This window comes from Accipiter gentilis, chromosome 5 (genome assembly GCF_929443795.1).
Source record: "Accipiter gentilis chromosome 5, bAccGen1.1, whole genome shotgun sequence".
Classification (NCBI taxonomy): Eukaryota; Metazoa; Chordata; class Aves; order Accipitriformes; family Accipitridae; genus Astur; species Astur gentilis.
The window spans coordinates 40,658,579-40,775,646 of NC_064884.1; the positions used below are offsets into that span (position 1 = coordinate 40,658,579).

At 52.4% G+C, this 117,068-nt stretch overlaps 8 protein-coding genes, 1 pseudogene and 1 gene segment (V, D, J or C); 8 read left to right on the forward strand and 2 right to left on the reverse strand.

Moving 5' to 3' along the window:
* Positions 1-677: 677 nt before the first annotated feature.
* LOC126038465 (uncharacterized) lies at positions 678-96,862 on the reverse strand (the record flags this gene model as incomplete). The annotated part of the gene is given in 3 exon segments (XM_049800214.1): positions 678-1,459; positions 96,216-96,552; positions 96,554-96,862. Coding segments are annotated over 3 exon segments (972 nt in total), but the record flags the coding sequence as incomplete, so codon positions are not given.
* LOC126038926 (feather keratin Cos1-1/Cos1-3/Cos2-1) lies at positions 15,199-107,621 on the forward strand. Of its 4 annotated transcripts, none has more exons than XM_049801382.1 (2): positions 15,199-15,240; positions 107,238-107,621. In XM_049801382.1, the coding sequence occupies exon 2, from the start codon at positions 107,259-107,261 to the stop codon at positions 107,562-107,564; it is 306 nt and encodes a 101-aa protein (XP_049657339.1). In that variant the 5' UTR covers positions 15,199-15,240; positions 107,238-107,258; the 3' UTR covers positions 107,565-107,621. The 4 variants fall into 4 exon arrangements, with proteins under 4 accessions (XP_049657339.1, XP_049657340.1, XP_049657341.1 ...); XM_049801383.1 differs by lacking the exon at positions 15,199-15,240 and adding an exon at positions 43,397-43,438; XM_049801384.1 differs by lacking the exon at positions 15,199-15,240 and adding an exon at positions 64,854-64,895.
* Positions 15,605-15,901, forward strand: LOC126038953 (feather keratin Cos2-3-like). The gene has a single exon (XM_049801412.1). The coding sequence runs from the start codon at positions 15,620-15,622 to the stop codon at positions 15,899-15,901; it is 282 nt and encodes a 93-aa protein (XP_049657369.1). The 5' UTR covers positions 15,605-15,619.
* Positions 20,325-21,158, forward strand: LOC126038925 (feather keratin Cos1-1/Cos1-3/Cos2-1-like). The gene is made up of 2 exons (XM_049801380.1): positions 20,325-20,433; positions 20,814-21,158. The coding sequence occupies exons 1-2, from the start codon at positions 20,365-20,367 to the stop codon at positions 21,138-21,140; spliced, it is 396 nt and encodes a 131-aa protein (XP_049657337.1). The 5' UTR covers positions 20,325-20,364; the 3' UTR covers positions 21,141-21,158.
* LOC126038954 (feather keratin Cos2-3-like) lies at positions 39,858-44,099 on the forward strand. The gene is made up of 2 exons (XM_049801414.1): positions 39,858-39,899; positions 43,797-44,099. The coding sequence occupies exon 2, from the start codon at positions 43,818-43,820 to the stop codon at positions 44,097-44,099; it is 282 nt and encodes a 93-aa protein (XP_049657371.1). The 5' UTR covers positions 39,858-39,899; positions 43,797-43,817.
* On the forward strand, positions 61,209-65,556 carry LOC126038950 (feather keratin Cos2-3-like). The gene is made up of 2 exons (XM_049801409.1): positions 61,209-61,250; positions 65,254-65,556. Exon 2 carries the CDS (start codon positions 65,275-65,277, stop codon positions 65,554-65,556), a length of 282 nt encoding a protein of 93 aa, XP_049657366.1. The 5' UTR covers positions 61,209-61,250; positions 65,254-65,274.
* Positions 70,032-70,840, forward strand: LOC126038927 (feather keratin Cos1-1/Cos1-3/Cos2-1-like). Its single transcript, XM_049801385.1, has 2 exons — positions 70,032-70,133; positions 70,514-70,840. Exons 1-2 carry the CDS (start codon positions 70,065-70,067, stop codon positions 70,838-70,840), a joined length of 396 nt encoding a protein of 131 aa, XP_049657342.1. The 5' UTR covers positions 70,032-70,064.
* On the forward strand, positions 77,015-79,093 carry LOC126038956 (feather keratin Cos2-3-like; annotated as a pseudogene).
* LOC126038928 (T cell receptor alpha variable 1-1-like) lies at positions 79,092-80,933 on the reverse strand. The segment is given in 2 exon segments: positions 79,092-79,833; positions 80,785-80,933. Coding segments are annotated over 2 exon segments (375 nt in total).
* LOC126038929 (feather keratin Cos2-3-like) lies at positions 96,861-101,329 on the forward strand. The gene is made up of 2 exons (XM_049801387.1): positions 96,861-97,005; positions 101,027-101,329. The coding sequence occupies exons 1-2, from the start codon at positions 96,964-96,966 to the stop codon at positions 101,327-101,329; spliced, it is 345 nt and encodes a 114-aa protein (XP_049657344.1). The 5' UTR covers positions 96,861-96,963.
* Positions 107,622-117,068: the final 9,447 nt, after the last annotated feature.

Sequence of the window (117,068 nt, forward strand, 5' to 3'; positions counted from 1 at the left end):
CAGAGGAAGGGGAGGGTGGGAGACAGGGCAATGGGTCCCTTGCAGTCACTGCCTCTTGAAGGTGAGGAAGACATACTCAGCTCCTCCACAGCCAGTGGAGATCAGGCCCTGCATTCTGGCATCTCTGCGCAGGTATGGCCCCTTGGCCTCAGAGCAGGTCCTGCAGATGGGGAGCCCAACCACTGCTATCGCCCAGTGAGGAGCCCGGTGGTGCTGGAGGCTCTGGGAGGTTTAACAGCTGATGATAAAATCAGCCTGGCCAGGCCACACACCAGGGTCCTCATGCTTCTCACACAGCCCCAGCTCCCACCAGACAGCGAGCCCAAGGACAGCAGCCAGTGCCCAAACCCCCATGGCTGCTCTGTAGTGCCTTGCCTTCTGCCAAGCATGAAGCAGCTTTGCTCAAAGCTGGCTCTTCTCCTGGCATGGCCTGTTGCCCACCTCTGCCTGGGGGTCTCTTCCTCCATTGTGCTCTTGTACAGAGTTGTACAGCCTGGTCCCACTGCAGAAGAAACGAGGCAGGGCTGGGGAAAGCCCACGAGGCAGGGCATGAGGAGGCCTCCAAGGACCGGCAGAGTGCACTGGGGGACAGCAGGTCCTCTGGATCACAGCACGTAGGCATGCAGCAACTGGAGGAGCCACAGAGTAGTTCTGAGAATTTTCCAGAATTGTTGTAATCATGTAATTCCTGGAAGGAGCGTTGCTCTGTGGCACGTTATTTACATTTTTCATCTTACTTTGAACTCTGACCTCTGAGGGACACATCCTGGAGCAGGTACTCTAAGCAACAGGCTTGCAGGAATGCATGAAGAAGCAATGTGCAGTAGACAAAACCAGAAAGTGAAGAGCAGCAGGGAACCATTGCACAAGCGGTCCCAACCTCCTACATTGCCCATCACTTCTCCAAAGCCACGGGCAGAATAACCACATAACCCACGGTGAAAACGAGGGAACCGGAGACTCATTCACTACCTTCTTCTTTCTCTCAGGCCACTGACACTGTCCTCTCCTGGAAGAGGATTTTGACCTGCAGAGCTCTGGGTGTACAGGGCAAGCAACACTGCCAGGGAAGATCTGAAGGCTCCTTCCCCCAAGCTCAGCCTCACACAAACCAATGCCCTCTCTCCCCTGGCTTATTGCACAGCCAAGGAAGCTTCCTGCACCAGGGTGTCTTGCACAGCACAGAGGTACAAGGCAGCGTCAGAGACCTCGACTTCCTCCAGACAGAGAAGGCTGTTTTTCCCCGTGGTATTCAGGAAGGTGGTGAGACGGCCACTCTGCCTGGGGCCAGCTGCTGCCTGATTTGAGATAAGCTGTGGGGCTTGGCCTTTCCTCTGCCGGTACCAGAGCAATCTATAAAAGCTGGTGACCTGGTAGGTGCAGGTGGTCTCGAAGGTGTCTCTCTCCTTGACTGTGACTTGTCCTTCTTGCTGGGTGACAGTGGTCTGCCCCATGGTGCCTGGAAGAAAACAAGGGTCAGCAGCTGTGCAGGGAAAGGCTCCAAGATGCAAAACAAGAGGGGATGCAAAGTGCCAGAGGAGAAAGCTCCCTGTGTCTTGCTCTGCAGCAAGACTCCCATGGGTGGGAACAGCAAGGTGGTGAGTGTCATTGGGCAGGAGATCTGAGACCTCAGCTCAGCATGGATCCCAGAGTGCTGTAATGCCAATAACCTCCCACAGAGATACCCCCAGAGAGAGCTGTGCTTTCACCCAGGTCTTCCATTCTCACTCTGCTACTGCCTGGAGGCTGCAGGGAAGAGCCTGTAGTGCCTGGCCTTCCTGTGCTGGCTTCAGGACACCTCCAGCAGGGTGAGGGACATGGGAACTCCTGTGAGAAGTTTCATCATGCTCCCCATTCCCTGTGCTCTCAAAAGGCTCTAAGGTTAAGGGAGGGGAGGGAAAAGGAAGCCCTGGCATTGCAATCCCACAGGAGGAATGGATAGCCAGGGCATGCTGCATGACATGTGCCAGCCAGGAGAGATCCTGGGACACCCTAAGAACGAGAGTGCGATGAGAGAGCTTTCATGTCCCTGCATCACCTTTCAAAAGTCCTGTGCCTCAGAAAATAGGTTCTGCTGAGACAGAAAAGAGCTTCTGCAGTCATATGTCTGTGAAACGCTGGGCCCAGACAGATCAGCAGAGAAAGGCAAAGAGAGGCGGATGGTTGGCAAGAGGAAAGGAAGGGCAGGGGTCTAAGATGATCAGGAGAAGAGAGGCTTCTTCTTGGTCTCAGTTTTCTTTCCCATGGGTAACTGCGTCTTGAGAAAGCAGGTGCAAAAACACCCGTGTCATCTGATGTTTCCCAACATCTGCCCTTACTTCAAGAGCAGCTCCCTGCAGAGAACTGTTGAGGGGGTGAGGGTCTCCTGGAGGGAAGAGGAATCAAGCCTCCAGTCAAAGCCAGTGCTTACCTAGTGGTTGCCTCAGAAAAGCAGCGAGGATGAGATACCCGAGGTGCATGCTGAGACCAATCCTCCTGCATGTGTGAGAGAGACTCAGAAAAGCCACACGTCCCCACCAAGAGCCCTGAGAGAGCACACCTGCCGGAAATGACTCAGCAAGTGCAACAAAGAATGAAACAGGGAAGACAAAATGCTTCTCCTTAGCATGCTTGAATTGCCCATGCTGTGGTCCTCCCTCCTGCAGCAGTGAAATGTGTTGCTCCTGCAGACACCACCTTTGCCTTCCCAAGGTGAGGAGTTAAGGGGGGATAGACATGTGTTGAGGAGTTCTTGGCTGGGCGAGGGCATGTGAGCAATCCAGCCATTAGGTGGGAACGAAGCATAAGTTTACAAAGTGCTGGAGCAGACAAGGACGCTTGTACACTGGGAAAAAGGAAGATAAGAAGAGCCTGAGAAACAATCCCTGGATGCTGAAGAATGAGAGAAGTAACTGCTGGACACCTCGTGATGAAGGTTGCACAGGCAATAGAGGATAAGATAGCGTTGCGTGAACCGTGGTATTGCACCAATTAGAGCATTGTATAAGGCGTGTGCACAAGCACATAAGGTATATAACTGTGTTAAAAATTGTAGTAAATGGACTTCACTTAATCACATTGGTCTGTGCATTATTTCCCCTGTAGATCCTCCACAACATTTGGCGCCCGAACAGGGACCCTCTGATCAGCACTTTATCGTCTCTATGGGAATTTCTGGTGCAGCTGAACTGACGAGGGAGCGGAGGAGCCGGCCGAGAGTGTTTCTGCTGCCTCGGCAGGATGGCATGAGCTTCAGCTGAGCTGGGACATGCGTAAGTTTGAATCTCACCCTGAGCTGGGAAAACGAGGAGACGCGCGGAAGCTTGAATCTCGCCCTGATTAGGTGAGAGGTCAGAGAAGGAGATGGGGTTGGACAAAAGGCAGGAAGCAGTTCTAAAGCTCCTTCATAATTTTCTCTCTGAGAGAGGACTGAAATTCAATAATTCTGTGTTAAAAGGGTTACTTTTATGGGCCTGGGAGAGAGAACTTATCCCGAATGTAAATGTCGCATTTGAAGAAGTGAACTGGGATAATATAGGCAAGGCGCTGTGGGACGCTACTAACTGCAAGGGGGTAAGGTAAAGGAGATGAAAAAATACGCAGCGCTCGGGAAAGTAATTCGAGACATGCTGGAGACAATGAGGGCGGACCGGGAGGTAGCCGCTGCTGCCCGCGCGGCCGTGACCCCCTCTGCTGCCTCCACAGCTGCCGCGTCAGCCTACCCCGCTGGAGTTGGGGGGACATTCTCTACACAACTAACTCCCCCCCCGCCCCCGACATCCATTTCTGTTAACGCTGAGAAGCCTGCACAGACGCAGCCTTTGCCTATACGCAGCCAGGCCATTGGCACCTAAAAAATTCCCCCGTCTGTTACTCCACAAGAAACAGGGGAATTAGAGGGGGCCGACTGTCGCCCAACAGATCCGAACCCGACAGACTCGGGGGTGACTAATGCGGATAAACAGATTGCGGGGGTGAGGGAACCATCTCCCTCGGGTAGTGCGATGGAAGAGCTAAGGGAGGTGGTGAACCAATTACAAAAACTGACAGTACGGTCGGAAGAGCTCCTAAGGGAGGTGGTGCACCAATTACAAAAAATGACAGTACGGTCGGGAGAGCCAGAAGTGAGGGAGAAACGTTCACCCTCCCGAAAGGATGAACCGAGAAGGCAAGAGAATGAAGATTCTGGCCGTATACCAGTCCCGCTCCCTTCCCCCCCCTTCTCGCCACCCCCTCCGCCCCCTCCCTCGGCCCCTCCCCTCCCGCCCCCTCCCCGGCCCCCTCCCGCCCCCTTCTCCCCGCCCCCCCTCCACTCCCCTCCCGCCCCCTCTCTCCTCCTCTCCCTCTCCGCCCCCCCCTCCGCCCGTTTGCAGCGGTGCGTGTCAGCCGGCCATGGAGTGGCCGCCGCCAGCCGCGGCCGCGGCCGGCCCCCGGGCAGAACCGTCCGCGCCCCCACCACCGCCCGTTAATCCATCCCGCCTCTCGGGACTAGACACGGTGAAACCAACCGCGCCCGCGATAGACGCGGAGCCGCTTCTTCTGCGCTGCAGAAGAAAGGCAGAGACATTGGAGGGGTGTAATAAAAGATGCCATTATAGAAGGGACTATGCTCCAAGCATTCCCAGTTATTGCATCAAATGGGCAGAAAAAATGGGAGGCGTTTGACTGGAAGGTCATTGAGAAACTAAGGAATGCTGTGAGTCAGTACGGAATCAACTCTGTGTTAACTCACCAAATACTGCAATTCATTTTTTCTGCTGATACGCTGATACCTCAAGATATTAAACAGCTAGCACAGTTGGTTTTGACACCCGCCCAAATGTTAGTGTTTTTCCGTCAGTGGGAGACGTTCTGGGATAGGGAACAAGCAACACCACGACAACAAACAGATCCCTTATGGGGAGTAACCACGCAGATGCTGATGGGTACTGGACCCTTTGCATCAGGGAACGCTCAGTTACAATGTATCACTGAGGTTCATCATCTATCACAGATCTTAGCGTATCGGGCTTTTCTTACCATACCAGACAATATGCGCAGCCAGGTGAAACAGGAGTATAACGAACCTTTTGCACATAGACTGCATAGGGCAGTCTATGGCCACCCTGACATGAACGAGGGCATGAAAGAAAACATGTTCAAAATACTCGCTTTTGAAAATGCTACTGAAAGGACATGCAAAGCATTGTGTAATTTGCCGAAAAATGCAGACATCGTTGATATGGTAGAATACATGGATCGATCAGTGGACTCACAGAAAGTAGCCTATGCTGCCACAGCTCTACAAGAAGCTACAAAGAAGCACAAGGCCAGTAAGACACCCTTGGTCAAGTGTTTTAACTGTGGAAAACGTGGTCACATTAGGAGCAAATGTACAGTTACTGCTAACAGTAAGTGCTGCAACAAGTGTAAGAAAGATAACCATACTACCAAGAATATAGGAAGAAGGGAAACTTTACACCGACCGTGAAGGCCCCTCACGCAACGACACGAATGCAAGGGGCTTGGGCTGCCAGCCCTCAGGCAGCCTTGCAACCACCACATCCACCACTGCAGGAAGCTCCAGAGTGGATGTGGAAACCGCAGTACACATTCAACATAAAGGGACCATTGGGGTTTGGACTTAGTGCATTTTTAATGGGGCGATCTTCAACAGCTCTAAAAGGAATTCTGGTAGTCCCAGGTCTTATTGATGCAGATTATTGTGGGACTGTGAAAATTATGATTCGTGTTTTAATCCCTCCTGTTTCTATTCCTAAAGGTACCAGAATAGCACAATTAGTTCCATTCAGGTCGTGTGTTCCCAACCTAGGTGAAGTACAACATGGAGATGGTGGATTCGGCTCCACAGGGAAACCGCAGGTATACTTTGCCATGGACATAACAAAAGGTAAACCAGAAAATGTCGTGCAATTGAAAGGGCCTGACGGAGTTGTCGTCAACAAACCAATGACATTCGATACAGGAGCTGATGTTACAATTACTTCACAACACATTTGGTCTCCATCATGGCCAGTGATCAATCCAAATTTTGGCATTGCAGGGATAGGGGGCACACAAGGCACTTTAATAAGTCAGCTACCAATTACATTTGTGTACCCCGACGGTGAACACGTTACGACGCGTCTGTATGTCATGACTACCCCAATTGAATTGTTCAGCCTCATATGACATGATTTATTGAGCCAAATGAAGGCAATGTTAGTGACCCATCCTTTTTAGGAGCGGTCACTGAGGGGCAGCCAATCCTGAAAATTAGCTGGAAAACAGATGAGCCTGTTTGGATTGATCAGTAGCTGCTAAATTCTGAAAGGCTGCTAAAAATACAAGAGTTAGTTGAGGACCAATTGAGAGCGGGACATGTTGTTCCTTCTACTAGTCCATGGAATACCATTCCCAAGAAAAGTGGGAAATGGAGACTGTTATCTCAGAGCTGTGAATGCGGTGATGCACAGTATGGGAGCCCTGCAGCCAGGTTTGCCGTCTCCAGTTATGCTTCCAGAAGAATGGGATTTGTTAATTATAGATCTAAAAGATTGGTTTTTCACCATTCCCTTGCACCCAGATGACGCTGAATGGTTTGCCTTTTCGGCACCATCGATTAACAAGGCAGAGCCCTATAAGAGATACCATTGGGTTGTGTTACCGCAATGAATGCGCAATTCCCCCACGATGTGTCAGGTGTATGTGGCCTGGGCATTAGAGCCTGTAAGAAAGCAGTTTCCTCAGTCAATTATTTATCATTATATGGATGACATTTTGATAGCGGGAAGGAACTTGCCACAGGATGAGATTTTAACTCAATTGCAGGACATCTTAAGCCATCGTGGAGTAATAATCGCTCCTGAAAAGGTGCAAAAGGCAGCACCTTGGAAGTATTTGGGCTGGCACATAGATGCTGGCAATGTTAAACCTCAGAAGGTTCAAATAACATGAGAAATTTCAATGGCACATGATGTCCAGAAGCTTGTGGGAGATATCCAGTGGGTGCGGAATCTTTGCGGTATCACTAATGACGATATGGCCCCTCTGGTAGAACTCTTGGGTATGAGCACACTGTGCAGATGAGAAACGGGAAATGACAGAGCTGACCAATTGGTTGCAGCGGCATGGGAGCCTCCTCCAGGGAATCGTTTTCAACAAAGCACGGCAATCACATGCGTTCTTGCACCAACCCGCTAGGATGCTAGCAAAGTAATTTGACTTACCACTCACTGATGCCCAAGGTATCGTTAAAGCATGCCCCGATTGTCAAAAGGAAGGGCTGGGCTTGGGCTGTGGGGTTAACCCACGAGGTCTTTTGCTATTGCAGTTGTGGCAACTGGATGTCACCCATGTCATGTGGTTTGGTGCAAAGCGTTCTGTGGATGTGTGTATTGATACCTATCCTGCTGCCATGTGGGCCACGGCACGAACTGGAGAAAAGGCCTTACATATTGAATGACATCTTCATGCTTCTTTTGCAGTGCTGGGTGTGCCTAAAGAAATTAAGACGGACAACGGCCCAGCCTAAGGTTCTACACGATTTGCTCGATTGTGTAATTTGTGGGGAATTCACCATGGTACGGGTATTCCACATCTTCCCACAGGACAGGCTATTGTCAAACGGGCCAACCAGACCCTGAAGAACATGCTGCAAAAAACAAAAGGGGGGAACCCAGGGCTTACTCCCAGAGGAACGATTGGCCAAAGCCTTATTTGTGCTAAATTACCTTAGATTGACAGGTGATCACAAAGACCCACCAATGGTAGTGCATCATGTTCTTTTACAGGCGGAAAGGACGCAACAAAGTACAGGAATCATGGTAATGTATAAGGACCCAGAATCCGGGAAATGGTGCGGATCAGCAGAAGTAAAACTTACTGGGAGATCCCGGCTAAGTGGGTCAAGTCATGGCTTCGCACTGATGCTGGACCTGGAATTGTCCCAATGGCAACTGGCACGGCACCGGCGGGTGCTGGAGCCACTGATCCAACAGATTCTGACTAATAGAGCATTACACTTTAGAGGACTAGCGGACATTGAGTCCTTCAGAGAGGGGTTTTGGTTAGGGCATTATAAGGATTTATCACTTGGAGAGGACTTAGAACAGCGTGTCTTATTGTATATAGAACTTGCTTTAGGTAAAAAGTGTGTTAAGCATAATTTGATTAAACATAGTGTGATTCCGGGAAGACAGTGTGGGGTAAATGTAAAAGTTAGTTAAAGCCAAAATTAGGGGTAAGGTCTATTTCCATGATTAACCTGGGAATGAGGTTGATTGTGTTTCCACAGATACAGGCCCACGACAGACTCCTGTTTGATTTGCACGACCATCATCATCTGGAGCATCATAGATGGTGTGGCAATATGAATACTGCCTCAGCTGAAAACTAATGTATAGGTCACCTTGGCTAACATAACAGGTCAATATTCTCTGTGCATCGCAACTGTATCGTAAAGCCCATGAACCAATAGACAAGATGGCTATGACTCGTGCAGCGCGCCTGGCCAGCGAGCACATGCGTCATAGATTGCAACTGAAGAGGACTTCTGGCACCTGCTGGCCACGTGTGCTAAAACCTGTTCCTCTGCAAATGTATAAATACCAGGATTTTTTGAAGAGCATCGGGCTGGTGTACGGTGAGGCCATTGTTGCCTTTGTGGGGACACCCACGGAAAGCTGGCACCTACGGATTGCTGGTCTAAGTTCGCGGAGCAAGATGGCACAAGAATGTATGAATGGTCTGGGTCATTAGGGGTAACGGGTTGGCTCAAAGAATTATGGGCATTGTTGTAGTTATTGTGACTTTAGCTATTGTAATACTTTTACCTTGTTCAGCTTGTTAAGAAAAAATGGCATCCCAAGTTATTAAGCAAGCCTAGATTGCTCAAAAAGAAAAGGGGGAATTGTTGAACATTTCTTGGCTGGGCGAGGGCATGTGAGCAATCCAGCTGTTAGGTGGGAACGAAGCATAAGTTTACAAAGTGCTGGAGCAGACAAGGATGCTGTGTCCTTGTACGCTGGGAAAAAGGAAGATAAGAAGAGCCTGACAAACAGCTCCAGGATGCCAAAGAATGAGATAAGTAACTGCTGGACACCTCGTGAAGAAGCTTGCACAGCCAATAGAGGATAAGATAGTGTCGTGTGAACCGGGGTATTGTACCAATTAGAGTATTGTATAAGGCACGTGCACAAGCGCATAAGGTATATAACTGTGTTAAAAGTTGTAATAAATGGACTTCACTTGATCACATTGTTCTGTCTGTGATTTCCCCTGTGGATCCTCCGCAACAGACATGCACCTGGTGACCAAGCTCAATGGCACATCCTCCTGTGCAACATCTTGGGAGTCTCTCTTTCCTTGATGCCTCGCGCCTCCTGTTTCACCAACCTCAAGACCACGGTCGAGTTGGCCTCTCCTGGCTCCTGTAGGGTGCCCCAAGCTTCTCTCAGCACACCCCAAGGCTGCAGCTCTCACAAACACAATGGTCAACAACCGCAAACCCTGCAGACACCAACTGTCCCACTCAGCCCCTCCAGGCACTGTGGAATTTCTCCCTCTCTTCAGGAGAAGATATCTCAGGAACCAACAAACGACATTTCCTGCCACACTACCCATCCCATCTCATAAATCTCATAAATCAGCTCCTGAAAACTTGTTGGAGAAAAAAACCCCCTCACTCAAATGCAAATAAACAGTCTTTTCACTTGACCATAACCCTTCCGTTCTCGGTTTCCTCAAAACAAGTAGGATCTGCATTTGATCTCTCCTTCCTTGTAGCCTTTAACAAAGCCTTGTAGCCACACTATTTTTACTCTTACCATAGCACAATTTAGGTTGGACAGGTCCTCTGCAGGTCACCCACTCCAAGTCCCTGCTCAGAGCAGGTCTCATTAGATCAGGCTGCTCAGGGCTGTGCCTGTCATGCCTGGAAAATTTCCAAGGCCAGAGCCTGTAAAATAGCTGTGAACAGTGCGTTTCAGTACTTGAGAATTTTCAGGGTCACAAAAGAGTGAGAAATAAAAAGACCCCAGGCATGGTCTCATGAGTGACAGAGGAGCAGGATCACTTCCCTGGCTGGCTACCCTTTTAAAAAGACATCTCAGAGTGCAGTTGGTCTGATTTCCTACAAGGGCACAGCTGCTTGTGCTGCCCTGGCCTCCCAGACACCACCACTGAGGCAAGAATGCAACCTGGCCTGTTGGAAGCCCATCCAAGGAATGCCTGGAGACGGCGTCCTTTGCCAGTCCAGGACAGGGGCCTCTGCCACTGCAGAAATCAGGTTTTTGTCTCTGCCTCTGCAGCCTGGGAGCATGGACCTTGAACAGTTGGGTGAGCTACTAGAGCCATGCAGGCTTCCCTGGGGACCAGCTGTACAGAAACCTTTCTGATCAGTGGACAGCTTTCAGCTTCAGCAAACCCCAGACCTTCCACCCCTTTGGGAAACATAGCAATTCTCTTTCTGACTGACTCTGAGATATGACCTTGGCACCCCTTGAGCCCCCAATGTGTCTCGGACACTAGGCGTGTCCAAGCTTTCATCCCATCTCTGGGACTTCACCTGCACACAAATGGTTCTTCATTTGGTGTGGAGCCAAATCCTCTACAACAGCCTCATGGTCTGGGACCTATGGAGAAAGCCTGAGCGTTTCAGTCACCCCTACATCGTTGTCTCGTGTCTGTGTTGGGCTCAAACTCCTGACTCTGCGGGATGGCTTTCGAGGACTGGAAGAGATCCCGTGGTGGGAAACGATGAAGAAGCCTGGAAGAATGTGCTGCCCAGGGAAGTGGTTGAGTCACCATCCCTGGAGACATTCAAAAAGTGAGTGGACAGGGTACTTCAGGACATGGTTTAGTGGGCATGGTTAATGGTTGGACTCGATGAGCTTGAAGGTCTTTTCCAACCTAAATGATTCTATGATTCTATAAGAAGCTGGATGCCGATTGCAATGGCGATGCTTGATGCCGGTGGCAGTGCTGATGCTGATGACAGTGCCTGGCGGCACGGGATGCGCCCCAGGCCCCGTCGCCGGCAGGGGCCGGGCGTGGCGAGGCAGTGCCGGCGGGCGGAGCAGCAGCGCCCCCTGGCGGGACCGCCCGGGGCTGTCCCCACGCCCCGCAGGCCCGGCCCCGCCCGCGGCGGTTCGTGACCGGCCGCAGCCCCGGCTCCTCTCCCCGTGTCTCTCAGGGCGCAGTAATACACGGCCTCGTCCCCGCGCCGGGGCCGGGCGAGCCACAGGGCGCTGGACCGGCGGTCTGCCGCCACCAACAGCCGCCCTGGTGGGTCCGACAGCTCTTTGGAGTCTTTAAGAGTGATCACAAGGAATGCGGGGCCTCGGCCCGGGAGCTGACGGTACCAGTGGATATACTCGGTGATCTGTATGTTGGGGTGTGAGCAGTTGATGCTGATGCCGGTGCCCTCGGTGGTCTCCGCCGACGCCTCTTGCTGCACCTGGGCTCTGATCACAGCCACTGCCGAGAAAGGAGAAGGAAAGACCAAAGATCACCAAAGATCGCTCAGCTCTGGTGGCTCTTTTCCCAGAGAAACAGTCAGAAACAGTGGCAGTGAGACAGAGCTGCACTGGAACGGGTGGCGACGTGTGCCCATCAACAGGGATGGAGAGCGGTCCTGGGGCAGGTGTGTGGAGCAAGGGCAGAAGTCTGGGAGGGAATGTGAAATTGGTGCATGCAGAGTTAGAATGAAAGTCGGGTGCAGGGATGGATGGGGAGAGGGAGAGGAGACAGGAGAGTTGGGTGTGTTGCAGCGGAGGATGAAGGGTTGAATTCAGAAGAAGAATAAACGCTGAATGCACGGGGGACGAGAGGATGTCTGCAATAACGGTGTGGTGCAGGAAAGCAAACCTGTGCCTACAGACATGAAGGAAAGGGAGAGATGAGAGAGGGGTCTCGGGGTAGGAAGAGGGCTTAAGGATGCTTGATGCATGGTCTAAAGCTGGGGCGGTGGATGAATGGATGGATGGATGGATGGGAAGAGGAAGAGTAGACGGGGAGGTGGGTTGTTACAGTGAAGGGCAGAGGGCTACAGTCAGGGCAGTAAGAGCTGCGAAATGCACGGGTGAAAGAGCCGGTGCCTGGAAAGGCAGGCGTACATGCAAGCAGGCTTGGACCACCAGAGGTGATGGCAAAATAGGGAGAAGAGGAAGCGAGGACTCGGAGGGTTTGGAAGGGGGACGAGGGATGGCAGAGAGGCAGGCAGGGGGAAAGACACGCTGGAGAAGGAGAGGGAAGGCTTGGCGCTGGGCTCCCCGCCCCCGTCCATCCCCGCCAGCCCCGCGCACCCAGGAGCACCGCGGCCAGCGCCGCCAGCGCCGCGCCCCGGCACCGCCGCATCCCGCCGCTCCGCCGCCCCCCGCCAGCCCCGGCTCTCTGCTCCGGCCGCGGCGCCTCCTCTCCGCCGCCTCCGCCAGCTCCGCCCCGGGGCTGAGCCCTGCGCCGGCGCCGCTCGGGGTCTCGCCCGGGCTGCGAGGGCGCAGGGGCTCTGCACGGGCACCACTTGGTCTCCTGGGAAATGCCCTCTCCCGCTCCTCCAGCAAGGACACCTCCCCAGCAAGAAGCAGCCCGGCACAGCAGCAGGGCCCTGACCCAGGAGATGGACCAGCTTCCCAGAGCTGTCTCCGAGCTCAGGGGCTGCCGGCAGCAGCCGCTGGTTTCCTGCGGATGGCAGGGAGGAGGCTCTCGGCCTCCCTCCCTTCAGCTGCCTCTCTGCACTCCCGGCACAGTGCCTAAAGGTTGTGCTGTGGCCAAGGGGCTGTGAGGACACATGTGCCCACGGCAGCGCAGGGTTCAGGGCAGGGGAGAGGGGGAATCACTGAGTCAGAACGCAGGTCGGAAGGGACCTGCAGAGCTCATACGGATCAGCTCTGGCTTGGAACAGTTCGCGTTAGATCTGGTGGCTCAAGGCCACACTCAGTCCAGCCTTGAACACTTCCCAGCCTGCATGACTGCCTAGGCTGGTTTCTCCCTCAGATGCAAAATTTTGCCCTCGCTCTGTCTGACCTTCATGAAGTTCCAGTCAGCCCATTTCTCCAGCCTGCCCAGGTTCTCTAAACAGGAGCTGTTTCTGACAGTTACAGCCCGTTCCCCTTGCTGGGTGTTATCCACAGACTTGCTGGGAGTTCCCACTCATGACATTCCTGACAACATTAAAGAGTATTGGTCCTACTACTGATCCCGAGTACTACACCCCATCCATAAGTGTTGGCCAGCTGGGCTTTGCACCATGGTCACAGCTCTCTGAGCCTGGCAGCGCAGCCATTTTTCCATCCACCTTGTCATCCTCTCACTGAACCCATGCGCCTCCAATTTGGTCCTCGAGGAAGTACGGGAGAGGCTGTCAAAGGTCTTGCTAAACTCTAGGTACACACCTCCCCTGCCCTTCCCTTTTTCCACAGTGCCTGTTACCTGAGGAGGAAGCAATGAGTCTGGCGCTCAGATGCAGTAGAGCCTCAGCTCAAAAGCAGACCCACGAGGAGGGGAATCAGCCCTGGCTGAGCTCTCCCAGCAGAGCTGCCTGGCACTGATCTCACCGAGCTCACTAAAGGGAAGGGGGAAAGCCCCGCACTGTACTAGACTGCACCGAGTCCAGGATGTTCCTGGCCTCAGGCTGACAGCCATTCAGGCAGGGAGATGGGCTCAGAAAAGTTATCCACTGTGCACAGCCCTTTTCAGAAAGACGGTCTGTTATGGACACCCCTGTGGGACAGCAGCTGTCTTTGGGGGATGCGGTCTCGAATCCAATGTCCCTTCCCTCCCAGGGGCAGTTGCTGGGCTCTCAGACTGAGATTCCAATGTGGGGCAGGAAGGTCCTTGTGGGCTGAAGTCCAAAGCAGTCACCAGTTCTTTGCCTCTCCTGTGCAGGCCACAGGGTCTGTCCTTCCACTCACAGCACAGGGATATCAGGATGTGTGTTCCTTTCATTCAGTACCTGTTTGATCCAAGGTCTCAGTCCCTGCCTGACAGAGCACCAGGCCGAGGAACTGCACAAGTACATTTGGCCTTGACATGGACCTAGAGGGGTCGTGCACCGCCCCAGACACCACTGACCCTGCACTGGAAGCACATCCACTCAAGGATGGCCAGCGCAAGGTCAGCAGGATTCCTCAGCCTTTCTGCTTCCCCAGAAAGCAATCCCCATCCTTTTGAGCTCTCTAGCGCTGGGGAGAGCCGCTGTGTCCTGGTGTGGAGAGGCAGGCAGGGAGGACTGCCAGCCATGCTGAGGTATTCCCAATATTGTTTCCACTGAATTAAAATGTGGATCAAAACTAGTGTGAAACCATCCTTGTTGGGGCCTGAATCAGCAGCAGCGGAGCGTGCGCTTTGGAGGGCAGGGAAAGGAGGGCTCAGGAGACAGTGGCTGCATTTCAGTGCCTCTTCCCTGGACAGTTCTCTAGCAGTCTGGTGCCATCACCACTCAGCTGCACTCAGGCTCCTCCTGACCCTGGGAACCTGCTGCTCTGTGGTGCTCCTGGAGAGAGCAGTGGAGAGTATCCCTGCCATGAGCAGCATATTCCCTCATGATGAGGGACACACAAGGACACACAGACACAGGCTTATGCACACCAGCTTGGGCTTGGACACATAAATATGCTTCCACGTTCATCCACACAAACCTGTTTGCTTACAAGTACACACAAGACAAGAACACACACAAGAACACCATGAACCATGGACCCTGCTGAGGACCCCTGGGGACTGGACAGTGTTAGGCAGGAGGGGGTCAAAACCTAGGAGCACAACGCACACACCTGGGGAGGCAAGAACAAGAATGGACCATCGGGGTGAGTTGAGGAGGGAAGGAAAGACCAGGACATGGCACACCCTCATGCACAGGAGCCCACGATATCCAGCTGAGCATTGCTGGAGCTCCTTCCTGAGAATGACACTTCAAACAGTCCCAACAGCGTGACCTAGGCTAATGTCACTTGCCTGCTCTGGACTTGTCCAGCGCTTGAGCTGTGTCTTCTGCCTGCACTGCTGCATTCCTGCCTGAGAAATCCTGGGCGTTTCATCCCGCTGCTCAGAAGAAGCCTTCTTTGGGGAATGGGCATGGAAAAATCTGGAAATGAGAAGGCAGCAGTGCAGGAAACCAAAGCACAGCCCATATCATTAGCTGCGAAGGTTTGCATTGAAGATGAGCTTGTCAGAAAATTGTTACCTCTGCCTCTGGTCCTGCAGCAATGAAGGGCAGGTATAAAAGTCAGCCCAAGTCCCTGCTCTCTCATCCACTCCTCTTGCCTCCTTCTCCTTGGGAACCAGGTGAGTCTGAAGGCCCTTCTCCTTCTCTTCCAAAGTGAGATCTCTCCTCGATGGACCTCTCTGTTGATACTGGCTCTGGCCTGTGCTGGGGTTTGGATCTTCTTCTCCTGAGAGGGGGAAGCAGGGAGAAGGACTGCTTAGAGAGAGGCTGGGACATGGTCGAGGGGTGTTTTGGTTTACGAATTAGGAGAGAGCCTCCCTGGGTCAGGCAGTTCCTTGTAGGGCAATGAAGACAGCGTGTCTTCTGGCCGAGCCTCCAGCTCCCCACTCATTATGGGCCTTGGCTCCTCTGTGACAGGGTAACCAGGCTGCTCCTCAGTCACCCTTGTGCTCTACTTCCTCCCTGCTTCTGTCCCAGGTGCACCTCCAGCCCCACGACATGTCCTGCTACAACCAGTGCCTGCCATGCCAGCCCTGTGGCCCGACCCCGCTGGCCAACAGCTGCAACGAGCCCTGTGTCAGGCAGTGCCAGAACTCCACCGTCGTCATTGAACCCTCCACTGTGGTGGTGACCCTGCCCGGCCCCATCCTCAGCTCCTTCCCGCAGAACACCGTTGTGGGCTCCTCCACCTCCGCTGCTGTTGGCAGGATCCTCAGCTGTGATGGAGTGCCAATCAACTCTGGGTGCTGTGACCTCTCTGGCATTTCCAGACGCTACTAGGCAGGAGGACCCCATCTCCAGATAAAGATGCTGCAAAAGCCCCAGGGTGACACCTTGAGGAACTCAGAACATGGTGCTGGGCAGAGGATCCGTCTTTTGGATGCTGTTTTCAGTATACCTGAATGGTTTTGCCTGCCTTTCCCTTTTCTTTGTGGCTGCCTATCCCCTTGCCCACACCGTCTCCCCAACACCAACCTGGTAGGGACCATCTGTCTCCTCTCCCTCCATGGGGCAGGCATGATGCAGGAACTTCCCCATGGCCAAGGACTCCAGACTCTCGGCTGTCCCCAGCACTCCCTGCACTTCTGTCCTCCACTTGGAGTGAACTCGTTGCCCTCTTTTGACTCATTAAAAAGCTCTGCTGCATTCAAGCCTTGCCTCCCTTTGGTCCTTCCCCCTGTGGACACTCGCCAAGCGGCCAAAGCAGAAGGATGTTGCTGTGGGGTGGATGGGGGAGATGAGAGCACAAGGAGACTCTTCTCCATCCACAGAGGAATGAGAGGGTCCACACCCTGCAGTGCATCCTCTTTGGGGCACTCTCTCATGGAGCTGAGGAAGTCATCCCTGGCTGCTCTGCTGCCTGTGACGATCAGGCCTTGCCCTGCTGTGCCTCTGCCCACAAATATCCAGAAAGGCAGGAAGCCCTCAGGGGTCAGCAGCCACATGACCTCTTGAGGAAGAGTGTTCCTCTTGCTGTGGTTGGGGCTGCGCTGGGGTCACAGGGGGTGGTGTTGAGTTCCAAAAGACGATTTGCTTTGCAGAATGGGAAGAGGGCTAAAGAAGGGAACAGCCCTTGGGATGGCCCATAGCTGCTGCTCCACCTTCCAAGTTGTCCATGAAAATCCTTCCTTTCCTTTATCTCATGCAGAACCATTATGTGGATGGAGCCTCACGTGACTGCTTCCCCTCACCGCATGCCATGCAGCCTCAAGCATGAAGTGCTGGATGCCCCTGCCCACCAGCCACACCAAATCTCTTCCTTCTCTTCTACACCACACAAGGAACTGGGCTGTTTAGTGATCTCTGTGCCCCCGTTGTTTTACAGGGCATGGAACAAGGGGGACAGGACATCTCTGGTACTTCCAGCCATAACATCACTGCTCTCCTATGCTTCCTCTCTTTGCTTTACCTGTCTGAGGCAGATTGACCTTGGCTGGCTGCCAGGTACCCACCAAGCCGCTCTATCACTCCCCTCCATCAACAGGACTGGGGGAGAAAAATACGATGAAAGGCTTGTGGGTCAAGATAAGGACAGGGAGATTACTTACCAATTGCTGCCATGGGAAAACCAGACTCGACTTGGGGAAATTAATTTAATGTATTGCCAATTAACTGCAAGAGAGTAGGATAGTGAAAAATGAAACAAAACTAGAAGCAAATTGCCCCCACCCCTCCCTTCTGGCCAGGCTCAACTTCACTCCTACCTAACTCTTCTACTCCCTCCCTGCAAACAGCACAGGGTGATGGGGCATGGGGGTTGCAGTCAGTTCATACTGCTTCATCTCTGCCGCTCCTTCCTCCTCATGCCCTTCCCCTGCTCCAGGCTGGGGGCCCACCCACAAGACAAGTCCTTCACAAACTTCTCCACCATGGGGCCTTCCCATGGGCTGTCATTCTTCATGAACTGCTCCCGCATGGGTCCTTCTATGGGCTTCAGTCCTTCAGGAATGGGCTTCTCCAGTGTGGGTCGCCTGTGGGGCCACACATCCTGCTAGAAAACCTGCTCCTGTGTGGGCTCCTCTCCATGGGCCACAGTTTCTACCAGGAGCCTGCTCCAGTGTGGGTTCTCCACAGGCTGCAACGTCCTTCAGGCCATCTTCACCTGCTTTGCTACGAGGTTCTCTGTGGACTGCAGAGTCGATATGCGCTCCATCGTGGTCCTCTATGGGTTGCCAGGGGACAAGCTGTTTCACCATTGTCTTCTGCAGGGCTGAAGGGCTATCTCTGCTGTGGCTCCTGCAGCACCTCCTCTCCCTCCTCCTTCACTGACCTTGGTGTCTGCAGAGTTGTTGCTGTCACTTTTCTCACTCTTCTCCTCTGGCTGCTGCACACTGGTTTTTCCCCTTTCTTAAATATGTTATCACAGAGGTGCTGTCAACGTTTCTGATGGGCTCAGCTTTGGCCAGCAACGGGTCTGTCCTGGAGGCGCCTGTTACTGGTTCTTTCTGACATGGGGGAAGCTTCTGACATCTTCTCACAGAAGCCATCATTGCAGCCCTTCACTATCGAAACCATGCCAGGTAAAGCAAATACACCGTCATGTCTCTTGTATTATTATTTTGTGCAGAAACTCTTTTGCGTATCTTGGCTGCAAGATAAACTCAGCCAGCTCAAGGTTAACAGGGGAGGCTGCAGGCAGCTTCCTCTCACTACAGGCAACTACACCACCTGCACCTGCATGCAAAGGAGAAGAAGAAACAGCGCCAGCACATCAATTCAAACTGGGGAAAAAAGAAAAAGAATGCATGGAAAATCACAGAGTAGCCAAACCGTGTTTTTCAGCTGCTCTGTAATGTAAGGTTGCGTCTGCACTTCTCTGCCTTTGGAAGAGAGGGTATTTACCTTAAAGTGAGTCTAGAGACAGGTTCCTTACTACATCACTTCTGATGTGCCAGCCTCAGTGTCTGTAGCCAGAGGGGAGTCTGCCTTGTCCCAAACACACACCCTTCTGCTGCCACATGAGTGTGTCCCTGTGGCACCGCTCCCTTTGCAAGGGCAGGGGCTGGTCCCAGACCCTTGAGGAGATCACCAAGGTCAGGTGGGACCTTCTAGCACTGGAGGATTTTTCTTCTTTTCCTTGCAACATGGGACTTCTTTGCAGGGTGCAGGCAGGAGAGCATGAACGTGTGTGACTGGTCTGCATGGACATAATTGTGTGGGCACAGGTGTGTGTATGGGTGTGCTTTCGTGTGTGTACAGCTGTGTGGAGGAGCAGGACCTTTCCTGGTTTGCTTGTGCCCGGCCATTTTGCCCCTGAGGCAGATGCTGAGGTGCTAAAACCCACCCCTGGTTCCCAGGGCCTATGATGGTGAGGCTTTCCCCAACTGCCTGAAGGTGGCGTCATCTGCCACCTCTTCTTGAGCAGGAGGTGTGTAGCAGGCTGTGCTGGTTTTTTGTCCTCGACAGAGTTCATTTTCTTCGCAGTAGCTGGTATGGGGCTATGCTTTGGATTTGTGCTGAAAACGGTGTTGATAATTCAGGGATGTTTTCATTATTGCTGAGCAGTGCTTACACAGCATCAAGGACTTTTCTGCCTCTCATACCACTCCTCCGGTGAGGAGGCTGGTGGTGCGCAAGAAGTTGGGAGAGGACACACCCGGGACAGCTGACCTTAACTGACCCAAGGGATATTCCATACCATATGATGTCACACGCAGCATTTAACACTGGGGGAAATAATGTCTTCCTTATGCCCAATCTAAACCTACCTTCTTTCAGTTTAAAGCCATTGCCCCGTATGTTGTCACTACAGGCCCTGGTAAACAGTCTTTCTCTCTCTTCCTTATAAGTCTCCTTTAAATATCGAAGGGCCGCAAGAAGGTCTCCCCAGAGCCTTCTCCTCTCCAGGCTGAACAACTGCACCTCTCAGCTTTCCCTCATAGGAGAGGTGTTCCATCCCTCTGATCATTTTCATGGCCCTCCTCTGGACCTGCTCTAAAAGATTCTACAGACTCTTCCCACAGTCACTGAAGAGGCATCAGCTCACACATGGGACTTATGCCATCCCAAAGTAATTGCCCAGTCGTGGCCTCTGAACTGCCCAGCTAGCACAAGCTCACAGCAAGGCCTGCATACCTGGTCACGTGCGCATGGCTTGCTTCATCATGCCATCAGAAGTGAACCCACAGGCTGTCCTACCAGAGCCTACAAGCACCTCCATCCCATGGCTAAACCCCATAGCCACATCCACGCTACTCAGGGACAGACAGATAGCAGGGAAAGGGCTTTTGTGGGGGTGAAATGGTTTCAAGCTGGGCACATTACTCTCATCAGCTGCACCTCCCACTCTCACCGACTGCAGATCAGTCTTCCCCATGACTCTGTCAAGTCCAAGACTTGTGTGGTGGCCCTGGATAGTGGGCCTCTCTTGGGGTGTCTTGAGCCTTCTCAATTAGCTCTAGATGACTAGAGGTCTGGATGTGTGTGTATGTGCGTTGTCTAAGCCAGCTGTTTACTCTACCTTGAGTGTCCTTTACTGGACTCCTCCAGCATGTGAGCTGAGTCCTCTGCCCACGCTGACGTGTTTTGCTCCGGAAATGCTTGGGCCTCTCACCCTGTCACAAAAAAGAGACCATCACTGGGGAATGTGGCCGGCATAAAGCAGGAAATGAAACGACAGCAATTCAGGGAGCCAAAACACAGCCTATAGCATTAGGTGAGACGTTTTGCATTCAAGATGAGCTTGTCAGAAAATAATCACCTCTGCAAGGGATGCCTCTGGCAGCCTGGGGCAGTAAAGGTCCATGATAAAAGCCAGCCCAGCTCCTCACTCTCTCATCCACTTCTCTTGCCTCCATCTCCTTGGGAGTCAGGTGAGTCTCAACCCCCTTCTCCTCCTCTGCTTTCTCTAAAGGCAGGTCTCACCTCAATGGGCCTCTCAGCTGACACCAGCTTGGTTCTATGCCACATCATGGGGCTGCTTGTCATGGGAGAGGGAAGTGGGGAGAAGGTCAGACATGGAGGGAGGCTGAGACTGTACTCAGGTGCCTTCTGGACTCAGGGCTAGGCAGTAGCCACATGGGAGCTCGTGGCTCTTTCTGGGCCCTGGCAGGACAAGGCCAAGAAGCCCTCAGACATCTCTGCACAGCCTCCATCTCCTGGCCCTGCATCGTCTTTGGCTCCCTCGTGGTGTGGTCACAGAATGCTCCTTACGCCTCCCCATGTTTTGCTTCCTCCCTGCCCTCTCTCCCAGGTGCACCTCCAGCCCCAAGTCATGTCCTGCTGTGATCAGTGCCAGCCCTGCCAGCCCTGCGGCCCGACCCCGCTGGCCAACAGCTGCAATGAGCCCTGTGTCAGGCAGTGCCAGAACTCCACCGTCGTCATCCAGCCATCTCCCGTGGTGGTGACCCTGCCCGGCCCCATTCTCAGCTCCTTCCCGCAGAACACCGTTGTGGGCTCCTCCACCTCCGCTGCTGTTGGCAGCATCCTCAGCTGTGACGGCGTGCCCATCAACTCTGGGTGCTGTGACCTCTCCTGCATCACCAGCCGCTACTGTGGCAGAAGGTGCCCCCCCTGCTAAAGATGCTGGCAACGGCCTCCGATAAGGACTCCTAGGAACCCAGAAGATGCTGCTGGACAGAGGATCAAAATTCATGCTGTTGTTTTCAGACTAGCTGGTCATCTCTCTCTGCCCTGCAAGGGCAGCATGGAAGGGACCAGCCTGGGCTCTCTGAAAACATAACCAATGCCTACCTTTCCTCTCCACTCACCCTTTATCTCTTTTCTTTGTTGTCTTGTGCTCCCCTCAAAGTCTGCTCTGAGGACCCCAGAAACCAGCCTGGAGTGACCTGCTAGGCTGTCTCCCTTTTGCCAGGCAGGTCAACAGATGGCCGGTGGCAACTCTGCTGCAGGAAAAGGGGAACAGATTCTTGGCTGCTCCTGCTCCTTCCTGCACTGGGGGCCTCCCCTTGAAGTGACCTCATTTCCCTCTTTAGACTCATTAAAAAATTGCTGCAACCTTACCTGTGCCGCTTGGGTGCTCTTTCCAGCTGCATACTGACTGCTGAGGGTCAAAGCCATTGCTTTGGAGGGGAATTTGGTGGGGGCACAGGGGGACCCTTCATCACTCCTAGAGGCATTGGAGGGTGGGACACACTGCAGCGAGTCCTCTTTCAGGCAATGCCTCCTGAAGCTGAGGGAGACAACCCTGGTTACTCCACAGCCAAGGGCCATCACGCCTTGCCTTGCTGCGACTCTGCTCAGAAATATTCCCTTGGCCCTGGAGCATGTCATGCGAACAGGAATCCTGGCAACTGCTGTCCTCCAGAGAGGAACTGTGGGCATGTGGGAGTCCCTGAGGAGGTCAGCAGTCCCAGAAGCTCTTGGGGAAGAGTGCTGCTCTTGCTTTGGCTGGAGCTGTGCTGGGCAAGGAGGTCCCCTGTCCCTGTGAACCAACCACCCCCTTGGGTGAAGGCAGGCCCAAGACAGTGACTGGTGGCCAACCACACACGGATGCTCTTTGGTGCCTTGTGTTCCCCCAGCAAGGAGCAGCTTTCTTCAGGCCCAGGAACTCTACAGCCTCACAAGTGCCACAACCCAACCCTGGTCCAGAAAGGTGCCATGTGAGAGGAGATACTTCCAGCTCCTCATAGACATGGCAGTGACAGTTGGATTTTATTCTACACTCAGCAGGATCTATGACCTGTCCCTCAATGGCACAGGGCATGCACCCGCCCAACCGCAGGGCACACATTGGAGTGCCTTCCCCCAGGTACCAAGTTCCTTCAGCATTCCCAGAGCCCTGAGGCTGAAGTGGCACTTGTGTTCTGTGCAACACCACTGCTCCCTACACACAGGCCAAGGCCTTCCCACATCTGCAGACCCTGGGACCCTGTGGTGTGGGGGTTTGACCTAACACAGACCTCACACACCACCACCACCACAGGACCAGCATAGGGGACAGAGTGATTCCTACGTGGGGTGAGGACTGGGGGCAGGTCTCCCCAGGCTGGGTTCTGTGGGAGGCAGTGCTGAGTCAGGTGGTAACACAGGGACAATGAGCATCAGGACCAAGCCTACCTAGGCCCAGTGTAACCATGGGTCCCAGCTCTGGCTCGGTTCCTGGCCCACGGTCCCTATGAGAGCTCTGGCCTAGCACAGGCCTGCCCCAGCTCTGCCCTATCTGTGCCTATGTCTGGCTTGGGCTACTGCTATCCTCCTGGCCTGGCCATGCTCCTAGATACTCCATGGCAGTCACTGGCTGGAGCCTTCACCTTGTCCTCTCTTGAGTCTGGCCTTGGTCTGAGCCCCAGCACCAGCTCTGACCCTGGGACTGAGACGTCCTACACAACTCTTGCCTAAATTAGAGCAATAATGGGTAGATGCTTTGGGGTAGAATTATCTCCTGTCTCAGACAGAAGTCTGAGGTGGACCAAGCTCTTGTTTATTCTCAGCAAACCCCTACACCAGGGAAACATTTCTAGGTGTTTACCCAAGCAATTGTCTCCCTCGGGCCCATGTTTATCCAAGACCCGTGAGCGTGGTGGTGAATACACATCCCCATAACCAGCCTGGAGAGCACCGGCTAGCACTTCTCTTGGCACATCAGAACTACACAGAGTTTTTTGACTCATGTGCGTACTCCTTTCCTTCAGGAAAGAGTGCTCTCTTTCCTGAAGGCATCGTGGCCTTTTTAAAACACAATGCTATGGATAGTGCTTTGCAGAGGAAGCAACTGCAGTCTACCTCTCCATGGACTGCTGTTGTGGTTTAGGCACAGCCAGCAACTAAGCATCACATGGCTACTTGCTCACTCCTCCCCCCTGGTGGGATGCAGAGGAGGTTCGGAAGAAAAAGATAAAAACCTTGTGGGCTGAGATAAGGACAGTTTAATAGGACAACACAAGGAGAGAAGAAATAATATAAACAATAATACTAATAGAAGAATATACGCAGCAAGTGATGCACAATGCAATTGCTCACCACCTGGAACCCCATGCCCTGTCTGTTCCTGAGCCCAGAATCCCCCCTCCCTCCGGCCAACTCCCCCAGTTATATACTGAGCATGACATCATACGGTACCAAATATCCTCTTGGCTAATTCGGGCCACCTATCCTTGCTGTGTCCCCTCCCAGCTTCTTGCGAAAATTAACTCTGTTCCAGCCAAACCCAGGACACGTATGGCTATCACAGTGTCTTTTTTCTACATCACTGTAACAACAGATTACCTTTTAAACAGATTTTAAAACTGTATTCCAACAATCTAGTACAAAATGATCAGACGCTGATGTGTTTTGAAAAATATGAAGATAGATCTTTCCTCATGACCACAGCTACTCAAAGTATGTTTTAGAAGACCCAGACCAGCACTGCTTGCAGCAATTATCATAAATGTATTCTGTAAATAAAACTTACAACCCAATTGCAAGGCTGAGTGTGTGCTCTTTAAGCTCAGCCCAGCCCAGCCTGTCCCACCTCACCCGATGTTTTTTAAGTGGACGCTAACAGACAAAGAAGTTTGAAGATTTTGTGAATACAAACCCCTCCGTGGCAGAAGGGGTTGGACTAGATTACCTTTTAAAGGTCCCTTCCAACCTAAACCATGCTATGATTCCATGATTCTATGAATATTTTAGTTTCAACAGTAAACTGTATAGGGTGCTGTGTGTAGTGCTTCTCAGCCCTCCTCGGTTACTTTTAGTTGTCCCCAGAGAACCTGGTTGTTGTCCCATGACAGAAGATGGGGCATTCATCATAGGTTTCCATAAAAACATTCCAGTCTCTAGGTGTTCTCAGGCTAGATGGGCCACAAGACTGAAGGACACATTGGACTAAATCAAACAGACTGGACCCCTTAATGACATCTCCTTTGTATACAAAACTTCCCTGGTTTTCCCAAGAAGAAAAATGCTTGTGCTGCCCTACTTAACCTAGAAGAACTTGTGCATTCTTCCAATGCCGTGCATGCACATTATCAGGCACTTCCTAAGCAACAAGTAGCCCTTAGGAGTCTCCAGGGACTTTTCCACTCCTGTCTTGTTTTCTTCTGGAGAAGCAGGAGTTATTTTCCTCTGTTGGGAAGGAGAGTTCTCACACTGAACTCAAAAACATAGCACTGTACCAGCTACTAGGAAGACAATTAACTCTATCCCAGCTGAAACCAGGACGGTATCCACCCCTTATTCTATACCGTTGACATCATGCTTAGTTCCCATACCTTCAGTTACATCCTGGTCAATCGTCACCACTTTTTCCATCCTATGAGAGAGAGAGAGAGAGAGATGTATGTGTATACACACAGAGAGATATCATTCCTTTAGTTTATGGGTCATGTTCATAAAAAGTTCATTGAGTTCATTTAGTTCCCAACTCTGGTCTCCATCTGTCATGCCAGTCTTCTGGGCAGAAGGGACGGCATACAGGCCTCTTAGTTGGCAGAGCAGGATTGGGCTTCAGTGTGGTGTGACGAGCAGGTGACATTGGATGCAGCAGGAGGGTGGTGTGCACCGTTGGATTGTTGCACACTGGAGTCAGTTCTGGTTCCATCACTACTGCGCTCTGCTCAGTTTTCATGTTGCTCAAAGTCCTGTCCAACCTGACCTTGAAAAATTCCAAGGATGGGGCGTCCACAATGTCTCTGGGCAACCTGTTCCAGAGTCTCACCACCCTAATAAAAAAAGATGTCTTCCTTATGTCCAATCTAAATCTATCCTTTTTCACTTTAACACCATTACCCCTGCTGTCACTACAGGCCCTGTGTCCTGGTTTCAGCTGGGATAGATAATTGTCTTCCTAGTAGCTGGTACAGTGCTATGTTTTTGAGTTTGGTGTGAGAAGAATGTTGATAACCCACTGATGTTTTCAGTTGTTGCTAAGTAATGTTTAGACTAAAGTCAAGGATTTTTCAGCTTCTGATGCCCAGCCAGAGAGAAAGCTGGAGGGGCACAAGAAATTGGCACAGGACACAGCCAGGGCAGCTGACCCAAACTGGCCAATGGGATATTCTGTACCATGGGTCATCACGTCTAGTATATAAACTGGGGGGAGTGGAGGCAGGGGGATCGCTGCTCAGGGACTAACAGGCCATCTGTTGGCGGGTGGTGAGCAATTGCATTGTGCATCACTTGCATATTCCAATCCTTTTTAGTATTTCTATTGTCATTTTATTAGTGTTACCATTATCATTATTAGTTTCTTCCTTTCTGTTCTATTAAACTGTTCTTATCTCAACCCATGAGTTTTACTTCTTTTCCCGATTTCCTCCCCCATCCCACTGGGGTGGGGGGGAAGTGAGTGAGTGGCTAGTTGGTGCTTAGTTGCTGGCTGAGGTTAAGCCACAACAGTCCTTTTGGTGCCTAACGTGGGGCTTGAAGGGTTGAGATAACGACAACCCTAACCAGCGCTTGTTAAAATGAATTTGTTACAAGCATTTATTACATTGGTCTAATAGGCACTGGTCACTATGTTGATTTATGAGTTCTTAGAGTTGTGGCACTTGTTTTTAAAGTTCTGTTATGCATCACCTCACTTGCTGTATGTAGTCCCTGTGCTGCTGCTTATCATCTGTGGGCGGTAGATTAAGGTTTTCGCTTTGATGTATTGTGTAATACTGGCTTATGCTATGATAAAATTATCGGTTGTGGGACTAATCCGGTGTTTGCACTTAGCATTGTCGTCACCTCTATACTTTGGGAGCCATCTGTGGGAAGCTATTAATACCTACACCATTCACCCTTCCTCCTCAGAGAGCCAATCTATGGGTGAGACACCTTTCTTCCCCAGTCTAGTTACAATGGCGTTTGGAAATTTTGGAAAAATTTGAAAACCCCTGGGATATTGAGACCAGTAAGGTCCTATTGCTAGGAACTAGCATGATCCTGAATGTGGTTCAGCTCTTGTTTAAGGTTAAACAACTATTTTAGAAGATCACCCAGAGGGTTAGGGTTAGGGTGAGTGCCTGACATGCTCCATGGAAGCCATGGGGCAAACTTCTGCTTCCTTCAACTCCTGCTGCATTTCTGAGTGGGGACCAAAATGGACTCTCAAATGCTCCTTCAGGACCTGGGAGTGCAGCAGGCAGCCTCTGCAGGGAAACAACCTCATTGTGTTCAACCGTCTCTTGCCCTGGGGGGGGGCTGCAGCAACCGAGAAGTTCCTTCCAGGTGGTCATCTTCTACCCTTGTGCAAGATGTGTTCAGTGGCCCAGCATGCTCAGAAAACCAGTTTGCATTAAGGGCCCTTGTGATCCTTGTAATCCCCTGACAGTAAGATGCCAAAAGAGGTCAACAAATTTCTCCAGAGGGCAGGTTTAGGAGGAAGAGGATTGAAACCCAGCAGTGCAGCCCAACTGCCTGGGAAGCTGACCACAAGTGAACATTGGAGCAAGTTGGGAAGGAGGGAAAAAGAAAATCACGGCATGTCCTCACACAGGGAAGCCCTTGGGTGACCAGCCAAGAATTGCAGGGCTGGGAGCAGCTGGGCCATTGCTGTCAACGTGGCCACAGGCAACCCCACCAGCGTGCCCCAGGCCAACATCATTTGACTGCACTGCACCCATCCGGCACCTGAACTGAGTCTTCTGCCAGCAACGTTGCATTCCTGTCCTGCAAATCCTGGGGCCTCTCAATCCCAGCCCTCAGAAGAAGCCTCCATGAGGGAATGGGTACGGCATAAGCCAGGAAATGAAAAGGTGTCATCCGGGAAAACAACCACCCAGCCCATGTCATTAGCTGGGATGTTTTCCGTTCTTCATGAGCACCTTAGAAAAATATCACTTCCATAGAAGCTCCCTCTGGGCCTGGGGCAGGTCAGGGCCACCATAAAAGCCAGCCCAGCTCCTTGCTGTCTCATCCACCTCTCCCACGTCCTTCTCCTTGGGAACCAGGTGAGTCTGAAGGCCTTTCCTCATGTTACTTTCTGCTCCTGCAGATGCATGCTCCTCAACCCTATGCTGGGTCATGGTGCTGCTTGTCATGGGAGGGGGAAGAAAGGTGAGGGTCTCACTCGGAGAGTGTCTGGGACATGGCTGAGGAGGCTCTTCTTTTAAGAGGTAGTCAGCAGCTCCTTTGGGCCTGGTGGCACTCTGCAGTACAGTGTCTGGATAAGGCTGAGAATCCCTTTGGCCTCACTGCCCAGCTTCTACCTCCCAGGTCAGCAAGTGCCTTTGACTTTGCTGATGGACTCATGGCAGACGGCATCTCGCATGTACCTGTGCTGTGATTCCTCTCTGCCCTCCCTCCCAGGTAAACTTCTGGACCTACCTGAGCTATGTCCTGCTACAACCAGTGCCAGCCCTGCCAGCCCTGTGGACCGACTCCACTGGCCAACAGCTGCAATGAGCCCTGTGTCAGGCAGTGCCAGAACTCCACCGTTGTCATCCAGCCCTCTCCCGTGGTGGTGACCCTGCCTGGGCCCATCCTCAGCTCCTTCCCGCAGAACACCGTTGTGGGCTCCTCCACCTCTGCTGCTGTTGGCAGCATCCTCAGCTGTGACGGGGTGCCCATCAACTCCGGGTGCTGTGACCGCTCCTGCATCACCAGCCGCTACTGTGGCAGAAGGTGTCCCCCCTGCTAAAGACCCTGCTGACAGCCTGGACTCGGTCCACCCCAAAACTAGCAGCTGATGCTGAAGTGAGGACGGAGCTCCTGGCCATTCATTTCAGAGAGGCTGAACATCCAGTGCTGCCCTTCCAAAGGAGGGCAGTGGTGACCCTCTGAAAACATGGCCAAAGTCTAAATCCCCTGCCTTCCGCTACCTCCGATCTCTTTCTTGTCTTCTTTTGTTCTTCTGGGCCGTAAGATCCCCAGACCCAACCTGTGGCATCTGCTGACCCAGCTCTCTCTGCGGTGCAAGCAAACGGATGTCCTGCAGGATCTCCACCATGGGCAATGGGCGCAGACTTTCAGCAGCTGCTATTGCTCTCCCTGCACTAGCAACCTTCTCTAGAACTGAACTCCCTTCCCTCTTCAGAGTTAATAAAGTTTTCTGCATCACAGCCTCTGCCTCCATGTAATCCTTTTCTTGGTGGACATTGTCTGGCGGTGCCAAGGACAAAAGGCATTGCCTTTGGTTGTGGGGGGAGAAGGTGAGGACGCAAGTGAACTTTTCATCATTTCCAGAGGAAGGGGAGGGTGGGAGACAGGGCAATGGGTCCCTTGCAGTCACTGCCTTTTGAAGGTGAGGAAGACATACTCAGCTCCTCCACAGCCAGTGGAGATCAGGCCCTGCATTCTGGCATCTCTGCTCAGGTATGGCCCCTTGGCCTCAGAGCAGGTCCTGCAGATGGGGAGCCCAACCACTGCTATCGCCCAGTGAGGAGCCCGGTGGTGCTGGAGGCTCTGGGAGGTCAACAGCTGATGTTGAAATCAGCCTGGCCAGGCCACACACCAGGGTCCTCATGCTTCTCACACAGCCCCAGCTCCCACCAGGCAGCGAGCCCAAGGACAGCAGCCAGTGCCCAAACCCCCATGGCTGCTCTGTAGTGCCTTGCCTTCTGCCAAGCATGAAGCAGCTTTCCTCAAAGCTGGCTCTTCTCCTTGCATGGCCTGTTGCCCACCTCTGCCTGGGGGTCTCTTCCCCCATTGTGCTCTTGTACAGAGTTGTACAGCCTGGTCCCACTGCAGAAGAAACGAGGCAGGGCTGGGGAAAGCCCACGAGGCAGGGCATGAGGAGGCCTCCAAGGACCGGCAGAGTGCACTGGGGGACAGCAGGTCCTCTGGATCACAGCACGTAGGCATGCAGCAACTGGAGGAGCCACAGAGTAGTTCTGAGTATTTTCCAAAACTGTTGTAATCATGTAATTCCTGGAAGGAGCGTTGTTCTGTGGCACGCTATTTACATTTTTCATCTTACTTTGAACTCTGACCTCTGAGGGACACATCCTGGAGCAGGTACTCTAAGCAACAGGCTTGCAGGAATGCATGAAGAAGCAATGTGCAGGAGACAAAACCAGAAAGTGAAGAGCAGCAGGGAACCATTGCACAAGCGGTCCCAACCTCCTACATTGCCCATCACTTCTCCAAAGCCACGGGCAGAATAACCACATAACCCACGGTGAAAACGAGGGAACCGGAGACTCATCCACCACTTTCTTCTTTCTCTCACGCCACTGACACTGTCCTCTCCTGTAAGAGGATTTTGACCTGCAGAGCTCTGGGTGTACAGGGCAAGCAACACTGCCAGGGAAGATCTGAGGGCCCCTTCCCCCAAGCTCAGCCTCACACAAACCAATGCCCTCTCTCCCCTGGCTTATTGCACAGCCAAGGAAGCTTCCTGCACCAGGGTGTCTTGCACAGCACAGAGGTACAAGGCAGCGTCAGAGACCTCGACTTCCTCCAGACAGAGAAGGCTGTTTTTCCCCGTGGTATTCAGGAAGGTGGTGAGACGGCCACTCTGCCTGGGGCCAGCTGCTGCCTGATTTGAGATAAGCTGTGGGGCTTGGCCTTTCCTCTGCTGGTACCAGAGCAATCCATAAAAGTTAGTGACCTGGTAGGTGCAGGTGGTCTCGAAGGTGTCTCTCTCCTTGACTGTGACTTGTCCTTCTTGCTGGGTGACAGTGGTCTGCCCCATGGTGCCTGGAAGAAAACAAGGGTCAGCAGCTGTGCAGGGAAAGGCTCCAAGATGCAAAACAAGAGGGGATGCAAAGTGCCAGAGGAGAAAGCTCCCTGTGTCTTGCTCTGCAGCAAGACTCCTATGGGTGGGAACAGCAAGGTGGTGAGTGTCATTGGGCAGGAGATCTGAGACCTCAGCTCAGCGTGGATCCCAGAGCGCTGTAATGCCAATAACCTCCCACAGAGATACCCCCAGAGAGAGCTGTGCTTTCACCCAGGTCTTCCATTCTCACTCTGCTACTGCCTGGAGGCTGCAGGGAAGAGCCTGTAGTGCCTGGCCTTCCTGTGCTGGCTTCAGGACACCTCCAGCAGGGTGAGGGACGTGGGAACTCCTGTGAGAAGTTTCATCCTGCTCCCCATTCCCTGTGCTCTCAAAAGGCTCTAAGGTTAAGGGAGGGGAGGGAAAAGGAAGCCCTGCAATCCCACAGGAGGAATGGATAGCCAGGGCATGCTGCATGACATGTGCCAGCCAGGAGAGATCCTGGGACACCCTAAGAACGAGAGTGGGATGAGAGAGCTTTCATGTCCCTGCATCACCTTTCAAAAGTCCTGTGCTTCAGAAAATAGGTTCTGCTGAGACAGAAAAGAGTTTCTGCAATCATATGTCTGTGAAACGCTGGGCCCAGACAGATCAGCAGAGAAAGGCAAAGAGAGGCGGATGGTTGGCAAGAGGAAAGGAAGGGCAGGGGTCTAAGATGATCAAGAGAAGAGAGGCTTCTTCTTGGTCTCATTTTTCTTTCCCATGGGTAACTGCATCTTGAGAAAGCAGGTGCAAAACCACCCGTGTCATCTGATGTTTCCCAACATCTGCCCTTACTTCAAGAGCAGCTCCCTGCAGAGAACTGTTGAGGGGGTGAGGGTCTCCTGGGGGGAAGAGGAATCAAGCCTCCAGTCAAAGCCAGTGCTTAGCTAGTGGTTGCCTCAGGAAAGCAGCGAGGATGAGATACCCGAGGTGCATGCTGAGACCAATCCTCCTGCATGTGTGAGAGAGACTCAGAAAAGCCACACGTCCCCACCAAGAGCCCTGAGAGAGCACACCTGCCGGAAATGACTCGGCAAGGGCAACAAAGAATGAAACAGGGAAGACAAAATGCTTCTCCTTAGCATGCTTGAATTGCCCATGCTGTGGTCCTCCCTCCTGCAGCAGTGAAATGTGTTGCTCCTGCAGACACCACCTTTGCCTTCCCAAGGTGAGGAGTTAAGGGGGGATAGACATGTGTTGAGGAGTTCTTGGCTGGGCGAGGGCATGTGAGCAATCCAGCCATTAGGTGGGAACGAAGCATAAGTTTACAAAGTGCTGGAGCAGACAAGGACGCTTGTACACTGGGAAAAAGGAAGATAAGAAGAGCCTGAGAAACAATCCCTGGATGCTGAAGAATGGGAGAAGTAACTGCTGGACACCTCGTGAAGAAGGTTGCACAGGCAATAGAGGATAAGATAGCGTTGCGTGAACCGTGGTATTGTACCAATTAGAGCATTGTATAAGGCGTGTGCACAAGCACATAAGGTATATAACTGTGTTAAAAATTGTAGTAAATGGACTTCACTTAATCACATTGGTCTGTGCATTATTTCCCCTGTAGATCCTCCGCAACATTTGGCGCCCGAACAGGGACCCTCTGATCAGCACTTTATCGTCTCTATGGGAATTTCTGGTGCAGCTGAACTGACGAGGGAGCGGAGGAGCCGGCCGAGAGTGTTTCTGCTGCCTCGGCAGGATGGCATGAGCTTCAGCTGAGCTGGGACATGCGTAAGTTTGAATCTCACCCTGAGCTGGGAAAACGAGGAGACGCGCGGAAGCTTGAATCTTGCCCTGATTAGGTGAGAGGTCAGAGAAGGAGATGGGGTTGGACAAAAGGCAGGAAGCAGTTCTAAAGCTCCTTCATAATTTTCTCTCTGAGAGAGGACTGAAATTCAATAATTCTGTGTTAAAAGGGTTACTTTTATGGGCCTGGGAGAGAGAACTTATCCCGAATGTAAATGTCGCATTTGAAGAAGTGAACTGGGATAATATAGGCAAGGCGCTGTGGGACGCTACTAACTGCAAGGGGGTAAGGTAAAGGAGATGAAAAAATACGCAGCGCTCGGGAAAGTAATTCAAGACATGCTGGAGACAATGAGGGCGGACCGGGAGGTAGCCGCTGCTGCCCGCGCGGCCGTGACCCCCTCTGCTGCCTCCACAGCTGCCGCGTCAGCCTACCCCGCTGGAGTTGGGGGGACATTCTCTACACAACTAACTCCCCCCCCGCCCCCGACATCCATTTCTGTTAACGCTGAGAAGCCTGCACAGACGCAGCCTTTGCCTATACGCAGCCAGGCCATTGGCACCTAAAAAATTCCCCCGTCTGTTACTCCACAAGAAACAGGGGAATTAGAGGGGGCCGACTGTCGCCCAACAGATCCGAACCCGACAGACTCGGGGGTGACTAATGCGGATAAACAGATTGCGGGGGTGAGGGAACCATCTCCCTCGGGTAGTGCGATGGAAGAGCTAAGGGAGGTGGTGAACCAATTACAAAAACTGACAGTACGGTCGGAAGAGCTCCTAAGGGAGGTGGTGCACCAATTACAAAAAATGACAGTACGGTCGGGAGAGCCAGAAGTGAGGGAGAAACGTTCACCCTCCCGAAAGGATGAACCGAGAAGGCAAGAGAATGAAGATTCTGGCCGTATACCAGTCCCGCTCCCTTCCCCCCCCTTCTCGCCACCCCCTCCGCCCCCTCCCTCGGCCCCTCCCCTCCCGCCCCCTCCCCGGCCCCCTCCCGCCCCCTTCTCCCCGCCCCCCCCTCCACTCCCCTCCCGCCCCCTCTCTCCTCCTCTCCCTCTCCGCCCCCCCCTCCGCCCGTTTGCAGCGGTGCGTGTCAGCCGGCCATGGAGTGGCCGCCGCCAGCCGCGGCCGCGGCCGGCCCCCGGGCAGAACCGTCCGCGCCCCCACCACCGCCCGTTAATCCATCCCGCCTCTCGGGACTAGACACGGTGAAACCAACCGCGCCCGCGATAGACGCGGAGCCGCTTCTTCTGCGCTGCAGAAGAAAGGCAGAGACATTGGAGGGGTGTAATAAAAGATGCCATTATAGAAGGGACTATGCTCCAAGCATTCCCAGTTATTGCATCAAATGGGCAGAAAAAATGGGAGGCGTTTGACTGGAAGGTCATTGAGAAACTAAGGAATGCTGTGAGTCAGTACGGAATCAACTCTGTGTTAACTCACCAAATACTGCAATTCATTTTTTCTGCTGATACGCTGATACCTCAAGATATTAAACAGCTAGCACAGTTGGTTTTGACACCCGCCCAAATGTTAGTGTTTTTCCGTCAGTGGGAGACGTTCTGGGATAGGGAACAAGCAACACCACGACAACAAACAGATCCCTTATGGGGAGTAACCACGCAGATGCTGATGGGTACTGGACCCTTTGCATCAGGGAACGCTCAGTTACAATGTATCACTGAGGTTCATCATCTATCACAGATCTTAGCGTATCGGGCTTTTCTTACCATACCAGACAATATGCGCAGCCATGCTTTTACCCAGGTGAAACAGGAGTATAACGAACCTTTTGCACATAGACTGCATAGGGCAGTCTATGGCCACCCTGACATGAACGAGGGCATGAAAGAAAACATGTTCAAAATACTCGCTTTTGAAAATGCTACTGAAAGGACATGCAAAGCATTGTGTAATTTGCCGAAAAATGCAGACATCGTTGATATGGTAGAATACATGGATCGATCAGTGGACTCACAGAAAGTAGCCTATGCTGCCACAGCTCTACAAGAAGCTACAAAGAAGCACAAGGCCAGTAAGACACCCTTGGTCAAGTGTTTTAACTGTGGAAAACGTGGTCACATTAGGAGCAAATGTACAGTTACTGCTAACAGTAAGTGCTGCAACAAGTGTAAGAAAGATAACCATACCACCAAGAATATAGGAAGAAGGGAAACTTTACACCGACCGTGAAGGCCCCTCACGCAACGACACGAATGCAAGGGGCTTGGGCTGCCAGCCCTCAGGCAGCCTTGCAACCACCACATCCACCACTGCAGGAAGCTCCAGAGTGGATGTGGAAACCGCAGTACACATTCAACATAAAGGGACCATTGGGGTTTGGACTTAGTGCATTTTTAATGGGGCGATCTTCAACAGCTCTAAAAGGAATTCTGGTAGTCCCAGGTCTTATTGATGCAGATTATTGTGGGACTGTGAAAATTATGATTCATGTTTTAATCCCTCCTGTTTCTATTCCTAAAGGTACCAGAATAGCACAATTAGTTCCATTCAGGTCGTGTGTTCCAAACCTAGGTGAAGTACAACATGGAGATGGTGGATTCGGCTCCACAGGGAAACCGCAGGTATACTTTGCCATGGACATAACAAAAGGTAAACCAGAAAATGTCGTGCAATTGAAAGGGCCTGACGGAGTTGTCGTCAACAAACCAATGACATTCGATACAGGAGCTGATGTTACAATTACTTCACAACGCATTTGGTCTCCATCATGGCCAGTGATCAATCCAAATTTTGGCATTGCAGGGATAGGGGGCACACAAGGCACTTTAATAAGTCAGCTACCAATTACATTTGTGTACCCCGACGGTGAACACGTTACGACGCGTCTGTATGTCATGACTACCCCAATTGAATTGTTCAGCCTCATAGGACATGATTTATTGAGCCAAATGAAGGCAATGTTAGTGACCCATCCTTTTTAGGAGCGGTCACTGAGGGGCAGCCAATCCTGAAAATTAGCTGGAAAACAGATGAGCCTGTTTGGATTGATCAGTAGCTGCTAAATTCTGAAAAGCTGCTGAAAATACAAGAGTTAGTTGAGGACCAATTGAGAGCGGGACATGTTGTTCCTTCTACTAGTCCATGGAATACCATTCCCAAGAAAAGTGGGAAATGGAGACTGTTATCTCAGAGCTGTGAATGCGGTGATGCACAGTATGGGAGCCCTGCAGCCAGGTTTGCCGTCTCCAGTTATGCTTCCAGAAGAATGGGATTTGTTAATTATAGATCTAAAAGATTGGTTTTTCACCATTCCCTTGCACCCAGATGACGCTGAATGGTTTGCCTTTTCGGCACCATCGATTAACAAGGCAGAGCCCTATAAGAGATACCATTGGGTTGTGTTACCGCAATGAATGCGCAATTCCCCCACGATGTGTCAGGTGTATGTGGCCTGGGCATTAGAGCCTGTAAGAAAGCAGTTTCCTCAGTCAATTATTTATCATTATATGGATGACATTTTGATAGCGGGAAGGAACTTGCCACAGGATGAGATTTTAACTCAATTGCAGGACATCTTAAGCCATCGTGGAGTAATAATCGCTCCTGAAAAGGTGCAAAAGGCAGCACCTTGGAAGTATTTGGGCTGGCACATAGATGCTGGCAATGTTAAACCTCAGAAGGTTCAAATAACATGAGAAATTTCAATGGCACATGATGTCCAGAAGCTTGTGGGAGATATCCAGTGGGTGCGGAATCTTTGCGGTATCACTAATGACGATATGGCCCCTCTGGTAGAACTCTTGGGTATGAGCACACTGTGCAGATGAGAAACGGGAAATGACAGAGCTGACCAATTGGTTGCAGCGGCATGGGAGCCTCCTCCAGGGAATCGTTTTCAACAAAGCGCGGCAATCACATGCGTTCTTGCACCAACCCGCTAGGATGCTAGCAAAGTAATTTGACTTACCACTCACTGATGCCCAAGGTATCGTTAAAGCATGCCCCGATTGTCAAAAGGAAGGGCTGGGCTTGGGCTGTGGGGTTAACCCACGAGGTCTTTTGCTATTGCAGTTGTGGCAAATGGATGTCACCCATGTCACGTGGTTTGGTGCAAAGCGTTCTGTGCACGTGTGTATTGATACCTATCCTGCTGCCATGTGGGCCACGGCACGAACTGGAGAAAAGGCCTTACATATTGAATGACATCTTCATGCTTCTTTTGCAGTGCTGGGTGTGCCTAAAGAAATTAAGACGGACAACGGCCCAGCCTAAGGTTCTACACGATTTGCTCGATTGTGTAATTTGTGGGGAATTCACCATGGTACGGGTATTCCACATCTTCCCACAGGACAGGCTATTGTCAAACGGGCCAACCAGACCCTGAAGAACATGATGCAAAAAACAAAAGGGGGGAACCCAGGGCTTACTCCCAGAGGAACGATTGGCCAAAGCCTTATTTGTGCTAAATTATCTTAGATTGACAGGTGATCACAAAGACCCACCAATGGTAGTGCATCATGTTCTTTTACAGGCGGAAAGGACGCAACAAAGTACAGGAATCATGGTAATGTATAAGGACCCAGAATCCGGGAAGTGGTGCGGATCAGCAGAAGTAAAACTTACTGGGAGATCCCGGCTAAGTGGGTCAAGTCATGGCTTCGCACTGATGCTGGACCCGGAATTGTCCCAATGGCAACTGGCACGGCACCGGCGGGTGCTGGAGCCACTGATCCAACAGATTCTGACTAATAGAGCATTACACTTTAGAGGACTAGCGGACATTGAGTCCTTCAGAGAGGGGTTTTGGTTAGGGCATTATAAGGATTTATCACTTGGAGAGGACTTAGAACAGCGTGTCTTATTGTATATAGAACTTGCTTTAGGTAAAAAGTGTGTTAAGCATAATTTGATTAAACATAGTGTGATTCCGGGAAGACAGTGTGGGGTAAATGTAAAAGTTAAAGCCAAAATTAGGGGTAAGGTCTATTTCCATGATTAACCTGGGAATGAGGTTGATTGTGTTTCCACAGATACAGGCCCACGACAGACTCCTGTTTGATTTGCACGACCATCATCGTCTGGAGCATCATAGATGGTGTGGCAATATGAATACTGCCTCAGCCGAAAACTAATGTATAGGTCACCTTGGCTAACATAACAGGTCAAGATTCTCTGTGCATCGCAACTGTATCGTAAAGCCCATGAACCAATAGACAAGATGGCTATGACTCATGCAGCGCACCTGGCCAGCGAGCACATGCGTCATAGATTGCAACCGAAGAGGACTTTTGGCACCCGCTGGCCACGTGTGCTAAAACCCGTTCCTCTGCAAATGTAAAAATACCAGGATTTTTTGAAGAGCATCGGGCTGGTGTACGGTGAGGCCATTGTTGCCTTTGTGGGGACACCCACGGAAAGCTGGCACCTACGGATTGCTGGTCTAAGTTCGCGGAGCAAGATGGCACAAGAATGTATGAATGGTTCATCTTCCTCATAGTCCTCATGGTCTGGGTCATTAGGGGTAACGGGTTGGCTCAAAGAATTATGGGCATTGTTGTAGTTATTGTGACTTTAGCTATTGTAATACTTTTACCTTGTTCAGCTTGTTAAGAAAAAATGGCATCCCAAGTTATTAAGCAAGCCTAGATTGCTCAAAAAGAAAAGGGGGAATTGTTGAACATTTCTTGGCTGGGCGAGGGCATGTGAGCAATCCAGCTGTTAGGTGGGAACGAAGCATAAGTTTACAAAGTGCTGGAGCAGACAAGGATGCTGTGTCCTTGTACGCTGGAAAAAAGGAAGATAAGAAGAGCCTGACAAACAGCTCCAGGATGCCAAAGAATGAGATAAGTAACTGCTGAACACCTCGTGAAGAAGCTTGCACAGCCAATAGAGGATAAGATAGTGTCATGTGAACCGGGGTATTGTACCAATTAGAGTATTGTATAAGGCGCGTGCACAAGCGCATAAGGTATATAACTGTGTTAAAAGTTGTAATAAATGGACTTCACTTGATCACATTGGTCTGTCCGTGATTTCCCCTGTGGATCCTCCGCAACAGACATGCACCTGGTGACCAAGCTCAATGGCACATCCTCCTGTGCAACATCTTGGGAGTCTCTCTTTCCTTGATGCCTTGCGCCTCCTGTTTCACCAACCTCAAGACCATGGTCAAGTTGGCCTCTCCTGGCTCCTGTAGGGTGCCCCAAGCTCCTCTCAGCACACCCCAAGGCTGCAGCTCTCACAAACACAATGGTCAACAACCCCAAACCCTGCAGACACCAACTGTCCCACTCAGCCCCTCCAGGCACTGTGGAATTTCTCCCTCTCTTCAGGAGAAGATATCTCAGGAACCAACAAACGACATTTCCTGCCACACTACCCATCCCATCTCATAAATCTCATAAATCAGCTCCTGAAAAGCTTGTTGGGGAAAAAAAACCCCTCACTCAAATGCAAATAAACAGTCCTTTCACTTGACCATAACCCTGCCGTTCTCGGTTTCCTCAAAACAAGTAGGGTCTGCATCTAACCTCTCCTTCCTTGTAACCTTTAACAAAGCCTTGTAGCCACACTATTTTTACTCTTACCATGGCACAATTTAGGTTGGACAGGTCCTCTGCAGGTCACCCACTCCAAGTCCCTGCTCAGAGCAGGTCTCATTAGATCAGGCTGCTCAGGGCTGTGCCTGTCATGCCTGGAAAATTTCCAAGGCCAGAGCCTGTAAAATAGCTGTGAACAGTGCGTTTCAGTACTTGAGAATTTTCAGGGTCACAAAAGAGTGAGAAATAAAAAGACCCCAGGCATGGTCTCATGAGTGACAGAGGAGCAGGATCACTTCCCTGGCTGGCTACCCTTTTAAAAAGACATCTCAGAGTGCAGTTGGTCTGATTTCCTACAAGGGCACAGCTGCTTGTGCTGCCCTGGCCTCCCAGACACCACCACTGAGGCAAGCATGCAACCTGGCCTGTTGGAAGCCCATCCAAGGAATGCCTGGAGAAGGCGTCCTTTGCCGGTTGAGGACAGGGGCCTCTGCCATTGCAGAAACCAGGTTTTCCTCTCCGCTTCTGCAGCCTGGGAGCATGGACATTGAACAGATCCCGTGGTGGGAAACAATGGAGAAGCTCAGAAGAATGTGCTGCCCAGGGAAGTGGTTGAGTCACCATCCCTGGAGACATTCAAAAAGCAAGTGGACAGGGTACTTCAGGACATGGTTTAGTGGGCATGGTTAATGGTTGGACTCGATGAGCTTGAAGGTCTTTTCCAACCTAAATGATTCTATGATTCTATAAGAAGCTGGATGCCGATTGCAATGGCGATGCTTGATGCCGGAGGCAGTGCTGATGCTGATGACAGTGCCTGGCGGCACGGGATGCGCCCCAGGCCCCGTCGCCGGCAGGGGCCGGGCGTGGCGAGGCAGTGCCGGCGGGCGGAGCAGCAGCGCCCCCTGGCGGGACCGCCCGGGGCTGTCCCCACGCCCCGCAGGCCCGGCCCCGCCCGCGGCGGTTCGTGACCGGCCGCAGCCCCGGCTCCTCTCCCCGTGTCTCTCAGGACGCAGTAATACACGGCCTCGTCCCCGCGCCGGGGCCGGGCGAGCCACAGGGCGCTGGACCGGCGGTCTGCTGCCACCGACAGCCGCCCCGGTGGGTCCGACAGCTCTTTGGAGTCTTTAAGAGTGCCTCCGAGGAATGCGGGGCTTCGGCCCGGGAGCTGACGGTACCAGTGGATATACTCGGTGATCTGTATGTTGGGGTGTGAGCAGTTGATGCTGATGCCGGTGCCCTCGGTGGTCTCCGCCGACGCCTCTTGCTGCACCTGGGCTCTGATCACAGCCACTGCCGAGAAAGGAGAAGGAAAGACCAAAGATCACCAAAGATCGCTCAGCTCTGGTGGCTCTTTTCCCAGAGAAACAGTCAGAAACAGTGGCAGTGAGACAGAGCTGCACTGGAACAGGTGGCGACGTGTGCCCATCAACAGGGATGGAGAGCGGTCCTGGGGCAGGTGTGTGGAGCAAGGGCAGAAGTCTGGGAGGGAATGTGAAATTGGTGCATGCAGAGTTAGAATGAAAGTCGGGTGCAGGGATGGATGGGGAGAGGGAGAGGAGACAGGAGAGTTGGGTGTGTTGCAGCGGAGGATGAAGGGTTGAATTCAGAAGAAGAATAAACGCTGAATGCACGGGGGACGAGAGGATGTCTGCAATAACGGTGTGGTGCAGGAAAGCAAACCTGTGCCTACAGACATGAAGGAAAGGGAGAGATGAGAGAGGGGTCTCGGGGTAGGAAGAGGGCTTAAGGATGCTTGATGCATGGTCTAAAGCTGGGGCGGTGGATGAATGGATGGATGGATGGATGGGAAGAGGAAGAGTAGACGGGGAGGTGGGTTGTTACAGTGAAGGGCAGAGGGCTACAGTCAGGGCAGTAAGAGCTGCGAAATGCACGGGTGAAAGAGCCGGTGCCTGGAAAGGCAGGCGTACATGCAAGCAGGCTTGGACCACCAGAGGTGATGGCAAAATAGGGAGAAGAGGAAGCGAGGACTCGGAGGGTTTGGAAGGGGGACGAGGGATGGCAGAGAGGCAGGCAGGGGGAAAGACACGCTGGAGAAGGAGAGGGAAGGCTTGGCGCTGGGCTCCCCGCCCCCGTCCATCCCCGCCAGCCCCGCGCACCCAGGAGCACCGCGGCCAGCGCCGCCAGCGCCGCGCCCCGGCACCGCCGCATCCCGCCGCTCCGCCGCCCCCCGCCAGCCCCGGCTCTCTGCTCCGGCCGCGGCGCCTCCTCTCCGCCGCCTCCGCCAGCTCCGCCCCGGGGCTGAGCCCTGCGCCGGCGCCGCTCGGGGTCTCGCCCGGGCTGCGAGGGCGCAGGGGCTCTGCACGGGCACCACTTGGTCTCCTGGGAAATGCCCTCTCCCGCTCCTCCAGCAAGGACACCTCCCCAGCAAGAAGCAGCCCGGCACAGCAGCAGGGCCCTGACCCAGGAGTTGGACCAGCTTCCCAGAGCTGTCTCCGAGCTCAGGGGCTGCCGGCAGCAGCCGCTGGTTTCCTGCGGATGGCAGGGAGGAGGCTCTCGGCCTCCCTCCCTTCAGCTGCCTCTCTGCACTCCCGGCACAGTGCCTAAAGGTTGTGCTGTGGCCAAGGGGCTGTGAGGACACATGTGCCCACGGCAGCGCAGGGTTCAGGGCAGGGGAGAGGGGGAATCACTGAGTCAGAACGCAGGTCGGAAGGGACCTGCAGAGCTCATACGGATCAGCTCTGGCTTGGAACAGTTCGCGTTAGATCTGGTGGCTCAAGGTCACACTCAGTCCAGCCTTGAACACCTCCCAGGATGGAGATTGCTCAACCTCCCTGCGAAAGACGTTCCTTTTCTCATTAGTGTTTGTAGCCTGTTGCTTAATCTCCCCATGTTCTATCCCCTGGGTACTTCCAGAGACCAGGTCCCTCTTCTCTGTCTCCTCTCAGCAAGTAGTTGTAGAAAGCAAGGTCTCCCCTGAGACAACTCTTCTCCAAGAGGAGCAGGCTGACGTCTCTCAGCCTCTCCTTGCACGTCATCTTTGTCAGCCCCCGTAATCGACTTGGTGGCCTTTGCCGGGCTCCCTTCAGTATGTCAATATCCTTCTTGTACCAGGGACCCCCAACCTGGATGCACTACTCCAGCTGTGGTCTCTCAAGGGCCAGAGGGGCAGGGTCACCTTCCTGGACCGGGTGGCAACACTTTGACTGACACAGCTCAGGATGCACTTGGTCCTGTTTGCTGCAAAGGCACACTGCTGTCTCATGTTCAGCTGGGTCTCTCCTAAAACCCCACGTCCTTTTCTACGGATCTGCTTCCTAGGAAGCCAGCTGCCAGCATGCATGACTGACTAGGGTGGTTTCTCCCTCAGCTGGTCCTGGCCTCAGGCTGACAGACATTCAGACAGGGAGATGGGCTCAGAAAATTTACACACTGTGTACAGCCCTTGTCAGAAAGACGGTCTGTTATGGACACCCCTGTGGGACAGCAGCTGTCTTTGGGGGACACGGTCTCGAGTCCAATGCCCCTTCCATCCCAGGGGCAGTTGCTGGGCTCTCAGACTGAGATTCCAATGTGGGGCAGGAAGGTCCTTGTGGGCTGAAGTCCAAAGCAGTCACCAGTTCTTTGCCTTTCCTGTGCAGGCCACGGGGTCTCTCCTTCCACTCACAGCACAGGGATATCAGGATGCGTGTTCCTTTCATTCAGTACCTGTTTGATCCAAGGTCTCAGTCCCTGCCTGACAGAGCACCAGGCCGAGGAACTGCACAAGTACATTTGGCCTTGACATGGACCTAGAGGGGTCGTGCACCGCCCCAGACACCACTGACCCTGCACTGGAAGCACATCCACTCAGGGATGGCCAGCGCAAGGTCAGCAGGATTCCTCATCCTTTCTGCTTCCCCAGAAAGCAATCCCCATCCTTTTGAGCTCTCTAGCGCTGGGAAGAGCCGCTGTGTCCTGGTGTGGAGAGGCAGGCAGGGAGGACTGCCAGCCATGCTGAGGTATTCCCATTATTGTTTCCACTGAATTAAACTGTAGATCAAAACTAGTGTGAAACCATCCTTGTTGGGGCCTGAATCAGCAGCAGCGGAGCATGCGCTTTGGAGGGCAGGGAAAGGAGGTCTCAGGAGACAGTGGCTGCATTTCAGTGCCTCTTCCCTGGACAGTTCTCTAGCAGTCTGGTGCCATCACCACTCAGCTGCACTCAGGCTCCTCCTGACCCTGGGAACCTGCTGCTCTGTGGTGCTCCTGGAGAGAGCATTGGAGTGTGTCCCTGCCATGAGCAGCATATTCCCTCATGATGAGGGACACACAAGGACACACATACAGAGGCTCATGCACACCAGCTTGGGATTGGACACATACATATACTCCCATGTGCATCCACACAAACCTGGTTGCTTGCAAGTACACACAAGACAAGAACACACACAAGAACACCATGAACCATGGACCCTGCTGAGGACCCCTGGGGACTGGGCAGTGTTAGGCAGGAGGGGGTCAAAACCTAGGAGCACAACGCACACACCTGGGGAGGCCATAAGAATAGACCATGAGGGTGAGCTGAGGAGGGAAGGAAAGACCAGGACATGGCATGTCCTCATGCACAGGAGCCCATGATGTCCAGCTGAGCATTGCTGGAGCTCCTTCCTGAGAATGACACTTCAAACAGCCCCAACAGGGTGAGCCAGGCTAATGTCACTTGCCTGCTCTGAACCTGTCCAGCGCTTGAGCTGTGTCTTCTGCCTGCACTCCTGCATTCCTGCCTGAGAAATCCTGGGCGTTTCATCCCGCTGCTCAGAAGAAGCCTTCTTTGGGGAATGGGCATGGAACAAAACTAGAAATGAAAAGGCAGCAGTGCAGGAAACCAAAGCACAGCCCATATCATTAGCTGCAAAGGTTTGCATTGAAGATGAGCTTGTCAGAAAATTGTTACCTCTGCCTCTGGTCCTGCAGCAATGAAGGGCAGGTATAAAAGTCAGCCCAAGTCCCTGCTCTCTCATCCACTCCTCTTGCCTCCTTCTCCTTGGGAACCAGGTGAGTCTGAAGGCCCTTCTCCTTCTCTTCCAAAGTGAGATCTCTCCTCGATGGACCTCTCTGTTGATACTGGCTCTGGCCTGTGCTGGGGTTTGGATCTTCTTGTCCTGAGAGGGGGAAGCAGGGAGAAGGACTGCTTAGAGAGAGGCTGGGACATGGTCGAGGGGTGTTTTGGTTTACGAATTAGGAGAGAGCCTCCCTGGGTCAGGCAGTTCCTTGTAGGGCAATGAAGACTGCGTGTCTTCTGGCCAAGCCTCCAGCTCCCCACTCATTATGGGCCTTGGCTCCTCTGTGACAGGGTAACCAGGCTGCTCCTCAGTCACCCTTGTGCTCTACTTCCCCCCTGCTTCTCTCCCAGGTGCACCTTCAGCCCCACGACATGTCCTGCTACAACCAGTGCCTGCCATGCCAGCCCTGTGGCCCGACCCCGCTGGCCAACAGCTGCAACGAGCCCTGTGTCAGGCAGTGCCAGAACTCCATTGTCGTCATTGAGCCCTCTCCTGTGGTGGTGACCCTGCCCGGCCCCATCCTCAGCTCCTTCCCGCAGAACACCGTTGTGGGCTCCTCCACCTCCGCTGCTGTTGGCAGGATCCTCAGCTGTGATGGAGTGCCAATCAACTCTGGGTGCTGTGACCTCTCTGGCATTTCCAGACGCTACTAGGCAGGAGGTGCCCCATCTCCAGATAAAGATGCTGCAAAAGCCCCAGGGTGACACCTTGAGGAACTCAGAACATGGTGCTGGGCAGAGGATCCGTCTTTTGGATGCTGTTTTCAGTATACCTGAATGGTTTTGCCTGCCTTTCCCTTTTCTTTGTGGCTGCCTATCCCCTTGCCCACACCGTCTCCCCAACACCAACCTGGTAGGGACCATCTGTCTCCTCTCCCTCCACGGGGCAGGCATGATGCAGGAACTTCCCCATGGCCAAGGACTCCAGACTCTCGGCTGTCCCCAGCACTCCCTGCACTTCTGTCCTCCACTTGGAGTGAACTCGTTGCCCTCTTTTGACTCATTAAAGCTCTGCTGCATTCAAGCCTTGCCTCCCTGTGGTCCTTCCCCCTGTGGACACTCGCCAAGCAGCCAAAGCAGAAGGATGTTGCTGTGGGGTGGATGGGGGAGGTGAGAGCACAAGGAGACTCTTCTCCATCCACAGAGGAATGAGAGGGTCCACGCCCTGCAGTGGATCCTCTCTGGGGCACTCTCTCATGGAGCTGAGGAAGTCATCCCTGGCTGCTCTGCTGCCTGTGACGATCAGGCCTTGCCCTGCTGTGCCTCTGCCCACAAACATCCAGAAAGGCAGGAAGCCCTCAGGGGTCAGCAGCCACATGACCTCTTGAGGAAGAGTGTTCCTCTTGCTATGGTTGGGGCTGCGCTGGGGTCACAGGGGGTGGTGTTGAGTTCCAAAAGACGATTTGCTTTGCAGAATGGGAAGAGGGCTAAAGAAGGGAACAGCCCTTGGGATGGCCCATAGCTGCTACTCCACCTTCCAAGTTGTCCATGAAAATCCTTCCTTTCTTTTATCTCATGCAGAACCATTATGTGGATGGAGCCTCACGTGACTGCTTCCCCTCACCGCATGCCATGCAGCCTCAAGCATGAAGTGCTGGATGCCCCTGCCCTTCAGCCACACCAAATCTCTTCCTTCTCTTCTACACCACACAAGGAACTGGGCTGTTTAGTGATCTCTGTGCCCCCGTTGTTTTACATGGCATGGGACAAGGGGGACAGGACATCTCTGGTACTTCAGGCCATAACATCACTGCTCTCCTATGCTTCCTCTCTTTGCTTTACCTGTCTGAGGCAGATTGACCTTGGCTGGCTGCCAGGTACCCACCAAGCCGCTCTATCACTCCCCTCCATCAACAGGACTGGGGGAGAAAAATACGATGAAAGGCTTGTGGGTCAAGATAAGGACAGGGAGATTACTTACCAATTGCTGCCATGGGAAAACCAGACTCGACTTGGGGAAATTAATTTAATGTATTGCCAATTAACTGCAAGAGAGTAGGATAGTGAAAAATGAAACAAAACTAGAAGCAAATTGCCCCCACCCCTCCCTTCTGGCCAGAATCAACTTCACTCCTACCTAACTCTTCTACTCCCTCCCTGCAAACAGCACAGGGTGATGGGGCATGGGGGTTGCAGTCAGTTCATACTGCTTCATCTCTGCCGCTCCTTCCTCCTCATGCCCTTCCCCTGCTCCAGGCAGGGGGCCCACCCACAAGACAAGTCCTTCACAAACTTCTCCACCATGGGGCCTTCCCATGGGCTGTCATTCTTCATGAACTGCTCCCGCATGGGTCCTTCTATGGGCTTCAGTCCTTCAGGAATGGGCTTCTCCAGTGTGGGTCGCCTGTGGGGCCACACATCCTGCTAGAAAACCTGCTCCTGTGTGGGCTCCTCTCCATGGGCCACAGTTTCTACCAGGAGCCTGCTGCAGTGTGGGTTCTCCACAGGCTGCAACTTCCTTCAGGCCATCTCCACCTGCTTTGCTATGAGGTTCTCTGTGGGCTGCAGAGTGGTCATCCGCTCCATTGTGGTCCTCTATGGGTTGCCAGGGGACAAGCTGTGTCACCATTGTCTTCTGCAGGGCTGCAGGGCTATCTCTGCTGTGGCTCCTGCAGCACCTCCTCCCCCTCCTCCTTCACTGACCTTGGTGTCTGCAGAGTTGTTGCTGTCACTTTTCTCACTCTTCTCCTCTGGCTGCTGCATGCTGGTTTTTCCCCTTTCTTAAATATGTTATCACAGAGGCGCTGTCAACGTTGCTGACGGGCTCAGCTTTGGCCAGCAACGGATCCATCCTGGAGTCGCCTGTTACTGGCTCTTTCTGACATGTTCTCATAGAAGCCATCCGTGCAGCCCTTCAGTACCGAAACCTTGCCAGGTAAAGCAAATACACCATCATGACTCTTGTATTATTATTTTGTGCAGAATCTCTTTTGCATACCTTGGCTGCAAGATAAACTCAGCCAGCTCAAGGTTAACAGGGGAGGCTGCAGGCAGCTCCCTCTCACTACAGGCAACTACACCACCTGCACCTGCATGCAAAGGAGAAGAAGAAACAAGGCCAGCACATCAATTCAAACTGGGGAAAAAAGAAAAAGAATGCATGGAAAATCACAGGGTAGTCAAACCGTGTTTTTCAGCTGCTCTGTAATGTAAGGTTGCGTCTGCACTTCTCTGCCTTTGGAAGAGAGGGTATTTACCTTAAAGTGAGTCTAGAGACAGGTTCCTTACTACATCACTTCTGATGTGCCAGCCTCAGTGTCTGTAGCCAGAGGGGAGTCTGCCTTGTCCCAGACACACACCCTTCTGCTGCCACATGAGCGTGTCCCTGTGGCACCGCTCCCTTTGCAAGGGCAGGGGCTGGTCCCAGACCCTTGAGGAGATCACCAAGGTCAGGTGTGACCTTCTAGCACTGGAGGATTTTTCTTCTTTTCCTTGCAACAAGGTAATTCTTTGCAGGGTGCAGGCAGGAGAGCATGAATGTGTGTGACTGGTCTGCATGGACGTAACTGTGTGGGCACAGGTGTGTGTATGGGTGTGCTTTTGTGTGTGTACAGCTGTGTGGAGGAGCAGGACCTTTCCTGGTTTGCTTGTGCCTGGCCATTTTGCCCCTGAGGCAGATGCTGAGGTGCTAAAACCCACCCCTGGTTCCCAGGGCCTATGATGGTGAGGCTTTCCCCAACTGCCTGAAGGTGGCATCATCTGCCTCCTCTTCTTGAGCAGGAGGTGTGTAGCAGGCTGTGCTGGTTTGGGCCTGGGCAGAGTTAATTTTCTTCATAGTAGCTGGTATGGGGCTATGCTTTGGATTTGTGCTGAAAAGAGTGTTGATAATTCAGGGATGTTTTCATTATTGCTGAGCAGTGCTTACACAGCATCAAGGACTTTTCTGCCTCTCACACCACCACTCCAGTGAGGAGGCTGGGGTTGCACAAGAAATTGGGAGAAGACACAGCCGGGACAGCTGACCCCAACTGACCCAAGGGATATTCCATACCATATGTTGTCACACGCAGCATTTAACACTGGGGGAAAAAATGTCATCCTTATGCCCAATCTAAACCTACCCTCTTTCAGTTTAAAGCCATTGCCCCGTATGTTGTCACTACAGGCCCTGGTAAACAGTCTGTCTCTCTCTTCCTTATAAGTCTCCTTTAAGTACCAAAAGGCCGCAAGAAGGTCTCCCCAGAGCCTTCTCCTCTCCAGTTCTGCAGTTCTTCTCAGTTTTCTCTCATAGGAGAGGTGTTCCATCCCTCTTGATCATTTTCATGGCCCCCACTGGACCTGCTCTAAAAGATGCTACAGACTCTTCCCACAGTCACTGAAGAGGCATCAGCTCACACATGGGACTTATGCCATCCCAAAGCGGGCGTCCATGGTAAATGAGACAAGTCATCTTTCTGGAGACACTGATCCTGTAATTGCCCAGTCGTGGCCTCTGAACTGCCCAGCTAGCACAAGCTCACAGCAAGGCCTGCATACCTGGTCACGTGCGCATGGCTTGCTTCATCATGCCATCAGAAGTGAACCCACAGGCTGTCCTACCAGAGCCTACAAGCACCTCCATCCCATGGCTAAACCCCATAGCCACATCCATGCTACTCAGGGACAGACAGATAGCAGGGAAAGGGCTTTTGTGGGGGTGAAATGGTTTCAAGCTGGGCACATTACTCTCATCAGCTGCACCTCCCACTCTCACCGACTGCAGATCAGTCTTCCCCATGACTCTGTCAAGTCCAAGACTTGTGTGGTGGCCCTGGATAGTGGGCCTCTCTTGGGGTGTCTTGAGCCTTCTCAATTAGCTCTAGATGACTGGAGGTCTGGATGTGTGTGTATGTGCGTTGTCTAAGCCAGCTGTTTACTCTACCTTGAGTGTCCTTTACTGGACTCCTCCAGCATGTGAGCTGAGTCCTCTGCCCACGCTGACGTGTTTTGCTCCGGAAATGCTTAGGCCTCTCACCCTGTCACAAAAAAGAGGCCATCACTGGGGAATGTGCCTGGCATAATAGCAGGAAATGAAACGACAGCAATTCAGGGAGCCAAAACACAGCCTATAGCATTAGGTGAGACGTTTTGCATTCAAGATGAGCTTGTCAGAAAATAATCACCTCTGCAAGGGATGCCTCTGGCAGCCTGGGGCAGTAAAGGTCCATGATAAAAGCCAGCCCAGCTCCTCACTCTCTCATCCACTTCTCTTGCCTCCATCTCCTTGGGAGTCAGGTGAGTCTCAACCCCCTTCTCCTCCTCTGCTTTCTCTAAAGGCAGGTCTCACCTCAATGGGCCTCTCAGCTGACACCAGCTTGGTTCTATGCCACATCATGGGGCTGCTTGTCATGGGAGAGGAAAGTGGGGAGAAGGTCAGACATGGAGGGAGGCTGAGACTGTACTCAGGTGCCTTCTGGACTCAGGGCTAGGCAGTAGCCGCATGGGAGCTCGTGGCTCTTTCTGGGCCCTGGCAGGACAAGGCCAAGAAGCCCTCAGACATCTCTGCACAGCCTCCATCTCCTGGCCCTGCATCGTCTTTGGCTCCCTCGTGGTGTGGTCACAGAATGCTCCTTACGCCTCCCCATGTTTTGCTTCCTCCCTGCCCTCTCTCCCAGGTGCACCTCCAGCCCCAAGTCATGTCCTGCTGTGATCAGTGCCAGCCCTGCCAGCCCTGCGGCCCGACTCCACTGGCCAACAGCTGCAATGAGCCCTGTGTCAGGCAGTGCCAGAACTCCACCGTCGTCATCCAGCCATCTCCCGTGGTGGTGACCCTGCCCGGCCCCATTCTCAGCTCCTTCCCACAGAACACCGTTGTGGGCTCCTCCACCTCCGCTGCTGTTGGCAGCATCCTCAGCAGTAACGGAGTGCCCATCAACTCTGGGTGCTGTGACCTCTCCTGCATCACCAGCCGCTACTGTGGCAGAAGGTGCCCCCCCTGCTAAAGATGCTGGCAACGGCCTCCGATAAGGACTCCTAGGAACCCAGAAGATGCTGCTGGACAGAGGATCAAAATTCATGCTGTTATTTTCAGACTAGCTGGTCATCTCTCTCTGCCCTGCAAGGGCAGCGTGGAAGGGACCAGCCTGGGCTCTCTGAAAACATGGCCAATGCCTACCTTTCCTCTCTTCCACTCACCCTTTATCTCTTTTCTTTGTTGTCTTGTGCTCCCCTCAAAGTCTGCTCTGAGGACCCCAGAAACCAGCCTGGAGTGACCTGCTAGGCTGTCTCCCTTTTGCCAGGCAGGTCAACAGATGGCCGGTGGCAACTCTGCTGCAGGAAAAGGGGAACAGATTCTTGGCTGCTCCTGCTCCTTCCTGCACTGGGGGCCTCCCCTTGGAGTGACCTCATTTCCCTCTTTAGACTCATTAAAAAATTGCTGCAACCTTACCTGTGCCACTTGGGTGCTCTTTCCAGCTGCATACTGACTGCTGAGGGTCAAAGCCATTGCTTTGGAGGGGAATTTGGTGGGGGCACAGGGGTACCCTTCATCACTCCTAGAGGCATTGGAGGGTGGGACACACTGCAGCGAGTCCTCTTTCAGGCAATGCCTCCTGAAGCTGAGGGAGACAACCCTGGTTAAATACCTCACACACCACCAACACCACAGGACCAGCATAGGGGACAGAGTGATTCCTATGTGGGGTGAGGACTCGGGGCAGGTCTTCCCAGCCTTGGGTGAAGGCTGGCCCAAGGCAGTGACTGGTGGCCAACCACACACGGATGCTCTTTGGTGCCTTGTGTTCCCCCAGCAAGGAGCAGCTTTTTTCAGGCCCAGGAACTCTACAGCCTCACAAGTGCCACAACCCAACCCTGGTCCAGAAAGGTGCCATGTGAGAGGAGATACTTCCAGCTCCTCATAGACATGGCAGTGACAGTTGGATTTTATTCTACACTCAGCAGGATCTATGACCTGTCCCTCAATGGCACAGGGCATGCACCCGCCCAACCGCAGGGCACACATTGGAGTGCCTTCCCCCAGGTACCAAGTTCCTTCAGCATTCCCAGAGCCCTGAGGCTGAAGTGGCACTTGTGTTCTGTGCAACACCACTGCTCCCTACACACAGGCCAAGGCCTTCCCACATCTGCAGACCCTGGGACCCTGTGGTGTGGGGGTTTGACCTAACACAGACCTCACACACCACCACCACCACAGGACCAGCATAGGGGACAGAGTGATTCCTACGTGGGGTGAGGACTGGGGGCAGGTCTCCCCAGGCTGGGTTCTGTGGGAGGCAGTGCTGAGTCAGGTGGTAACACAGGGACAATGAGCATCAGGACCAAGCCTACCTAGGCCCAGTGTAACCATGGGTCCCAGCTCTGGCTCGGTTCCTGGCCCACGGTCCCTATGAGAGCTCTGGCCTAGCGCAGGCCTGCCCCAGCTCTGCCCTATCTGTGCCTATGTCTGGCTTGGGCTACTGTTATCCTCCTGGCCTGGCCAGGCTCCTAGGTAGTCCATGGCAGTCACTGGCTGGAGCCTTCACCTTGTCCTCTCATGAGTCTGGCCTTGGTCTGAGCCCCAGCACCAGCTCTGACCCTGAGACTGAGCCCTCCTACACATCTCTTGCCTAAATTACAGCAATAATCGGTAGATGTTTTGGGGGTAGAATTATCTCCTCTCTCAGACAGAAGTCTGAGGTGGACCAAGCTCTTTTGTTTGTTCTCAGCAGAGCCCTACACCAGGGAAACATTTCTAGGTGTTTACCTGAGCAACTGTCTCCCTCGGGCCCATGTTTATCCAAGACCCGTGAGCGTGGTGGTGAATACACATCCCCATAACCAGCCTGGAGAGCACCGGCTAGCACTTCCCTTGGCACATCAGAACCACACAGGTTTTTGACCCATGTGCGTACCCTCCAAAGAGTGCTCTCTTTCCTGAAGGCATCATGGCCTTTTTAAAACACAATGCTGTGGATGGTGCTTTGCAGAGGAAGCAACTGCAGCATCCCCCCTCCATGGCCTGCGGATACCACTGTGTCTTACTCCTACATCACCATAACAAGGGATTGACTTTTAAACCGATTTCAAAATTGTATTCTAACAATCTAGTACAAAATGATGAGATACTGATGCGTTTTGTAAACTACGAAGATGAAGCTTTCCTCCTGGCCACAGCTACTCAAAATATGTTTCAGAAGACCCAGACCAGCATCTCTTGCAGGAATTCTCATAAATGTATTCTGCAAACAAAACTTATAACCCAGCTCCTGCTGCCCTACTTTACCTAGGAGCACTTGTGCATTCTTCCAATACCATGGATGTGTATTATCAGACACGTCCTGAACAACAGGGCTGGCATCCTCAGGAGACTCCAGGGGCTTTTCCACCTCTGTCTTGATTTCTTCTGGAGAAGCAGGAGTTATTTTCCCCCTTTTCTGATCGCTCTGCTTCTCGTGGGACTAGTACTTCTGAAGAGTGGCCATAGAACCCTTAGCGTTCTCATAGGCCATAAAAACCTGGTGTCTGGAGGATGTTCCTTATTTCAGCAGCCAATGAGTAGACTGTACCAGCCCTCATGTCTTCCCTGGGTCATGGCAGCACTCATAGCTGCTCAAGTTCATTTGCAGGCACCAGATACATTTTTTCCTCACAGTCCCTCCTTGCTTTAACAAAAGCCCTGTCAATAAGCACAAGAGCAAAACTTAAGTTCTCCACAAACTTGATAAAAGGATATTTCCAGAACGCTCCCTGATACTGCAGTTGCCAGAACTGTAACAACACAGAATATGCTCAGGCGTAACAGACAGCAAGTGGTCAGCATTCGTCAGTCAGCAAGCAGGTGCAAGTAAGCTGACTGCGCAGCATCAGAGCAGGTGACAGGGAGATAGACAGGATTTTCTCTGGCAGCTTGATGAGCCCCAGACCCCAATTGCAGTGGAGAAGCAGGCAGGATCTCCACCTAATGTTAAGGTAAGTGCCACCTCTGAGCAAGGAGAAGGATAGAATAGAATAAAAGGAATAGAAAGGAATAGAATAGAATAGAACTGGATAGAATAGAATAGAATAGAATAGAATAGAATAGAACAGAACTGCATAGAATATTACAGTTAGAATGGACCTACAATGGTCATCTTGTCCAACTGCCTGACCACTTCAAGGCTGAACAAAATTTAAAGCATGTTATTAAGGGCATTGTCCCAATGCCTCTTAAACACTGACAGGCTTGGGGCATTGACTACCTCTCTAGGAAGGCTGTTCCAGTGTTTGACCATTCTCTCAGTAAAGAAATACTTCCTAATGTCAAGTTAGAACCTCCACTGGAGCAGCTTGGAAACGTTCCCACGTGTCCTATCACGAGATGCCAGGCAGAAGACAGCAGCACCTCCCTCTCCACTTCCCTTCCTCAGGAAGCTGTGGAGAGCAGTGAGGTTGCCCCTCACCCTCATTTCCTCCAAACTAGACAAACCCAAATTCCTTAGCCACTCCTCATAGGACATACCTTCCAGCCCTTTCACCGGCTTTGTTGCCCTCCTCTGGACACATTCAAGTACCTTCACATCCTTTTTGAGTTCTGGGGCCCAGAACTACACACAGTACTCACGATGAGGCCACACCAACGCTAAATACAGTGGGATGATCACCTCTTTTGACCGGCTGCTTGTACTGTGTTCGATGCACCCCGGGATGCGGTTTGTATCCTTGGCTGCCAGGGCACACTGCTGACTCATAGTGAGCTTGCTGCCAACCAGCACCCCCAAATGCCTTTCTGCAGGGCTGCTCTTCAGCCACTCCTCTCCCAGTTTATACTTGTGCCTGGCATTACTCCACCCTCGGTGCAGAATCTGGCATTTGGACTTGTTGCATTGCATGCCATTAATGATTGTCCAATGCTCCAATCTACCTAGATCCCTCTGCAAGGCCTCTTCTCCCTCAAGAGAGTCAACGGCACCTCCCACTTAGGTTTTGTTGGCAAAATTGCTAATGGTGCATTCAACTCCTGCATCCAGACCACTGATAAAAATACTGAACAGAACTGGCCCTAGAAGTGAGCCCTGAGGAACACCTCTGGTGACCCGTCACCAGCCAGATGTAGTCTCATTCACTACAACCCTTTGAGCCCTGCCTTTCAGCCAGTTCTTCACTCAGCACACCGTGTACGTGCTCATCCCACAGTTGGGCACCTTGTCCAGAAGGATGCTGTGAGGGACGCTATTGAAAGCCTTACTGAAAGCCAGAAAAACTCCATCCACCACCTTCCCTTCATCCACGAGGCAGGTGACCTTCTCACAGCAGGATATCAAAGTAGTTCAACAGGACTTTCCCTTTATCGACCCATGTTGACTGTTCCTGATGAGCACATTGTTCTTTAAAAAGCCTTTCAATCGCACTCAGCATGATCTTCTCCACAACTTTTCCAGGGACTGAGGTTAGACTAATAGGTCTGCAGTTTGCTGGGCCTTCCCCCATGCCCTTCTTGCAAACCGCAATAATATTGCCCAGCTTCCAGTCAGCAGGGACCGCCCCACACACCTTCGTCACCCAAGTGATAGAGGATCCAGTGAGACCAAAGAGGTCTGCTGCACCTCCTAGGCACCAAGAAGGAAGGGCTTGTTACAGATGTGAAGCTCAAGGGCAGCCAGGGCTGTGTTGACCACGAAAGGCTGGAGTTCAGGATCCTGAGGGGAGGGAATGAGAGTAAAAAGCAAACTCACAGCCTTGGACTTCAGGGGAGCAGACTTCTGGCTCTTTAAAGAGCTGCTTGGACACGTCCCTTAATAAAAGGCCCTGGAAGCCAGAGGGTCCCCGGAAAGCTGGTTAATATTCAAGGATCACCTCCTCCAAGCCAAGAGCAGATCATCCCAATGAGGAGGAAGTCAGGCAAGCATGCCTGGAGGACAGCGCAGATGGACAAGAAGCTCCTGGCAAAACCAAAACACAAGAAGGAAGTATACAGGAGGTGGAAGCAAGGAGAGGTAACCTAGGAGGAATTAGGGGTCACTGCCTAAGCATGCAAGGATGAGATTAGGAAAGTCAAAGCCCAACTGGAACTAATCTGGCCACGGATGTCAATGGCAACTAGGCTTCTGTAAGGACACAGGTGACATGGAAAAAGCTGAGGTGCTGAATGCCTTCTTTGCCTCAATCTTTCCTAGCAAGACCAGCCTTCAGAATCCCCAGTCCCTGAGACCAGTGGGAAAGTCTGGAACAAGAGAAAGATGTACCCTTGGTGGAAGAGGATCAGGTCAGGGAATACTCAAGCAAACTACACAGAGGTACATGCATCCAGTGCTATCTCCACAGGAAAAATGGAGTTCAGGTCATGTATCCCAGTTTCCTGCACACACTCCCTGTCATAGATAATATAGGCCTGCCCTTCTTCTGGATTTTTGTTCACGGGTGTGAAACACTGGTGCGGGTTTACGTTATAGATCTGTTTATAGCACACGCTGCACTTCCAACTTTACGTTTGTGCTCTTCTTCTGCCTCAGCCTTAAACTTCTCACAGAACATAATAGCCAAACAATCAACGTCTTTTTTAACAGCTATGGCTTAGTGCCTCTGTAAGCGTTCTCCAGATCTGCACAAATGTGCCATAAGCTTCATGTAGTGAGTGATGTCTGATGTAAATCAATATATCAGTCTAGCTCCAGACCTCTGGAGCCTCAGCCAGAGGTTAGGGTTAGGGTGAGTGCCTGACATGCTCCATGGAAGCCATGGGGCAAACTTCTGCCTCCTTCAACTCCTGCTGCATTTCTGAGTGGGGACCAAAATGGACTCTCAAATACTCCTTCAGGACCTGGGAGTGCAGCAGGCAGCCTCTGCAGGGAAACAACCTCATTGTGTTCAACCGTCTCTTGCCCTGGGGGGGGCTGCAGTAACCGAGAAGTGCCTTCCAGGTGGTCATCTTCTACCCTTGTGCAAGATGTGTTCAGTGGCCCAGCATGCTCAGAAAAACAGTTTGCATTAAGGGCCCTTGTGATCCCTGTAATCCCCTGACAGTAAGGTGCCAAAAGAGGTTAACAAATTTCTCCAGAGGGCAGGTTTAGGAGGAAGAGGATTGAAACCCAGCAGTGCAGCCCACCTGCCTGGGAAGCTGACCACAAGTGAACATTGGAGCAAGTTGGGAAGGAGGGAGGGAGGGAGGGAGGGAGGGAAAAAGAAAGACACGGCATGTCCTCACACAGGGAAGCCCTTGGGTGACCAGCCATGAATTGCAGGGCTGGGAGCAGCTGGGCCATTCCTGTCAACGTGGCCACAGGCAACCCCACCAGCGTACCCCAGGCCAACAGCATTTGCCTGCACTTCACCCATTCGGCACCCGAACTGAGTCTTCTGTCAGCAACGTTGCATTCCTGTCCTGCAAATCCTGGGGCCTCTCAATCCCAGCCCTCAGAAGAAGCCTCCATGAGGGAATGGGTACGGCATAAGCCAGGAAATGAAAAGGGGTCATCCAGGGAAAACAACCACCCAGCCCATGTCATTAGCTGGGATGTTTTCCGTTCTTCATGAGCACCTTAGAAAAATATCACTTCCATAGAAGATTCCTCTGGGCCTGGGGCAGGTCAGGGCCACCATAAAAGCCAGCCCAGCTCCTTGCTGTCTCATCCACCTCTCTCACGTCCTTCTCCTTGGGAACCAGGTGAGTCTGAAGGCCTTTCCTCATGTTACTTTCTGCTCCTGCAGATGCATGCTCCTCAACCCTATGCTGGGTCATGGTGCTGCTTGTCATGGGAGGGGGAAGAAAGGTGAAGGTCTCACTCAGAGAGTGTCTGGGACTTGGCTGAGGAGGCTTTTCTTTTAAGAGGTAGTCAGCAGCTCCTTTGGGCCTGGTGACACTCTTTTCATCATTTCCAGAGGAAGGGTAGGGTGGGAGATAGGGCAATGGGTCCCTTGCAGTCACTGCCTCTTGAAGGTGAGGAAGACATACTCAGCTCCTCCACAGCCAGTGGAGATCAGGCCCTGCATTCTGGCATCTCTGCTCAGGTATGGCCCCTTGGCCTCAGAGCAGGTCCTGCAGATGGGGAGCCCAACCACTGCTATCCCCCAGTGAGGAGCCCGGTGGTGCTGGAGGCTCTGGGAGGTCAACAGCTGATGATGAAATCAGCCTGGCCAGGCCACACACCAGGGTCCTCATGCTTCTCACACAGCCCCAGCTCCCACCAGACAGCGAGCCCAAGGACAGCAGCCAGTGCCCAAACCCCCATGGCTGCCCTGTGGTGCCTGGCCTTCTGCCAAGCATGAAGCAGCTTTGCTCAAAGCTGGCTCTTCTCCTGGCATGGCCTGTTGCCCACCTCTGCCTGGGGGTCTCTTCCCCCATTGTGCTCTTGTACAGAGTTGTACAGCCTTGTCCCACTGCAGAAGAAACAACGCAGGGCTGGGGAAAGCCCACGAGGCAGGACATGAGGCTTCCAAGGACCAGCAGAGTGCACTGGGGGACAGCAGGTCCTCTGGATCACAGCACGTAGGCATGCAGCAACTGGAGGAGACACAGAGTAGTTCTGAGTGTATTCCAAAATTATTGTAATCATGTAATTCCTGGAAGGAGCGTTGTTCTGTGGCACGCTATTTACATTTTTCATCTTACTTTGAACTCTGACCTCTGAGGGACACACCCCGGAGCAGGTACTCTAAGCAACAGGCTTGCAGGAATACCTGAAGAAGCAATGTGCAGGAGACAAAACCAGAAAGTGAAGAGCAGCAGGGAACCATTGCACAAGCGGTCCCAACCTCCTACATTGCCCATCACTTCTCCAAAGCCACGGGCAGAATAACCACATAACCCACGGTGAAAACGAGGGAACCGGAGACTCGTTCACCGCCTTCTTCTTCCTCTCAGGCCACTGACACTGTCCTCTCCTGGAAGAGGATTTTGACCTGCAGAGCTCTGGGTGTACAGGGCAAGCAACACTGCCAGGGAAGATCTGAGGGCTCCTTCCCCCAAGCTCAGCCTCACACAAACCAATACCCTCTCTCCCCTGGCTTGTTGCACAGCCAAGGAAGCTTCATGCACTAGAGTGTCTTGCACGGCACAGAGGTACAAGGCAGCGTCAGAGACCTCGACTTCCTCCAGATGGAGAAGGCTGTTTTTCCCTGTGGTATTCAGGAAGGTGGTGAGATGGCCACTCTGCCTGGGGCCAGCTGCTGCCTGATTTGAGATAAGCTGTGGGGCTTGGCCTTTCCTCTGCCAGTACCAGAGCAATCCACCAAAGTTAGTGATCTGGTAGGTGCAGGTGGTCTCGAAGGTGTCTCTCTCCTTGACTGTGACTTGTCCTTCTTGCTGGGTGACGGTGGTCTGCCCCATGGTGCCTGGAAGAAAACAAGGGTCAGCAGCTGTGCAGGGAAGGGGTCCAAGATGTAAAACAAGAGGGGATGCGAAGTGCCAGAGGAGAAAGCTCCCTGTGTCTTGTTCTGAAGCAAGATTCCCATGGGTGGGAACAGCAAGGTGGTGAGTGTCATTGGGCAGGAGATCTGAGACCTCAGCTCAGCGTGGATCCCAGAGCGCTGTAATGCCAATAACCTCCCACAGAGATACCCCCAGAGAGAGCTGTGCTTTCACCCAGGTCTTCCATTCTCACTCTGCTACTGCCTGGAGGCTGCAGGGAAGAGCCTGTAGTGCCTGGCCTTCCTGTGCTGGCTTCAGGACACCTCCAGCAGGGTGAGGGACGTGGGAACTCCTGTGAGAAGTTTCATCCTGCTCCCCATTCCCTGTGCTCTCAAAAGGCTCTAAGGTTAAGGGAGGGGAGGGAAAAGGAAGCCCTGCAATCCCACAGGAGGAATGGATAGCCAGGGCATGCTGCATGACATGTGCCAGCCAGGAGAGATCCTGGGACACCCTAAGAACGAGAGTGGGATGAGAGAGCTTTCATGTCCCTGCATCACCTTTCAAAAGTCCTGTGCTTCAGAAAATAGGTTCTGCTGAGACAGAAAAGAGTTTCTGCAATCATATGTCTGTGAAACGCTGGGCCCAGACAGATCAGCAGAGAAAGGCAAAGAGAGGCGGATGGTTGGCAAGAGGAAAGGAAGGGCAGGGGTCTAAGATGATCAAGAGAAGAGAGGCTTCTTCTTGGTCTCATTTTTCTTTCCCATGGGTAACTGCATCTTGAGAAAGCAGGTGCAAAACCACCCGTGTCATCTGATGTTTCCCAACATCTGCCCTTACTTCAAGAGCAGCTCCCTGCAGAGAACTGTTGAGGGGGTGAGGGTCTCCTGGGGGGAAGAGGAATCAAGCCTCCAGTCAAAGCCAGTGCTTAGCTAGTGGTTGCCTCAGGAAAGCAGCGAGGATGAGATACCCGAGGTGCATGCTGAGACCAATCCTCCTGCATGTGTGAGAGAGACTCAGAAAAGCCACACATCCCCACCAAGAGCCCTGAGAGAGCACACCTGCCGGAAATGACTCGGCAAGGGCAACAAAGAATGAAACAGGGAAGACAAAATGCTTCTCCTTAGCACACTTGAATTGCCCATGCTGTGGTCCTCCCTCCTGCAGCAGTGAAATGTGTTGCTCCTGCAGACACCACCTTTGCTTTCCCAAGGTGAGGTGTTAAAGGGGTTAGACATGCACCTGGTGACCAAGCTCACTGGCACATCCTCCTGTGCAACACCTTGGGAGCCTCTCTTTCCTTGATGCCTCGTGACTCCTGTTTCACCAACCTCAAGACCACGGTCAAGTTGGCCTCTCCTGGCTCCTGTATGGTGCCCCAAGCTCCTCTCAGCATACCCCAAGGCTGCAGCTATCAGAAACACAATGGTCAACAACCGTAAAACCTGCAGACACCAGCTGTCCCACTCAGCCCCTCCAGGCACTGTGGACTTTCTCCCTCTATTCAGGAAAAGATATCTCAGGAACCAACAAACGATGTTTCCAGCCACACTGCCCACCCCATCTCATAAATCTCATAAATCAGCTCCTGAAAAGCTTGTTGTGGAAAAAAACCCCTCACTCAAATGCAAATTAACAGTCCTTTCACTTGACCATAACCCTTCCATTCTCAGTTTCCTCAAAACAAGTAGGGTCTGCATTTGACTTCTCCTTCCTTGTAGCCTTTAACAAAGCCTTGTAGCCACACTATTTTTACTCGTACCATAGCACAATTTAGGTTGGACAGATCCTCTGCTGTGGGGAGAGACTTGAAGGAATCAGACAGGGCGGTGGGTACTGCTCCATTGTTAGAAAGGGATGTGCTGGAACTTGTAGGCTGTAAACCTTGTGAGGCCTGATAAGAGGAATAGAGAGGCGCCGAGGTGGTGGAGAATTACTGACCCATGAGTCATGTTCGATAAGGTGCTGGAACTTAGAGTCTTTTGCAAAAATAGCTTAGTTGCTGACAGTCCAATTGTTAAAGTTAAGCAACTACCAATTAGAGCGCCCTAATAAGAACTTTGAAGCATAATAACCAATGAGTTCAAAAAACGCGTCTTCTAATTTTCTATGTAACCAAGTGTTATATGCAATAAAACGGACCCTCTGCTTGCATCAAGCTGTGTCCCATCTTTCAATCGTGGCACTCTGCAGGTCACCCACTCCAAGTCCCTGCTCAGAGCACGTCTCATTAGATCAGGCTGCTCAGGGCTGTGCCTGTCATGCCTGGAAAATTTCCAAGGCCAGAGCCTGTAAAATAGCTGTGAACAGTGCCTTCCAGTACTTGAGAATTTTCAGGGTCACAAAAAAGTGAGAAATAAAAAGACCCCAGACATGGTCTCATGAGTGACAGAGGAGCAGGATCACTTCCCTGGCTGGCTACCCTTTTAAAAAGACATCTCAGAGTGCAGTTGGTCTGATTTCCTACAAGGGCACAGCTGCTTGTGCTGCCCTGGCCTCCCAGACACCACCACTGAGGCAAGCATGCAACCTGGCCTGTTGGAAGCCCATCCAAGGAATGCCTGGAGACGGCGTCCTTTGCCGGTCCAGGACAGGGGCCTCTGCCATTGCAGAAACCAGGTTTTCCTCTCCACTTCTGCAGCCTGGGAGCATGGACATTGAACAGATCCCGTGGTGGGAAAAAATGGAGAATCTCACAAGAATGTGCTGCCCAGGGAAGTGGTTGAGTCACCATCCCTGGAGACATTCAAAAAGCGAGTGGACAGGGTACTTCAGGACATGGTTTAGTGGGCATGGTTAATGGTTGGACTCGATGAGCTTGAAGGTCTTTTCCAAGCTAAATGATTCTATGATTCTATAAGAAGCTGGATGCCGATTGCGATGGCGATGCTTGATGCCGGAGGCAGTGCTGATGCTGATGACAGTGCCTGGTGGCACGGGATGCGCCCCAGGCCCCGTGGCCGGCAGGGGCCGGGCGTGGCGAGGCAGTGCCGGCGGGCGGAGCGGCAGCGCCCCCTGGCGGGACCGCCCGGGGCTGTCCCCCCGCCCCGCAGGCCCGGCCCCGCCCGCGGCGGTTCTTGCCCGGCCGCAGCCCCGGCTCCTCTCCCCGTGTCTCTCAGGACGCAGTAATACACGGCCTCGTCCCCGCGCTGGGGCCGGGCGAGCCACAGGGCGCTGGACTGGCGGTCTGCCGCCACCGACAGCCGCCCCGGTGGGTCCGACAGCTCTTTGGAGTCTTTAAGAGTGCCTCCGAGGAATGCGGGGCTTCGGCCCGGGAGCTGACGGTACCAGTGGATATACTCGGTGATCTGTATGTTGGGGTGTGAGCAGTTGATGCTGATGCCAGTGCCATCGGTGGTCTCCGCCGACGCCTCTTGCTGCACCTGGGCTCTGATCACAGCCACTGCCGAGAAAGGAGAAGGAAAGACCAAAGATCACCAAAGATCGCTCAGCTCTGGTGGCTCTTTTCCCAGAGAAAAAGTCAGGAACAGTGGCAGTGAGACAGAGCTGCACTGGAACGGGTGGCGACGTGTGCCCATCAACAGGGATGGAGAGTGGTCCTGGGGCAGGTGTGTGGAGCAAGGGCAGAAGTCTGGGAGGGAATGTGAAATTGGTGCATGCAGAGTTAGAATGAAAGTCGGGTGCAGGGATGGATGGGGAGAGGGAGAGGAGACAGGAGAGTTGGGTGTGTTGCAGCGGAGGATGAAGGGTTGAATTCAGAAGAAGAATAAATGCCGAATGCACGGGGGACGAGAGGATGTCTGCAATAACGGTGTGGTGCAGGAAAGTAAAGCTGTGCCTACAGACATGAAGGAAAGGGAGAGATGAGAGAGGGGTCTCGGGGTAGGAAGAGGGCTTAAGGATGCTTGATGCATGGTCTAAAGCTGGGGGGGTGGATGGATGGATGGATGGATGGGGAGAGGAAGAGTAGACGGGGAGGTGGGTTGTTACAGTGAAGGGCAGAGGGCTACAGTCAGGGCAGTAAGAGCTGCGAAATGCACGGGTGAAAGAGCCGGTGCCTGGAAAGGCAGGCGTACATGCAAGCAGGCTTGGACCACCAGAGGTGATGGCAAAATAGGGAGAAGAGGAAGCGAGGACTCGGAGGGTTTGGAAGGGGGACGAGGGATGGCAGAGAGGCAGGCAGGGGGAAAGACACGCTGGAGAAGGAGAGGGAAGGCTTGGCGCTGGGCTCCCCGCCCCCGTCCACCCCCGCCAGCCCCGCGCACCCAGGAGCACCGCGGCCAGCGCCGCCAGCGCCGCGCCCCGGCACCGCCGCATCCCGCCGCTCCGCCGCCCCCCGCCAGCCCCGGCTCTCTGCTCCGGCCGCGGCGCCTCCTCTCCGCCGCCTCCGCCAGCTCCGCCCCGGGGCTGAGCCCTGCGCCGGCGCCGCTCGGGGTCTCGCCCGGGCTGCGAGGGCGCAGGGGCTCTGCACGGGCACCACTTGGTCTCCTGGGAAATGCCCTCTCCCGCTCCTCCAGCAAGGACACCTCCCCAGCAAGAAGCAGCCCGGCACAGCAGCAGGGCCCTGACCCAGGAGATGGACCAGCTTCCCAGAGCTGTCTCCGAGCTCAGGGGCTGCCGGCAGCAGCCGCTGGTTTCCTGCGGATGGCAGGGAGGAGGCTCTCGGCCTCCCTCCCTTCAGCTGCCTCTCTGCACTCCCGGCACAGTGCCTAAAGGTTGTGCTGTGGCCAAGGGGCTGTGAGGACACATGTGCCCACGGCAGCGCAGGGTTCAGGGCAGGGGAGAGGGGGAATCACTGAGTCAGAACGCAGGTCGGAAGGGACCTGCAGAGCTCATATGGATCAGCTCTGGCTTGGAACGGTTCGCGTTAGATCTGGTGGCTCAAGGTCACACTCAGTCCAGCCTTGAACACTTCCCAGCCTGCATGACTGCCTAGGCTGGTTTCTCCCTCAGATGCAAAATTTTGCCCTCGCTCTGTCTGACCTTCATGAAGTTCCAGTCAGCCCATTTCTCCAGCCTGCCCAGGTTCTCTAAACAGGAGCTGTTTCTGACAGTTACAGCCCGTTCCCCTTGCTGGGTGTTGTCCACAGACTTGCTGGGAGTTCCCACTCATGACATTCCTGACAACATTAAAGAGTATTGGTCCTACTACTGATCCCGAGTACTACACCCCATCCATAAGTGTTGGCCAGCTGGGCTTTGCACCATGGTCACAGCTCTCTGAGCCTGGCAGCGCAGCCATTTTTCCATCCACCTTGTCATCCTCTCACTGAACCCATGCGCCTCCAATTTGGTCCTCGAGGAAGTACGGGAGAGGCTGTCAAAGGTCTTGCTAAACTCTAGGTACACACCTCCCCTGCCCTTCCCTTTTTCCACAGTGCCTGTTACCTGAGGAGGAAGCAATGAGTCTGGCGCTCAGATGCAGTAGAGCCTCAGCTCAAAAGCAGACCCACGAGGAGGGGAATCAGCCCTGGCTGAGCTCTCCCAGCAGAGCTGCCTGGCACTGATCTCACCGAGCTCACTAAAGGGAAGAGGAAAAGCCCCGCACTGCACTAGACTTCACTTGACGGCACTAGGTCCAAGATGGTCCTGGCCTCAGGCTGACAGACATTCAGACAGGGAGATGGGCTCAGAAAAGTTATCCACTGTGCACAGCCCTTGTCAGAAAGAGGGTCTGTTCTGCACACCCCTGTGGGACAGCAGCTGTCTTTGGGGGATGCAGTCTCGAATCCAATGTCCCTTCCCTCCCAGGGGCAGTTGCTGGGCTCTCAGACTGAGATTCCAATGTGGGGCAGGAAGGTCCTTGTGGGCTGAAGACCAAAGCAGTCACCAGTTCTTTGCCTTTCCTGTGCAGGCCACAGGGTCTCTCCTTCCACTCACAGCACAGGGATATCAGGATGCGTGTTCCTTTCATTCAGTACCTGTTTGATCCAAGGTCTCAGTCCCTGCCTGACAGAGGACCAGGCCGAGGAACTGCACAAGTACATTTGGCCTTGACATGGACCTAGAGGGGTCGTGTACCGCCCCAGACACCACTGACCCTGCACTGGAAGCACATCCACTCAAGGATGGCCAGCGCAATGTCAGCAGGATTCCTCAGCCTTTCTGCTTCCCCAGAAAGCAATCCCCATCCTTTTGAGCTCTCTAGCGCTGGGGAGAGCCGCTGTGTCCTGGTGTGGAGAGGCAGGCAGGGAGCACTGCCAGCCATGCTGAGGTATTCCCAATATTGTTTCCACTGAATTAAACTGTGGATCAAAACTAGTGTGAAACCATCCTTGTTGGGGCCTGAATCAGCAGCAGCGGAGCGTGCGCTTTGGAGGGCAGGGAAAGGAGGTCTCAGGAGACAGTGGCTGCATTTCAGTGCCTCTTCCCTGGACAGTTCTCTAGCAGTCTGGTGCCATCACCACTCAGCTGCACTCAGGCTCCTCCTGACCCTGGGAACCTGCTGCTCTGTGGTGCTCCTGGAGAGAGCAGTGGAGAGTATCCCTGCCATGAGCAGCATATTCCCTCGTGATGAGGGACACACAAGGACACACAGACACAGGCTTATGCACACCAGCTTGGGCTTGGACACATAAATATGCTTCCACGTTCATCCACACAAACCTGGTTGCTTACAAGTACACACAAGACAAGAACACACACAAGAACACCATGAACCATGGACCCTGCTGAGGACCCCTGGGGACTGGGCAGTGTTCGGCAGGAGGGGGTCAAAACCTAGGAGCACAATGCACACACCTGGGGAGGCAAGAACAAGAATGGACCATCGGGGTGAGTTGAGGAGGGAAGGAAAGACCAGGACATGGCATACCCTCATGCACAGGAGCCCACGATATCCAGCTGAGCATTGCTGGAGCTCCTTCCTGAGAATGACACTTCAAACAGTCGCAACAGTGTGACCTAGGCTAATGTCACTTGCCTGCTCTGGACTTGTCCAGCGCTTGAGCTGTGTCTTCTGCCTGCACTGCTGCATTCCTGCCTGAGAAATCCTGGGCGTTTCATCCCGCTGCTCAGAAGAAGCCTTCTTTGGGGAATGGGCATGGAACAAAACTAGAAATGAGAAGGCAGCAGTGCAGGAAACCAAAGCACAGCCCATATCATTAGCTCCAAAGGTTTGCATTGAAGATGAGCTTGTCAGAAAATTGTTACCTCTGCCTCTGGTCCTGCAGCAATGAAGGGCAGGTATAAAAGTCAGCCCAAGTCCCTGCTCTCTCATCCACTCCTCTTGCCTCCTTCTCCTTGGGAACCAGGTGAGTCTGAAGGCCCTTCTCCTTCTCTTCCAAAGTGAGATCTCTCCTCGATGGACCTCTCTGTTGATACTGGCTCTGGCCTGTGCTGGGGTTTGGATCTTCTTGTCCTGAGAGGGAGAAGCAGGGAGAAGGACTGCTTAGAGAGAGGCTGGGACATGGTCGAGGGGTGTTTTGGTTTACGAATTAGGAGAGAGACACCCTGGGTCAGTCAGTTCCTTGTAGGGCAATGAAGACAGCGTGTCTTCTGGCCGAGCCTCCAGCTCCCCACTCATTATGGGCCTTGGCTCCTTCGTGACAGGGTAACCAGGCTGCTCCTCAGTCACCCTTGTGCTCTACTTCCTCCCTGCTTCTGTCCCAGGTGCACCTCCAGCCCCACGACATGTCCTGCTACAACCAGTGCCTGCCATGCCAGCCCTGTGGCCCGACCCCGCTGGCCAACAGCTGCAATGAGCCCTGTGTCAGGCAGTGCCAGAACTCCACTGTCGTCATTGAACCCTCCACTGTGGTGGTGACCCTGCCCGGCCCCATCCTCAGCTCCTTCCCGCAGAACACCGTTGTGGGCTCCTCCACCTCCGCTGCTGTTGGCAGGATCCTCAGCTGTGATGGAGTGCCAATCAACTCTGGGTGCTGTGACCTCTCTGGCATTTCCAGACGCTACTAGGCAGGAGGTCCCCCATCTCCAGATAAAGATGCTGCAAAAGCCCCAGGGTGACACCTTGAGGAACTCAGAACATGGTGCTGGGCAGAGGATCCGTCTTTTGGATGCTGTTTTCAGTATGCCTGAATGGTTTTGCCTGCCTTTCCCTTTTCTTTGTGGCTGCCTATCCCCTTGCCCACACCGTCTCCCCAACACCAACCTGGTAGGGACCATCTGTCTCCTCTCCCTCCACGGGGCAGGCATGATGCAGGAACTTCCCCATGGCCAAGGACTCCAGACTCTCAGCCGTCCCCAGCACTCCCTGCACTTCTGTCCTCCACTTGGAGTGAACTCGTTGCCCTCTTTTGACTCATTAAAGCTCTGCTGCATTCAAGCCTTGCCTCCCTGTGGTCCTTCCCCCTGTGGACACTCACCAAGCGGCCAAAGCAGAAGGATGTTGCTGTGGGGTGGATGGGGGAGATGAGAGCACAAGGAGACTCTTCTCCATCCACAGAGGAATGAGAGGGTCCACGCCCTGCAGTGCATCCTCTCTGGGGCACTCTCTCACGGAGCTGAGGAAGTCATCCCTGGCTGCTCTGCTGCCTGTGACGATCAGGCCTTGCCCTGCTGTGCCTCTGCCCACAAACATCCAGAAAGGCAGGAAGCCCTCAGGGGTCAGCAGCCACATGACCTCTTGAGGAAGAGTGTTCCTCTTGCTATGGTTGGGGCTGCGCTGGGGTCACAGGGGGTGGTGTTGTGTTCCAAAAGACGATTTGCTTTGCGGAATGGGAAGAGGGCTAAAGAAGGGAACAGCCCTTGGGATGGCCCATAGCTGCTGCTCCACCTTCCAAGTTGTCCATGAAAATCCTTCCTTTCCTTTATCTCATGCAGAACCATTATGTGGATGGAACCTCACGTGACTGCTTCCCCTCACCGCATGCCATGCAGCCTCAAGCATGAAGTGCTGGATGCCCCTGCCCTTCAGCCACACCAAATCTCTTCCTTCTCTTCTACACCACACAAGGAACTGGGCTGTTTAGTGATCTCTGTGCCCCCGTTGTTTTACAGGGCATGGGACAAGGGGGACAGGACATCTCTGGTACTTCCAGCCATAACATCACTGCTCTCCTATGCTTCCTCTCTTTGCTTTACCTGTCTGAGGCAGATTGACCTTGGTGGCTGCCAGGTGCCCACCAAGCCACTCTATCACTCCCCTCCATCAACAGGACAGGCGGAACGAAATACGATGAAAGGCTTGTGGGTCAAGATAAGGACAGGGAGATTACTTACCAATTGCTGCCATGGGAAAACCAGACTTGACTTGGGGAAATTAATTTAATGTATTGCCAATTAACTGCAAGAGAGTAGGATAGTGAAAAATGAAACAAAACTAGAAGCAAATTGCCCCCACCCCTCCCTTCTGGCCAGGCTCAACTTCACTCCTACCTAACTCTTCTACTCCCTCCCTGCAAACAGCACAGGCTGATGGGGCATGGGGGTTGCGGTCAGTTCATACTGCTTAATCTCTGCCACTCCTTCCTCCTCATGCCCTTCCCCTGCTCCAGGCCAGGGTCACACCCACAAGACAAGTCCTTCACAAACTTCTCCACCATGGGGCCTTCCCATGGGCTGCCATTCTTCATGAACTGCTCCAGCATGGGGCCTCTCCATGGGCTTCAGTCCTTCAGAAATGGGCTTCTCCAGCATGGGTCCCCCATGGGGCCACACGTCCTGTGTGGGCTCCTCTCCATGGGCCACAGTTTCTACCAGGAGCCTGCTCCAGTGTGGGTTCTCCACAGGCTGCAACGTCCTTCAGGCCATCTCCACCTGCTTTGCTATGAGGTTCTCTGTGGACTGCAGAGTCGATATGCGCTCCATCGTGGTCCTCTATGGGTTGCCAGGGGACAAGCTGTGTCACCATTGTCTTCTGCAGGGCTGCAGGGCTATCTCTGCTGTGGCTCCTGCAGCACCTCCTCCCCCTCCTCCTTCACTGACCTTGGTGTCTGCAGAGTTGTTGCTGTCACTTTTCTCACTCTTCTCCTCTGGCTGCTGCACACTGTTTTTTCCCTTTTCTTAAATATGTTATCACAGAGGTGCCGTCAACGTTTCTGATGGGCTCAGCTTTGGCCAGCAACGGGTCTGTCCTGGAGGCGCCTGTTACTGGCTCTTTCTGACATGGGGGAAGCTTCTGACATCTTCTCACAGAAGCCATCATTGCAGCCCTTCACTATTGAAACCATGCCAGGTAAAGCAAATACACCGTCATGTCTCTTGTATTATTATTTTGTGCAGAAACTCTTTTGCGTATCTTGGCTGCAAGATAAACTCAGCCAGCTCAAGGTTAACAGAGGAGGCTGCAGACAGCTCCCTCTCACTACAGACAACTACAGCACCTGCACCTGCATGCAAAAGAGAAGAAGAAACAAGGCCAGCACATCAATTCAAACTGGGGAAAAAAGTAACAGAATGCATGAAAAATCACAGGGTAGCCAAACCGTGTTTTTCAGCTGCTCTGTAATGTAAGGTTGCGTCTGCACTTCTCTGCCTTTGGAAGAGAGGGTATTTACCTTAAAGTGAGTCTAGAGACAGGTTCCCTACTACATCACTTCTGATGTGCCAGCCTCAGTGTCTGTAGCCAGAGGGGAGTCTGCCTTGTCCCAAACACACACCCTTCTGCTGCCACATGAGTGTGTCCCTGTGGCACATGAGTGTGGCCCTTTGCAAGGTCAGGGGCTGGTCCCAGACCCTTGAGGAGATCACCGAGGTCAGGTGGGACCTTCTAGCACTGGAGGATTTTTCTTCTTTTCCTTGTAACATGGGAATTCTTTGCAGGGTGCAGGCAGGAGAGCATGAATGTGTGTGACTGGTCTGCATGGACATAATTGTGTGGGCACAGGTGTGTGTATGGGTGTGCTTTTGTGTGTGTACAGCTGTGTGGAGGAGCAGGACCTTTCCTGGTTTGCTTGTGCCCGGCCATTTTGCCCCTGAGGCAGATGCTGAGGTGCTAAAACCCACCCCTGGTTCCCAGGGCCTATGATGGTGAGGCTTTCCCCAACTGCCTGAAGGTGGCGTCATCTGCCTCCTCTTCTTGAGCAGGAGGTGTGTAGCAGGCTGTGCTGGTTTTTTGTCCTCGACAGAGTTCATTTTCTTCGCAGTAGCTGGTATGGGGCTATGCTTTGGATTTGTGCTGAAAACGGTGTTGATAATTCAGGGATGTTTTCATTATTGCTGAGCAGTGCTTACACAGCATCAAGGACTTTTCTGCCTCTCACACCACCACGCCAGTGAGGAGGCTGGGGTTGCACAAGAAATTGGGAGAAGACACAGCCGGGACAGCTGACCCCAACTGACCCAAGGGATATTCCATACCATATGTTGTCACACGCAGCATTTAACACTGGGGGAAAAATGTCTTCCTTATGTTCAATCTAAACCTACCTTCTTTCAGTTTAAAGCCATTGCCCCGTATGTTGTCACTACAGGCCCTGGTAAACAGTCTTTCTCTCTCTTCCTTATAAGTGTCCTTTAAATATCGAAGGGCCGCAAGAAGGTCTCCCAAGAGCCTTCTCCTCTCCAGGCCGAACAACTGCACTTCTCTCAGCTTTCCCTCATAGGAGAGGTGTTCCATCCCTCTGATCATTTTCATGGCCCTCCTCTGGACCTGCTCTAAAAGATTCTACAGACTCTTCCCACAGTCACTGAAGAGGCATCAGCTCACACATGGGACTTATGCCATCCCAAAGCAGGCATCCATGGTAAATGAGACAAGTCATCTTTCTAGAGACACTGATCCTGTAATTGCCCAGTCGTGGCCTCTGAACTGCCCAGCTAGCACAAGCTCACAGCAAGGCCTGCATACCTGGTCACGTGCGCATGGCTTGCTTCATCATGCCATCAGAAGTGAACCCACAGGCTGTCCTACCAGAGCCTACAAGCACCTCCATCCCATGGCTAAACCCCATAGCCACATCCACGCTACTCAGGGACAGACAGATAGCAGGGAAAGGGCTTTTGTGGGGGTGAAATGGTTTCAAGCTGGGCACATTACTCTCATCAGCTGCACCTCCCACTCTCACCGACTGCAGATCAGTCTTCCCCATGACTCTGTCAAGTCCAAGACTTGTGTGGTGGCCCTGGATAGTGTAGGCAGCCTCTCTTGGGGTGTCTTGAGCCTTCTCAATTAGCTCTAGATGACTGGAGGTCTGGATGTGTGTGTATGTGCGTTGTCTAAGCCAGCTGTTTACTCTACCTTGAGTGTCCTTTACTGGACTCCTCCAGCATGTGAGCTGAGTCCTCTGCCCACGCTGATGTGTTTTGCTCCGGAAATGCTTAGGCCTCTCACCCTGTCACAAAAAAGAGGCCATCACTGGGGAATGTGGCCGGCATAAAGCAGGATATGAAACGACAGCAATTCAGGGAGCCAAAACACAGCCTATAGCATTAGGTGAGACGTTTTGCATTCAAGATGAGCTTGTCAGAAAATAATCACCTCTGCAAGGGATGCCTCTGGCAGCCTGGGGCAGTAAAGGTCCATGATAAAAGCCAGCCCAGCTCCTCACTCTCTCATCCACTTCTCTTGCCTCCATCTCCTTGGGAGTCAGGTGAGTCTCAACCCCCTTCTCCTCCTCTGCTTTCTCTAAAGGCAGGTCTCACCTCAATGGGCCTCTCAGCTGACACCAGCTTGGTTCTATGCCACATCATGGGGCTGCTTGTCATGGGAGAGGAAAGTGGGGAGAAGGTCAGACATGGAGGGAGGCTGAGACTGTACTCAGGTGCCTTCTGGACTCAGGGCTAGGCAGTAGCCACATGGGAGCTCGTGGCTCTTTCTGGGCCCTGGCAGGACAAGGCCAAGAAGCCCTCAGACATCTCTGCACAGCCTCCATCTCCTGGCCCTGCATCATCTTTGGCTCCCTCGTGGTGTGGTCACAGAATGCTCCTCACGCCTCCCCATGTTTTGCTTCCTCCCTGCCCTCTCTCCCAGGTGCACCTCCAGCCCCAAGTCATGTCCTGCTGTGATCAGTGCCAGCCCTGCCAGCCCTGCGGCCCGACTCCACTGGCCAACAGCTGCAATGAGCCCTGTGTCAGGCAGTGCCAGAACTCCACCGTTGTCATCCAGCCCTCTCCCGTGGTGGTGACCCTGCCCGGCCCCATTCTCAGCTCCTTCCCGCAGAACACCGTTGTGGGCTCCTCCACCTCCGCTGCTGTTGGCAGCATCCTCAGCTGTGACGGCGTGCCCATCAACTCTGGGTGCTGTGACCTCTCTTGCATCACCAGCCGCTACTGTGGCAGAAGGTGCCCCCCCTGCTAAAGATGCTGGCAACGGCCTCCGATAAGGACTCCTAGGAACCCAGAAGATGCTGCTGGACAGAGGATCAAAATTCATGCTGTTGTTTTCAGACTAGCTGGTCATCTCTCTCTGCCCTGCAAGGGCAGCGTGGAAGGGACCAGCCTGGGCTCTCTGAAAACATGGCCAATGCCTACCTTTCCTCTCTTCCACTCACCCTTTATCTCTTTTCTTTGTTGTCTTGTGCTCCCCTCAAAGTCTGCTCTGAGGACCCCAGAAACCAGCCTGGAGTGACCTGCTAGGCTGTCTCCCTTTTGCCAGGCAGGTCAACAGATGGCCGGTGGCAACTCTGCTGCAGGAAAAGGGGAACAGATTCTTGGCTGCTCCTGCTCCTTCCTGCACTGGGGGCCTCCCCTTGGAGTGACCTCATTTCCCTCTTTAGACTCATTAAAAAATTGCTGCAACCTTACCTGTGCCGCTTGGGTGCTCTTTCCAGCTGCATACTGACTGCTGAGGGTCAAAGCCATTGCTTTGGAGGGGAATTTGGTGGGGGCACAGGGGGACCCTTCATCACTCCTAGAGGCATTGGAGGGTGGGACACACTGCAGCGAGTCCTCTTTCAGGCAATGCCTCCTGAAGCTGAGGGAGACAACCCTGGTTACTCCACAGCCAAGGGCCATCACGCCTTGCCTTGCTGCGACTCTGCTCAGAAGTACTCCCTTGGCCCTGGAGCATGTCATGCGAACAGGAATCCTGGCAACTGCTGTCCTCCAGAGAGGAACTGTGGGCATGTGGGAGTCCCTGAGGAGGTCAGCAGTCCCAGAAGCTCTTGGGGAAGAGTGCTGCTCTTGCTTTGGCTGGAGCTGTGCTGGGCAAGGAGGTCCCCTGTCCCTGTGAACCAACCACCCCCTTGGGTGAAGGCAGGCCCAAGACAGTGACTGGTGGCCAACCACACACGGATGCTCTTTGGTGCCTTGTGTTCCCCCAGCAAGGAGCAGCTTTCTTCAGGCCCAGGAACTCTACAGCCTCACAAGTGCCACAACCCAACTCTGGTCCAGAAAGGTGCCATGTGAGAGGAGATATCCCCAGCTCTGGGAAGACGTGGCAGTGACAGTGGGACCTGGTTCTGCAATCAGCAGGATCCATGACCTGTGCCTGAACGGCACATGGCACACACCAGTGCAACTATAGGACACATGTTGGAGTGCCTTCCCCCAGGTACCAAGTTCCTTCAGCATTCCCAGAGCCCTGAGGCTGAAGTGGCACTTGTGTTCTGTGCAACACCACTGCTCCCGACACACAGGCCAAGGCCTTCCCACATCTGCAGACCCTGGGCCCCTGTGGTATGGGGGTTTGCCCTCACACAGACCTCACACACCACCACCACCACAGGACCAGCATAGGGGACAGAGTGATTCCTACGTGGGGTGAGGACTGGGGGCAGGTCTCCCCAGGCTGGGTTCTGTGGGAGGCAGTGCTGAGTCAGGTGGTAACACAGGGACAATGAGCATCAGGACCAAGCCTACCTAGGCCCAGTGTAACCATGGGTCCCAGCTCTGGCTCGGTTCCTGGCCCACGGTCCCTATGAGAGCTCTGGCCTAGCACAGGCCTGCCCCAGCTCTGCCCTATCTGTGCCTGTGTCTGTCTTGGGCTACTGTTATCCTCCTGGCCTGGCCAGGCTCCTAGGTTGTCCATGGCAGTCACTGGCTGGAGCCTTCACCTTGTCCTCTCTTGAGTCTGGCCTTGGTCTGAGCCCCAGCACCAGCTCTGACCCTGGGACTGAGCCCTCCTACACAACTCTTGCCTAAATTACAGCAATAATGGGTAGATGCTTTGGGGGTAGAATTATCTCCTGTCTCAGACAGAAGTCTGAGGTGGACCAAGCTCTTGTTTATTCTCAGCAGAGCCCTACACCAGGGAAACATTTCTATGTGTTTACCAAGCAACTGTGTCCCTTGGGCCCATGTTTATCCAAGACCCGTGAGCGTGGTGGTGAATACACATCCCCATAACCAGCCTGGAGAGCACCGGCTAGCACTTCTCTTGGCACATCAGAACTACACAGAGTTTTTTGACTCATGTGCGTACTCCTTTCCTTCAGGAAAGAGTGCTCTCTTTCCTGAAGGCATCGTGGCCTTTTTAAAACACAATGCTATGGATAGTGCTTTGCAGAGGAAGCAACTGCAGTCTACCTCTCCATGGACTGCTGTTGTGGTTTAGGCACAGCCAGCAACTAAGCATCACATGGCTACTTGCTCACTCCTCCCCCCTGGTGGGATGCAGAGGAGGTTCGGAAGAAAAAGATAAAAACCTTGTGGGCTGAGATAAGGACAGTTTAATAGGACAACACAAGGAGAGAAGAAATAATATAAACAATAATACTAATAGAAGAATATACGCAGCAAGTGATGCACAATGCAATTGCTCACCACCTGGAACCCCATGCCCGGTCTGTTCCTGAGCCCAGAATCCCCCCTCCCTCCGGCCAACTCCCCCAGTTATATACTGAGCATGACATCATACGGTACCAAATATCCTCTTGGCTAATTCGGGCCACCTATCCTTGCTGTGTCCCCTCCCAGCTTCTTGCGAAAATTAACTCTGTTCCAGCCAAACCCAGGACACGTGTGGCTATCACAGTGTCTTTTTTCTACATCACTGTAACAACAGATTACCTTTTAAACAGATTTTAAAACTGTATTCCAACAATCTAGTACAAAATGATCAGACGCTGATGTGTTTTGAAAAATATGAAGATAGATCTTTCCCCATGACCACAGCTACTCAAAGTATGTTTTAGAAGACCCAGACCAGCACTGCTTGCAGCAATTATCATAAATGTATTCTGTAAATAAAACTTACAACCCAATTGCAAGGCTGAGTGTGTGCTCTTTAAGCTCAGCCCAGCCCAGCCTGTCCCACCTCACCCGATGTTTTTTAAGTGGACGCTAACAGACAAAGAAGTTTGAAGATTTTGTGAATACAAACCCCTCCGTGGCAGAAGGGGTTGGACTAGATTACCTTTTAAAGGTCCCTTCCAACCTAAACCATGCTATGATTCCATGATTCTATGAATATTTTAGTTTCAACAGTAAACTGTATAGGGTGCTGTGTGTAGTGCTTCTCAGCCCTCCTCGGTTACTTTTAGTTGTCCCCAGAGAACCTGGTTGTTGTCCCATGACAGAAGATGGGGCATTCATCATAGGTTTCCATAAAAACATTCCAGTCTCTAGGTGTTCTCGGGCTAGATGGGCCACAAGACTGAAGGACACATTGGACTAAATCAAACAGACTGGACCCCTTAATGACATCTCCTTTGTATACAAAACTTCCCTGGTTTTCCCAAGAAGAAAAATGCTTGTGCTGCCCTACTTAACCTAGAAGAACTTGTGCATTCTTCCAATGCCGTGCATGCACATTATCAGGCACTTCCTAAGCAACAAGTAGCCCTTAGGAGTCTCCAGGGACTTTTCCACTCCTGTCTTGTTTTCTTCTGGAGAAGCAGGAGTTATTTTCCTCTGTTGGGAAGGAGAGTTCTCACACTGAACTCAAAAACATAGCACTGTACCAGCTACTAGGAAGACAATTAACTCTATCCCAGCTGAAACCAGGACGGTATCCACCCCTTATTCTATACCGTTGACATCATGCTTAGTTCCCATACCTTCAGTTACATCCTGGTCAATCGTCACCACTTTTTCCATCCTATGAGAGAGAGAGAGAGAGAGATGTATGTGTATACACACAGAGAGATATCATTCCTTTAGTTTATGGGTCATGTTCATAAAAAGTTCATTGAGTTCATTTAGTTCCCAACTCTGGGCTCCATCTGTCATGCCAGTCTTCTGGGCAGAAGGGACGGCATACAGGCCTCTTAGTTGGCAGAGCAGGATTGGGCTTCAGTGTGGTGTGACGAGCAGGTGACATTGGATGCAGCAGGAGGGTGGTGTGCACCGTTGGATTGTTGCACACTGGAGTCAGTTCTGGTTCCATCACTACTGCGCTCTGCTCAGTTTTCATGTTGCTCAAAGTCCTGTCCAGCCTGACCTTGAAAAATTCCAAGGATGGGGCGTCCACAATGTCTCTGGGCAACCTGTTCCAGAGTCTCACCACCCTAATAAAAAAGATTTCTTCCTTATGTCCAATCTAAATCTATCCTTTTTCACTTTAACACCATTACCCCTGCTGTCACTACAGGCCCTGTGTCCTGGTTTCAGCTGGGATAGATAATTGTCTTCCTAGTAGCTGGTACAGTGCTATGTTTTTGAGTTTGGTGTGAGAAGAATGTTGATAACCCACTGATGTTTTCAGTTGTTGCTAAGTAATGTTTAGACTAAAGTCAAGGATTTTTCAGCTTCTGATGCCCAGCCAGAGAGAAAGCTGGAGGGGCACAAGAAATTGGCACAGGACACAGCCAGGGCAGCTGACCCAAACTGGCCAACGGGATATTCTGTACCATGGGTCATCACGTCTAGTATATAAACTGGGGGGAGTGGAGGCAGGGGGATCGCTGCTCAGGGACTAACAGGCCATCTGTTGGCGGGTGGTGAGCAATTGCATTGTGCATCACTTGCATATTCCAATCCTTTTTAGTATTTCTATTGTCATTTTATTAGTGTTACCATTATCATTATTAGTTTCTTCCTTTCTGTTCTATTAAACTGTTCTTATCTCAACCCATGAGTTTTACTTCTTTTCCCGATTTCCTCCCCCATCCCACTGGGGTGGGGGGGAAGTGAGTGAGTGGCTAGTTGGTGCTTAGTTGCTGGCTGAGGTTAAGCCACAACAGTCCTTTTGGTGCCTAATGTGGGGCTTGAAGGGTTGAGATTACAACAACCCTAACCAGCGCTTGTTAAAATGAATTTGTTACAAGCATTTATTACATTGGTCTAATAGGCACTGGTCACTATGTTGATTTATGAGTTCTTAGAGTTGTGGCACTTGTTTTTAAAGTTCTGTTATGCATCACCTCACTTGCTGTATGTAGTCCCTGTGCTGCTGCTTATCATCTGTGGGCGGTAGATTAAGGTTTTCGCTTTGATGTATTGTGTAATACTGGCTTATGCTATGATAAAATTATCGGTTGTGGGACTAATCCGGTGTTTGCACTTAGCATTGTCTTCACCTCTATACTTTGGGAGCCATCTGTGGGAAGCTATTAATACCTACACCATTCACCCTTCCTCCTCAGAGAGCCAATCTATGGGTGAGACACCTGTCTTCCCCAGTCTAGTTACAATGGCGTTTGGAAATTTTGGAAAAATTTGAAAACCCCTGGGATATTGAGACCAGTAAGGTCCTATTGCTAGGAACTAGCATGATCCTGAATGTGGTTCAGCTCTTGTTTAAGGTTAAACAACTATTTTAGAAGATCACCCAGAGGGTTAGGGTTAGGGTGAGTGCCTGACATGCTCCATGGAAGCCATGGGGCAAACTTCTGCCTCCTTCAACTCCTGCTGCATTTCTGAGTGGGGACCAAAATGGACTCTCAAATGCTCCTTCAGGACCTGGGAGTGCAGCAGGCAGCCTCTGCAGGGAAACAACCTCATTGTGTTCAACCGTCTCTTGCCCTGGTGGGGGGGCTGCAGTAACCGAGAAGTGCCTTCCAGGTGGTCATCTTCTACCCTTGTGCAAGATGTGTTCAGTGGCCCAGCATGCTCAGAAAACCAGTTTGCATTAAGGGCCCTTGTGATCCCTGTAATGCCCTGACAGTAAGATGCCAAAAGAGGTCAACAAATTTCTCCAGAGGGCAGGTTTAGGAGGAAGAGGATTGAAACCCAGCAGTGCAGCCCACCTGCCTGGGAAGCTGACCACAAGTGAACATTGGAGCAAGTTGGGAAGGAGGGAAAAAGAAAGACATGGCACATCCTCACACAGGGAAGCCCTTGGGTGACCAGCCAAGAACTGCAGGGCTGGGAGCTGCTGGGACATTCCTGTCAACGTGGCCACAGGCAACCCCACCAGCGTGCCCCAGGCCAACAGCATTTGCCTGCACTGCACCCATCCGGCACCTGAACTGAGTCTTCTGCCAGCAACGTTGCATTCCTGTCCTGCAAATCCTGGGGCCTCTCAATCCCAGCCCTCAGAAGAAGCCTCCATGAGGGAATGGGTACGGCATAAGCCAGGAAATGAAAAGGGGTCATCCAGGGAAAACAACCACCCAGTCCATGTCATTAGCTGGGATGTTTTCCGTTCTTCATGAGCACCTTAGAAAAATATCACTTCCATAGAAGCTCCCTCTGGGCCTGGGGCAGGTCAGGGCCACCATAAAAGCCAGCCCAGCTCCTTGCTCTCTCATCCACCTCTCTCACGTCCTTCTCCTTGGGAACCAGGTGAGTCTGAAGGCCTTTCCTCATGTTACTTTCTGCTCCTGCAGATGCATGCTCCTCAACCCTATGCTGGGTCATGGTGCTGCTTGTCATGGGAGGGGGAAGAAAGGTGAAGGTCTCTCTCGGAGAGTGTCTGGGACATGGCTGAGGAGGCTCTTCTTTTAAGAGGTAGTCAGCAGCTCCTTTGGACCTGGTGACACCCTGCAGTACAGTGTCTGGATAAGGCTGAGAATCCCTTTGGCCTCACTGCCCAGCTTCTACCTCCCAGGTCAGCAAGTGCCTTTGACTTTGCTGATGGACTCATGGCAGACGGCATCTCGCATGTACCTGTGCTGTGATTCCTCTCTGCCCTCCCTCCCAGGTAAACTTCTGGACCTGAGCTATGTCCTGCTACAACCAGTGCCAGCCCTGCCAGCCCTGTGGACCGACTCCACTGGCCAACAGCTGCAATGAGCCCTGTGTCAGGCAGTGCCAGAACTCCACCGTTGTCATTGAGCCCTCTCCCGTGGTGGTGACCCTGCCTGGGCCCATCCTCAGCTCCTTCCCGCAGAACACCGTTGTGGGCTCCTCCACCTCTGCTGCCGTTGGCAGCATCCTCAGCTGTGACGGGGTGCCCATCAACTCCGGGTGCTGTGACCTCTCCTGCATTTCCAGCCGCTACTGTGGCAGAAGGTGCCCCCCCTGCTAAAGACCCTGCTGACAGCCTGGACACGGTCCACCCCAAACCTAGCAGCTGATGCTGAAGTGAGGACGGAGCTCCTGGCCATTTATTTCAGAGAGGCTGAACATCCAGTGCTGCCCTTCCAAAGGAGGGCAGCGGACGCCCTCTGAAAACATGGCCAAAGTCTAAATCCCCTGCCTTCCAATACCTCCGATCTCTTTCTTGTCTTCTTTTGTTCTTCTGGGCCGTAAGATCCCCAGACCCAACCTGCGGCATCTGCTGACCCAGCTCTCTCTGCGGTGCAAGCAAACGGATGTCCTGCAGGATCTCCACCATGGGCAATGGGCGCAGACTTTCAGCAGCTGCTATTGCTCTCCCTGCACCGGCAGCCTCCTCTAGAATTGAACTCCCTTCCCTCTTCAGAGTTAATAAAGTTTTCTGCATCACAGCCTCCTCCTCCACATAATCCTTTTCTTGGTGGACATTGTCTGGTGGTGCCAAGGGCGAAAGGCATTGCCTTTGGTTGTGGGGGGAGAAGGTGAGGACGCAAGTGAACTTTTCATCATTTCCAGAGGAAGGGGAGGGTGGGAGACAGGGCAATGTGTCCCTTGCAGTCACTGCCTCTTAAAGCTGCGGAAGACATACTCAGCTCCTCCACAGCCAGTGGAGATCAGGCCCTGCATTCTGGCATCTCTGCGCAGGTATGGCCCCTTGGCCTCAGAGCAGGTCCTGCAGATGGGGAGCCCAACCACTGCTATCCCCCAGTCAGGAGCGCAGTGGTGCTGGAGTCTCTGGGAGGTCAACAGCTGATGATGAAATCAGCCTGGCCAGGCCACACACCAGGGTCCTCATGCTTCTCACACAGCCCCAGCTCCCACCAGGCAGGGAGCCCAAGGACAGCAGCCAGTGCCCAAACCCCCATGGCTGCTCTGTAGTGCCTTGCCTTCTGCCAAGCATGAAGCAGCTTTGCTCAAAGCTGGCTCTTTTCCTGGCATGGCCTGTTGCCCACCTCTGCCTGGGGGTCTCTTCCCCCATTGTGCTCTTGTACAGAGTTGTACAGCCTGGTCCCACTGCAGAAGAAACAACGCAGGGCTGGGGAAAGCCCATGAGGCAGGGCATGAGGAGGCCTCCAAGGACCGGCAGAGTGCACTGGGGGACAGCAGGTCCACTGGATCACAGCACGTAGGCATGCAGCAAGTGGAGGAGACACAGAGTAGTTCTGAGTATTTTCCAGAATTGTTGTAATCGTGTAATTCCTGGAAGGAGCATTGTTCTGTGGCACGCTATTTACATTTTTCATCTTACTTTGAACTCTGACCTCTGAGGGACACATCCTGGAGCAGGTACTCTAAGCAACAGGCTTGCAGGAATACCTGAAGAAGCAATGTGCAGGAGACAAAACCAGAAAGTGAAGAGCAGCAGGGAACCATTGCACAAGCGGTCCCAACCTCCTACATTGCCCATCACTTCTCCAAAGCCACGGGCAGAATAACCACATAACCCACGGTGAAAACGAGGGAACCGGAGACTCGTTCACCGCCTTCTTCTTCCTCTCAGGCCACTGACACTGTCCTCTCCTGGAAGAGGATTTTGACCTGCAGAGCTCTGGGTGTACAGGGCAAGCAACACTGCCAGGGAAGATCTGAGGGCTCCTTCCCCCAAGCTCAGCCTCACACAAACCAATGCCCTCTCTCCCCTGGCTTATTGCACAGCCAAGGAAGCTTCCTGCACCAGGGTGTCTTGCACAGCACAGAGGTACAAGGCAGCGTCAGAGACCTCGACTTCCTCCAGACGGAGAAGGCTGTTTTTCCCTGTGGTATTCAGGAAGGTGGTGAGATGGCCACTCTGCCTGGGGCCAGCTGCTGCCTGATATGAGATAAGCTGTGGGGCTTGGCCTTTCCTCTGCCGGTACCAGAGCAATCCACCAAAGTTAGTGATCTGGTAGGTGCAGGTGGTCTCGAAGGTGTCTCTCTCCTTGACTGTGACTTGTCCTTCTTGCTGGGTGACGGTGGTCTGCCCCATGGTGCCTGGAAGAAAACAAGGGTCAGCAGCTGTGCAGGGAAGGGCTCCAAGATGCAAAACAAGAGGGGATGCAAAGTGCCAGAGGAGAAAGCTCCCTGTGTCTTGCTCTGCAGCAAGACTCCCATGGGTGGGAACAGAAAGGTGGTGAGCGTCATTGGGCAGGAGGTCTGAGACCTCAGCTCAGCGTGGATCCCAGAGCGCTGTAATGCAAATAACCTCCCACAGGGATACCCCCAGAGAGAGCTGTGCTTTCACCCAGGTCTTCCATTCTCACTCTGCTACTGCCTGGAGGCTGCAGGGAAGAGCCTGTAGTGCCTGGCCTTCCTGTGCTGGCTTCAGGACACCTCCAGCAGGGTGAGGGACGTGGGAACTCCTGTGAGAAGTTTCATCCTGCTCCCCATTCCCTGTGCTCTCAAAAGGCTGTAAGGTTAAGGGAGGGGAGGGAAAAGGAAGCCCTGGCATTGCAATCCCACAGGAGGAATGGATAGCCAGGGCATGCTGCATGACATGTGCCAGCCAGGAGAGATCCTGGGACACCCTAAGAACGAGAGTGCGATGAGAGAGCTTTCATGTCCCTGCATCACCTTTCAAAAGTCCTGTGCCTCAGAAAATAGGTACTGCTGAGACAGAAAAGAGCTTCTGCAGTCATATGTCTGTGAAACGCTGGGCCCAGACAGATCAGCAGAGAAAGGCAAAGAGAGGCGGATGGTTGGCAAGAGGAAAGGAAGGGCAGGGGTCTAAGATGATCAGGAGAAGAGAGGCTTCTTCTTGGTCTCATTTTTCTTTCCCATGGGTAACTGCGTCTTGAGAAAGCAGGTGCAAAACCACCCGTGTCATCTGATGTTTCCCAACATCTGCCCTTACTTCAAGAGCAGCTCCCTGCAGAGAACTGTTGAGGGGGTGAGGGTCTCCTGGGGGGAAGAGGAATCAAGCCTTTAGCCAAAGCTAGTGCTTACCTAGTGGTTGCCTCAGGAAAGCAGCGAGGATGAGATACCCGAGGTGCATGCTGAGACCAATCCTCCTGCATGTGTGAGAGAGACTCAGAAACGCCACACGTCCCCACCAAGAGCCCTGAGAGAGCACACCTGCCGGAAATGACTCGGCAAGGGCAACAAAGAATGAAACAGGGAAGACAAAATGCTTCTCCTTAGCATGCTTGAATTGCCCATGCTGTGGTCCTCCCTCCTGCAGCAGTGAAATGTGTTGCTCCTGCAGACACCACCTTTGCCTTCCCAAGGTGAGGAGTTAAGGGGGGATAGACATGTGTTGAGGAGTTCTTGGCTGGGCGAGGGCATGTGAGCAATCCAGCCATTAGGTGGGAACGAAGCATAAGTTTACAAAGTGCTGGAGCAGACAAGGACGCTTGTACACTGGGAAAAAGGAAGATAAGAAGAGCCTGAGAAACAATCCCTGGATGCTGAAGAATGAGAGAAGTAACTGCTGGACACCTCGTGAAGAAGGTTGCACAGGCAATAGAGGATAAGATAGCGTTGCGTGAACCGTGGTATTGTACCAATTAGAGCATTGTATAAGGCGTGTGCACAAGCACATAAGGTATATAACTGTGTTAAAAATTGTAGTAAATGGACTTCACTTAATCACATTGGTCTGTGCGTTATTTCCCCTGTAGATCCTCCGCAACATTTGGCGCCCGAACAGGGACCCTCTGATCAGCACTTTATCGTCTCTATGGGAATTTCTGGTGCAGCTGAACTGACGAGGGAGCGGAGGAGCCGGCCGAGAGTGTTCCTGCTGCCCCGGCAGGATGGCATGAGCTTCAGCTGAGCTGGGACATGCGTAAGTTTGAATCTCACCCTGAGCTGGGAAAACGAGGAGACGCGCGGAAGCTTGAATCTCGCCCTGATTAGGTGAGAGGTCAGAGAAGGAGATGGGGTTGGATAAAAGGCAGGAAGCAGTTCTAAAGCTCCTTCATAATTTTCTCTCTGAGAGAGGACTGAAATTCAATAATTCTGTGTTAAAAGGGTTACTTTTATGGGCCTGGGAGAAAGAACTTATCCCGAATGTAAATGTCGCATTTGAAGAAGCGACCTGGGATAATATAGGCAAGGCGCTGTGGGACGCTACTAACTGCAAGGGGGTAAGGTAAAGGAGATGAAAAAATACGCAGCGCTCGGGAAAGTAATTCGAGACATGCTGGAGACAATGAGGGCAGACCGGGAGGTAGCCGCTGCTGCCCGCGCGGCCGTGACCCCCTCTGCTGCCTCCACGGCTGCCGCGTCAGCCTACCCCGCTGGAGTTGGGGGGACATTCTCTACACAACTAACTCCCCCCCCGCCCCCGACATCCATTTCTGTTAACGCTGAGAAGCCTGCACAGACACAGCCTTTGCCTATACGCAGCCAGGCCATTGGCACCTAAAAAATTCCCCCGTCTGTTACTCCACAAGAAACAGGGGAATTAGAGGGGGCCGACTGTCGCCCAACAGATCCGAACCCGACAGACTCGGGGGTGACTAATGCGGATAAACAGATTGCGGGGGTGAGGGAACCATCTCCCTCGGGTAGTGCGATGGAAGAGCTAAGGGAGGTGGTGAACCAATTACAAAAACTGACAGTACGGTCGGAAGAGCTCCTAAGGGAGGTGGTGCACCAATTACAAAAAATGACAGTACGGTCGGGAGAGCCAGAAGTGAGGGAGAAACGTTCACCCTCCCGAAAGGATGAACCGAGAAGGCAAGAGAATGAAGATTCTGGCCGTATACCAGTCCCGCTCCCTTCCCCCCCCTTCTCGCCACCCCCCTCCGCCCCCTCCCTCGGCCCCTCCCCTCCCGCCCCCTCCCCGGCCCCCTCCCGCCCCCTTCTCCCCGCCCCCCCCTCCACTCCCCTCCCGCCCCCTCTCTCCTCCTCTCCCTCTCCGCCCCCCCCTCCGCCCGTTTGCAGCGGTGCGTGTCAGCCGGCCATGGAGTGGCCGCCGCCAGCCGCGGCCGCGGCCGGCCCCCGGGCAGAACCGTCCGCGCCCCCACCACCGCCCGTTAATCCATCCCGCCTCTCGGGACTAGACACGGTGAAACCAACCGCGCCCGCGATAGACGCGGAGCCGCTTCTTCTGCGCTGCAGAAGAAAGGCAGAGACATTGGAGGGGTGTAATAAAAGATGCCATTATAGAAGGGACTATGCTCCAAGCATTCCCAGTTATTGCATCAAATGGGCAGAAAAAATGGGAGGCGTTTGACTGGAAGGTCATTGAGAAACTAAGGAATGCTGTGAGTCAGTACGGAATCAACTCTGTGTTAACTCACCAAATACTGCAATTCATTTTTTCTGCTGATACGCTGATACCTCAAGATATTAAACAGCTAGCACAGTTGGTTTTGACACCCGCCCAAATGTTAGTGTTTTTCCGTCAGTGGGAGACGTTCTGGGATAGGGAACAAGCAACACCACGACAACAAACAGATCCCTTATGGGGAGTAACCACGCAGATGCTGATAGGTACTGGACCCTTTGCATCAGGGAACGCTCAGTTACAATGTATCACTGAGGTTCATCATCTATCACAGATCTTAGCGTATCAAGCTTTTCTTACCATACCAGACAATATGCGCAGCCATGCTTTTACCCAGGTGAAACAGGAGTATAACGAACCTTTTGCACATAGACTGCATAGGGCAATCTATGACCACCCTGACATGAACGAGGGCATGAAAGAAAACATGTTCAAAATACTCGCTTTTGAAAATGCTACTGAAAGGACATGCAAAGCATTGTGTAATTTGCCGAAAAATGCAGACGTCGTTGATACGGTAGAATACATGGATCGATCAGTGGACTCACAGAAAGTAGCCTATGCTGCCACAGCTCTCCAAGGAGCTACAAAGAAACACAAGGCCAGTAAGACACCCTTGGTCAAGTGTTCTAACTGTGGCAAACGTGGACACATTAGGAGCAAATGTACAGTTACTGCTAACAGTAAGTGCTGCAACAAGTGTAAGAAAGATAACCATACCACCAAGAATATAGGAAGAAGGGAAACTTTACACCGACCGTGAAGGCCCCTCGCGCAACGACACGAATGCAAGGGGCTTGGGCTGCCAGCCCTCAGGCAGCCTCGCAACCACCAGATCCACCACTGCAGGAAGCTCCGGAGTGGATGTGGAAACCGCAGTACACATTCAACATAAAGGGACCATTGGGGTTTGGACTTAGTGCATTTTTAATGGGGCGATCTTCAACAGCTCTAAAAGGAATTCTGGTAGTCCCAGGTCTTATTGATGCAGATTATTGTGGGACTGTGAAAATTATGATTCATGTTTTAATCCCTCCTGTTTCTATTCCTAAAGGTACCAGAATAGCACAATTAGTTCCATTCAGGTCGTGTGTTCCAAACCCAGGTGAAGTACAACATGGAGATGGTGGATTCGGCTCCACAGGGAAACCGCAGGTATACTTTGCCATGGACATAACAAAAGGTAAACCAGAAAATGTAGTGCAATTGAAAGGGCCTGACGGAGTTGTCGTCAACAAACCAATGACATTCGATACAGGAGCTGATGTTACAATTACTTCACAACGCATTTGGTCTCCATCATGGCCAGTGATCAATCCAAATTTTGGCATTGCAGGGATAGGGGGCACACAAGGCACTTTAATAAGTCAGCTACCAATTACATTTGTGTACCCCGACGGTGAACACGTTACGACGCGTCTGTATGTCATGAGTACCCCAATTGAATTGTTCAGCCTCATAGGACATGATTTATTGAGCCAAATGAAGGCAATGTTAGTGACCCATCCTTTTTAGGAGCGGTCACTGAGGGGCAGCCAATCCTGAAAATTAGCTGGAAAACAGATGAGCCTGTTTGGATTGATCAGTAGCTGCTAAATTCTGAAAGGCTGCTAAAAATACAAGAGTTAGTTGAGGACCAATTGAGAGCGGGACATGTTGTTCCTTCTACTAGTCCATGGAATACCATTCCCAAGAAAAGTGGGAAATGGAGACTGTTATCTCAGAGCTGTGAATGCGGTGATGCACAGTATGGGAGCCCTGCAGCCAGGTTTGCCGTCTCCAGTTATGCTTCCAGAAGAATGGGATTTGTTAATTATAGATCTAAAAGATTGGTTTTTCACCATTCCCTTGCACCCAGATGACGCTGAATGGTTTGCCTTTTCGGCACCATCGATTAACAAGGCAGAGCCCTATAAGAGATACCATTGGGTTGTGTTACCGCAATGAATGCGCAATTCCCCCACGATGTGTCAGGTGTATGTGGCCTGGGCATTAGAGCCTGTAAGAAAGCAGTTTCCTCAGTCAATTATTTATCATTATATGGATGACATTTTGATAGCGGGAAGGAACTTGCCACAGGATGAGATTTTAACTCAATTGCAGGACATCTTAAGCCATCGTGTCTTGGAGCGGCGGAGGAATGCACATAAGTCGACCCAATATGAGTGATAGAAGTGATTCAACTTTATTTGCACGGATAGCTCATATTTATACAGTTTGCGATAATTATGCCTACTAGTCCTAATATGATTGGTACATTGCTAATGTTTATTCATTACTAAAACACACCCACTTGTGGTTGGCAGCTACGCGTGTTCAGTAACTTTCTCATGAGAACTTCTTCAAAAGTTACTTGTGAAGTTATGCCAAGGTCACACCGTCCCTGTCTTTCTCCTGATAACAGCGAGACCAGCTGTTGTTTTTCTCCCAATATCAGTAAAGCCAGCTATTTTCGGCCAAGGCCTAGTCTTGCTGCTCAAACTGACGTTCTTTCACACAGAACTCTGCTCGCACAACTTTTCCACAGGCCCATGTCCTTTTTCAGCAAGCCACTTCCCAACAATTCCCCCTTTTTCTTTTTGTGCGAGTAGAGCTTGGTGTGTCAGCTTTGAGACTCCTCTCATCATGTACCCATACGCAATTTTAACTATTACACAGATTAATATCAATATACCCAACCATCGTAAGGCTTCCTTAATCAATGACATTAGCCATGGTGTTATCCCACCGAATATTGACTGTAACACCCCATCAAACCAATTAGTTTCTTGCTGGATCTTTGTGTATGTTTCTTCAGCCAATTTATCTGTTTGTGAATAGATTGAGGTAAAATTTTAACACCTGCTGTATTGCCCTTTGCAAAGATCTGTGAACACAATTAATTAAACACAGTAAAAACAACATTATACCTAATAAAATACATAAGCACACAAAAAGAGGTTTGATTAATAGCTTTAGCTAGTGACACCCAAACATTCTTACTGTCCCATGGCGTTAACCGATGTGGATCAATCACCAGTGTCACTGTCATGCTGCTTACAACAGCCAGTGTGTTCCATATCAATCTCAGCATAAGGTTTCAAATTTCTGGGTAAATCAGGAACGTATCTGCCAGACATGGATGATGTGACTTCTTTTTTTTTGTCCAATTGCTGCCAAGGCTTGCCGTCCCGGTGCACTTAGTTGTCTTGTAGAAGTTAAGCTATCGCTGCCCCTCAATAAATCCAGCAGCGGCTGTAAGTCTGTATTTGTAATACCACAACAAGGTCGAATCCACTGTAGGTCTCTGTTTAAATCTTTCTCCCTCTTTTTGTTTTTGAGCAATCCAGGCTTACTTAATAACTTGGGATGCCATTTTCCTTAATAAGCTGAACAAGGTAAAACTATTACAATAGCTACAATCACAGTAACTACAATAATGCCCATAATTCTTTGAGCCAACCTGTTACCCCTAATGACCCAGACCATGAGGACTATGAGGAAAATGAACCATCCGTACATTCTTGTGCCATCTTGCGCCACGAACTGAGCCCAGCAATCGGTAGGTGCCAGCTTTCCGTGGGCGTCCCCACAAAGGCAACAATGGCCTCACCGTACACCAGCCCGATGCTCTTCGGAAAATCCCGGTATTTATACATTTGCAGAGGAACGGGTTTTAGCACACGTGGCCAGCGGGTGCCAAAAGTCCGCCTCGGTTGCAATCTATGACGCATGCGCTCGCTGGCCAGGCGCGCTGCACGAGTCATAGCCATCTTGTCTATTGGTTCGTGGGCTTTACGATACAGTTGCGATGCGCAGAGAATCTTGACCTGTTATGTTAGCCAAGGTGACCTATACATTAGTTTTTGGCTGAGGTGGTATTCATATTGCCACATCATCTATGATGCTCCAGATGATGATGGTCGCGCACACCGAACAGGAGTCCATCGTGGGCCTGTATCTGTGGAAACACAATCAAACTTGTTCCCAGGTTATTAATGGAAATAGACCTTACCCCTAATTTTGGCTTTAACTAACTTTTACATTTACCCCACACTGTCTTCCCGTAATCACGCTATGTTTAATCAAATTATGCTTAACACACTTTTTACCTAAAGCAAGTTCTATATACAATAAGGCACGCTGTTCTAAAAACCTGTCTGAAGGACTCAGTGTCCGCTAGTAATACTCTATTAGTTAGAATCTGTCGGATCAGTGGCTTCAGCACCCGCCGGTGCCGTGCCAGTCACCATTGGGACAATTCCGGGTCCAGCATCAGTGCGAAGCCATGGCTTGACCCACTTAGCCGGGATCTCCCAGTAAGTTTTATTTCTGCTGATCCGCACCATTTCCCGGATTCTGGGTCCTTATACATTACCATGATTCCTGTACTTTGTTGCGTCCTTTCCGCCTGTAAAAGAACATGATGCACTACCATTGGTGGGTCTTTGTGATCACCTGTCAATCTAAGGTAATTTAGCACAAATAAGGCTTTGGCCAATCGTTCCTCTGGGAGTAAGCCCTGGGTTCCCCCCTTTTTGTTTTTGCAGCATGTTCTTTTACGGTTTGGTTGGCCCATCCGACAATAGCCTGTCCTGTGGGAAGATGTGGAATACCAGTACCATGATGAATTCCCCACAAATTACAAAATCGAGCAAATCATGTAGAACCATAGGCTGGGCCGTTGTCCGTCTTAATTTCTTTAGGCACACCCAGCACTGCAAAAGAAGCGTGAAGATGTCATTCAATATGTAAGGCCTTTTCTCCAGTTCGTGCCGTGGCCCACATGGCAGCAGGATAGGTATCAATACACACGTGCACAGAACGCTTTGCACCAAACCACGTGACATGGGTGACATCCATTTGCCACAACTGCAATGGCAAAAGACCTCATCGGTTAACCCCACAGCCCAAGCCGAGCCCCTCCTCTTGACAATCAGGGCATGCTTTAAAGATACCTTGGGCGTCAGTAAGTGGTAAGTCAAATTGCTTTGCTAACATCCTAGCGGGTTGGTGCAAGAGCGCATGTGATTGCCGTGCTTTGTTGAAAACGATTCCCTGGAGGAGGCTTCCGTGGCGCTGCAACCAATTGGTCAGCTCTGTCATTTCCCGTTTCTCATCTGCACAGTGTTCTCATACCCAAGAGTTCTACCAGAGGGGTCATATCGCAATTAGTGATATCGCAAAGATTCCGCACCCACTGGATATCTCCCACAAGCTTCTGGACATCATGTAACGTTGAAATTTCTCATGTTATTTGAACCTTCTGAGGTTTAACACTGCTTACATCTATGTGCCACCCCAAATACTTCCAAGGTGCTGCCTCTTGCACCTTTTCAGGAGTGATTATTACTCCGCGATGGCTTAAGATGTCCTGAATTGAGTTAAAATCTCATCCTGTGGCAAGTTACAGAGGAAACTGCTTTCTTACAGGCTCTGATGCCCAGGCCACATACACCTGACGCATCGTGGGGGAATTGCGCAATCATTGCGGTAACACGACCCAATGGTATCTCTTATAGGGATCTGCCTTGTTAATTGATGTTACCGAAAAGGCGAACCGTTCAGCGCCATCTGGGTGCAAACTTTTAAATTTATAATTAACAAATCCCATTCTTCTGGAAGCATAACTGGAGATGGCAAACCTGGCTGCAGGGCTCCCATACTGTCCATCACCACATTCACAGCTCTGAGATCATGTAACAGTCTCCATTTCCCACTTTTCTTGGGAATGGTAAATATTGATGTATTCCATGGACTAGTAGAAGGGACAACATGTCCCGCTCTCAATTGGTCTTCAACTAACCCTTGTATTTTTAGCAGCCTTTCAGAATTTAGCAGCTACTGATCAATCCAAACAGGCTCATCTGTTTTCCAGTTAATTTTCAGAATTGGCTACCCCTCAGTGACCGCTCCTAAAAAGGATGCGTCACTAACATTGCCTTCATTTGGCTCAATAAATCATGGCCTACGTGGCCAAACAATTCAATTGGGGTACTCATGACATACGGACACGTCGTAATGTGTTCACCATCGGGGAACACAAATGTAATCGGTAGCTGACTTACTAAGGTGGCTTGTGTGCCCCCTATCCCTGCAATACCAAAGTTTGGATTGATCGATGGCCATGACGGAGGCCAAATGCATTGTGAAATAATCATAACATCAGCACCTGTATTGATTGTCATCGGTTTCTTGACAACAACTCCATTGGGCCCTTCCAATTGCACTACCTTTTCTGGTTTACCTCTTGTTGTGTCCATGGCAAAGTATACCTGCGGTTTCCCTGTGGAGCCGAATCCACCATCTCCACGTTGTACTTCACCTAGGTTGGGAACACACGAACTGAATGGAACTAATTGTGCTATTCTGGTACCTTTAGGAATAGAAACAGGAGGGATTACAACATGAATCATAATTTTCACAGTCCCACAATAATCTGCATCAATAAGCCCTGGGAGCACCAGAATTCCTTTTAGAGCTGTTGAAGATTGCCCCATTAAAAATGCACTAAGTCCAAACCCCAATGGTCCCTTTATGTTGACTGCGGTTTCCACATCCACTCCGGAGCTTCCTGCGTTGGCGGATCTGGTGGTTGCGAGGCTGCCTGAGGGCTGGCAGCTCAAGCCCCTTGCATTCGTGTCGCCGCGTGAGGGGCCTTTGCAGTCGGTGTAAAGTTTCCCTTCTTCCTGTATTCTTGGTGGTATGGTTATCTTTCTTACACTTGTTGCAGCACTTACTGTTAACAGTACCTGTACATTTGCTCCTAATGTGTCCACGTTTGCCACAGTTAGAACACTTGACCAAGGGTGTCTTACTGGCCTTGTGTTTCTTTGTAGCTCCTTGGAGAGCTGTGGCAGCATAGGCTACTTTCTGTGAGTCCACTGATCGATCCGTGTATTCTAGCATATCAACGACGTCTGCATTTTTCGGCAAATTACACAATGCTTTGCGTGTCTTTTCAGTAGCATTTTCAAAAGCGAGTATTGAGGTATCAGCGTATCAGCAGAAAAAATGAATTGCAGTATTTGGTGAGTTAACGCAAATTTGATTCCGTACTGACTCACAGCATTCCTTAATTTCTCAATGACCTTCCAGTCAAACACCTCCCATTTTTTCTGTCCATTTTGATGCAATAACTGGGAATGTTTAGAGCATAGTCCCTTCTATAATGGCATCTGTTATTACACCCCTCCAATGTCTCTGCCTTTCTTCTGCAGTGGCTATTACAAGCGGCTATTACAGGCGGCTCCGCGTCTATCACGGGTGCGGTTGGTTTCCCCGTCTCTTTTCTGCATTTCCTTTAACAATTCTAACATTGTCTCTTTTTGTTCTATTATTAGAGTAGACAAGTCCTTGTTTGCATTATTTGAATCAGGGTGTATGCTAGGTATAATTTGTTCATGTTGAATGGTGGTATCTGGGGGCTGTTTTTTCGTAGGCAGATTTTTACTCACTCCCTGATTCTGTAGGGTTTCCTTTAATCGTACGGTTAGGGAGGCTTGGGAACTGTCGGATGGCTGATTAATATCGGCAGTCCCAGGGAGTGGAGCAGAAGTCAAGGGCACGAGAGTAGGCGAACAAGCTCCAAAAAGTCTCTCTCGCTGCATTATGTTTTTCTCCCCGCTTTTCCCTTTCGCTTGCGGTTGGAGAGAGCGAGCAGCAAAAGCAGACGCAGACGCTTTACGATCTGCTTTCATTTCTTACAGAGTTGTCTTAATCAATTTCCATAAAGTTACAAGATCTTTAACTTCTTTAGACCCGTCACTAATTTCATCCCATAGGGAGGTTCCGATAGCATTCCAGGTACTAAGCTCAGAAGCTGTACCCACACTAATTGAAAGGTTTCTGTCCTTGCTTCATTAGTTTTTTAGCTGATTTATCATCATCAGTTACCATATCCCATAATACGTCTCCTAATCTACGCCATTCACTCTCCTCAAATAATAAATCCGGATTCTTAAAGCATCCCTTAACGCGACCCAGCGCGACTAACCCCGAAATTTGCTTAATGCAGTTTACTCCCCGCTTTTCTAAAAAGCACTGTAATAATTTTAGGGCTACCTCTTGATCCATTGCCGGCCGGCTTCTTGATACTCCTGGGTGCTACCTTGATTAAGGCACCTCGGTTAAAAAGTCTTTGCAGCCTTTTTCCAGTAGCCCTCACTGACGGCGAACCCATTTTGGACGGTCCAGGCACGAGAGTTAACACACCAACCAAGACGATCAGCGTTCGGTTAATCTTTTGCCCCCCGGTCGCTGCTACCGGTGCTTCTCAGTGTCCGTCGCTCCAATTCCCCTTTCTTCGGTCCCCGTTCGGGCGCCATTTGTTGGAGCGGCGGAGGAATGCACATAAGTCGACCCAATATGAGTGATAGAAGTGATTCAACTTTATTTGCACGGATAGCTCATATTTATACAGTTTGCGATAATTATGCCTACTAGTCCTAATATGATTGGTACATTGCTAATGTTTATTCATTACTAAAACACACCCACTTGTGGTTGGCAGCTACGCGTGTTCAGTAACTTTCTCATGAGAACTTCTTCAAAAGTTACTTGTGAAGTTATGCCAAGGTCACACCGTCCCTGTCTTTCTCCTGATAACAGCGAGACCAGCTGTTGTTTTTCTCCCAATATCAGTAAAGCCAGCTATTTTCGGCCAAGGCCTAGTCTTGCTGCTCAAACTGACGTTCTTTCACACAGAACTCTGCTCGCACAACTTTTCCACAGGCCCATGTCCTTTTTCAGCAAGCCACTTCCCAACAATCGTGGAGTAATAATCGCTCCTGAAAAGGTGCAAAAGGCAGCACCTTGGAAGTATTTGGGCTGGCACATAGATGCTAGCAATGTTAAACCTCAGAAGGTTCAAATAACATGAGAAATTTCAATGGCACATGATGTCCAGAAGCTTGTGGGAGATATCCAGTGGGTGCGGAATCTTTGCGGTATCACTAATGACGATATGGCCCCTCTGGTAGAACTCTTGGGTATGAGCACACTGTGCAGATGAGAAACGGGAAATGACAGAGCTGACCAATTGGTTGCAGCGGCATGGGAGCCTCCTCCAGGGAATCGTTTTCAACAAAGCGCGGCAATCACATGCGTTCTTGCACCAACCCGCTAGGATGTTAGCAAAGTAATTTGACTTACCACTCACTGATGCCCAAGGTATCGTTAAAGCATGCCCCGATTGTCAAAAGGAAGGGCTGGGCTTGGGCTGTGGGGTTAACCCACGAGGTCTTTTGCTATTGCAGTTGTGGCAACTGGATGTCACCCATGTCATGTGGTTTGGTGCAAAGCGTTCTGTGCATGCGTGTATTGATACGGCACGAACTGGAGAAAAGGCCTTACATATTGAATGACATCTTCATGCTTCTTTTGCAGTGCTGGGTGTGCCTAAAGAAATTAAGACGGACAACGGCCCAGCCTAAGGTTCTACACGATTTGCTCGATTGTGTAATTTGTGGGGAATTCACCATGGTACGGGTATTCCACATCTTCCCACAGGACAGGCTATTGTCAAACGGGCCAACCAGACCCTGAAGAACATGCTGCAAAAAACAAAAGGGGGGAACCCAGGGCTTACTCCCAGAGGAACGATTGGCCAAAGCCTTATTTGTGCTAAATTATCTTAGATTGACAGGTGATCACAAAGACCCACCAATGGTAGTGCATCATGTTCTTTTACAGGCGGAAAGGACGCAACAAAGTACAGGAATCATGGTAATGTATAAGGACTCAGAATCCGGGAAATGGTGCGGATCAGCAGAAGTAAAACTTACTGGGAGATCCCGGCTAAGTGGGTCAAGTCATGGCTTCGCACTGATGCTGGACCCGGAATTGTCCCAATGGCAACTGGCACGGCACCGGTGGGTGCTGGAGCCACTGATCCAACAGATTCTGACTAATAGAGCATTACACTTTAGAGGACTAGCGGACATTGAGTCCTTCAGAGAGGGTTTTTGGTTAGGGCATTATAAGGATTTATCACTTGGAGAGGACTTAGAACAGCGTGCCTTATTGTATATAGAACTTGCTTTAGGTAAAAAGTGTGTTAAGCATAATTTGATTAAACATAGTGTGATTCCGGGAAGACAGTGTGGGGTAAATGTAAAAGTTAGTTAAAGCCAAAATTAGGGGTAAGGTCTATTTCCATGAATAACCTGGGAATGAGGTTGATTGTGTTTCCACAGATACAGGCCCACGACGGACTCCTGTTTGATTTGCACGACCATCATCATCTGGAGCATCATAGATGGTGTGGCAATATGAATACTGCCTCAGCCGAAAACTAATGTATAGGTCACCTTGGCTAACATAACAGGTCAAGATTCTCTGTGCATCGCAACTGTATCGTAAAGCCCATGAACCAATAAACAAGATGGCTATGACTCGTGCAGTGCGCCTGGCCAGCGAGCACATGCGTCATAGATTGCAACCGAAGAGGACTTTTGGCACCCGCTGGCCACGTGTGCTAAAACCCGTTCCTCTGCAAATGTATAAATACCAGGATTTTTTGAAGAGCATCGGGCTGGTGTACGGTGAGGCCATTGTTGCCTTTGTGGGGACGCCCACGGAAAGCTGGCACCTACAGATTGCTGGTCTAAGTTCGCGGAGCAAGATGGCACAAGAATGTATGAATGGTTCATCTTCCTCATAGTCCTCATGGTCTGGGTCATTAGGGGTAACGGGTTGGCTCAAAGAATTATGGGCATTGTTGTAGTTATTGTGACTTTAGCTATTGTAATACTTTTACCTTGTTCAGCTTGTTAAGAAAAAATGGCATCCCAAGTTATTAAGCAAGCCTAGATTGCTCAAAAAGAAAAGGGGAAATTGTTGAAGATTTCTTGGCTGGGTGAGGGCATGTGAGCAATCCAGCTGTTAGGTGGGAACGAAGCATAAGTTTACAAAGTGCTGGAGCAGACAAGGATGCTGTGTCCTTGTACGCTGGGAAAAAGGAAGATAAGAAGAGCCTGACAAACAGCTCCAGGATGCCAAAGAATGAGATAAGTAACTGCTGGACACCTCGTGAAGAAGCTTGCACAGCCAATAGAGGATAAGATAGTGTCGTGTGAACCGGGGTATTGTACCAATTATTGTATAAGGCACGTGCACAAGCGCATAAGGTATATAACTGTGTTAAAAGTTGTAATAAATGGACTTCACTTGATCACATTGGTCTGTCCGTGATTTCCCCTGTGGATCCTCCGCAACAGACATGCACCTGGTGACCAAGCTCAATGGCACATCCTCCTGTGCAACATCTTGGGAGTCTCTCTTTCCTTGATGCCTCGCGCCTCCTGTTTCACCAACCTCAAGACCACGGTCGAGTTGGCCTCTCCTGGCTCCTGTAGGGTGCCCCAAGCTCCTCTCAGCACACCCCAAGGCTGCAGCTATCACAAACACAATGGTCAACAACCCCAAACCCTGCAGACACCAACTGTCCCACTCAGCCCCTCCAGGCACTGTGGAATTTCTCCCTCTCTTCAGGAGAAGATATCTCAGGAACCAACAAACGACATTTCCTGCCACACTACCCATCCCATCTCATAAATCTCATAAATCAGCTCCTGAAAAGCTTGTTGGGGGAAAAAAACCCCTCACTCAAATGCAAATAAACAGTCCTTTCACTTGACCATAACCCTGCCGTTCTCGGTTTCCTCAAAACAAGTAGGGTCTGCATTTGACCTCTCCTTCCTTGTAGCCTTTAGCAAAGCCCTGTAGCCACACTATTTTTACTCTTACCATGGCACAATTTAGGTTGGACAGGTCCTCTGCAGGTCACCCACTCCAAGTCCCTGCTCAGAGCAGGTCTCATTAGATCAGGCTGCTCAGGGCTGTGCCTGTCATGCCTGGAAAATTTCCAAGGCCAGAGCCTGTAAAATAGCTGTGAACAGTGCGTTCCAGTACTTGAGAATTTTCAGGGTCACAAAAAAGTGAGAAATAAAAAGACCCCAGACATGGTCTCATGAGTGACAGAGGAGCAGGATCACTTCCCTGGCTGGCTACCCTTTTAAAAAGACATCTCAGAGTGCAGTTGGTCTGATTTCCTACAAGGGCACAGCTGCTTGTGCTGCCCTGGCCTCCCAGACACCACCACTGAGGCAAGCATGCAACCTGGCCTGTTGGAAGCCCATCCAAGGAATGCCTGGAGAAGGCGTCCTTTGCAGCTCAGCACAGGGGCCTCTGCCGTTGCAGAAACCAGATTTTCCTCTCTGCTTCTGCAGCCTGGGAGCATGGACCTTGAACAGCTGAGTGAGCTACTAGAGCCATGCAGGCTTCCCCAGGGACCAGCTGTACAGAAACCTTTCTGGTCAGTGGACAGCTTTCAGCTTCAGCAAACCCCAGACCTTCCACCCCTTTGGGAAACACAGCAATTCTCTTTCTGACTGCCTCTGAGACATGACCTTGGCACCCCTTGAGCCCCCAATGTGTCTCGGACACTAGGCATGTCCAAGCTTTCATCCCACCGATGGGACTTCACCTGCACACCAAAAGGCTCTGCATTTGGTGTAGAGCCAAATCCTCTACAACAGCCTCATGGTCTGGGACCTATGGAGAAAGCCTGAGCGTTTCAGTCACCTCTACATCGTTGTCTCGTGTCTGTGTTGGGCTCAAACTCCTGACTCTGCGGGATGGCTTCTGAGGACCGGAAGAGATCTCGTGGTGGGAAACGATGGAGAAGCTCAGAAGAATGTACTGCCCAGGGAAGTGGTTGAGTCACCATCCCTGGAGATATTCAAAAAGCGAGTGGACAGGGCACTTCAGGACATGGTTTAGTGGGCATGGTTAATGGTTGGCCTCGATGAGCTTGAAGGTCTTTTCCAACCTAAATAATTCTATGTTTCTATGATTCTATAAGAAGCTGGATGCCGATTGTGATGGCGATGCTTGATGCTGGTGGCAGTGCTGATGCTGATGACAATGCCTGGTGGCAGGGGAAGCTCTTCGGGTCCGTGGCCGGGAGGGGCTGGGTGGAGCAATGTGGCCCCCCAAGCAGAGCAGCAGCATCGCCCTGGCGCACATGTCTCGGGCTGTCAGAGACTCCTACAATGGGTTGGGTTGGGAGGGACCTTGAAAGACCATCTAGGCTCACCCCCCGCCAGGGCAGGGACATCTCTCACTCCATCCGGTTGCTCAAAACCCCCTCCAGGCTGACCATGAACACTTCCAATGACGGGGTATCCACAACTTCTCTGGGCGACCCATTCTAGTGTCTCACCACCTGCGGGGGATGTCTGTCTGCATCCCGGTGGGAGGGCAGGGATGCCGATGCCGATGCCGATACCGATGCCGATGCCGGGCGAGCGGGGGAACCGCCCCGGGGCCCGCTGGGCGGGACTTGGGAGGGCCAGGCGTGGAGAGGCGGTGCCGGCGGGCGGAGCGGCAGCGCCCCCTGGCGGGACCGCCCGGGGCTGTCCCCCCGCCCCGCATGCCAGGCCCCGCCCGCGGTGGTTCGTGCCCGGCCGCGGCCCCGGCTCCTCTCCCCGTGTCTCTCAGGGCGCAGTAATACACGGCCGCATCCCCGCGCCGGGGCCAGGCGAGCCACAGGGCGCTGGACCGGCGGTCTGCCGCCACCGACAGCCGCCCCGGTGGGTCTGACAGCTCTGTGGACCCTTTGTGAACAACTGTGATGAATGCGGGGCCTCGGCCCGGGAGCTGACGGTACCAGTAGATATACTCGTTCCTCTGTATGTTGGGGTGTGAGCAGTTGATGCTGATGCCGGTGCCCTCGGTGGTCTCTGCCGACGCCTCCTGCTGCACCTGGGCTCTGACCACAGCCACTGCCGAGAAAGGAGAAGGAAAGACCAAAGATCACCAAAGATCGCTCAGCTCTGGTGGCTCTTTTCCCAGAGAAACAGTCAGGAACAGTGGCAGTGAGACAGAGCTGCACGGAACGGGTGGCGATGCGTGCCCATCAACAGGGATGGAGAGTGGTCCTGGGGCAGGTGTGTGGAGCAAGGGCAGAAGTCCGGGAGGGAATGTGAAATTGGTGCATGCAGAGTTAGAATGAAAGTCGGGTGCAGGGATGGATGGGGAGAGGGAGAGGAGACAGGAGAGTTGGGTGTGTTGCAGCGGAGGATGAAGGGTTGAATTCAGAAGAAGAATAAATGCTGAATGCACGGGGGACGAGAGGATGTCTGCAATAACGGTGTGGTGCAGGAAAGCAAACCTGTGCCTACAGACATGAAGGAAAGGGAGAGATGAGAGAGGGGTCTCGGGGTAGGAAGAGGGCTTAAGGATGCTTGATGCATGGTCTAAAGCTGGGGCGGTGGATGAATGGATGGATGGATGGATGGGAAGAGGAAGAGTAGACGGGGAGGTGGGTTGTTACAGTGAAGGGCAGAGGGCTACAGTCAGGGCAGTAAGAGCTGCGAAATGCACGGGTGAAAGAGCCGGTGCCTGGAAAGGCAGGCGTACATGTAAGCAGGCTTGGACCACCAGAGGTGATGGCAAAATAGGGAGAAGAGGAAGCGAGGACTCGGAGGGTTTGGAAGGGGGACGAGGGATGGCAGAGAGGCAGGCAGGGGGAAAGACACGCTGGAGAAGGAGAGGGAAGGCTTGGCGCTGGGCTCCCCGCCCCCGTCCACCCCCGCCAGCCCCGCGCACCCAGGAGCACCGCGGCCAGCGCCGCCAGCGCCGCGCCCCGGCACCGCCGCATCCCGCCGCTCCGCCGCCCGCGCCTCGCTGCCCCCCGCCAGCCCCGGCTCTCTGCTCCGGCCGCGGCGCCTCCTCTCCGCCGCCTCCGCCAGCTCCGCCCCGGGGCTGAGCCCTGCGCCGGCGCCGCTCGGGGTCTCGCCCGGGCTGCGAGGGCGCAGGGGCTCTGCACGGGCACCACTTGGTCTCCTGGGAAATGCCCTCTCCCGCTCCTCCAGCAAGGACACCTCCCCAGCAAGAAGCAGCCCGGCACAGCAGCAGGGCCCTGACCCAGGAGTTGGACCAGCTTCCCAGAGCTGTCTCCGAGCTCAGGGGCTGCCGGCAGCAGCCGCTGGTTTCCTGCAGATGGCAGGGAGGAGGCTCTCGGCCTCCCTCCCTTCAGCTGCCTCTCTGCACTCCCGGCACAGTGCCTAAAGGTTGTGCTGTGGCCAAGGGGCTGTGAGGACACATGTGCCCACGGCAGCGCAGGGTTCAGGGCAGGGGAGAGGGGGAATCACTGAGTCAGAACGCAGGTCGGAAGGGACCTGCAGAGCTCATACGGATCAGCTCTGGCTTGGAACAGTTCGCGTTAGATCTGGTGGCTCAAGGTCACACTCAGTCCAGCCTTGAACACTTCCCAGCCTGCATGACTGCCTAGGCTGGTTTCTCCCTCAGATGCAAAATTTTGCCCTCGCTCTGTCTGACCTTCATGAAGTTCCAGTCAGCCCATTTCTCCAGCCTGCCCAGGTTCTCTAAACAGGAGCTGTTTCTGACAGTTACAGCCCGTTCCCCTTGCTGGGTGTTGTCCACAGACTTGCTGGGAGTTCCCATTCATGACATTCCTGACAACATTAAAGAGTATTGGTCCTACTACTGATCCCGAGTACTACACCCCATCCATAAGTGTTGGCCAGCTGGGCTTTGCACCATGGTCACAGCTCTCTGAGCCTGGCAGCGCAGCCATTTTTCCATCCACCTTGTCATCCTCTCACTGAACCCATGCGCCTCCAATTTGGTCCTCGAGGAAGTACGGGAGAGGCTGTCAAAGGTCTTGCTAAACTCTAGGTACACACCTCCCCTGCCCTTCCCTTTTTCCACAGTGCCTGTTACCTGAGGAGGAAGCAATGAGTCTGGCGCTCAGATGCAGTAGAGCCTCAGCTCAAAAGCAGACCCACGAGGAGGGGAATCAGCCCTGGCTGAGCTCTCCCAGCAGAGCTGCCTGGCACTGATCTCACCGAGCTCACTAAAGGGAAGAGGAAAAGCCCCGCACTGCACTAGACTTCACTTGACGGCACTGGGTCCAAGATGGTCCTGGCCTCAGGCTGACAGCCATTCAGGCAGGGAGATGGGCTCAGAAAAGTTATCCACTGTGCACAGCCCTTGTCAGAAAGACGGTCTGTTATGGACACCCCTGTGGGACAGCAGCTGTCTTTGGGGGATGCGGTCTCAAATCCAATGTCCCTTCCCTCCCAGGGGCAGTTGCTGGGCTCTCAGACTGAGATTCCAATGTGGGGCAGGAAGGTCCTTGTGGGCTGAAGACCAAAGCAGTCACCAGTTCTTTGCCTCTCCTGTGCAGGCCACAGGGTCTCTCCTTCCACTCACAGCACAGGGATATCAGGATGCGTGTTCCTTTCATTCAGTACCTGTTTGATCCAAGGTCTCAGTCCCTGCCTGACAGAGCACCAGGCCGAGGAACTGCACAAGTACATTTGGCCTTGACATGGACCTAGAGGGGTCGTGCACCGCCCCAGACACCACTGACCCTGCACTGGAAGCACATCCACTCAGGGATGGCCAGCGCAAGGTCAGCAAGATTGCTCAGCCTTTCTGCTTCCCCAGAAAGCAATCCCCATCCTTTTGAGCTCTCTAGCGCTGGGGAGAGCCGCTGTGTCCTGGTGTGGAGAGGCAGGCAGGGAGGACTGCCAGCCATGCTGAGGTATTCCCAATATTGTTTCCACTGAATTAAAATGTGGATCAAAACTAGTGTGAAACCATCCTTGTTGGGGCCTGAATCAGCAGCAGCGGAGCGTTTGCTTTGGAGGACAGGGAAAGGAGGGCTCAGGAGACAGTGGCTGCATTTCAGTGCCTCTTCCCTGGACAGTTCTCTAGCAGTCTGGTGCCATCACCACTCAGCTGCACTCAGGCTCCTCCTGACCCTGGGAACCTGCTGCTCTGTGGTGCTCCTGGAGAGAGCAGTGGAGAGTGTCCCTGCCATGAGCAGCATATTCCCTTGTGATGAGGGACACACAAGGACACACAGACACAGGCTTATGCACACCAGCTTAGGCTTGGACACATAAATATGCTTCCACGTTCATCCACACAAACCTGTTTGCTTACAAGTACACACAAGACAAGAACACACACAAGAACACCATGAACCATGGACCCTGCTGAGGACCCCTGGGGACTGGGCAGTGTTAGGCAGGAGGGGGTCAAAACCTAGGAGCACAACGCACACACCTGGGGAGGCAAGAACAAGAATGGACCATCGGGGTGAGTTGAGGAGGGAAGGAAAGACCAGGACATGGCACACCCTCATGCACAGGAGCCCACGATATCCAGCTGAGCATTGCTGGAGCTCCTTCCTGAGAATGACACTTCAAACAGTCGCAACAGTGTGACCTAGGCTAATGTCACTTGCCTGCTCTGGACTTGTCCAGCGCTTGAGCTGTGTCTTCTGCCTGCACTGCTGCATTCCTGCCTGAGAAATCCTGGGCATTTCATCCCGCTGCTCAGAAGAAGCCTTCTTTGGGGAATGGGCATGGAAAAAATCTGGAAATGAGAAGGCAGCAGTGCAGGAAACCAAAGCACAGCCCATATCATTAGCTGCGAAGGTTTGCATTGAAGATGAGCTTGTCAGAAAATTGTTACCTCTGCCTCTGGTCCTGCAGCAATGAAGGGCAGGTATAAAAGTCAGCCCAAGTCCCTGCTCTCTCATCCACTCCTCTTGCCTCCTTCTCCTTGGGAACCAGGTGAGTCTGAAGGCCCTTCTCCTTCTCTTCCAAAGTGAGATCTCTCCTCGATGGACCTCTCTGTTGATACTGGCTCTGGCCTGTGCTGGGGTTTGGATCTTCTTGTCCTGAGAGGGGGAAGCAGGGAGAAGGACTGCGTAGAGAGAGGCTGGGACATGGTCGAGGGGTGTTTTGGTTTACAAAGTAGGAGAGAGCCTCCCTGGGTCAGTCAGTTCTTTGTAGGGCAATGAAGACTGCGTGTCTTCTGGCCGAGCCTCCAGCTCCCCACTCATTATTGGCCTTGGCTCCTTCGTGACAGGGAAATCAGGCTGCTCCTCAGTCACCCTTGTGCTCTACTTCCTCCCTGCTTCTGTCCCAGGTGCACCTCCAGCCCCACGACATGTCCTGCTACAACCAGTGCCTGCCATGCCAGCCCTGTGGCCCGACCCCGCTGGCCAACAGCTGCAATGAGCCCTGTGTCAGGCAGTGCCAGAACTCCACTGTCGTCATTGAACCCTCCACTGTGGTGGTGACCCTGCCCGGCCCCATCCTCAGCTCCTTCCCGCAGAACACCGTTGTGGGCTCCTCCACCTCCGCTGCTGTTGGCAGGATCCTCAGCCGTGATGGAGTGCCAATCAACTCTGGGTGCTGTGACCTCTCTGGCATTTCCAGATGCTACTAGGCAGGAGGTGCCTCATCTCCAGATAAAGATGCTGCAAAAGCCCCAGGGTGACACCTTGAGGAACTCAGAACATGGTGCTGGGCAGAGGATCCGTCTTTTGGATGCTGTTTTCAGTATACCTGAATGGTTTTGCCTGCCTTTCCCTTTTCTTTGTGGCTGCCTATCCCCTTGCCCACACCGTCTCCCCAACACCAACCTGGTAGGGACCATCTGTCTCCTCTCCCTCCACGGGGCAGGCATGATGCAGGAACTTCCCCATGGCCAAGGACTCCAGACTCTCAGCCGTCCCCAGCACTCCCTGCACTTCTGTCCTCCACTTGGAGTGAACTCGTTGCCCTCTTTTGACTCATTAAAGCTCTGCTGCATTCAAGCCTTGCCTCCCTGTGGTCCTTCCCCCTGTGGACACTCACCAAGCGGCCAAAGCAGAAGGATGTTGCTGTGGGGTGCATGGGGGAGGTGAGAGCACAAGGAGACTCTTCTCCATCCACAGAGGAATGAGAGGGTCCACGCCCTGCAGTGCATCCTCTCTGGGGCACTCTCTCATGGAGCTGAGGAAGTCATCCCTGGCTGCTCTGCTGCCTGTGACGATCAGGCCTTGCCCTGCTGTGCCTCTACCCACAAATATCCAGAAAGGCAGGAAGCCCTCAGGGGTCAGCAGCCACATGACCTCTTGAGGAAGAGTGTTCCTCTTGCTATGGTTGGGGCTGCGCTGGGGTCACAGGGGGTGGTGTTGAGTTCCAAAAGACGATTTGCTTTGCAGAATGGGAAGAGGGCTAAAGAAGGGAACAGCCCTTGGGATGGCCCATAGCTGCTACTCCACCTTCCAAGTTGTCCATGAAAATCCTTCCTTTCCTTTATCTCATGCAGAACCATTATGTGGATGGAGCCTCACGTGACTGCTTCCCCTCACCGCATGCCATGCAGCCTCAAGCATGAAGTGCTGGATGCCCCTGCCCACCAGCCACACCAAATCTCTTCCTTCTCTTCTACACCACACAGGGAACTGGGCTGTTTAGTGATCTCTGTGCCCCCGTTGTTTTACAGGGCATGGGACAAGGGGGACACGACATCTCTGGTACTTCCAGCCATAACATCACTGCTCTCCTATGCTTCCTCTCTTTGCTTTACCTGTCTGAGGCAGATTGACCTTGGCTGGCTGCCAGGTACCCACCAAGCCGCTCTATCACTCCCCTCCATCAACAGGACTGGGGGAGAAAAATACGATGAAAGGCTTGTGGGTCAAGATAAGGACAGGGAGATTACTTACCAATTGCTGCCATGGGAAAACCAGACTCGACTTGGGGAAATTAATTTAATGTATTGCCAATTAACTGCAAGAGAGTAGGATAGTGAAAAATGAAACAAAACTAGAAGCAAATTGCCCCCACCCCTCCCTTCTGGCCAGGCTCAACTTCACTCCTACCTAACTCTTCTACTCCCTCCCTGCAAACAGCACAGGGTGATGGGGCATGGGGGTTGCAGTCAGTTCATACTGCTTCATCTCTGCCGCTCCTTCCTCCTCATGCCCTTCCCCTGCTCCAGGCTGGGGGCCCACCCACAAGACAAGTCCTTCACAAACTTCTCCACCATGGGGCCTTCCCATGGGCTGTCATTCTTCATGAACTGCTCCCGCATGGGTCCTTTTATGGGCTTCAGTCCTTCAGGAATGGGCTTCTCCAGTGTGGGTCACCTGTGGGGCCACACATCCTGCTAGAAAACCTGCTCCTGTGTGGGCTCCTCTCTATGGGCCACAGTTTCTACAGGAGCCTGCTCCAGTGTGGGTTCTCCACAGGCTGCAACTTCCTTCAGGCCATCTCCACCTGCTTTGCTACGAGGTTCTCTGTGGGCTGCAGAGTGGTCATCCGCTCCACTGTGGTCCTCCATGGGTTGCCAGGGGACAAGCTGTGTCACCATTGTCTTCTGCAGGGCTGCAGGGCTATCTCTGCTGTGGCTCCTGCAGCACCTCCTCCCCCTCCTCCTTCACTGACCTTGGCGTCTGCAGAGTTGTTGCTGTCACTTTTCTCACTCTTCTCCTCTGGCTGCTGCATGCTGGTTTTTCCCTTTTCTTAAATATGTTATCACAGAGGCGCTGTCAACGTTGCTGACGGGCTCAGCTTTGGCCAGCAACGGGTCTGTCCTGGAGGCGCCTGTTACTGGCTCTTTCTGACATCTTGTCACAGAAGTCATCCATGCAGCCCTTCAGTACCGAAACCTTGCCAGGTAAAGCAAATACACCATCATGACTCTTGTATTATTATTTTTGCAGAAACTCTTTTGCATATCTTGGCTGCAAGATAAACTCAGCCAGCTCAAGGTTAACAGGGGAGGCTGCAGGCAGCTCCCTCTCACTACAGGCAACTACACCACCTGCACCTGCATGCAAAGGAGAAGAAGAAACAGCGCCAGCACATCAATTCAAACTGGGGAAAAAAGAAAAAGGATGCATGAAAAATCACAGGGTAGCCAAACCGTGTTTTTCAGCTGCTCTGTAATGTAAGGTTGCGTCTGCACTTCTCTGCCTTTGGAAGAGAGGGTATTTACCTTAAAGTGAGTCTAGAGACAGGTTCCCTACTACATCACTTCTGATGTGCCAGCCTCAGTGTCTGTAGCCAGAGGGGAGTCTGCCTTGTCCCAAACACACACCCTTCTGCTGCCACATGAGCGTGTCCCTGTGGCACCGCTCCCTTTGCAAGGGCAGGGGCTGGTCCCAGACCCTTGAGGAGATCACCGGGGTCAGGTGGGACCTTCTAGCACTGGAGGATTTTTTTTCTTTTCCTTGTAACATAGGACTTCTTTGCAGGGGGAGGGCAGGAGAGCATGAATGTGTGTGACTGGTCTGCATGGACATAATTGTGTGGGCACAGGTGTGTGTATGGGTGTGCTTTTGTGTGTGTACAGCTGTGTGGAGGAGCAGGACCTTTCCTGGTTTGCTTGTGCCTGGCCATTTTGCCCCTGAGGCAGATGCTGAGGTGCTAAAACCCACCCCTGGTTCCCAGGGCCTATGATGGTGAGGCTTTCCCCAACTGCCTGAAGGTGGCGTCATCTGCCTCCTCTTCTTGAGCAGGAGGTGTGTGACAGGCTGTGCTGGTTTGGGCCTGGGCAGAGTTAATTTTCTTCGCAGTAGCTGGTATGGGGCTATGCTTTGGATTTGTGCTGAAAAGAGTGTTGATAATTCAGGGATGTTTTCATTATTGCTGAGCAGTGCTTACAGAGCATCAAGGCCTTTTCTGCCTCTCATACCACCCCTCCAGTGAGGAGGTTGGCAGTGCACAAGAGGTTGGGAGAGAACACAGCAGGGACAGCTGACCCCAACTGACCGAAGGGATATTCCATACCATATGATGTCACACGCAGCATTTAAAGCTGGGGAAAGAAGAAGGAATGGGGGGACGTTCAGAGTTCTGGCACTTGTATTCCCAAGTAACACTTACGGGTGATGGAACCCTGCTTTCCTGGAGATGGCTGAACACCCACCTGCCGTTTGGAAGTGGTGAATGAAGTCCTTGTTTTGCTATGCTTGCACATGTGGCTTTTGCTTTACTTATTAAACTGTCTTTATCTCAGCCCATGAGTTTTCTCACTTTTACTCTTCTGATTCTCTCGCCCATTCCAGCGGGGGGGGGGTGGGGGGGGCACTGAGTGAGCAGCCGTGTGGTGCTTAGTTGCTGGCTGGGGTTAAACCACGACACAGACATATCACTACACCACCACCTGTGCCACAGGGCAAGTGTGAGAGCCTCCCCTGGCACGCTGTCCCCCACGCGTACTTCTTCTACCCCTTGTGCTCTCCCTTCTCTTCAGTCTGTGGCAGACCTCCTCCTCCACACCTACTTTAAACTCCTCCTGCCCACTTTAGCAGGTGTTTGCAAAAGCACTCTTGCCTCACCTTGTCCAACACCTTCCACTCCTGACAAGTAGTTCTCACTCTTCCAAGAGGGTCCTCTATGGACAGAAGCCAAGGCTGCTGAGTGCTGCTGCTCCCCACTCCTGCCATTCACACTGCCCAAATGAGCTCTCAAGGGAGAGGGATTCTTTTCTGACTTCTGTGCCATGCTTTGCATCTCAGTCTCAGTAAATGGAGGTAATTAGGGGGTTGGGATTGAAATGGATCAAGACCCCTTCAGGGCATATCTCCTTCCAGCCCTGTGGGACCAACTCAGCTTCCAAAGACATCCTCGTGTAGAGGCTCTTTCAGCCCAGACTCACTGCCCTGAGGGAAGGACTTCACAGAGTCATCTTTGTTGCCAGCATAATCCATAGAATCATAGAACGGCTTAGGTTGGAAGGGATGTTGATAGACCATCTAGTCCAATCCCCCTGCCATGGGCAGGGACATCTCTCACTAGATCAAGATGCTCAGAGCCCCATCCAACCTGACCTTGAACACCTCCAGTGATGGAGTATCTACAATGTCTCTAGGCAGCCTCTTCCAGTGTCTCACCACCCTCACTGGAAAAAACTTCTTCCTTATGTCCAATCTAAACCCACCCTCTTTCAATTTAAAGCCATTGCCCCTTATCTTGTCACTACAGGCCCTGGTAAACAGTCTGTCTCTCTCTTCCTTATAAGTCTCCTTTAAGTATCAAAAGGCCGCAAGAAGGTCTCCCCAGAGCCTTCTCCTCTCCAGGCTGAACAACTGCACTTCTCTCAGCTTTCCCTCATAGGAGAGGTGTTCCATCCCTCTGATCATTTTCATGGCCCTCCTCTGGACCTGCTCTAAAAGATGCTACAGACTCTTCCCACAGTCACTGAAGAGGCATCAGCTCACACATGGGACTTATGCCATCCCAAAGCAGGCATCCATGGTAAATGAGACAAGTCATCTTTCTGGAGACACTGATCCTGTAATTGCCCAGTCGTGGCCTCTGAACTGCCCAGCTAGCACAAGCTCACAGCAAGGCCTGCATACCTGGTCACGTGCGCATGGCTTGCTTCATCATGCCATCAGAAGTGAACCCACAGGCTGTCCTACCAGAGCCTACAAGCACCTCCATCCCATGGCTAAACCCCAGAGCCACATCCACGCTACTCAGGGACAGACAGATAGCAGGGAAAGGGCTTTTGTGGGGGTGAAATGGTTTCAAGCTGGGTACATCACTCTCATCAGCTGCACCTCCCACTCTCACCGACTGCAGATCAGTCTTCTCCCTGACTCCGTCAAGTCCAAGACTTGTGTGGTGGCCCTGGATAGTGTAGGCAGCCTCTCTTGGGGTGTCTTCAGCCTTCTCAATTAGCTCTAGATGACTGGAGGTCTGGATGTGTGTGTATGTGCGTTGTCTAAGCCAGCTGTTTAGTCTACCTTGAGTGTCCTTTACAGGACTCCTCCAGCATGTGAGCTGAGTCCTCTGCCCACGCTGATGTGTTTTGCTCCGGAAATGCTTAGGCCTCTCACCCTGTCACAAAAAAGAGAGCGTCACTGGGGAATGTGCCCGGCATAAAGCAGGAAATGAAACGACAGCAATTCAGGGAGCCAAAACACAGCCTATAGCATTAGGTGAGACGTTTTGCATTCAAGATGAGCTTGTCAGAAAATAATCACCTCTGCAAGGGATGCCTCTGGCAGCCTGGGGCAGTAAAGGTCCATGATAAAAGCCAGCCCAGCTCCTCACTCTCTCATCCACTTCTCTTGCCTCCATCTCCTTGGGAGTCAGGTGAGTCTCAACCCCCTTCTCCTCCTCTGCTTTCTCTAAAGGCAGGTCTCACCTTCTGGACTCAGGGCTAGGCAGTAGCCGCATGGGAGCTCGTGGCTCTTTCTGGGCCCTGGCAGGATGAGGCCAAGAAGCCCTTAGACATCTCTGCACAGCCTCCATCCTCTGAGCCTGCATTGTCTTTGGCTCCCTCGTGGTTTGGTCACAGAATGCTCCTCACGCCTCCTCATGTTTTGCTTCCTCCCTGCCCTCTCTCCCAGGTGCACCTCCAGCCCCAAGTCATGTCCTGCTGTGATCAGTGCCTGCCCTGCCAGCCCTGCGGCCCGACCCCGCTGGCCAACAGCTGCAATGAGCCCTGTGTCAGGCAGTGCCAGAACTCCACCGTTGTCATTGAGCCCTCTCCCGTGGTGGTGACCCTGCCCGGCCCCATTCTCAGCTCCTTCCCGCAGAACACCGTTGTGGGCTCCTCCACCTCCGCTGCTGTTGGCAGCATCCTCAGCTGTGACGGAGTGCCCATCAACTCTGGGTGCTGTGACCTCTCCTGCATCACCAGCCGCTACTGTGGCAGAAGGTGCCCCCCCTGCTAAAGATGCTGGCAACGGCCTCCGATAAGGACTCCTAGGAACCCAGAAGATGCTGCTGGACAGAGGATCAAAATTCATGGTGTTGTTTTCAGACTAGCTGGTCATCTCTCTCTGCCCTGCAAGGGCAGCGTGGAAGGGACCAGCCTGGGCTCTCTGAAAACATGGCCAATGCCTACCTTTCCTCTCTTCCACTCACCCTTTATCTCTTTTCTTTGTTGTCTTGTGCTCCCCTCAAATTCTGCTCTGAGGACCCCAGAAACCAGCCTGGAGTGACCTGCTAGGCTGTCTCCCTTTTGCCAGGCAGGTCAACAGATGGCCGGTGGCAACTCTGCTGCAGGAAAAGGGGAACAGATTCTTGGCTGCTCCTGCTCCTTCCTGCACTGGGGGCCTCCCCTTGAAGTGACCTCATTTCCCTCTTTAGACTCATTAAAAAATTGCTGCAACCTTACCTGTGCCGCTTGGGTGCTCTTTCCAGCTGCATACTGACTGCTGAGGGTCAAAGCCATTGCTTTGGAGGGGAATTTGGTGGGGGCACAGGGGGACCCTTCATCACTCCTAGAGGCATTGGAGGGTGGGACACACTGCAGCGAGTCCTCTTTCAGGCAATGCCTCCTGAAGCTGAGGGAGACAACCCTGGTTACTCCACAGCCAAGGGCCATCACGCCTTGCCTTGCTGCGACTCTGCTCAGAAGTACTCCCTTGGCCCTGGAGCATGTCATGCGAACAGGAATCCTGGCAACTGCTGTCCTCAGGAGAATTACTGTGGGCATGTTGGTCATTCAGGGGATGTCAGCAGTCCTACAAGCTCTTGGGGAAGAGTGCTGCTCTTGCTTTGGCTGGAGCTGTGCTGGGCAAGGAGGCTCAGAAGACAATTTTGCCAAAGGATGGCGGGAATTGCTAAGGGGTAAATAGCCTTGGGGATGGCCCACAGTCCCTACTCTGCCTGCTCCTTCTCTCCATCAGCCAATCTAGGGGTCATGGCCAGCACGCCTGGGCATGGGCAGCAGGGACAGCTTCCCTGTGCAGCCCTATCACCCTTCAGCACAGCATCTGGCATGGCCCACCTCTTGCCTACATGTGTAGGGCTGAGGTGTTCACAAGTTAGTATTGGTATCAGCTACAGCAGGCCACACACTGGAGTCCCCTGTCCCTGTGAACCAACCACCCCCTTGGGTGAAGGCAGGCCCAAGACAGTGACTGGTGGCCAACCACACACGGATGCTCTTTGGTGCCTTGTGTTCCCCCAGCAAGGAGCAGCTTTCTTCAGGCCCAGGAACTCTACAGCCTCTCAAGTGCCACAACCCAACTCTGGTCCAGAAAGGTGCCATGTGAGAGGAGATACTTCCAGCTCCTCATAGACATGGCAGTAACAGTTGGATTTTATTCTACACTCAGCAGGATCCATGACCTGTCCCTCAGTGGCACAGGGCATGCACCCGCCCAACCACAGGGCACACATTGGAGTGCCTTCCCCCAGGCTCCAAGTTCCTTCAGCATTCCCAGAGCCCTGAGGCTGAAGTGGCACTTGTGTTCTGTGCAACACCACTGCTCCCTACACACAGGCCAAGGCCTTCCCACATCTGCAGACCCTGAGCCCCTGTGGTGTGGGGGTTTGCCCTCACACGGACCTCACACACCACCACCACCACAGGACCAGCACAGGGGACAGAGTGATTCCTATGTGGGGTGAGGACTGGGGGCAGCTCTCCCCAGGCTGGGTTCTGTGGGAGGCAGTGCTGAGTCAGGTGGTAACACAGGGACAATGAGCATCAGGACCAAGCCTACCTAGGCCCAGTGTAACCATGGGTCCCAGCTCTGGCTCGGTTCCTGGCCCACGGTCCCTATGAGAGCTCTGGCCTAGCGCAGGCCTGCCCCAGCTCTGCCCTATCTGTGCCTATGTCTGGCTTGGGCTACTGTTATCCTCCTGGCCTGGCCAGGCTCCTAGATAGTCCATGGCAGTCACTGGCTGGAGCCTTCACCTTGTCCTCTCATGAGTCTGGCCTTGGTCTGAGCCCCAGCACCAGCTCTGACCCTGAGACTGAGCCCTCCTACACATCTCTTGCCTAAATTACAGCAATAATCGGTAGATGTTTTGGGGGTAGAATTATCTCCTCTCTCAGACAGAAGTCTGAGGTGGACCAAGCTCTTTTGTTTGTTCTCAGCAGAGCCCTACACCAGGGAAACATTTCTAGGTGTTTACCTGAGCAACTGTCTCCCTCGGGCCCATGTTTATCCAAGACCCGTGAGCGTGGTGGTGAATACACATCCCCATAACCAGCCTGGAGAGCACCGGCTAGCACTTCCCTTGGCACATCAGAACCACACAGGTTTTTGACCCATGTGCGTACTCTCCAAAGAGTGCTCTCTTTCCTGAAGGCATCATGGCCTTTTTAAAACACAATGCTGTGGATGGTGCTTTGCAGAGGAAGCAACTGCAGCATCCCCCCTCCATGGCCTGCGGATACCACTGTGTCTTACTCCTACATCACCATAACAAGGGATTGACTTTTAAACCGATTTCAAAATTGTATTCTAACAATCTAGTACAAAATGATGAGATACTGATGCGTTTTGTAAACTACGAAGATGAAGCTTTCCTCCTGGCCACAGCTACTCAAAATATGTTTCAGAAGACCCAGACCAGCATCTCTTGCAGGAATTCTCATAAATGTATTCTGCAAACAAAACTTATAACCCAGCTCCTGCTGCCCTACTTTACCTAGGAGCACTTGTGCATTCTTCCAATACCATGGATGCGTATTGTCAGGCACATCCTGAACAACAGGGCTGGCATCCTCAGGAGACTCCAGGGGCTTTTCCACCTCTGTCTTGATTTCTTCTGGAGAAGCAGGAGTTATTTTCCCCCTTTTCTGATCGCTCTGCTTCTCGTGGGACTAGTACTTCTGAAGAGTGGCCATAGAACCCTTAGCTTTCTCATAGGCCATAAAAACCTGGTGTCTGGAGGATGTTCCTCATTTCAGCAGCCAATGAGTAGACTGTACCAGCCCTCATGTCTTCCCTGGGTCATGGCAGCACTCATAGCTGCTCAAGTTCATTTACAGGCACCAGATACATTTTTTCCTCGCAGTCCCTCCTTGCTTTACCAGAAGCCCTGTCAATGAGCACAAGAGCAAAACTTAAGTTCTCCACAAACTTGATAAAAGGATATTTCCAGAACGCTCCCTGATACTGCAGTTGCCAGAACTGTAACAACACAGAATATGCTCAGGCGTAACAGACAGCAAGTGGTCAGCATTCGTCAGTCAGCAAGCAGGTGCAAGTAAGCTGACTGCGCAGCATCAGAGCAGGTGACAGGGAGATAGACAGGATTTTCTCTGGCACCTTGATGAGCCCCAGACCCCAACTGCAGTGGAGAAGCAGGCAGGGTCTCCACCTAGTGTTAAGGTAAGTGCCACCTCTGAGCAAGGAGAAGGATAGAATAGAATAAAAGGAATAGAAAGGAATAGAATAGAATAGAATAGAATAGAATAGAATAGAATAGAACTGGATAGAATAGAATAGAATAGAATAGAATAGAATAGAATAGAATAGAATAGAATAGAACAGAACTGCATAGAATATTACAGTTAGAATGGACCTACAACGGTCATCTTGTCCAACTGCCTGACCACTTCAAGGCTGAACAAAAGCTAAAGCGTGTTATTAAGGGCATTGTCCAAATGCCTCTTAAACACTGAAAGGCCTGGGGCATTGACCACCTCTCTAGGAAGCCTGTTCCGGTGTTTGACCATTCTCTCAGTAAAGAAATGCTTCCTAATGTCAAGTTAGAACCTCCCCTGGAGCAGCTTGGAAACATTCCCATGTTGTTGCAGAGGATCCACAGGGGAAATCACGCACAGACCAATGTGATCAAGTGAAGTCCATTTACTACAACTTTTAACACAGTTATATACCTTATGTGCTTGTGCATGCGCCTTATACAATACTCTAATTGGTCCAATACCCCGGTTCACGTGACACTATCTTATCCTCTATTGGCTGTGCAACCTTCTTCACGAGGTGTCCAGCAGTTACTTATCTCATTCTTCGGCATCCAGGAGTTGCTTGTCAGGCTCTTCTTATCTTCCTTTTTCCCAGCGTACAAGGACACAGCGTCCTTGTCTGCTCCAGCACTTTGTAAACTTATGCTTCATTCCCACCTAATGGCTGGATTGCTCACATGCCCTCGCCCAGCCAAGAAATCCTCAACACCACGTGTCCTATCACTGGATGCCAGGCAGAAGACAGCAGCACCTCCCTCTTCACTTCCCTTCCTCAGGAAGCTGTGGAGAGCAGTGAGGTTGCCCCTCACCCTCATTTCCTCCAAACTAGACAAACCCAAATTCCTTAGCCACTCCTCATAGGACATACCTTCCAACCCTTTCACTGGCTTTGTTGCCCTCCTCTGGACACATTCAAGTACCTTCACATCCTTTTTGAGTTCTGGGGCCCAGAACTACACACAGTACTCACGATGAGGCCACACCAACGCTAAATACAGTGGGATGATCACCTCTCTTAACCGGCTGCTTGTACTGTGTTCGATGCACCCCGGGATGCGGTTTGTATCCTTGGCTGCCAGGGCACACTGCTGACTGATAGTGAGCTTGCTGCCAACCAGCACCCCCAAATGCCTTAGCATTGTCGTCACCTCTATACTTTGGGAGCCATCTGTGGGAAGCTATTAATACTTACACCATTCACCCTTCCTCCTCAGAGAGCCAATCTATGGGTGAGACACCTGTCTTCCCCAGTCTAGTTACAATGGCGTTTGGAAATTTTGGAAAAATTTGAAAACCCCTGGGATATTGAGACCAGTAAGGTCCTATTGCTAGGAACTAGCATGATCCTGAATGTGGTTCAGCTCTTGTTTAAGGTTAAACAACTATTTTAGAAGTTCACCCAGAGGGTTAGGGTTAGGGTGAGTGCCTGACATGCTCCATGGAAGCCATGGGCCAAACTTCTGCCTCCTTCAGCTCCTGCTGCATTTCTGAGTGGGGACCAAAATGGACTCTCAAATGCTCCTTCAGGACCTGGGGAGTGCAGCAGGCAGCCTCTGCAGGGAAACAACCTCATTGTGTTCAACTGTCTCTTGCCCTGAGGGGGGCTGCAGTAACCGACAAGTGCCTTCCAGGTGGTCATCTTCTACCCTTGTGCAAGATGTGTTCAGTGGCCCAGCATGCTCAGAAAACCAGTTTGCATTAAGGGCCCTTGTGAACCCTGTAATCCCCTGACAGTAAGATGCCAAAAGAGGTCAACAAATTTCTCCAGAGGGCAGGTTTAGGAGGAAGAGGATTGAAACCCAGCAGTGCAGCCCACCTGCCTGGGAAGCTGACCACAAGTGAACATTGGAGCAAGTTGGGAAGGAAGGACGGAGGGAGGGAGGGAAAAAGAAAGACACGGCACATCCTCACACAGGGAAGCCCTTGGGTGACCAGCCAAGGATTGCAGGGCTGGGAGCAGCTGGGCCATTCCTGTCAACGTGGCCACAGGCAACCCCACCAGCGTGCCCCAGGCCAACAGCATTTGCCTGCACTGCACCCATCCGGCACCCAAACTGAGTTTTCTGCCAGCAACGTTGCATTCCTGTCCTGCAAATCCTGGGGCCTCTCAATCCCAGCCCTCAGAAGAAGCCTCCGTGAGGGAATGGGTACGTCATAAGCCAGGAAATGAAAAGGTGTCATCCGGGAAAACAACCACCCAGCCCATGTCATTAGCTGGGACGCTGACCGTTCTTCATGAGCACCTTAGAAAATTGCCACTTCCGTAGAAGCTCCCTCTGGGCCTGGGGCAGGTCAGGGCTACCATAAAAGCCAGCCCAGCTCCTTGCTCTCTCATCCACCTCTCTCACGTCCTTCTCCTTGGGAACCAGGTGAGTCTGAAGGCCTTTCCTCATGTTACTTTCTGCTCCTGCAGATGCATGCTCCTCAACTCTATGCTGGGTCATGATGCTGCTTGTCATGGGAGGGGGGAGAAAGGTGAAGGTCTCACTCAGAGAGTGTCTGGGACTTGGCTGAGGAGGCTCTTCTTTTAAGCGGTAGTCAGCAGCTCCTTTGGGACTGGTGACACCCTGCAGTACAGTGTCTGGATAAGGCTGAGAATTCCTTTGGCCTCACTGCCCAGCTTCTACCTCCCAGCTCAGCAAGTGCCTTTGACTCTGCTGATGGACTCATGGCAGACGGAATCTCGCATGTACCTGTGCTGTGATTCCTCTCTGCCCTCCCTCCCAGGTAAACTTCTGGACCTGAGCTATGTCCTGCTACAACCAGTGCCAGCCCTGCCAGCCCTGTGGACCGACTCCACTGGCCAACAGCTGCAATGAGCCCTGTGTCAGGCAGTGCCAGAACTCCACCGTTGTCATCCAGCCCTCTCCCGTGGTGGTGACCCTGCCTGGCCCCATCCTCAGCTCCTTCCCTCAGAACACCATTGTGGGCTCCTCCACCTCCGCTGCTGTTGGCAGCATCCTCAGCTGTGATGGGGTGCCAATCAACTCCGGGTGCTGTGACCTCTCCTGCATTTCCAGCCGCTACTGTGGCAGAAGGTGTCCCCCCTGCTAAAGACCCTGCTGACAGCCCGGACAAGGACCACCCCAAAGCCAGCAGCTGATGCTGAAGTGAGGACGGAGCTCCTGGCCATTCCTTTCAGAAAGGCTGAACATCCAGTGCTGCCCTTCCAAAGGAGGGCAGTGGTGACCCTCTGAAAACATGGCCAAAGTCTAAATCCCTTGCCTTCCACTACCTCCCATCTCTTTCTTGTCTTCTTTTGTTCATCTGAGCCGTAAGATCCCCAGACCCAACCTGGGGTATCTGCTGACCCTGCTCTCTCTGCGGTGCAAGCAAACGGATGTCCTGCAGGATCTCCACCATGGGCAATGGGCGCAGACTTCCAGCAGCTGCTATTGCTCTCCCTGCACCGGCAGCCTCCTCTAGAACTGAACTCCCTTCCCTCTTCAGTGTTATTAAAGTTTTCTGCATCACAGCCTCTGCCTCCACGTAATCCTTTTCTTGGTGGACATTGTCTGGTGGTGCCAAGGACGAAAGGCATTGCCTTTGGTTGTGGGGGGAGAAGGTGAGGACGCAAGTGAACTTTTCATCATTTCCAGAGGAAGGGTAGGGTCGGAGACAGGGCAATGGGTCCCTTGCAGTCACTGACTCTTGAAGCTGAGGAAGACATACTCAGCTCCTCCACAGCCAGCGGAGATCAGGCCCTGCATTCTGGCATCTCTGCGCAGGTATGGCCCCTTGGCCTCAGAGCAGGTCCTGCAGATGGGGATCCCAACCACTGCTATCGCCCAGTGAGGAGCCCGGTGGTGCTGGAGGCTCTGGGAGGTCAACAGCTGATGATGAAATCAGCCTGGCCAGGCCACACACCAGGGTCCTCATGCTCCTCACACAGCCCCAGCTCCCACCAGACAGCGAGCCCAAGGACAGCCACCAGTGCCCAAGCCCCATGGCTGCCCTATGGTGCCTGGCCTTCTGTCAAGCATGAAGCAGCTTTGCTCAAAGCTGGCTCTTCTCCTGGCACGGCCTGTTGCCCACCTCTGCCTGGGGGTCTCTTCCCCCATTGTGCTCTTGTACAGAGTTGTACAGCCTGGTCCCACTGCAGAAGAAACAAGGCAGGGCTGGGGAAAGCCCACGAGGCAGGGCATGAGGAGGCCTCCAAGGACCAGCAGATTGCACTGGGGGACAGCAGGTCCTCTGGATCACAGCACGTAGGCATGCAGCAAGTGGAGGAGCCACAGAGTAGTTCTGAATGTTTTCCAAAATTATTGTAATCATGTAATTCCTGGAAGGAGCGTTGTTTTGTGGCACATTATTTACATTTTTCATCTTACTTTGAACTCTGACCTCTGAGGGACACATCCTGGAGCAGGTACTCTAAGCAACAGGCTTGCAGGAATACCTGAAGAAGCAATGTGCAGGAGACAAAACCAGAAAGTGAAGAGCAGCAGGGAACCATTGCACAAGCGGTCCCAACCTCCTACATTGCCCATCACTTCTCCAAAGCCATGGGAAGAATAACCACATAACCCACGGTGAAAACGAGGGAACCGGAGACTCATTCACCACCTTCTTCTTTCTCTCACGCCACTGACACTGTCCTCTCCTGGAAGAGGATTTTGACCTGCAGAGCTCTGGGTGTACAGGGCAAGCAACACTGCCAGGGAAGATCTGAGGGCTCCTTCCCCCAAGCTCAGCCTCACACAAACCAATGCCCTCTCTCCCCTGGCTTATTGCTCAGCCAAGGAAGCTTCCTGCACCAGGGTGTCTTGCACAGCACAGAGGTACAAGGCAGCGTCAGAGACCTCGACTTCCTCCAGACGGAGAAGGCTCTTTTTCATCGTGGTGTTCAGCACAGTGGTCAGACGGCCACTTTGCCTGGGGCCAGCTGCTGCCTGATTTGAGATAAGCTGTGGGGCTTGGCCTTTCCTCTGCCAGTACCAGAGCAATCCATCAAAGCTGGTGACCTGGTAGGTGCAGGTGGTCTCGAAGGTGTCTCTCTCCTTGACTGTGACTTGTCCTTCTTGCTGGGTGATGGTGGTCTGCCCCATGGTGCTTGGAAGAAAACAAGGGTCAGCAGCTGTGCAGGGAAGGGCTCCAAGGTGCAAAACGAGGGGATGCAAAGTGCCAGAGGAGAAAGCTCCCTGTGTCTTGCTCTGCAGCAAGACTCCCATGAGTGAGAACAGCAAGGTGGTGAGTGTCATTGGGCAGGAGGTCTGAGACCTCAGCTCAGCGTGGATCCCAGAGCGCTGTAATGCCAATAACCTCCCACAGAGATACCCCCAGAGAGAGCTGTGCTTTCACCCAGGTCTTCCATTCTCACTCTGCTACTGCCTGGAGGCTGCAGGGAAGAGCCTGTAGTGCCTGGCCTTCCTGTGCTGGCTTCAGGACACCTCCAGCAGGGTGAGGGACGTGGGAACTCCTGTGAGAAGTTTCATCCTGCTCCCCATTCCCTGTGCTCTCAAAAGGCTCTAAGGTTAAGGGAGGGGAGGGAAAAGGAAGCCCTGGCATTGCAATCCCACAGGAGGAATGGATAGCCAGGGCATGCTGCATGACATGTGCCAGCCAGGAGAGATCCTGGGACACCCTAAGAACGAGAGTGCGATGAGAGAGCTTTCATGTCCCTGCATCACCTTTCAAAAGTCCTGTGCCTCAGAAAATAGGTACTGCTGAGACAGAAAAGAGCTTCTGCAGTCATATGTCTGTGAAACACTGGGCCCAGACAGATCAGCAGAGAAAGGCAAAGAGAGGCAGATGGTTGGCAAGAGGAAAGGAAGGGCAGGAGTCTAAGATGATCAGGAGAGGAGAGGCTTCTTCTTGGTCTCATTTTTCTTTCCCATGGGTAACTGCATCTTGAGAAAGCAGGTCCAAAACCATCCGTGTCATCTGATGTTTCCCAACATCTGCCCTTACTTCAAGAGCAGCTCCCTGCAGAGAACTGTTGAGGGGATGAGGGTCTCCTGGGGGGAAGAGGAATCAAGCCTTTAGCCAAAGCTAGTGCTTACCT

Coding starts and splice junctions, on each gene's coding strand:
- LOC126038953 (XM_049801412.1), top strand. CDS start 15,620: ATGTCCTGCTACAACCAGTGCCTGCCATGCCAGCCCTGTGGCCCGACC.
- LOC126038925 (XM_049801380.1), top strand. CDS start 20,365: ATGATAAAAGCCAGCCCAGCTCCTCACTCTCTCATCCACTTCTCTTGC. Junction 20,434..20,813: donor TCCATCTCCTTGGGAGTCAG/GTGAGTCTCAAC, acceptor CCTCTCTCCCAG/GTGCACCTCCAGCCCCAAGT.
- LOC126038954 (XM_049801414.1), top strand. CDS start 43,818: ATGTCCTGCTACAACCAGTGCCTGCCATGCCAGCCCTGTGGCCCGACC.
- LOC126038950 (XM_049801409.1), top strand. CDS start 65,275: ATGTCCTGCTACAACCAGTGCCTGCCATGCCAGCCCTGTGGCCCGACC.
- LOC126038927 (XM_049801385.1), top strand. CDS start 70,065: ATGATAAAAGCCAGCCCAGCTCCTCACTCTCTCATCCACTTCTCTTGC. Junction 70,134..70,513: donor TCCATCTCCTTGGGAGTCAG/GTGAGTCTCAAC, acceptor CCTCTCTCCCAG/GTGCACCTCCAGCCCCAAGT.
- LOC126038929 (XM_049801387.1), top strand. CDS start 96,964: ATGCGTGCCCATCAACAGGGATGGAGAGTGGTCCTGGGGCAG. Junction 97,006..101,026: donor GGAGAGTGGTCCTGGGGCAG/GTGTGTGGAGCA, acceptor CTTCTGTCCCAG/GTGCACCTCCAGCCCCACGA.
- LOC126038926 (XM_049801381.1), top strand. CDS start 106,912: ATGATAAAAGCCAGCCCAGCTCCTCACTCTCTCATCCACTTCTCTTGC. Junction 106,981..107,237: donor TCCATCTCCTTGGGAGTCAG/GTGAGTCTCAAC, acceptor CCTCTCTCCCAG/GTGCACCTCCAGCCCCAAGT.